Source organism: Spermophilus citellus, assembly GCF_964194105.1.
Source record: "Spermophilus citellus genome assembly, chromosome: 10".
NCBI lineage: Eukaryota > Metazoa > Chordata > Mammalia > Rodentia > Sciuridae > Spermophilus > Spermophilus citellus.
In genome coordinates, this window is record NC_138197.1 from 112,945,139 (window position 1) to 113,057,302 (window position 112,164).

General features: G+C 43.6%; 1 protein-coding gene and 1 pseudogene across 2 annotated transcripts; both read left to right on the plus strand.

Moving 5' to 3' along the window:
• Positions 1 to 36,514: 36,514 nt before the first annotated feature.
• Positions 36,515 to 101,329, plus strand: ELK3 (ETS transcription factor ELK3). Its single transcript, XM_081309706.1, has 5 exons — positions 36,515 to 36,918; positions 62,774 to 62,982; positions 82,547 to 83,341; positions 93,263 to 93,385; positions 98,716 to 101,329. The coding sequence occupies exons 2-5, from the start codon at positions 62,776 to 62,778 to the stop codon at positions 98,812 to 98,814; spliced, it is 1,224 nt and encodes a 407-aa protein (XP_081165832.1). The 5' UTR covers positions 36,515 to 36,918; positions 62,774 to 62,775; the 3' UTR covers positions 98,815 to 101,329.
• Positions 101,330 to 105,340: 4,011 nt separating this feature from the next.
• On the plus strand, positions 105,341 to 107,505 carry LOC308658934 (sorting nexin-2-like; annotated as a pseudogene). The gene is made up of 3 exons (XR_014024309.1): positions 105,341 to 105,920; positions 106,105 to 106,980; positions 107,026 to 107,505. The product of XR_014024309.1 is annotated as a sorting nexin-2-like (transcript).
• Positions 107,506 to 112,164: the final 4,659 nt, after the last annotated feature.

The following is a 112,164-nucleotide window of genomic DNA, read 5'->3' on the forward strand; positions in this document are numbered from 1 at the left end:
CCCCTACACTCCACTCCCAATCTAGCAACTAGTCATCTGTTATAACAGTTGCATCAAGCTATTTCACCTTAACCTTCCTGATGACTTCCCATCACATTTGACTATAACCCACCCTTTTTTCCTGCCTACAAAGACCTTCTGTGATCTGACCTCCTTTCTAGAAATCTGTCTTAACCCTCTCCCTCTTTGTCATATTCCAGTCACATTAACTTTTTCAATCTCTGACAAGCTATGACCTCTATTCTGTTGCTCAAATGCCCTTCCTGCAGCTCTTTGTACCGCTGGCCCCTCAAAGATGCCTCCTTATGGAGACCTGCCTTGACCACCATGTCCAAAGTTACTCCACCGTCACTTCCCATCTTGTCACCTGTTTTATTTTCTTCATGGCACTTTTCAGAACCTGATACAACTTCTCATCTGTTTATTCGTGTATTCTCTGTCTTCTTGTTCTTGTTCTTGATTGAGAATGGGAACCTGGCCTGTTTCATTGATGGCTCTCTATCCCTGGCACCCAGACAAGGCCTGGTTCAGGCAGTGCTCAGAAATGATCAGTTATTGAGTGACTAGACGTGCCTGACACTGGCTAGACATGTTCACAGCGTTTCCCTGTCCAGAATGGTTCCTTGCAACAATTAGTAGGTAATTGTCAATGATTTCCAGGGTTTTGACATACCTGGGGTGAGTTCAGTCCTAAGTAGTTTCTTTGAAGTAGAAGTGAGTCAGAGAGCGTGTGACTTCATACCCAAGTCCACTTCAAAGTGTTTATGGATGAATGCAAGGGCAGCAAAATATAATGCAGCCTTAAAATGGAAGGTGACAGCATCCCATGGGGGCCACACTGCAGATACTGCTGACTTCAGCTCCGACACACTGAGAAATGGTGCTAAGGTTAAACACCTGAAAAGCAGGTTCCGGCCTGCCTGCCTGCCCCCTTCTGTGCTGAAGAGATGGGTAGAATTTCTGAAACGCCAAGTTTCTCAAAATCAACGTTAAACACAAAGGTTAGATTGTGCTCGTAGGAGAATATTGTCCTAGGAAATCTGGAATTTTCTCCAGCTTTGGAAAGAGCATCAGACTTGGAATCGGAGACCTGGGCTTAAGGCCAGACTGGAGAGCACAGGACATTAATGCTGTTCTACCTACTGCAGAAGGTCGTTTTAAAAGTCAGAATTGGAATGGCTCTGTGGAAAGTGTAAAATTGTAAGGGCCGTACATTGTGGTTTGTTACTATAAACATCATGATCCACTCCCTACTGAATCAGAGAAAGGCGGAACACTAGGAACTATTAATTCAAACCCTTTTGCCTCGTGTGTGTGTGTGTGTGTGTGTGTGTGTGTGAGAGAGAGAGAGAGAGAGAGAGAGAGAGAGAGAAAGAGAGAGAGACAGAGAGACAGAGAGAGAATCCTGCATTTGGTTATATCTCATCCTTTTAGGAGAGAACACAAATACACAAGTGAAAAGCTAATATAGTAAAGCAAAGGACCAAATGAGTTCTTTGGAGAAAATGTTGTGGGAGTTTGGCACAGTCGCCTGGAGTACTACAACAGCCTTCTAACCAGCTTTCCTCCAGGCTCTCTTCTCTGCAAGTCGCCCTGTAAGGTACCATCAGACATACCTCCAACAAAAGGGTAGGATATCTCAGTGGTTAAAGAGGCAGACTTTGGAGACAGACTGCTTCGGACCAGACCCCATCTGTGCTACCCAGCTAGCAGTTTACTTCAGCCCTTTGTAGACTTTGGAATGTACCTATTTCCTCCCCTCATAATCGTTCTGAGAATTGAATGGGTTAGTATACATAGATAAAAGTGCTCAGTGTCACGGATGGTACCTTATGTGTCTTTGCTATTATCATTAAGTTGCTGTTCTGCTCCTGTCCCTGGTAAACTCAGTTAATTTTTCATGGAACCTCATTTCCTACCAGAGTAGGAAAGACCTCAGCAGGTTGTCAAGCCCTTGTCACCCAGGCTGGCAGCTGTGTCTGTGACTCCCCGTGCTCCAGCCTAACAGAGTGATTGCTTCTCTGGAGACTCCTCTTGCCTTCAAAACTTGACTCCGCTACCCAGGGCTGGAAGTACCTTCCCCTTTCTCTGAACTTTTATCAGCTTTTGTCATTATCTTTTGGCACATTACTTTCCAGTTTTGGAGGTCCCTTTATTTTCCCCTGCTAGAGTGTCCACCAGCTCTTGCATGGTGACAATTGTTATCTACTTGATTAGTATTCATTGCAGTATATTAAAAAAAAAGCCTTTTGCTCATATTTAGATTTAAGCAAATGTCTGTATAATGAATGAGATGGTCAGAAATAGCATCATAGGAGTGAGAGTTGAGCTGTGTTGGGAAGGAAAAATAAGTTTTAAAAAATTATTATTATTTATTTTGATGGTACTGTAATGATTGAGTGCTTGAGTCATGTAGCTAAACCACCTGGGTTCAAATCCCAGTTCTGACATTTACCAGTTCTATGACTTTGGGCAAATGACCTGACCTCTCTGTCCCTCAGTCTTTTTACCCATTGAATAGGAATCATAAAATCTTTCTTCACAGCATTATATTGTGAAGATTATCACATGAACTTCAGGACATCCTTGGCACTTAAGAAGTACTAAGTCAACAATGGCCATCATTACTATTATCACAGAGGTAATAAATGCTTCTTGCATGAAGTCCCCCAAAATACACAATATCTTTATTTTACTACTACAGTAAAAGTAGAATTGCTCCCTGAGTCCACACCAGCAATTTTGCCCCTACAGACAGAGCTGCTGCTCCTGGCCTTGTGAATATACTTCTAGAGGTTTTATAAATACAAATTATATTAAGTAATATCAATAGAATCATATCACATGTGCTATTCTGCAAGTTGATTTTTTCACACAACCATATATCATACTTAACTGTTGGTGTTGGCACATATTATTCTACTCCGTCCCTTTTATTACCTGCCTAGTACTACAGGTTAAAGATCCATGATAATTAATTTACTCAGTACCATATTGGAGTTGACCTATATTTTTCTAGTTTTCCATTGTAAACACTGTGAGTGACTATCTCTGATGTGCCATGTTACACACCTGTGATAGTGCAGCCGCAGGATGGAGTCCTAGATGGGTTGCTGAGACCACGTCTATGAAGAATATTCATCCCCAAGTGCAAGGGCCTCAGTTACACATCATAATCTTTGGTCCTTCCCATGCTATTTCTCTTTGGTCCCACATGGCTGTCTTATATTTCATTTATCTGCATTTGATAATGAATGAGTACAATAATCATGTTGTAAAGTTTCATAGATGTTTCTTTTTATATACTTTTAGTTATAGATGGATACAATACCTTTATTTTATTTATTTATTTTTATGTGATGCTGAGGACCCAACCCAGTGCCTCACATATGCTAAGCAAACACTCTACTACTGAGCTATAACCTCAGCATAGATGTTTCTTAGTTGTCTTCTGAAAAAATGGTAATTGTTACACTGAAATGATAGGATTTAAGTGGACAAGAAATGGTAGGAAGAACTACTCTTTTAGGGAAATGGAGCACTGTGGGAAGTGAAAGCTTATTGAGGTCCCTAGTAAAGAGCCCAGCCTAAGTTGTGAAGACGGTTTTGCTACTCAAGTTGTGGGCAGGATAGAAATCCAGGTTTGAGCAAAACTAAGGAGCTGAGATCTTACGCCAGGCCATAGGATGTATCACATAGAAAAAAAAAAGTATCTTATAAAGTCTTACCTGTGGACTGTAGAATTACATTGTAATTCACTGCTTCTGTTTGCAAATAGCATCTTACACTTAAAGACACCTCATATCAGTTAGGAGAGACCATGTTGGGCTACAATAACAAATGATCCCCAATGGTGACTTTAACCAATAAAAGTTTATTTCTCACTCATGCTGCCTGTCCATTGGAGATTTGTTAGAAAGGGTCTAGGAATGAAGTGATTCTGCTTATAATTTATGGGAATCATTGAGGGATGCAAGCTGATGGAACAGTTGCCACATTCAGTGTTGCGGGCTTCCATGCCAGGGGGAAGAGTAGCATTTTTAGGTCTTGCTGTAGCTACTAAATGCATCAGCCTGCAAGTGACACTCTTCATGCACATACCTTGTATGAATGAATAATAGTTCATCTACTAGAACAATTTGGTTTTTATTTTATTTTTATTTATTTTGACTCCATTTAATCCCCTAAAGTGGGGGGCAGAAAAGTAATCTCATCTGCCAAAAGGAAGAGAGCTAAAAAAATTGTCAAGAATCAATACTTCAATCTCCTTTCTATTATCTAAAATCTGCTTCTCAGAAAATCCCATGGCCACTAAGACAGAAAGGCCTGATGATGCTATTGTGGCCAATGCCACTTCAAAAGACTGGCTAACAGCAGGGCTTGAATATGTTTGGAAGATGCCAGTTTTGATTGGCCAAATCTCATTTTTTTTAAGAGGGAGAGAGAGAATTTTAATACATATTTTTTAAGTTTTCGGCGGACACAACATCTTTGTTTTGTATGTGGTGCTGAGGATCGAACCCGCACCTTACGCATGCCAGGCGAGCACGCTACCGTTTGAGCCACATCCCTAGCCCCCCAAATCTCATTTTGATAATGGCTTCAGATTGGGTGGAATGAGGTGGAGTAGTGTAAAGAAGCTTTTGGAACATGTGAAAACCTGTCCAAGAAAATCTTTGTGGTCGTGTTTCACTTCCTTCCACCTTTTCTCAGTGTCCTCGTCCCCAAGTTCCTAGACCTGCTGTGGGGCACATTCAGGTGCCAGCGTATTTCCTATTCAAGAAGTTTCCAAAGGCGGAATAAAATGCTAACTATGATGATAACAGTAATTGTGAAACGGAACGTTTTAGTAGTACCTTCCAGTACCAGTGCTTTTCATTTATTTATGAACTCATTTATCCTTGCAACCAACCCCATAAAGTGAGCATGTTCACCATTTACATTGACAAATGGTGAAATGGAGGCACAAAAGGTTAGATATCTTGCCCCAAGTTTACACAGAATTAGAAGCCAGGCGGTGAAATGGCAAAGATGTGTGTTGCTGCTAGGGCAATCTGGCGGAAGGTGGTGGATGGTATGTGGCCTAGGGTCCAGAAGATCTCAGGGCCTGGAAGATCCCTCTCCTCAATCTGAACCCTCTGGCCATCATCATTTACCACAAAATTCTCTGTATTCTAATAAACATTTCCTAACCCATGTCTCATTAATTTTACCCAGTATTCAATTCAGAGAAATGGCACCACAGTGAAACCTCATAAATCCAACAGAACCTTAATAGACTTGACCAGAAAACGTTCCATAAAAATCAGCCATGGGCTGAGATTGTGGCTCAGTGGTAGAGTGCTCACCTCGCATGGGCAGGACCCGGATTCAATCCTCAGCACCACATAAAAATAAAGGCATTGTGTTGTGACCATCTACACCTAAAAAATAAATATTTTTTTTTAAATTTAAGAAAAAAATCAGCCATGCTGTCACCTGGTTGAGGACCTGCTTTGTTTCTGCTAAGTAGTATGCTTTCATTGTCATTTATAATCCCTTGATTTTTTTTTTACTTTTTACTTTTCTTTCTTTCTTTCTTTCTTTCTTTTTTTCTTTTTTCCAGCTCTAAATACTTTTGTAATTTTACCATGAAAAAAAAAAATCTCCTTCCATGGTGCATTTTCCCCCCAGGTAGTGGCCACCTTTGAAATGCACACCAACATTCTTGTACCTTTAAACTATGGTCCTAGGATGATGATGCTCGTTCTTGTCCTGTCATAGTAACTTTTATCTGAGACCTGCAGAACACTCGGTAGACATTCACAAGGCCTCTGTGAAGCAGAGAAGGGCAAGGAGAAGGACAAAGATGAAAATGTTCGATAGGCCAAGTGTGGGACAGAAGCCAGACGTGATGGTTCCTCTCGATGCTTCCCATTTTTGTCTTTGGTGCAGACTAGATCAGAGAACATGAGCACTGGAGAGTGATCTGGTTTCTCTGCACCCTTTCTTCTCTAGTTGAAAGCCTCAGCTCTTGTTCTTGTGACTCTCTTGAGCCTACTTCTAGTCCATGCACCATCCACCACCTTCCGCCATTGAGAGGAGGGCCACCATGTCCCCATGGTGGTCGAACTCCACCAGTTACATGGGAGGAAAGAGAGTAGAGAAGAGCCTCCACATATATGCAAAGGGATCTCAGCAAGCCTCAGACCCAACCTGGTTCTATTACAGGATGAGAATTCTCAGTCCAAAAAACCGAAATCTGAAATTCTCCAAAGCCCTGAGGTTTTTTGAGTGTCAGCATGATACCATGTTGGGAAATTCCACCTTAGATACCAAGGGACAGATTGCAGTCAAAACACCATCATCAGTGCAAGCCAACGATTGCTTATTAGTAGTATCAGGAATGATGGTGATACCCAACAACCACCAATGTCCTGTGGGTGGCTGAGATGGTGACGCTTGGTGGCTTTCAGATAGTTCATGTGTACAAACTTGGCTGCATGTACAAACTCATTAAAAAATATTGAATAAAATCACCTTCAGGATATGTACATATGAAATATTTTGAATAAAGTTTACTCAATCTGTAATATAATGTGCTTACCCAGCCCAGGCAGAACATTCTCCTTCTGGTATTTATGGTGTGGTCCCTGAAAACTTCATTTAATCTATAACACGCTTCATCTCAGCAAATGGGGGGTGCAAGTTGAGGATTCCTTGCAGGTTTAGGACCTTTAAATACGGGACTGATGGTCCCGTGAGAAATAAGGAAGATGACTGAGACTGAGGTGGACATCTTAGTGAAGGAGAAATGAAGGTCACTACACACCTTGGTCTGGGAACTGGAGAGGCTAGGGTTCTCTGGTGAGGGACATGAGAATCTGGAAAACCAGGCAAGAACCCAAGATGAGGGTCAAAGTCAAGGTTAGGTCAGAGGCTGGGAGTTCAACACAGGGGAGAAATCACCCACATGGACCACTGGAATGGCTCTGTGGGGAAAAGTCTAAGGCTTCTCAACATGGAAGAGCAATGTGGCTCCCTGTGACGTCCAAAGTCATCTAATCAGGAGGAATGGTGGTAGGGTGAGGCTTAATCACTATTATTTGGGGAACATCTCAAGTGGGTTCCATTCAGCCTTCAATTGTGGACATGAAGGACTTTTCCCTCCATGGCACTTTCCAGGAGCCCAGCTAACCTCCTTCTGAGGGTTTAGAGACACCATGAGACGTTGCACCTTGGGTTGACTACATATGAGGAAGTCTAACCATGACATACCAAGTCTGGGGTCATGGATAGTTGTTATTTCTGCTAATGGCCAGCAAGACAAATGCCAACAGCTCTCTAGGAAGTCCCTTTGGATACCAATAGACAAGGGAGCACTATAGCCCCTGACTCCTGTGATGTGCAGGCTCCGTGAGCAAGTCATGAGTGGTCTGTGGAGGCCGACTCTGCCTGTGCCCCTAGAGTCCCTTCAGATCTCACCTGCCACTGATTTCTCTTTCCTTTTGGCTCTCCCTAATTCCTGAAGTTCAGGGGTGTGACTGGTAAGGGATTTTGCCCTTACTCTTAATATTTCTGCCAAATATTTTGTCCTTTCTGTGGGTCTTTTCCATTTCCCTAAAGGACTGAGCTTTTGAAACTCAAAGTCAGGAAAAGACTTTTCCTGGTCATGTTTTCTATTGTAACATCCTTTCTCGGAGCCAGTCAGCACAGAAGAACCCAAATGGGGGAGGGGACATGGGGAGCCACTAAAGAAAGGAAACACTGGGTTTGAGGCTAACACACTGTAGGGATGTTAAAATGGTTTGCTCTTCTGGATCTAACTCCCAAGAGGCTGCCCAAGCTGCTTGTCTCTCTGAGGTGGGGACACTCTATCCAGGTGGCTTTTGGCAGGTCTGTTGGGCTCATGTATCTGGAACATCATTTGGGTACTTCAGGGTGGACATGGGGGTTGGGGTAGCTCTCATCGAACATAGGTCAGGGGGTTAGAGTTCCAGGGTGGTCTGGGAGCAACAACCACTCCTGAGGCTACAGAGGGAGGCGGGAGGCTGAAGACTTTCTCCTGGCCTGCAAATGTTCTCTGAAGCAGAAGAGCACAGAGATGAACAGGGAGTTCCATACAGAACAAGTTGAGGTGCAAGGGTGGCCTCTTTGGTCCTAGGCAGGGTCCTGGGTTGAGCATGATATGGCCTATGGAGATCAGGGCCCCCATAGAGTTGGTTCCATTCATACTTTGAAATGTTTTTTTCTGATTCATGTACTCTTGCAGTAGTTAGAAATTGTGTCATGACTCTGTCTAGTAACTTCCCAGGTTCTGAGTCTAAGCTCCAACATGGAGCATTAACATTGAATAGGAAGGTCCCTCTGCTTCCGGAGTGCTGTGGTTTACACAATTCCTGAATCCCTCAAACCATAATCATCTGGACTGCTTTAATATGAAAGGAAGCATCTAGATCCCGATTCTTGTCCCAATGACTGAACTGGCTGGACCAGGTGAAGTGGAAAACACGGGGTGGGCCACAAACACACTGGGATTTTGGAGACATGGACTTAGCTTCCATCGTACCCTACACACCACCTCAAATGCATACTCTCAGGCAGCTGTGAGTGGGACCTGTTTGATTTATGTGAAACCTTGGGCAAAGGATTTTAATTCATTCAGAGTGTGTATGCTATTGATGGCGCATCTGCACACTCTCTCTCACACACACAAATTTGTTGGAGTTGTCAAGGTCCCAAGGTCCCCAAATACAGTTTATGAAGGGTGAATGAGATTTTGTGAGGTAACGGGTGACAGTCACCAATCCCAAAGATCTCCATTTAGCTTTGATTTATTTCCAATTCCGAAAGATGTCATTTGTGTAAATGCAGGACACATTCGTTTGGGGGTGAGCGGAAATGTCCCCAACTTCTGGTGGTAGCGGATACATCTGAAAAATGGAACCGAATCAATTTTGTTCCCAAGAGGGACAGGTGGAGGACTCCCATTTCCTGCCAATTCAGTTGGAAACAATGAGGAAAGAGAGAGAAAAAAATGGAGCCCTCCCTTCTCTTTCTGGCCTTAGACATGAACTCCTGATAAGATCCTGGAAAACAAGCAGCATTTTTAACAGCCATTTGCCCTCTTCAGCTGAGAAAACAGCAAGAGCCAAAACTAGGAACTGGGGCCACCGCTATTGTGAATGTGGCCAGGCGGACTTATTGTCGCCAAACTGCAAAGCCCGAAATGACTGAGATAAGGAATATAATAACATTTTCACATGAACCTTGCATTCTTACCTCTTCTATAGGAAAGGATATCCCTGCAGGAAGGAGGAAGGTGGGGCCCCGCCCGTGTCCTACTGCAGTGCTGGGACTGCATTGTCCAGGCCTTTGTGGGACTCAGGAAGAGGGTACGGAAGTTTCTACAGGAAAACAGAGAAAAGTTCAAACGTAAACAGCATCCAAAAAAAATTTTACCAATAGCAAACTAGATTTCCTCTTTGGGCCTTCCATGCTTCCACGCATCACTGGGCTGGCAGATTTTAATCTCGGGTTCTGTTCACCTTGGTAACCTCCAGCGGGTGTGAGCATGCTGTTTCCCTCCTTAATAAGTCGAGAGGATGTGTTTTCTATGGCAATGGAGACAAAAACAACCTCTTTCCAGAGACCGTATCCTGGCTTGGCCAGAGTCTGTTCTGTCTTTTCCATTTGTCATTGCTGGGGAGGGCATGAGCTTCCCTGAGGTCCTGTGTGGGGCAGGGTGGCTCCCTTTTAGGAAGATGTGAACAAAAGCTGAAAGTGGCTAAATAGTCACTTTCCACTATAAAGCAAGGGTTTAGTTTGACTCCCTAGTTTTGGCCAGAGATGCTCTCTGAGAATCTCATTCCTAAGGAGAGTTGCACCCCATTGCTCCCAAGTAACTGGTGAGGGATGGATTTCCCCCCTAACTGATTTTCCTCTGCTGTGTGTACTCTAATCACCCCCACTTCCTATCCTGAGGCCCTGCGGCTCTGGTTTTAGGGATGAGAAAACCCTGGCTCTAACAGGGAGAGGCAATTCCATCCTGGAGTCTGAAAGAAAAACAGGCCAGGATGAGTTGGGCGCGGTGGCACACACCTAGAATTCCAGCAGCTCAGGAGTCTGATGCAGGAGGATTTCAAGTTCAAGGCCAGCCTCAGCAACTTAGTGAGGCGCTAAGCCACTCAATGAGACCCTGTCTCTAAATAAAAAACAACAACAACAAAAAGGGCTGGGGGTGTGGTTCAGTGGTTGAGTGTCCCTGGGTTTAATTCCTGGTACCAAAACAAAAAAGGCCAAGATAAGAAAAGTGAGTCCCGTTGGGCAAGCTCCTCCCCTGCCTAGACCTTGTATACCAGGCCAAAACAGCTCCCTTTGGGGACTTGCAAAGATGGGTGACAAAAAAATGGTAGCAAAATATGATCTGCTTCCCTGCTGTGAGGCTTGAAGGGCTTAGTCTTCTCAAGGGCAAACTCTGAAATGCACAGAGCTGCTCTCCACGTTTCCCACTGATTGAAAGCTGTACAGCTCCAGCTAAGAATTGTAGAAGCCACTTCCAAACTGGCTCTAATGGGGGCTGCCAGGCACTGAAAGGAGCATCCGTTACTTCTCAGATGGGGCCAATCACACATTTCAGGAGTGAACAGTTACAGCTAATAGATAGACTTCCTAAATGCTGCTGCCATTATGGGAAATCAAAGCCCCCTCTGCCCCCGTCAAAACAGCTCTTAAGCCCAAGTATCTTTCACAGCCCATCTGAGGAGGGAGCTCCAAGTGGACCACTCTAGCTTTTTAGGGAATTGCTATTTCTAGAACAAATGACTTCCATTATGTTCAGCCAGGGACCAATTCTTCACTTAAGTATGTAAAGCAAAATATGGCTTGTTCTCTGGATGTGTTACTCACAACAGAAAGCTTTTGTGCTGACAGCCCCAACGGGTGATGGAAGCGTGTTGTATAAAAGCCCAGGTACAACTAAGAGAGTGACCCCAAGTTCCAAGACCAGTTTAAAATGCCATTCAAGATGGAACCAGAAAGTTCTGCTGTATGTAAGGGAGACCTGCGTTTTCAGAAAACAGGAGATGAAGAACTCATTCATGGAACATTTGTGTTTTGAACAACTGTCATTTCCATCCTCACAATTCCTTCATTTATATATTCATTCATTAACATAAGGTACCAGGTTCCATTTCAAGGTTAATCAGGGGTGGATTGGATGTACTTAACCGCAAGGCATTGATTCTAACTTATCAGGAAGGAACTTCTGCTGGAGGTTGCCCACTCCTGTGACCCTTGAGTCACCTGGTGCATTTGAATACTTTAGTAACCACTACATCTGTGCAGAACATCCAGAGAGCCAATAGCCCTGAATACAGTGATATGCAAAACACAGTCACCATCTCCAGAAACCAACCACCTAGGGCCTGCTGCTCTTAATTAGGAGCTACTTCTGGAGGAATATATCTCTGAGTATCCAGCTGATGTTAGCCTAAAGTCCTGCATAGGCCTCAGCAGATTCTCAACTTCCACAAAAGGGAAGCGGGGAAGACAGTGGTGATGCAGGCCTGTAATCCCAGAGACTCGGGAGGCTAAGGCAGGAGGATCACAAGTTCAAGGCCAGCATCTGCAACTTAATGATCCTGTCTCATAAAAGATGAAAAGGACTGGGGATATAGTGCAGGGTTCAATCTCCAATACCAGAGGGAAAAAATGGGAGCAGCCAGTGAGGGAGGGCCCTCCTGCTGAGCAAAGGCTCAAGTGTTGGATGGAGATTGAACAAGCTCATGAGTTATGTTAAGGATGAAGAACCAGATAAGAAATGCCCTGGAACTCAGCTCTTCTTCCCATTTGGCACAGCAGGGGTGTCACCTCTGTAGGTCGACTCAGGCCTTCCAAACATGCTGAGGCCAGCAGGTCCAGCGACTTCTCAGTTCCAAGCTCCCAGCCCAGTGCTCCTTGGGCTTCTCACCCAGGCGGAGGTCCTGTTCTCTTCTGTCTCCATGGAGACTTCTGGACTTGACTGTCCATCTTTCTTCCCCACTTTGCTTTCCCAGAAGTCCTGAACCTTGGTACCTTTCAGCTAGCTTGGGCTTACCATGGCCAGGCACTGTGTCAGCTCCTGGGAACACAGCAGTACCCAAGATGAACATGCCTCTGCCTTCAGGGAGACAATGATCTGACAAAATGACAGACAGACATCAAATTGTTCTTGATTCACTTGAAGGTTTCTTTTTAAATAATCATATTTTTAAATGCTATTTAGAAGCTGAAATAGAATATAACTTTGTTGATTTTTTTTTTTTTTTTTTTTTTTGGTACCTGGGACTGAACCCAAGGGCACTTAACCACTGAGCCACATCTCCAGCCCTTTTTACTTTTTATTTTGAGAGAGGGTCTCACTAGGTTACTTACAGCCCTGCTAAGTTGCTGAGGCTGGCTTCAAACCTGTGATCCTTCTGCCTTGCCTCCCGAGCCCCTGGGATTATAGGTGTGCACCACTATGCCAAGCTTACTTTATTGATTTTTAAAATCAGTAAAGTAAATTTGTTGTAATACAGTTTTTACGGTTAAAAAAAATGTGAACATATATAGGTCTAAGTTCACAGACCTTGAACAATTAGCATCCGAGCCAAATTAAGTCTTCCTGAGGATAAGAGATGATCAAGACACATACCCTTCACCTGTGCAGAATAGCCAAATTAATATCAATAATATTATATTTGGGAATGGGAGGGGACAGTTCCTGTGTTTTAGGCACTGTGCTGAGTATTTCACATGGATCCTCTCACTTATCACTACTTAAGAGGTAGTTAATATCATCCCTGTTTTACAGAGAAGGAAACGAAGGCTCAGAAAAGGTAATAAGTTTATGAAAACAAACCTTCTTATGGTTGAATCTGCCACTTATTTGGCTTTTTTGAGCCTAAGTTCAGGGTGGTAAACAAAATATTTAACACCTGCCATGGTTTGGGCACTGACCAATCAGAGCAGATGCCAGACCAGGGAGCTGGCGCAGGATCCCAGCTCAGGGCCCTCCGGGAGACTGAGGTGGCTAAGTCAGGGAGGGGGATGGCTAAGCCTGCATCTATTTATGAACCAGTACAGAGAATTTCAATATATTAACAACCAGACAGCCATGCCTGTGCAGCCCAGTCCAGGTGAACTGCAAAGCCCCCTTCCTGTTGGCTGCTGAATGACTAGGGACATGGTTGCAGAGTTACTAAGGGTTGGCTTGACATTTACAGACCATTGCAAAACTTAGCGTGCATTGGAATAAGCTGAGATGAGTTTGATTTTATACAAACTGTCTTAGGTTATTGTATTAGGTTTTCTTTGCTGTGACCAAAATACCTTAGAGGATGAAAAGCTGCTTGGCCCCGGTAGACATTTGCAATTCCTCAACCTGACTCTTTCTAAAAATAGGATGCATTTAGGGCCCAAAGCCAGAAGTTATACACCTAGGTCTGAGCCCATCTAATTTTTTTTTCCTTAAATGAGGGTGGATGGTCGTCATTGTTATCCTGAAAACACATATATACAAGGGGCTCACTTCTCTTATAAATTGTTACTAAGAACCAGATCCAAGAGCAGTGAGACAATAAATAAAGCAACGGTGGGTAAATTCAAAACAACTCTTGGAGAAAGTTTGCAACAACTGGGGAGATAGGTCCTTGGTCGAACAAACCCAAATCATGGAAGACCTCAAATTTCTCCTTGAAAACAAAACGATCTGATTGTTAAATGATATTCCTTACAATTACAAGTAGTTTCCAGTAAAAGTCCAACATTGAACAAATATTACTATAAATCAAAATGATTGCCTTTGTTGGAACTTGCCCATTCGCTGACCTCAGAATAGTCCCCTTGGAAGACCTGCTCCCTTTTCCCGTGATGCCCCTGTAGGACACCTGGGACTCCTAGTGGGAGTCCATCTTCAAAGACAGTTCATGAGATATTTAGGAAAATAATTTCATATAATTTTATATTTGCATCTTGGTTTTGATCAAGAATCCAACATCCATCTTTCCCATCATTATCCAAATAATATTCCTGTTGCAAAATAAAATCCACCAAAGGATGAATATTTGTTCTTGCTGAGAAAAATAATTAGCAACAGTCTCAGAAGACTATTCTGTAATTGCCGCAGCAGTGATAAATCATGGAAAAAAGGTCACTGCTTCCCAAGGTGGCCTCCTTCAATGGGCCACAACTTGTGGGGACATTTTGATGTGTTTGTTTAAAGAATTTGGAAAGAGAATAATAAATATATGATGCTATTTTTTTAAAAAAAATATTTGTGTGTACACAAATAGAAAACATATACACTGAATTATAAGATATAGTTGTTTCCTGGTAGTACAATTGCATATGATTTTTATTTTCTTCATTAATATTCATTCAGTGAGAATTCAGAGCTTACTGGCACTGTGATAAGTGCTAGGAAGACAGTGTAAAGATTTCTTCACAGTTTTGTTTTACAGGGAGAATGTATAATTTTTGTAACCATAAAAATCAAGATATTTCCATTCTGTAAAGGGCATATCTATATATCTATATGTCTATCTGTCAGCTGAAGAAAATGAGAGGGGAGAGTCTCTCTACATATATCAATCTACTGGGGCAACCAGTTTTCTATGAAAGAACATCATTTGGTTTGGAAGGCACAGCCAGTGAAATCCCACGTGAGCAGCATTTCACAGTCTGGGTGAATTGGGAAACTAATAAAAAATTGTGGGTAAAAAGATTTGGGTTTAAGATCCACGCCTAATAATATTTGTGAAATTTTGAATAATAAGTTTAGTCACTCTATGCTTTGGTTCTATCTTAGTCAATTTTGTGCTGTTATAACAGAAGACCACAGATTGGGAAATTTATAAATCATAGAGGTTTCTTTCTCATGGTTCTGCAAGCTGGGAAATTCAATTCCTAGATGCCAGCATCTGGGAGACCCTTCTCACGTACCATCCCATAGTGGAAGGTAGAAGGGAAAAAGAAAGGATGGAGGGAGGGTAGGGGAGAGAGAGAGGTAGAGAGATGTGCACTTATCCTTTTATCTGGAACCCGCTCCTGCAATCCTGAGATAAGGGGCATTAATCCGTCTGTGAAGGCAGAGCATTTGCAACCCAGTTACTTCTTAAAGGTCTCGCCTCTCGACACTTGCTTTGGGGACAAAGTTCTTAACACATGAACTTTAAGGAACACATTAGGACTCTAGCAGGTTTTGTCTCCTAAAATAAAGGAATTGGACAAAATAGTCCCTGGCAGTTTAGACATCTTGTGATTTTTAGCAACTGAAACCATCCACTTAAATCTTGAGACCAAATCCACGTTAGCCATGACATATAAATCCCTGAGCAAAGGAGATCTCTGGATAGACCTTACATGAAGAGTCATACAAATTGCTTAAAAGGAAGTTACTTTTAAAAACACTAAGCTAAGGTGTTTTTGTTTTTTTCTTTCTTTGTTTCCTGACAACCACATAGTCCCTGCTCACTGAACGGAAGGTTCAGAGAGGGTGGATGCCAGGTAGGAAAAAGAGGTCATTACTCAGCTCTGGGAGGTCAATCTTAAAAGGCAGCCCTTAGAATGGGGGGAGATGAAGTGTGTGTGTGTGTGTGTGTGTGTGTGTATGTGTGTGTGTGTGTGTGTGTGTGTATGCAGGGGGCAGTGGCAAATTTCCAGAAGCTTGCCTTTATGTGGGGAGAGGCAAACCTAGATCTTGGCCTTGTACCACAGTGGGAGCCACAGAAGGCAATGGAGGGAGAGAAAGGCGGGGGGGAGAGTATCTTTGCTCTCCCCAAGTGCAGACATCAGGGCAAGGATGGTGAAGAGTCTCGGTGGTGGAGAGAAGGTCAGCTCAGATGATACGGAGCTCTTCTTTCTGCTTGGAACTCAGAGGAAATTCTCTCTGAGGGCACCGCACAAACCACAGGGCAGCCACAGCAGAGTCAAAATGGTGGTGGAGCCGGGCACAGTGCGCATGCCTATAATCCCAGCAGCTGGGGAGGCTGAGACAGGAGGATCGTGAGCTCAAAGCCAGCCTCAGCAGCAGCAAGGCCTAAACAGCTCAGTGAGACCCTGTCTCTAAATAAAATACAAAATAGAGTTAGGGATATGGCTCAGTGGCTGAATGCCCCTGAGTTCAATCCCCTGTACTCAAAAGAAAAAAAAAAATGGTGGTGGATGTGTTTACACACACACACACACACAGACACACACACACACACACACTATGTGTTGAAAGGAATCTGAGATTATTTCCCATTTCCTCTTGGCCTTTGTGTGGACTATAGGGGACAAAGAAGTTCCCCCGAGACATTCTCCCAGGTGAGCTGAGAAGGCAGGATGGTGAACTGGTGAGGCAGGGGGTGGGGCCACAGCAAACTCAGGTGTGACCTCTTAGCCAAGGGTTGGTGGGAGGAGCTGTGCCTCACATCCAGGGAGAAGTCGTGGTGGCTTCAGATGGCCTCAGGTAGTATCCAGGGTCAGCAAGGGCTGGGCTGCATATGTGGTGAGCAGGAGGATTTGCTGGGCTCTTCCAGAGCAAAGGCTGTACAGGCCAGCGTTGGAGGTGACGCCCAGGTAGAGAGGAAGTGTGGGTCACTCACCTGAGCCCTGCCCAGTGCCTTAGGGCCCCTGACCCTGTAGCCAGGGCTCCTTTCCTGCAGTCAAACCCTGTATTGAGAAGAAGGACCAGCAGGGAAAGCACACTGAAGAGAGGAGGAAGTCCTGGCATTTGTGAGGTCCTATGTTGGGTCCCCAGCACTGAAAAAAAAAAAAAAAAGAGGGAAGGAAGCAACCCTGATAGGGAATTTCAGGTTTGACTTTGATTATTTGGGGGGAAACAGATTGTTTTAAACCGGAAGAGGCTGTTACCCTTCAATAGGGAGTTTCTCCCCACCACATTATCAGCTGGAATGGAAGCAGATGAGTCTAGTTATAAAAATAAATAAAATTAATGTATCTTAAAAAAAAAAAAACCCAAGCTGTGAACATTTCTCTCCTGCTGGGTAGGTAGGTAATGACGGTGACTGTGTGCCCTATGTAGGAAAAGTCCCTAGTCTCTGAAAGCACATAATGCAGACTGGCAAGTGGCCTCTGTGTCCCTCTAGGAGGAAGTGATATTACAGCTGAGTTGAAGGAGGGGTTAGATAAGCAGGAGAGGGTACAACAAGGCCCTCAGGAGGAAGAAGCCTTGTTCCCCAGAGGATCAGGCAGAAGGTGAGCTGGCTGGAGGAGCAGGAAGGGCCGGTGAGTGGTTAGGTAGAGACGGAGGCAGAGGCCAGGTGCCACAGGGCAGCTCTGGGCTCCTGTTAACAGAGTCTAGTTCACTCACCTCAGTTTAATCGATAATCAATAACAATAACAATTTAAACAATAACAGGGTGTTTTCCAAGTCAGGACCACAATGAAGCATTCAGAGATGTCTGGGGATAAATAAAGACAGAGAACTGACCTAGAGAAACAGGGTGGGGTAAGGTAGCCAGTCAGAGCCGGACCACCATGACCCCACACCTGTCACCTCCTGCAGCCCTCTTGGCTTTTAGGCACTCCTGTGCCAGAACAATCTCCCAGATCTCTAGAGGACTGGCCCAGAGGCAGGGCTCTGCTTGGGAGACTGAGTCGGGAGAAGAGGGACCAGGAGACAGTGAGAGATAAGAAGATGGTTGGCTCCTGGCCAACTCTGGGGATCTCTCATTGGTGGCATCTGAATTTCTGATGGGTACTGGACATGCAATGGCATCTCTGAGAACTCCCCTTGCTGAACTGATGGATGGAGTGGTAGCAAGAGGGGACAGAACGGAGCCTGGTGTATGTAGCACAATTATGTTTTCTTTCTGCACTCTGTTCTGAGACCCGATACACTCGTCCGGACTATTATAAAAATCTTTTAACCAATCTTTCTGCTCCCATTACAGCCTCCCTACATTTTTTTTTTTGTACCAGGGATTGAGCCCAGGGGTGCTTAACCACTGAGCTACATCCCCAGCCTTTTTAAATTTTTTATTCTGAGACAGGGGCTCACTAGATTGCTTAGGGCCTTGCTGGATGGCTGAGGCTGGCTTTGAACCTGCTATCTTTCTGCCTGAGCCTCCTGAGCCATTGGGATTTCAGGTGTGTGCCACTGAACCTGGCCTTCCATATTTTTTAAAGAGTTATTTTTACAAAAGAAATCAGATGGTGTCTCTCCTGTGCATAAAACTCTTTAATGGATGTCTGTTTTGCTTTAAATAAAATTGGAAGTCCTTACATGGCCACAAGAACCCCCAACCAGGTCCCTGCTTACTTCTTCAATGTCATCTTGTCCCATTTGTTCATTCCCCTCAATGTGTGTCACACTCCTGGGATGTTTTACATGTGTCCCCTTTACCCTAGAGTCTCATCTGGGCTTTCTTGTGCCTGGTTCCTTCTGTTACTCAGGTCTCGGCCAAAATGTTGCTTCCTCAGGGACACCTAACCTGAAATTCCATCTATAATAGCAGCCCTCCCTGTCACATTCTATCCTATCAACCTGTTTTTTCCTCCCATAGTTCTTGCAGTCAGATATTTTCTTGTGCATGCATTTATTTTTTGCTGAATGCTCCTGTTCTTCTCTAGATTTTAAATTCCTTGAGGGCAGGAACTTGGTCTTGAATGAAGCCTGTCACAAAGAAGGCTCTCAGTTAATACCTGTTGAATAAGTACACTAAATACAGGAATGAAGGAACAGATGTCTTTATTCCCAGGGATGGACCAAGGTCACAGAATGACTGCAGACCCTAAGCATTTCCATTATGTGATGGGTCTTGGGGGTGTTGCTAAATAAATGACAAAATGTGGGAGAAGGCCTTTTTGCCCCCCAAAGAGATTATTTGCCTGCAGTCTTGTGACTGAGACAAACGCAATCGGTTATCTTTAATAGAAACTCTAAAAGAAGCATTGCAGCCACATTAAAACACAATGCTTTTTTAAAAAAAAGAATTTTTTTTAGGCGTAGATGGACACAAAACCTTTATTTTGTTTATTTATTTTTTGTATATGGTGTTGAGCATCAAACCCAGTGCTTCACACAATGCTAGACGAGCGCTCTACCACTGAGCAACAACCCCAGCCCCCAAACACACTGCTTTTAACCGGGAAATTGAAAACATTTCCTAGACCTAAATGTAGTGCAGTAGTTCTGCTACAATTTGAAGTTTGAGCATACCCCCAAAACTCATATGTTTAAGTCTTGGTCCCCTGGGTGGTTGTTGCTGGGAGATAGCAGAACTTTTAAGGGGTGAGACCTAGCAGGTGGTCTTTAGGTCATGCGGTTGTACTCTTAAAGGGGACTGTGGGATACCAAACTCCTGTTCTTTCTCTCTTTTGCGTCCTGCTCATGAGGTGAGCTATTTTGTTTGGCCACATGATCCTGCCATAGCGTGGTACCTATTGCCACATGCCCCAAAGCAATGCAGCCAATTGATCATGGACTGGAACCTCCAAAACTGTGAGCCCAGATAAGCCTTTGCTCTTTATAATTTGATTATCTCAGGTATTTTGTTATAATGACATAAAGCTGACTAACACAAGTTCAATGAACCATAGACTTGAGCATTTACTGTTGTGTAACACACTGGGCATATAAAGATGAATGTCACTTGGTCCTTGCCCTCCAAGCACTCAGTCCAGCAGCACCAACCACAGAAAAAATTTTATTAGTCAATACATTGATAAGCCAGGAGGAAATGTGCAGAAGAGCTCAGTGGAGGAAGGGGCTGGCTTCAGCTGAAGAGGGTAGGCAGACTTTCCTGAGGAGCTGCATATCAACTGTGCCTCAGGGGCAAAGAGGATTTATTAGGCTGAAAACACTGGGGGAAAAGGCAGAACTGAAATTATCTTCCAGAAGATTTGAATGGCCAAAATTTAATTCTACCTACATGGATTACTATATCCTAGGAGAACTTGGAAATCTGGACTAGAGAGCTAGTTTGGGAATCCTCAGCAGGCATTGAAGCCATGGAGCAGGGGAGGGCTCCCAGATCAGGTTATCCATCCAGAGGGAAGAAGACAAGACCCACATGTTGAATGGAGACCAGGGCGATGGCCAAAGTGGAGGACTAGCTGGCTGAGTTCACCAGAGAAGAGAAAAGATAGAGCCATGAGGACAAATCCTTGGGAGTTCCAGGACTTAAAGGGCATATGGAGGAAAAGGAATCAGCCAAGGAGTACTCAGAGAAACAGGAACTAGTATCTGGAATGTTTCCACTCCCAGAAACCAAAGGAAGAGGAACTGGCCTTTTCAGAGAGCTTCCCCAGCTCCCTTCATTATACCCACCCTGTTGGCTCTTACAGACTGGATGCCTGTCCATCCCACTATACAGGAAGGTCCGCAGGGACAAGAAATGTTTCTGGTTGGTCTATTGCTATATTTCCTATTCCTAGGACAGGTCCTAGGACAATGTATGTGTGGACAAATGAATAAGTATTTTCAAATGATGCAGAGTTGAAAAGATTGAAGGTTGCGAAAAAATCTTTGGATCTGGCAATTGGACACACAGGTGATGTGTGAGAGGTCAATTTTAGGAATGGTGATATGATATACCTGTGTCACATGGTTGTTATAGGATTGAATGAGCTACTATATGTAAATGTATCCAGTGCCTGGATGTCGTTTGAGCTCAATAAATGTTAGGTAACTCTTATTCCCTTTAGTCTTCCCGTCCTGAAGATAATTCTGATAAAATAATTTTTATAGTGGTATTGTGTCTAATGGATTTACTTATAACCCTTTCAAAACATACTAGAGAAATATTACCTTAAAAAGGATCACAACTACAAAGCACTGTTTGATGAAATGGCTTTTATAGAACCCAATGAAATGAGATTTGTCTGTCAAATCTAGCTATCGCTTGGTAGGTTTCCAAGGAATGAGAAGATGGAGTGGAATCTCCTTTCCCATTAAGGAGACTCAGAATGAAGGCAGCTGTATCCAGCATTGGGAACAGGCCTGTGCTATGGTATTCTGAACCTAAATCTGTAAGTGTATCGGCTGCCTAAGAAGAGGAAGACTGAGAAGTAGGTGTCAGGGAGGGTCAGAGAGAACTTGAGACTGTTCCTTCACTTCAGCATGTCAAAGTGCCACACTTCAGGGTAACATTTTCTGAGCCTCTTTACTCTTGATCCTATTTTTCTCCCCAAGCACAAGAAGGGGCTTTCCTTGAAGTTCCCTTATCCATCAGCAGACCAGATCCACCAAAGAGGAACACAACTGTCTTCAGTCTTCTTATGAAATTTCATTCACCAAGGAATATCAAACTTAAACCAAAGAGGAAGAAACTGGGTGAACACCACCCAAAGCCACTTTGTCCTGGGACATTTTCTGTTTTCCAAGTGCATTCATAGAAATTCATAGAAGAAACTAAAAATCACTTACTACCCCTCTAAAATTGGCTACAGATCCTCACTTCCCTCTCTTCTATGTAGAAAAGGGTATTTAATACTCAACCACCTGGCTCCTTTTTTGAGTTTTGCATTTTGTGTGGCTCTTGTGAGAACACACATAGATATGCTTATGTTTCTTCTCTTAATTGGCCTACTATCAGTTTTATTTCAAAGACTCTAATTTTCTCACCTTTGGAGGGAAAGTCTGAGCTTCCCTTAGTGGGAAGGGGGCAGTAAGTCCACACAACAGTCTCTCAAGGAGATGCCCTCTAGGTAAAGGCAGGAGGATGAAACAGTCACTTAACCTACCTTCCATTCTCTGAAGCAAACCCTCACACACAACTAAGATCATAGAGCCCAATTTCTTTTTAAGAGTAATAAAATTAGTTTTTAGAATGTCAGCTATAAAAGGAGCTGCATCAGCTATTTCTGAGTGACAAATCTTCACTGGGGGGTTAAAGCAATAACCAGTTTCTTTACTCACGATCCTACTGGTCAGCAGTTTTGGCTGGGCTCAGCTGAGTGCTTCTTCTCCTGATCCTGTGGGGATCACTATTGTAACTGTTCATCTGGCAAGTGACTGGGCTGGAGGGCCCAAGATGGCTTCACTCACATGTCTGGTGGTTTGTGCTGGTGACGGGCTGAACCTCTTTCCCCACAGGATTTCCTCTCCTCCAGGAGGCCAGTTCAGGTGTGCTCACATGGCCACATTGCTCTCAAAAAGGAATTAGGCTGTGGGTTGGGGTGGTGGATCAGTGGCAGAGCAGTTGCCAAGCACGTGGGAGGCACTGGGTTTGATTCTCGTACCCCATATAAATAAATAAAATCAAGGTCCATTGACAACTTAAAAAATATTTTACAAAAAGGAATCAGGCTGTATTAGTTGGGTGTTAGGGCAACTACTGTGTGCCAGCCTCTGCTCAGGATGTGATGGGATAAGGGAAAGATTTGCTGGTGGAGTGGATGGTAACTGGTCAGAGGGGCTCGTTCATCACTCCTTAGCATTTTCAGGGTTTCCCCAGAGGTGGCCCCATTTTAAAAGTATGGAATTTCAGAGCTGAGGTCACATTTTTTCTCTGCCTCCGTGGTATTTGTACAAATGGCAGAGGAGGACATCATTCCTCATGCAGACAGCAGCCCATGGGTGATACCAGTCCTTCTGTCCCTACATTGTTCTTGGCCTGAATCTCACTCAGGCTCTTCTTTTTGTGCTTCTTAGCAAAATGCATATTCTTTGGGAATTTGAAGTCCACCCCCTTAGGAGATTCAGATCCTTGTGATAGGGACTTCTTATTGCCATTTCTGAGCCATTTTCAGGGCTGGTTGTGTGGGGAGTGGTTCTTGGACTTGGCCATGTCTGCACCATAACCCATGGCTCCTGAAACACCTGGGACCAAAAGAGAAGTGTGGGGACATTTAAAGCCCAATTAGTTTAACCTTTTAAAAAGTATATTATGAGGAGAGTCTGGAGAAATTAAGAAAGAGAGCTACCTCTTGGGAAAAATTAGTCCCGTAACTCAGACCCCTTAGCTCCAAATCTGGAGCTCTTTCTACTGCTATTTTCTCCAGATCCCCAAACTTGTCCTCATCCTTCCCTACTTTGTTTGGACTTCAGGTATGAACCAGTTTCCTCTTCTGGCTCAAGGTTTCATAATTATCTGAGAACTTGTCCCTCAGATAAATTTTGACCACCAAATGGCAATGGTACTTATATCAACACTGTAAATTTGAAAATATGTCATCAAGCAGCTATCATATGCCAGGCTCTGCTTCAGTTTTGGGGAAATAGTGGATAAGAGAGATGAAGAATCTACCTGTGGGAAATTTATTCTCTTTGAGAAAGTAAAATTTCCTTTCTTGGAAGGCAGATTATATAAGAAAATATATATAAGATATAAATAAGAAAAAAATAACACTAGTTTATAGAAAACAATGGGATAAAGATTACCGGGCTGGTGAACATATGGTCAGGAAGGGCCCCTCTGATGCCTTGACATTTGAGTTGAGCCCAGATTGGCAGATAACCAATAACTCTTCAAGAAAGGAAGAAAGTGTGTTAGTCACCTTTCCCTCACTATGACAAAATAACTGAGAAAAATAGCTTAAATGAGGAAAAATACATTCTGGCTGTTTCAGAGGTTTCAGTCCATGGTTAGCCGACTCCATTGCTCTGAGCCTGAATTGAGGCAGAACATCATGAAGGAACGTGATGGCAGCCAGACAGTAGGAGGTGAGGAAGGGTCAGGGACAAGATAAACTCTTCAAGGACACAGTGTCCTGGTGTGACCTACTTCCTCCAACCAGATCACACCTCCCAGAGTTCCCACCATTTCTCAATTGTGCCACAGTCTGGCAAGCAAGCCCTTAGCATATGGCCTTTGGGGGACATTTTAGGTTCAAACCATAACAGAGTACAATCGCCCCAAATAAGGGACAAACTTATTCAAGAAAGAGAGGGAAGGAGCAGTAGAGAGAAGGGAGACTGGGGGGTAGGGGGGTGCAGGGGGACAGGGGTAGGGGGCAGAGACGACCTCACCAAGGCCTTGTATCAGAGGACTCCTAGGATTCTACACATCTGAGTGGGCACATGGGAGGGTCCTAAGCAATATGACAGATTTTACATTTTCGTAAAAGATCAATACAGCTGCATGGATAGAGAATGGATGTTGGAGTTTGAAAAGAGATGGTTAACTATCTGGGGGGAATTTAACTGTAATCTGCTCAGCTTTTCAAAGAAGATCTTATTTTGTCCTTGCTATGGACAAGGAAATGGAGATTGGAAGGGATAAAGGAACTTGCCCAAGGTCACAGAGCTGAATTTAACCCAGGATCACTGACTCCATTCATGGTAGCCTTTTTCATGTACCACATGGTGTCTTCCAAAGATCATTGCCCTACCTCTGGGCCAATAAAGTTTTCCAATTATCATCATATTTTGAAACATAAAATGTTAGAACTGGAAACTATAGATGAGAAATGCCTTGAAAGCAGAAATCACATCTTATCACCTTGCCTTTTAGTGGCACAGTCCCTGACCCATAGTAGGCATTAATACAATTTCTGTAGGAGGAAGGGAGGGGCAAGAGCTCTGGTCATGAGAGATTCTAAATCACTCCCTACCTCAGGGGTACCATTTTCAAGACAGTAGTTAAGTGTTTTCTCAAAATCATAGACAGGGCTGAAAAGAGAGATGGGCTATTGAATTTGTGGTTCTCTCCACCTTACTAACCTGCCTCAAGCTTATGTGTAGAGGGCAGATTTTTTCATTTACCTTTTCTTTTTAGTTTGGTCAACACCTTAAGATCAGAGTTAGTGTCTGTTTTGTACTATGCCATGTTGGGATGGTTTTGGCCTTGTGTGTTAGGCAGCTTTCCATAACTGTAACAAATACCTGAAATAAATAAACTTAATAAGATAAAAGGTTTATTTTGGCTCACAGTTTCAGAGATTTTGGTCCACAATTGGTTGGTTCAATTGCTTTTGGGCCTGTGATAAGGTGACATATCATGGCAGCAGTGCAAGGTGGAAGAAGCTGCTCACTTTATGGAAAGCAGGAAACAAAGAGACAGACAGAAAGGTTTGAGGGTCCCAATATTTCTTTCAAGGGCCTGCCCTTACTAGCCCTCCTCCCACTAGGCTCTACCATTTAAAGGTTCAACCACCTCCTGGTGACAAGGCTGGTGACAAGGCCTTGAGCATGGGGGCCGTTGGGGATCACTTATTCAAACTACATCAGCTTGTTTTTTTCTCTCCAAAAATGAAATTAAACACATTAAGTCTACATGTTATGGGGGAGCCGGGGATATGGAATACCTTCCAAGTCTCCTAAAATAAGTTACTCAAAAAGTTTAATGTTTAAAGAAAGAACAGGGTGTGGTCAGGAAAGGATCACAAAGAGAAAAGCCATCTTTTCTTGACTGTTCAGCAGATGTGGGGGTGTGGTGCACAGTATGAGGGGAAGGGGGCCTTCTGGTCTCCAGGGAGGACCCTGTAATGGGGCAAAACAGTTGACTCCTTAAACTTCATCATGGTCTACAGAAAACGGTCCTCATGATAATCCCAACGTGACACTTTCGTGGTTGATGCCTGAGAAACAAACTCGAACGTTAAGTTGTTAAGTTGGATCCCTGGTTGCCTTGGAAGACCACTGGATGGGGTAGGAGCTGCAAGCTCATCAGTCCCTTTGAGAAAGGAGCTCTCTCTTCTTATTTCTAAGTGGAATCACTCATTGCAGATGTTCCAAGAAAACTGTCACCAAAAATCCAGTCTTCTCTGAGGGTGAGGTCTCATGAGTTGAGAAAGGCTCAGACCACCACTATTTTAAAGTTGTGGAAATAATAAAAGTTGGCCAAAAGATAAAAGACAATTATGTGATATGTGATGTATTTTAAGTGTTTATGGTGAATCAATCGATGCTCTTAGCCAGTGACTAACAAAATACAATGTGAGACTATTGTGCAGTGACAATATAATTATAGGAGCTTCAAAAAAGATATTAGTCCTCATGCACTTTATGCAATGTGCTAGAGGATGGGAATATAAGTTTAAAAATGTGCAATAAACACTTTCTATTCCCAATCTTGCCAAGTACAGCTACTATGCAACTGCATGAATAAGATCATTTGGAGATAATTTTAGAGATGAATAGGAGGCCTTGTGTGATGAGGCCCGAGGCCAAATGGGCATGCTCAGTGTAAATCCGATCCACCTTCTCAATCTGTCAGCTAAGGCTCAGACCATCATCAAGGTAATGCTATCCACGGGCCACTGGCCAAATTGAGCTTCCCCTGCTTATATCCTGACACTGTCATGTGAGCCCCCTTAAATGAACACAGCTCATCTTGTCCTATATACCAGTCTACCATGGGTCTATTGAGTGCTTCTCAAGAAACCTGTGGGCTGACTGGCTGATAAACCAAGCCAGAGACTAACAAAGCTCCAGATGTTCAAGGTATCATCCAAACACTTCGTTTTAGAAGATAGCTACATGACCCAGGTGAGACTTGCTTGGGAAAATGGCAGACCATGTGAAAGTATCAGGACATGGTAACAAGGACATGAATCATACATACACAGCTATATACTCTCCGTGTCCTATTATGCCAATTCTCCCATTTGATTTTGTCTAGCTAGGGATCCCGGGTCTTCCCAGGCCTTGTCCCAACACTACCCACCTTAATTGTCAGCTTTTTAAACTATGTGTCTCAAACCATTCATTGGTAATGAAATCAAATTGGTGGGTTGCAACCAAAATTTTATAAACAAATAAAACAGAGTAGGAAATATTCAAATATATTAAACACCATAAATGTAAAATAACAGTAAAAACTATTGTTTTGTGAAATTGTTTCAATTGCATATATGTGTGTATTGTGTTTCGTTTGTTTGTTTGTTTTTTTGGGGGGTACCAGGGATTGAACTCAGGGGCACTCAACCACTGAGCAACATCCCCAGCCCTATTTTGTATTTTATTTAGAGACAGGGTCTCACCGAGTTGCTTAGCACCTTGCTTTTGCTGAGTTTGGCTTTGAGCTCGAGATCCTTCTGCCTCAGCCTCCCAAGCTACTGGGATTACAGGCATGCACTCAGCTATGTATTGAATTTTGGTGTACATTTCAACTGTAAGTTAAAAGATAATGTTTTAAATCCAGTGCTCTGGGTGGCTGGTTAAAATGCCCCAGGCCTTTGCAGACAGGGTACTGTGATCATGTGTTTCTTAAGCAGAATTGCTATGAATGATGTCATAGGAGGGTATTATTAAATTCTGAAAATTACAATGTTGAAATGCTAGCCCACAGGTGATGGTGTTAAAAAGTCGGGCCTCTGGGATGTGATTTGCTCATGAGAGTGGAGCCTTCATGAATGGCATTAGTATCCTCATAAAAGAGGCCCCAGGATGGGACTGAGGTTATAGCTCAGTGGTAGAGCACCTGCCCCGAATGTGTAAGGCACTAGGTTCGATCCTCAGCACCACATAAAAAATAAAATAAAGGTATTGTAAAAAAAAAAAAAAGGCCCTAGGAAGATTCCTTCCAATGTCTTCCATGTGAGGACACAGCAAGAAAGACCTTGATCAGCCTTCAGAACCATAAGAAGGAAACTTCTGCAATTTATAAGCTACCCAGTATATGGCATTTTATGATAGCAGCCTGTACGGAGTAAGACACTGACCTAATGCTGAGAACCATCCTGGATCTTTTCAGCATATTAGCATCCTACACATTCTCAAAAGCCCTCAGTTTACAGTTTTACATGTGAAAAGGCTGAATTGAGAAAGGCAATGTGACAAATTTGTGGTAAAACTGGCACTCTGATTATACAGTTTCCCTGACTCCCCTTTCTGGGCTCCTTCTCTTAATATTTTTATGGTCCTTGATCATATAGCAAAGAACGTCGAACGTCAGGAAAAATTTAAATCAGGAAATTCAGACCCTAGTGCCAAACCCATCCTTAACTCACTATGTAAATGTGAACTGAAAAGTCTTGATGTCTCTGTGCCTCAGCTGAAAGAAATGGAAAGCAGGGTCAATAGTATTAGGGATCAATGGAGTTCATCTATTTAATGGATCTTTTCAGTAATGATGACTTCTGCTTCTTGAGTATCGGTAGCATTTATTCGAGAAATATGTATTGCAATGGGGAGAAAGGAGTCTGAACATATCATCAATCTCACCCTCTTACGAGTAGTTGCTGACGCTTTCCGGGAGGAGGATGTCTCTCCCCTTCATTTCTCCTCAGCATCTCCTCCATCCTCAGAGCCCTTACAGTGGCCTATAGAGGTTGGTTAGTTAAAGCTAATTCAATCTTACCATCACCCAGCATCCTGTACCTCAAACCACAGTGGAGGGCTCCTGAAAGAAGCTGACAGAAAGGTATTTCTCTTCCACTCCTTCTGGGTTGCACCATGCTACTTGGGTACACAGGGAGCTCTAAGACAGTGGATGACCCAATTGCGACATTCAAGTGCCTGCTACCCACCAGCATAGTCTTTCCAGTTATTTATGAGTTCTGAGGAATACCAGGTTCCATGCCAGTGTGGGGAAATCCCCTCTCCTCCCCTGGGTTCAGGGCCCCAAAGTGAGGAAGTGCTTGGGTTCGGAATATCCTCAGGTTTCATAGGAAACAACTTCTTTCTCTTCTGATTTTGCACCAAAATTCCCCCTTGGCTTCAGACTGCACAGATGAAGCCAATCAACCCATACAAACAGGTCCAAGGAGGAGGGATTTAATCATCACCCATGGGCTTTGGAGCTCCAAAGACCATACTCTGCAATCATCTCTGCCATGGCCCCAGACCTTCCTACACTGCTCTCAATTGACTATTCTTATTTGAACATCAGGGATTCTTTAAATGTAACAATCAAACTCCAATCCCTTGGCTCTTCCCACCATTAAGGAGTTGGTATTGAGACCCCTAACTATACCTCCCCCATCTTTACCATTAACAGACATCCTGACATCTGATGTTTTCTGAGCTCCAGCTTATTGTCGGGATCCTGCCTGAATAAGAGAAAGCCTACACCTTTCTACAAAGCCTAGTCCAACACCTTCTAGGATCAAAACAAAAGATAAAAGCTCTCCATTTTTCTTGATCTACACATTTAAAATTCAAAGCAGTTGTGTGTGCAGGAACTCAGGGCATCATTGAAAGGGAAAAGGCCCAAGACCATTGGCACTTTTCTGGAAGTATCATGCAGGAAGTGATTTTTACCAGTGACTGGTTGGTCAGTGCAGGTTTTCAACTGTACTGGTCCTGGAAGTGATGGCAGTGACTCAGTGTTTGGAGTTGTGGCACCCTATCACTGCCCATTTCTCTGTCTTCCCTTCTAAGGGTGCAATGTGGATTTGGGACAGGTCTGAGAGTACAGGGTATTAAAAAATTTCAATCAGTTCTTTGATCTGAAGTTTGGAGTTAGTTCTAATTCTCCAAAAACGTCGTTAGTATTCTTCCTCCCGGTAATTGTTCATGTCTCAATTATTACCATACAAGAACATTTACAAAATTTTTTTTGTACATCATTCCTTTAACGAATGAGTGACTAATTCAACAAAATTTTTAGCATTTCTTGGACAGGTGTTAAGGATAGAGATTTGGGATTCATGAAGGAGTAAGTCATATAAATTACTCCAAGCCATAAAGGGATCAATTGAACAATTTGTCCCTCAGATAGATTCAATTGAAGAATTTATCCCTGGATATTTGTACTAAAACATGCTAAAATGAAAAGACAACATATTAGTTAACAGAAATTGTTCTTATATATTCAGAGGAAACATAAAGGAGTTAACAGAAAATTGTTCTGATAAGTGCAGTAAAATGTAATTGAGAGCATTATTTCCAAAATTGATCATGCCTCATAAATTTGGCCAAATATGAATCCAACATATTGTGACATGATGATTCCTCTCATGGTCTTGTATTTTGCTTCACATTTGTTTCACAAGATTCTATGCTTTGGGTCTGTACATCAGAAGGTAACGTGCAATGAAGGTTGGGGTTAACCTGAGCATGTTGGAAACCAAGGAAAGGCTGATTGTTATTATCCATGGTCCACAAATCAGAGCAAATGGTAGAACCAGGCTCAACTATGCGTTGCAAAACAGCAAAAATTGAGCAGAATGGTTTTGTAACCATTTCAAAATCACTGATGGCCAGTTGAGGGATAATATCTACAATATACCCCCCCAAAAAAAAAAATTATCCTCTCCAGGAATTTGACCTGCAGGTCAGAGACAAATTGTTTAATTGGAGAATCAATTAGAGAGAATTTGACCCATAAGTACAGAGTATTTAATTGATCCCCATAAAGTTCAAACACAATATTGTAAGGATAAGGAGAAAATGTGTCATGTACTCTATCTGACAGATCTCAGAAGGCTTTCTGAAGGAAGCAGGGTTTGAGGGAGTCTAAAAGATGGATAAGATATTTATAAGGGCTTTATGAGGACAGATGTTGGGAGGTTTCTGGGGCCAGCATGACTCTCAGGGGTGAGGCACTGGTACATATGGTTCTTAGGTGCAAACAGTTGGGAACCATCTGGAATAAGGGCTCAGGTCTGTTCAGAGATCAGAAGCAAAGAAAGTACTAAAGGGCCATCTTTGGGTCTGGGACTGTGAGAGTCAACTATTTCAGGAGACCAAATAAAGGAGGGGGGGGGATGAGGGCTTGCTTTTCTTTGAAGATGAAATTCCTGAATATGAAATTTTGTTCAAACACACTAAAGTCTTCACCCAGTGTGGCAAGAAAGGTCCTACTCTGGAACAAGGGATAAAATGCAGTTAAAAATCCACACCCAAGGGCTCACCTGGCATGCATGCGGCCCGGGTTCGATCCTCAGCACCACATACCAACAAAGATGTTGTGTCCGCCGAGAACTAAAAAATAAATAACAAAATTCTGTCTCTCTCTCTTTAAAAAAAAAAAAATCCACACCCAAAAAACATTGTGGAATCTCATTTGTCTATGCCAGAGGTTGACAAACTTTTTCTGTAAAGAGCCAGAAAGCAAATATTTTCAGCTTTATAGACCATATGGTCTCTATCACATCTATTCAACCATGTCATTATAGCACAAAAGCATCATTAGACAATATGTAAATGAATGGGCATGGCTGTGTTCCAATAAAACTTTATGGACACTGAAATGTTACAAAATATCTTCTTTTGATTTGTTTTCAACTTTTAGAACTGTGAATTCTTTTTTTTTTTTTTTTTTTTTTTTTTGGTACTAGAGATTGAACCCAGGAGTGCTTAATTCCCGAGCCACATCCCCAGACCTCTTTTTAAAAATTTTGTTTGTTCATTATTTTCATGTGGTGTTGAGGATCAAACCCAGCACCTGACATGCGCAAGGCAAGTGCTCTGCCACTGAGTCACAACCCCAGCCCTCCCCAACCCCTTTTTATATTTTATTAGAGACAGGGTCTCACTGAGTTGCTTGAGGCTGAGTTTGAACTCACAATCCTCTTGCCTCAGCCTCCCAAGTTGCTGGGATTACAGGTGTGAGCTGTGCCTAGCTAAATATGTAAATTCTTATTATTCACAAAAGCCAAGAAGTAGAAACAACCCAAATGTCCATCAATGTGGCATATACATGGAATATTATTCAGCTTTAAAACTTGAGATCATTATGCTAAGTGAAATAAGCCCGTCACAAAAAGAGAAATATTGTGTGACTCTGCTTAAAATGAAATATGTAGTCAAATTCATAGAAATGAAAAGTAGAATGAGGACCACCAGGGGTTGGGGAAGGGGAAATGGGCTGCTTTTAATGGGTTTCAGTTTTACAAGATGAGTAAATTCTGGAGAGGAGTTTCACAAGGTGAATACACCTAACACGACTGACCGATACACTTAAAACTGGTTAAGATGGTAATTTCTTTTTTGGAAAACTACAACTACAAACAAAAAGAGAAAAGTAAACCTTTTTCAATCTAGAACCTTGTGGAAACAGGCAGTGGACTCTGAGGGGTAGTGGTGCCCAACCTTTAGCTTATGGGTGGCCAGTTGAAGAGCAAAAAAGATGGTCCAAATCAATGTTCTCAAATTTTCCCAGTGAAATACCTCTAACAACATTAAGAGAAGAATGCCAACTCCCACGGGGGGCTGACTGCAAGTCTATAAGATTCTTTTAAATACTCCTTGGAATGAAATTCACGAACATTTTAAAATCTTAGTCCATAAGGCATGTTGTTTTAAAGTAAAATTGGCATCCACCGAATAAACCAGTAAAAACTGTGCTTGTTCAGACTCCTTAAGGGTGAATGATTTAGTGAAGGTCACAGAGCCACAGCAAGGCAGGTGTGGGACTGGATCTCCAAAATTCCTGATTCCAACCATGCACTTTCCACCAGAGGGTTGCCTTCTGGTCAGGCTTTGGCTGTCCATTCCCAAGCCCCAACAACTACTGAAGCATTCTTCAAATTAACAATGGCAAATCCAATTTTGAGTTTCTACCCCAAATCATCAATTCATCATTTTCAAATATTAATATTTTACAGTGTTCTAGAATGTTTTTAAATGAGTCTTCCTCTAAAATTCATTTTCTCCTCCTGCTGTAACTATGCTTTCTCATCTATCTACTTTTTAAAAAAAATGCATTCTGTTATACATTACGGGAGGTTAAATTATGAGGAGCCTGAAAGATTTGTGGTTTTTGTACTCCCTGCATCCATTTTCTCCTGTGGTAGATTGGATTATCTGTTCAGAATGCTGCCTTCCCTCCCTACCCTCTCCCTGCCCTGTGACTTCAGACTTGGCCATATGATTTGCTTTTCCCAGTGGAATGTGAGTAGAATGAGAGTGTGTGAGTCCTAAGCTGAGGGTTTAATAAGCATCACGTGTCAACAGGTGTCCCTCCTCTTGAGCTCCTTATTCCCCTGGAGAACCACGTGTCCCCAGTAGAGCCTGTTCCTTTAGCCTGGGTCCCAGAATGAGAAGACATGGGAAGCAGACATGCGCTCGGCCTGCCAAGCTGAACTTGGGTGTTACTATAAACTACTGTCAACCAGAATCCACTAAGAAAGGGTTCAAGAGGAAAAAGAGGACTTTGTTAAAGAAAAAACAACAACAACAACAACAAAAACTGTTTGCCAACTGGGAGTCACAGCCCGCTCTGAAGAACAAAGAGAGGGCCTGGCTTGTGCAGAGGAATTTCCCACCCAGGTTCTCACTCTGGTCTACTCATGCAAATGTGGGATGCAACCAAGCCTGTTCCTGACAGGCTGATGTTTACATATGACTGTAGGTCATAGTTCCTTGGTCAGGGAGCAAAATGAGACTTTTGGGAATATGTTCATCTTAGTATTTGAAACAAGAACTGCCAGGGCCTAAAGGTTCAGATCTTGGTCCCTCCAGGAATAGAGAGTACATGAATGATTCCCAGTCAGCAGTGGCTACCCGACTTCATTCTGAATTTAGTCCCAATTAACCACCTAGGACTCTCCTCAGAGATTCAGCTTTTCTTTAAGTACACACCACTAGGTCTTGGAGTTGTTTGTCACACAGTGTGATCTCAGCATAAGCTGACTAATACACCCCTTCTTTTGTAACCAGGGCTTTGATTTTCTTTTGAGATCCAGCCCTCTAACACTCTTCATCCTCAGGGTTAGTGTACACACCCTGTCCTGGGTACACCCACTCTGATTTCTCATCACTCAGATTTTGTGGATCATCTCTGGTAAACTCTCAGCTGTTCTTATCAAAACTGAGAGAGCCCCTCTTGATCTGCAGAAATATATGATGTTAAGCTCTACCGCCTGTTATAAAGGGCTCCTGAAGAAATCTGACTCATAACCCACATAATACTAAGCCCTGACTGTTCTACAACAAAGCAGAAGAGTGTGGATCATGCCATACAAGATTCCACACTTCTTGTCTGCTTTTTGATTATGGGAAGGAAATCATGGAAACGAACGGCAGTTTTCTCTTAGAATGCAGAGGACAGAAACTGCAGACACCTGAAAGCACAAGCTATTCCTTGGGCTTCGAGAAAGACTGGAGTTGGCTCTGAATTATTCATTTATATGAAGAGCTGGGAGTAATGGTACAGATTATCCAGAATATCAGAGAAACTTCCTCTGGGCAGGAAACTCTATGGCTGCCCCCAAAAGTGTTTCAGAAATGCTTTAGCCACAGAGGCAATTCTTCATGACAATTAAGTTGTTTGATGAAAATATGTGTATACCTCTGCTTCCTTACATATTAGGGTTCTACAAAGATTTATTGGGGAAAAATAAAATAAAAAGCATAAAAGCCACCAACTTAAGATATATTTCAAGTTTGGCATATACTTTCAAAAATTCAGTTTTATTATTTATTTATTTTTGTGGCACTAAGGATTGAACCTAGGGGCAGTTTACCACTGAGCCACACCCCAGCTCTTCTTAATTTTTTTGTTTGGAGACAGGAGCTTGCTAAATTGCTCTGACTGGCCTTGAACTTGCGATCCTCCTGCCTCACCCTCTCAAGTCTTGATTTTATTTTTTTAAAGCAGTATTAGATTCACAACAAATCTCAGCAGAAGGCACAAATATTTCCCATAATACCCACTGCCCCACAAATAGCCTCTCCCATTATTAACATTCCCAACCATTTGTTACCAATAATAAACGTATTCGTTGGCACATTATCACCCAAAGTCCACGAAATCCATCTTAGGGTTCACTCCTGATATACAGTCTGTGAGTTCTGACAAATGTGTAATAACATGTATCCCTCATTACAGTGTCACATTGAGTAGTTTCACTGCCCTAAGATCCTGCACTCAGCCTGTTCCTTTCTCCCTCACCCCCACCCCTGGCAACCACTGATCTTTTTACTGTCTCCATAGATTATGCCTTTCCCAGACTACCATATAGTTGGAATCCTATGATAAGTAGTTGTTTCAGACTGGTTTCTTTCAGGCATTTACTTTCTAAAATAAAGCAACATGGGTTCTTAATTGTATGTGTGTATGTGTGTGTGTGTGTGTGTGTGTGTTTCTGAGAACAATAATAAGTTTACATTCTCTCAGTCCACAGACAGCTGGATCATATAGGAACACAGTATGAATTCTGCTGAGTGACAGGAGAAGCCAACTAGGGATTTAAAACGATAATCCCCAAAGTGGAAAATTAGCTGTGGAGAATCAGGGGTTGATAAACAGTCCTCTTTCCCACACCTTCTCCCCCGCTGTTCTCTTCTACCTTGACCTCCCACCCCCACTCTCCAAAATGTTCTCCTGCCTTTTCAGAGGTCTGGGGAACCTTGTCCCACCCAAGAGGTCTATCTACATCAGTCACAAAGCAAAAATGTTGGACCTGTTAGGTACTTTGATAGGTACTTCAGAGTGGGGGTAGTAATAACTTCTGCCATAATACAGGACTGTTTTTTAGAAGCTCACACTTAATAGTAGTGAGAGCTTGTAAATAAGTAATTTTTCAGAGAGGTTGCAAAAATAGAAACAAAAAAAGTGGAGGAAATGTTAGAATGTGGTCCTTTTGAAAGGACTCAAGCCCTGCCCTCAGAGCATTTGGTTTAATTGGTCTGGGTTGAGTACCTTGTTGGATGGTTTTCAAAGCACTCCCCAGGTGACTCGAATGGTAGCCAGGGCTGAGAAACACCCCAGACACACAGAATCAGGGACTTCCAGGGTGAGGCCCAGAAACCAGTGTTTTAAGGAGCCCCCAGATCAAGCTGTTGCACAATACAGTGGTGCTTGGAAACCATTGCTCTGCACGGCCAGGGAGTACAGGCATGGGACTGGAAGGTTCTGGAAGGTTTGCAGTTGGGATTGGAGCTTAGGGGTGGGGGTGAGGGACTCTTCAACAGGCATCCTTCTTCCTTATCATAGGCTCAGGGCAGTGCAGAAGCCTTCTCTACTCCGAGCCTAGCCTGGGCCCTCACTGGTGGGACTCTAGTCCTGGGGCCACAGAGGCTCCTCCAGATGCTTCAGTCACTGGGGCCCAGTGGTCACTGCTCTTTACCACCTGGAGCAGGCAGGGAAGTTTGGGACTGCATAGTGAATTGCCAAAAAGTTTTCTGACTGGAGAATCGTCGCTTAAAGTTTATAGCTTCTCAACTTTTCCCCCAAATTGGCCCCTCCACACACACACACACACTTAGAGGCTGGCTTTCTTTTTCCTTTTTTTTTTTTTTTTTTTAATTAAATCCCAGACAAGAACACTGTCCATCCCCAGACAAAAACTGCCTCCCTTTCTGTACATCCTGTATCTTCTCATCCTAAACAATCATGCCTGGCCCACAATAAAAACAGCCCTTTGCCCAGAGCAACCAAACCCTGAACCCCACTCATGCCTGACTGCCCCCCAACTCTTCTAGCTGTCATAAAATAGCAAATCCAGCAGCCTCCCCACAGTGGGCCTCCACTCCCAAGCCAGCAGGACATGACCCCCACAGTGGTGCCCCATGCAGCAGCAGCAGGGCAGAGACCCCCGCCCCCCCCCCCCGGGAGAGGAGGGACCCCCGTTTCTGCCGCTGCATGGAGTCAGCGCCCGGTGCGTTCGGGGTAGCTGCGGGTAGCTGGCCGAGCCCCCCTGGCCGGTGGGGAGGGGCTGCGGCCACTCGGGTCTGGAGGCTCCTCCCCTGGGGTGGCCGAGCAGGAAGCGGGGAGGGCGGCTGGCGGGGGCGCGCGGGGCGTGCGGGCGTGCGGGCGGGCGCGCGGGGCCCGGGACGGCGGAGTATGCGCGGGCCTCGGCGGGCAGCCCCGGCTCACAGCCGCGGCCCGGGCGCGCGGCGCGGGGCGGAAAAGCCTGTTTACACAGACTGCACACCGCCTGGGGAATAATGCAGTAAAGGAAGTGAGCCGGCTCGGCCTGACTGCTCCAACTTCCTGCTCTCACACACACCAGAGGGGGAAAAAAAAAGAAAGAGGAGCGAGAGAAAGAAAAAAAAAAGGGGGAAAAATCAGGATCTCATTACAAGAGCAACAGACCGTCTGCAGACGCCTGTCAGCATGGAAAGTCGGGGGATTTCGCCCGGGTCCTCCTAGAAATTCCCCCGGAGAAGGATCTTGAAAGCTCCCCCACATCTGGGTAGGTAACAGGGCTTCTGCCTGTTGCTGGGACACTTGCAAAGTTTCATTTGGGGTGTTTTTTCCACTCTTCTTTTCTTTGGTTGGGTGGGGGGTGGGGCGGTGGGCGCCACGGAGTGGGCTGCGGGCCAGGGTGGGTAGGTGGGTGGGAGTGAGTCCGCGCGGGAGGGGGCCAGCTGCGGGAGGGGGCGCTGCCAGGATGCTGCTGCGCCCGCGCCACCGCCGCCACCGCCGGAGCTTGAGCGCTGGGCCAGGGCCGGCGGGGGACCCAGCGCCCGTGTCTCCCAGCCCTGGGGCTGCGCTGCGAGCCCAGAGTGGGCGCCGGGCGTGCAAACTAGGGCACCGCTGCAGGCGGCGGGCGGAGTTGGGGACGGCGAGACTTCAGGTCCCTGAAATGAAGAAACCGTGACTGGAGTAGGCTGCGTGCCTGTAGGCTGGACCGTCGTTGACCTTCTAGCGGGGGCTGCGGTCGGGCTCCCCTCCGGGTGGGCAGAGGGCACCGGTGCTTGGATTCAGAGAAGGGGACACGAGTGGAGAGGGAGGTGGAGGACATGGACAGCGAAGATGTGGGGCTGGGGGGTGCGTCCACTCTCGCTGGGCAGGTGACCCCCGCCCAGGTCACCGCCCCAGGCTCACACCGTATCAGTCGAAGAGCCCGTGGAGTCTGCTGGGCCGGGTCTGGGAGATGGACCCTGCAAGAGATGATCTGGGCGCTCCCAGCTCTTTAGCCTCTTACCGAATGCTGGCCTGTGATGTTACTGTAACTTTTCTTTTGGAGGGTGGATTAAAATGTGGAGGGTTAAAAAAGAAAAAAATAAAAGATCTCGGTTTTGTTGTTTTCTGAACCCAGTCATCCTGGGGACAAGCTGCAGTTAGGCTGAGAGTGGGGGTGGGAGCAAGAAATGCTATTTCAGAAACTGCAAAAGGGGCTTTAAAAAAAAAAAAAAACGAGTGTCGGGAGAGTTTCTGGCTTGTCTGGAAACGGCAAGACTAATTGCCATGCGCTTCCGCTTTGAAACTGGCAGCAGACAGCATCTTGAAAATGACTCACTAGAGGAGCTCACAAAGAAACTGTGGTTTGCTCCTTCTCAGGTTTATGTATTTGTGCCTTTTACAGTTTCCTTTGTAGTGTTGGAGGGTCCCCCCGCCCCTTCCCCGCCCGCCCCCTCCGGCCCTCCCGTCTTTGAAAGCCCCTGGTGGGTCTTTAACTCCCCTCCAATCTCCTAGCCCAGGGTGGGGACAGACTGGGGGAGGCCGAGTTGTTTTTGGAGTTGGCTAGGGAGAGGGTTAAAGGGATTCTGCTGCTGCAGGGGGAAAAAGTTCCCTGAATTTTCCACTGCTGCTGCAGGAAGAGAGAGCCCCTTTAGTCATTGCTAAGTAATGTCTGCACACACACCAACTAATCTCATTAGGAGTTTCCGTTCCTCCACACAGGAGGGGTTTTGTGCAGCGACTGTCAGCCTGGGGAGCCCAGTGCTGGAGACGGAGACAAGTTACTGCCTTATTTACTTAGAGGTGCCTTTTCTGCCCCCGTGAGCCTTTTCAGGGCAGTGTCTGAAAAACTGTGAAGTCACTTTGGCCATTTTGGGTCTTAAATTTATAGGTTTTTCTCGTGTGTGTGTGTGTGTGTGTGTGTGTGTGTGTTGTGGTTGTTGCCCATGCAGCTCACACACACCCATCCTCTCCCATCTGTGCTTGGGGGTCTGAGAAACCCAGCATGTTCCAGGCATCTATTAATGAGCTTAAATCGATTTCTGAGCCTTATAGCCCAACAAAATACCCTCTGATCTCTCTCCTTTTCTGTCTGGGTCTGTGGCACACATTTATTTGGAAAAGGTCAGTATGAGTTTGAATTTATGAGGATTATAAAATTACAAATTGTATTAGGAGGGCATGTGGGTCAGCTAAGGAAAGTGTCCATCAGTGTTCTTAGAGTTTCCAGTAAGGATCCCGCCTGCAAAACCCCCTGAGCATGAAAAGCCATGGCCATTCTAGGCCAAATATAGCACAGGCCTTCTGGCCTTTTTTTCTTTTTTAAGCCTCTAAATGTTGTCTAGAAATGTGTAGGGTTACTAAAAAGGACAAAGAATTTTAAAGAACCCCATTGGAACCATGGGGCCCCTCCATTGACAAGGACACATTGCCCTCTCTTGAGGGTTTTTAAGGTGTTGGTGTTTCTGTTACCTGACAAAGCCTGCCCTAAAAGCAGCCTAGCCAGTGAGACAGGCTGAGTCAGTGGACATCAGTATAGGATGTCCCTCATACCATGCCTGACAGAGTAGGTGCTCAATAAATTGTTGTCTTGGAGCTGTGAGTAGGGTGACAACATTGATCATAGGTGAAAAATGTATAATATTTTATCATAGGTGAAAAAAAGGCTTTCAAAAGTTTGCATCGTTCTTCATGAGAGTTTCCTAAGGCTGGAGGTTGTATATACCTCTCCTTTGAATAAAAAGGAGATAATTAGAGCTCCTCATTCCAGCAAATTGTTACTGGGGATGTGTAAGTTTCACTTATATCTGTGGTTCTCAGCCAGGACTCATTTTGCCTCCCAGGAGACATTTTGGGTTGTCATAACCAGAGGGGGTGCTACTGGCATCTAGTGGGCAGAGGCCAGGGATGCTGCCAGTCATCAAGCAATGCCCAGAAAAGTCCTTGTAAAAGGATTTCCTTGCCCCAATGTCAGTAATGCCCGGATTGAGAAACTCTTATTTCCCTTAAAAATGATGATGATGATAAAACTCATACACATTCATTCAGTAACTAGGGCATTTGAAAGTGGTCAGTTGTATTTTTTGTTTGTTTGTTAGATATGTAGCGTGTTATTCATGAATTTTCTGTCGGTCGTGTGAAGTAGGGTGACTTGCACATGGTGACATTGTGACTATGTACACACTGTGAGCTGAGTTGGATTACTTTTTGATACTCAATGAGCTCAGCATCTCCTCGCACTTGGTACCAATGCTTTTTAGAATGGTGGCAGCCCAGGTCAGGGAAGCAGTGGTTTTTTTCAGCCCCATTTGAATTTTGAAGTTTCCTAAACATTTATTATAAAACCTCTTTTTTCTTATATAAGAAATTAAATAATTCATAACTGCTAATATACAGTAAATGTAACTCTGAGATCATATATTAAAATTTATATTTGTAATAATTTTTTGGAACTTGACTCTCTTCCTGCAATTGGTTTTAAAGGACTTCCAGGCAGTGTATATAAATTAAAATATTCCTGCTCAGCTGTCAGATATTGGGTTTTGTGCATTCGGTGCCACCCAGTTACATTTATATAACTGATTCAGAAGATTGATATGGTGCTTTGAAATGTTATAAACCGCGACCTATTGACAAACTCAAAATATTTAATGAACATTTATCCAAGGATGTGGCTTCCTGGAGTAGTCTTTTTTTCTAGAGTGAGGTACTGGTTACTCATTGCAAGCTTTGCTTTGTTTCAGGCCTAGGGAATGACATAGTCATCTCCATGTTTCCTAGATCTGGGGTTCCTTATCACATCTTAAAAAAAATTATCTCTCAGTCCATTTTCCTTTTGCCCTGGGGACTGGTTTCTGATGCCCTCCTGAGGGACCTGTCTTTACACCTGCCCCTGAGTGGCATGGGCAATTTGCATGAAGGCCCCAACTCTTGGCAGGTTTTCTTGTATGTTTTAGGCAAAAAGTTTTTATGTCTCAGATGTTCATAATTCCTCATTGCCTTTATAGATTGATTTATAGCCATACTTGGGATCATGCTAGCCTAAAGGTATTTTTCTGAAGGTTAGTTATTTTTTCCTGTTGTGAAAAATATTAGCACAAATTACCTTAGGAAAATAAGAAAACCACAACGAGAAAAAATAAACAAACATCTAACATAATCCTCCTTTTAACATTTTGCTGTGTATTTTCCAGTCTTTAAAAATGCATGCGTGTGTGTGTATGTGTATACACACATGAACATGTGCTCACATAAAATTTTTTATTTGAAATCACACTGTACATACTGTTTGTTATTTATTTTCACTTAACCTATCATGTAACACATTTTAGTAAGGAGTCCTGAGACTGAAATCACCACACATAAAGCTTGTATTAATTGATCTCATAAATGTGTTGACTCAGTGATGGATTTACATAATTTCTACATGGTCTTGTCCAGTGTTTTCTCATCCTCTGTGGCTCAAGTAATGTTTTAAGAATGCTGCCCTCTTGAAAGACTGAGTTCCTATGTGCTGTGAAATTTGGGATTTTGATGAGTTTCTCTATGATTTAAGAATGAGTCATGATTTGCAGTTGAATATCAAGATGTAGTAACAGGAAGTACAGGGCACTACACATTAAAATAGAATGTTAAGTGATGAAAGGAGAAAAACGAGGTTGGACTAAAGTGCACCTTGAAATCACTTAGTTATGAAGGGGCAGAGGGTGCATTTTGTCCTGTTTGGTTTTATATCAGTAGAGTTTCCGAACTTTGAAATTGTTGTTTTAAATTGATTTTTAGTTCAAGATTACTCTTGCCCATGGCCAGTTCAAATTGAGGTTATTTAGCTTTTTGATCAAAACCATAGCAGAGTCTGTGAAAACTGTTTTTGCCATGTATAATGCACCCTGTTAAGTTGAATTATCTGTGTGTGTGTGTGTGTGTGTGTGTGTGTTTAACCTTCTGTTAACAAATCCTAAAGGCCTTCAAATAGTAGATCATTCCGTTTTTGAGGTAGCTAATCCTTTGCAGAAATTCGAATCTTCGGGATTCTCATTCACATCCAGCATCCATTATACATGTGTCAGCAGTTTTCAAAAAAACTTTGAACGGGTCATTTTAATAAATTGTGATTTGGTTTGAATTGCCACTAGAAATGTATTCTTTGACTACTTTATTGGTATCTATTAATTTACACTTCCTAGAAAGTAATTACTAAATCATTCTAAGGATTATTTTATAACTTGGCTGAGATTTACTTGTATATATTTAAAGAAATGAAGATGATAGTTCTATTAGTGCATTCTAATTTGGACTGAGATGTCCAGTCTAAAAAAGAGGATTGAAGTATCCTAGTTTCATAAGTTTCTCTGCCCTCTCTGTACCCAGGGGTGCTCTTCCTCTGAGCTGCATCCCCAGCGACATCCCCATTTTATTTGAGGCAGGTTCTCACTAAGTGGTCTTGGCTGACCTATAACTTGCAATCCTCCTGCCTCAGCCTTCTGAGTTAATGGGATAATAATAGGTGTGCACCACCATGCCTGGCCATCATAGTATTTTTAAAATGATTATATCTAAGAACAGTTCTTAGTTATCCAAGCAGAATGTGGAAGTGATGGGATTTAAAACACGCGTATCTGATACCTCTCTAAAGCCGGATGAGATTAGGGCTTCAAGCAATAGAATAAAAAAATACAAGACTTTGGACATCTTTCACTCTTTTAATTAAAAAAAAATTGAGGCATAATTACATATATTAGAATAACAGATCTTAAATGTTATTCTATGTATACATGTATCCCTCAGCTATTTTTAAATATCTTCTTTGGTTATTTTTTATTCCATTATGGTAATTTCATGACTCCACCAAGTAAATTCTTAAACCCCAGAACACCTTGGTAAAATACTGCAGTATTTTTATTTAATCTGTGTGGTTAAAAAAAAAAATCACCAGGCTGGGCCTGGTGGTGCATGCCTGTCATCCCAGCAGCTCAGAAGGCTGAGGCCAAAGGATCACAAGTTCAAAGTCAACCTCCACAATTTACTGAGACCCTAAGCAACTTAGTGAGACCCTGTCTCTAAATAAAATATAAAACAAGGGCTGGGGATATGGCTTAGTGGTTCATGCTTCTGAGTTCAATCCTCAGTACCAAAAAATAAAAATCACCAGAATGTGTGGATTTCTTCATTGTACAGTGAAATGAAAAATCTCTTTCACAGTCTTTAATATCCAGGACATAGTTAACTGAAAGTAATCTGGATGCTATAAATACAAACCGATTCCCTTAAAACTAACTGGGCTGAGAGGCTATCATTTAATCGTCCCAGGCCTCAGTTTCCTGGGCGAGATGGTAATGTGGTTGAAGTGGAGAAGTTGAGATAGCCCCTTTCCAGTCAGAAGTCCCATTTGTGTTTAATACTTTTTTTGGAGTCAAACTTGACTTCTATGAGTTGTAAAAGTGCAAAGTGAATCCCCAAACAACTGACTTCAAAACGTACAGCAGTTTTAAAACAAACTCTATGATTTTGCAGTGGGAAGAGGAGTTCCCCTGACAGTGTCCCCTTTAATTCTGTGTTGGCCCTTTATTGGGCAGGGAAGACCCCCAAGGATCACATGCTGCACTTGTTTCCGTCCTCTCTCGAGGCTTGTGACAGGCAGCACCCATCTGTAATGACCATCAGTCCCCCCATTCTTGAGATAGCAGTGACTGCCTCTGGGCTGGGGTGCTGAGTAGGCCCAGGTAGGGTTCGGGTCACCAGGCAGAGTTCCTGCTCCTTCCCGCTGATGGTCTTGAAGATGTCCTCCTCCTCCACCCAGTGTCTTGAGGGCTCCCTCTCACCCCCCCCCTCACCCCTTCTTCCTCAGGAGCTGGAGCAGTTCTTTCAAATCACACCAACCTGTCGCTCCCCTCCTGAAATTCCTTTAATGGTAGCTTAGTATAAGGACCTAGACCCTCACCCAGAGGAGCAGCAAGCTGTGATTTGGGACAGTCACTCTGGCCTGCCCTCAAGTCCTTAAATCCTCACTGTGCCCCTGGCCTCTGGGCCTTCCTAAGTGCCCTCCTCTCTCCTAAGAATCCCCTCCCTCCACTGGGTCTAGCCATCGAGTCGTCACCCCTTAAGCTCCCTCTCAGCTCAGTTATCATTTTTCCAGGGAGGCCTCTGCTGTCCCCCAGTTCACAATCCCTCCATCGTCCTCTCCTGGCCTTCAGAACCTTTGCCACAGGAGGGTTTTAGATACATATTTCTGGAGATAGGGCTGTTGTCCCTCGTTCTTCATTCATGTTCTTTATCCAACCCTCAGGAACCAAACATGTGGTGGCTGGTGGCCGTGTTATCTGAGGTCACTGTCCAAACCCTGAACCCATTAGCTTCAGATAGCCGGGGATGCCTGGACACCTACCTACGTGTCCCACACCTGGGTGCCCATCAGGCTATATCTGTTTTTTTTCCTCCTACCCATCCCATAGTTGGCACTCAGTGGAGGGGACGCTTGTCTGTGCATTTGCTGTCCCTTTGCTGTTGGACAGGGTAAAGCACTTTGTTTCTCTGCGTGACTCTAATGCTTTCCTAGTCAGTGAACTTCTTGGATTAACAACAGGCAGATCTCTTGGTTAAACCGTCAACAGCCCAGAGGATCCATGTTGTTTTCCATAGTTTTGGTCTAGACTTTGAAGAGTAGGAGCTGTCAGGCAATCAGGCTACTTTGTTGATATCTAAGAGGACAAACTCTAGTTCTGTGGTTGGAGCTAGTGTTGTGATTCCAAGAAGGGTTGGTCAACAGTTCAGTCATCATAGGAAGACTGTAGCTTGGAAGAAGTTTTGTCCATGTCAGAATGAATCAATCTAAAGTAACTATCCTTAGTCCTTTATTGCAGACTTCAGTGAAGTGAGTATTCATAGTGACCTTGGATAGTCAGGGTTGAGTCCCATAATATTCATAGTTCCCTTCTTCACTTACACAAGAAAAAAAGTGTGAAGTTTTGTCCTTAACTTTTTGAGGTTAATAATGTTTCTGATTGAATTTTAAAATAAAGCCTCTGCTTGTGTGATGATGAAAAGATCAAGGACTAAATATCCAAATTGGTGTTGGTGAAAGAATGATAGTTCTACTGATTAATTTCACCTGGGTTTTGCCAAGGAGCAGTCAAACCTTGATTAACCAGAATGTATGGGGGAAGCAGACTTGTCCCCCTACACTGAACTAGAAGAATGTGGCCAACGCAGCAGAAACAGCAGGATAAGCCCAGGGATTCATTCCCAGGTACGCTCCTGGCTGACTTGGGGATTCAGCCCTTTTGTGCCTGTAGGTGGTCATCATCCTCAGAGTTGATAAAACTGAGGCCCAGAATGATTGAATACTCCCTTAAGCAGTATCCTAGGCAAGAAAAGCTGGTGTTGATTTTAGGATAATTTCCTAACACCAGGAAAGTACATCAAAAAGGTGGAGTGTATTAAGGTGAAAGAGATCGGTGTGGAAGGTGTGTGTGTGTGTGTGTGTGTGTACATGTGTCGCATGTGTGTGCCTGTGAATAAAGGCTGCAAGAGGGACGCCTAGATATGAAAAGGGGACAATGTGTGGCCTCGGTCTCTGCTGCTGCTCCGTACAGAGCCACTCTGCCCATGTAGATTTGAGCCCTAGTTCAGAGGTTGGGTGCCTAAAGTGTTTACGGAGCTTCTCCACCCAGAAGGATCATTGTTTCATTGTGAGAAGTCAGGCGAGAACGTGGATTTATTATATGATTTTCAGGAAACGAGAAAGTTTAGATTCCTGATAATTTCATCAAGTCCTATTATGAACATACAAAGAAGAGACCTGAAGCCATTTAGCACTATTTGAAAGACTGTGTGAGTTGCCCTGCCTTGGTTTCCTGGTGTGATCTTGAACTTGAAATCCTCTGGAATCCAGAATTCACGAGCATGAGTAGGGAAGTGATTTCTCCTAGTGTCCCTGCCTATTTTCTAAGCCAGACCCCAGATACTGATCGTTTAGACCAGAAGGCATTGGATGGCATTTTTTCTCTATTCTTTAAAAACATACCTCTAACTGCAGAGGTGTGTTCACATCTGCGCTGGATGCCTGGCTTGCATGGCTGGATGGACTTCATCTTTTGCCTTCATCTAATGGTGAAGGTAAAAACAGATGTCAGCCTCTTGACATACTACTGAGTTCACTTAATCAGTTGCCTTACTATTACTTACTAGTACTCCCCAGCTCTGCAGTTTTGATATGTGGGTCAATGGAGCACTTGGAAGAATGTTAAAAATGTCTTAAAATAAAGATGACGTTGGAAGGTATCTTGAATCAAACCAAGTGACCCAAGTGTACGGTGGCCCTCTAAGGCTTGGAGTCACTGCTTTCAGCAAAGGCCATTGCCGTGCTTTGATTTAAATCAGAGCTGAACCACAAGAGCAGTATCCTTTGGCCTTTGCCACTTCCTCCGTTGTTGTTTCTAACCTAAATATTAAGACTTAGTAAATTGTCTTGAAGAAGGTAGCAGTTTTAAGACCTCAATGTAGCATATCATACGTGCACCTCATGATTCAAATACTTTACCTAATATTTTCTTTACCAAGCTGGAGGGGAAATCATCTCAATTCATGTCTGGCTGTTATTTTGTTAATATATTCATGCTGAATAGTTAGGAAAGAGGAAAAAGGTTGTATGTGGCATTTCCAAAAGGGCCTGGCCAAGTCAGTAGAGGGCAGATTCCTGTGTGGGATGCAAGGGTAGTGAGGTCGCTGGGGCCCGGGTCTGATGCTCCACGCCCAGGCGTTCTCCTCTCCGTTGTTTTGTGCAGCAGCGTTCATCTCACATGCGTAAAGGAGCCCGTGGCAGCCACTTGGTGACAGATTTAACATGCTTTCGTTCACATATTCAGTGCATCTTGGTGATTCATGAAAAAAAGAGATTTTTAAGTAGGAAGCGCTGGAGAAGATGATTTAGTTTTGAAATCATTCACTGTGCATTTTTGCAGCCGTTTTCTTAGAAACAACAGCATTCACCAGCACACCAAGATATTTTAAATGCGTTCCACTTACTGTGGTTTGTCTACAAGTCAGGCGGGGTTTTAAATAGACATTCAGTGAAACACCAGAGGCCCTTTGCCTGCTCTCTTACCTTAACACCATTATATGTTCACTTCATGTGCAAAAGAACTTTGTGAGAAGTTACTTAGATTTCGAAGGAAGAGCCCTCTGCCTTTGGCACCGGAGCTGTCATCTGTAGCTGGACCTCATATTAACATGAAAATGTGAGGAACATCTGCATCTGGGGAGAGCAGCACTAATGAGGGCAGTCACCACCTCTGGGACTTGAGATGCAGCAGATCCCCACACGTGTCCACCACATGAGCAGGTGATGATACATTGAAGTCTGCAGACTCTGTTATATTTTTTTAATAGATCTCCTCCAAAGTGAATATATTATCATACACAATTTATGTATGAATGTTCATACCTAGAATTTGCGTTTCCTAAACCATGAACAAGTTTTGCTGTGAAAAGAACACCAGAGAAAAGCAGTGAGCTGAAGTGACCATAGACTCGGGCTCAGAAGAGTCCAGTTCGTGGCCTAGGTAACCAACTCTGCTGGGGGTTCTTTGTGCGTCTCAAAAATCTCTAAACATGGGGCTGGGGTTGTGGCTCAGAGTGCTCGCCTTGCACGTGTGAGACCCTGGGTTCAATCCTCAGCACCACATAAAAATAAATAAGTGAAGTAAAGGCATTGTATCCAACTACAACTAAAAACTAAATATTAAAAAAAAATCTCTAAACATGATGTCACTGTTGGCCCTTTGTTCACAAATACCAGTAGTTCATAACCATTTTTTTGTGAGAATACTATATGTAGCAGGACCCAAAGACCAGCCGATGTCTGTTATTAACCAGCTAAATCTTAACATTATCAGGAACCAGGAACATATGTTGGCAAATGTTTGATTTCAGAAAAAGAAACAAATTTATAATTCTAATAGCCCTTTGTAAATTATCTGTGTTCAAATATGCTATGTTGTGAAGTTTTAACCCTAATCAGACACTTCTATACCATGTCAGGATTAGCTAACTAATGTCCTTTTCTATATCTCTGTACCATTTTTAAGAAGAAATTTAAAATGGGTTCAAGGAATTTACACCAGGAAGAGGGAAAGGTACGTTTTCCAGGAGGGTTGATTTCTTAGTGACTTTGCCATCCTGAAATGATTGAAGAAGTGAAACTTTATTATTTTAAGTTCTGTGGAGAAGCAAGATAGTCCCAGGTTTTTCTGGGAAGAGCGTGTCCTTCTCCTTTGCCAGGGCTTTCTATGAAGCAAGGCTGGAAGGAGAAGGTCAAGGGTTCCTATTGCTCCATCCATTCCCCTAGAAGTTGTAGCCTGATGTGTCATGCACGCATGAGAAGGCGCTGGTGAAGAGAGACGTGCTTTGGTGGTGACAAGAAATGAAGTGGAGGCAAACAACCAACCCGTGGGTTGACTGTGGGACCCACGGTGGCCTTGGAAAGACAGGGGCAGAAGTGATTCTCATTCTGGAGGAAGGTTTGGGGGGAGCTGGAAGTCTGAGCCGTGGAGATGGGTGGGGGAGGCTCTATAATTCTCCCACCTGGGGTACCGCTATAATCACTGTGCAGATGTTAGAGGTGGCTCAGACCAGGTGCAGCTGGGCCAGGGGAAGAGGAAGGCGCACAGATGTTTGGGTACCTCTGCCAGGAAACCCCCACCCATTGCTGAAGCAGGACTGGGGTGCTGAGCACAGCTGTGCAGACTTCCTGATCCCTAGGGTCCCTTGGGGATCCTTCTGAAAGGAAAGGACGGTGTCACAGCTCACACCTGACCCCACCTGGGACTTCTTCCTCCCAGAGTTGCGCCATCCATCCTTCCTGACCCAGGTGTGGCCCCGGGTGTGTACACATGTAGGCAGAGAGCATTGCAGGCTCACCATGGGTGCAGAGAAGCAGAGACCGACTCCATTAGAGGAAGCGAGACTTGACTTTCCTTTCTTGAAACACACTTTATCTTTCTCCCCCCCTTTCTTCTAATGTTTCCACTGGGTGGTGCTGCAGGAATTCCTACCTTTTGCCTTGGATCTACCCTTCCCAGAAAGACGCCTCTGAAGCATAATAGGAGGAAGTCCTGATTTAGAAAGATTTTACAGTTTCTACACAATAGAAGAGTTTGGAGGATGCTCTGGCAGGAAATGGCTCAGTTTCTGAATGTGGAAAAACCACCATCATTCTGTATCACACAGAAGTGTTCTCGTTGCCCTGAGGATATATTTTGAGTTTTACCAGCTTCTTTACCAGTTTTACCAGCTTTCAAGTTTATCTAAAAGATTATTGTGGTTTCCTTCTTGTGGAAGTGGGATGTGAGATTGCCTTTATTTTGACTTTTGTAAAGCCATCTTAAAATTTCTAAGTAAATACCTTTTCAATGGTAAGATAACCATAGATGTTAAGGGGGTAAAAAAAAAAAATCTCTGTTAAGGCTTTATTTGGAGCTGAAGACAGTCTTCCATTCTTATTTCAAAAATCATTTCCACAATGTATAGATCAAAAGGATTCCTTTGTTTATTTGCTTGGCGGAGCTGGGGACGGCGCCCAGGATCTCATGCTAGGCCAGCATTCTACCACTCCTACATCTCTAGCCTAGATGACATATTTTTTTACTTTCAAAATACTCTTAATCTTAAAAACAATTTGCTAGTATGTAAGGAGAGGACTGGGGCTGGTCTGATTTGCCCTTTTACGAACAAGAAGACCCCAAGGAGAGGAGCGGACCCCTCCGCTTCAGACGGCACGAACGCGGAGGCTTGGGCAGTATGGGAATGAGTAAAACTCCCCCCTTTCCCCCTGAATGCACAGATTCAGCTTTATTAATGTTAATAGTACAGAAAATGGGCAAAAGATTTTCCATTCAAGCAAAGGCCTCCAAAACATACGAGTCAAGAGTATTATGGGATGGGGAGGTTAGTGCTGGAGATTGGGGAACTAATTAAAGCTTGGATTTCAGGACAGTTGGCAAGATTTTAATAAGTTTCACTGGCTGGCCAGGCAGCCTGGTTTCTCCGTGCAGTCCTGGACACCACTTTCTTAGAACCTGGGACAGGCCTTTCTTTGAGGTGTTTCTTTTCCCAGGAAAGTTGCTGAGGCCCCACTGGGGGCTGGGTGCCATCCAGGTGCTGTCGCCCAGTTTCAGTGGGGTTCTCAGCATGGCCTCCTTCCCACGTGGAGTGGTCGTCACGATTCATTTCAGAGTGACAGGACACACCCATGTGTTTCAGGCCCTTCTCAGGGGTCAGGCTTGCTCCCTTAGGTACCTATGAGCTCCATGATGATTCCACTGTTCTGTGTGCACACGCCCAGTGGAAGGACTGCTGCTTCTGTATCTGAGGAGGAACCGAGTTCTAGAATCCTTAGCATCTCTTGTCCTCAAGAGCCAATGCTGATCATCTCATGGGGGGGGGGGGGGCGCACCTGGCCTATCTAAACCGGCATTCACATCTTCCAACAGAGGGAATTGGTCAGAAAGAAGTGGCAGGGATCAGTTCAAAGGTTCTTTCTTGAAACAGAACTCAATCAGAGTCATTGGAGTCACAGATGAGGCAAACCCAGAGAGGAACAAGGATATTTCCTGTCTTGATCCCTAGTGGGAATGTTGCATTGGATTTGACGTTAGCAGGAGACATCTCCGAGTAGCAGTGGCCATGCATATAAGAAGGGAATCCTCCACGGGGGATGCGTGGTGATCATGAACGTGGACTTGTGAGTCAGATGCTCCTGGATGTGTGTCGGTCTGTCCTTCTCCTTCCTGGGGCCCAGTGTCTGCTTTCATATTTTAAGTCCTGGCTTTCTCATAGCATAGTGAACTAAGCATGAAATTTAGGTGGCATGTATAAAGCACTCAGCACCATGCCTGGTACATACATGGTCATTACATGTCAGCATTAAAAAGGAAAAGCTTCTATATGAGTGGATTTTTTTTTTTTTTTTTTTTTTTTTTTTTTTTTTTTTTTTTGGTCTGAGCCTTGAGAATTCCACAGAATCTCAGTATTGGTGGTGGTAGAGGCTAGAACCAACATTTCCTTAGAATAGGGCTCTTGACTGATACATTGATTGTGTCTGTATGTATACACACATTTTTCCCCCTTTACATTCTCAAAAGGATCCATGAACCAAATACATGAAGAAGATCCTGCTCTGGGGTTGTGACTGAGTGTGTGTGTGTGTCTGTGTGTGTATGTATACACACATCTGTTTTATGTGTATGATTACATTATTTTAGGGTAAGTGTTAAGATTGTCTTAAAAACTGTAATTTCATATAGTTCAACCTAATTGTGGTGATAGGAAACAATTTGTAATAGTATCATAATGAAATTAATTATAATGAGGTAGGATCACAGCTTATTTTCATGTTATCTATCCGAATGTACCAAATTAAAATCCATCAGGCAGCCTTGGACCACTAGTATTTTTATATTTTATATATATAATGCTATCTAAAATAAGATTTTTTAGATCGATTTAACTATGTGTAATAACACATCCAATGAATCCTGTTCCTAGTTCCATGCTCTCTTGATCCAAATGACTTTAGGAGAATCTGCTTAGGATTTTTTTTTCCCCCTGTTGAATTCATATGGTTAAGTCCTTTGGGGAGGCCAGAAATCCTCAGAGTTCTCTCGGACAGTTAAGCACATCAGTGATCTTTGAGAAAGCAGGGTTTGGCTGTCGTGTTGAGGGTTAAAACAGCTGACACACAAGAGCAGATGAAACTAGAGCTGCAGTTACAAAGTGGGACAGATGTGGGAGGCCAGGTTTCCTGTGGCCCATTTTCCAGTTTCCTGCCTGCAACCTGCAGAAGAAGAGGAAGCTTAATGTCACCAAGTCCGAGAACTGGAGGGGGATGTGCTTCAAGCCAGAAAAGTTTCATGCCAACAATGGGGACAACAAAAGCCCCTGCAAAGAAAGTGAATGTTCAGGATTTCATCCAAAAAACAGCTGGGAAGTTACAGCCCATCTGCTTAAAGAAAAAGCCTTCTCACGGGCCTGCTCTTCCACGGGAGACCCCAGGGCAGGTCTGACCCAGGATTTTACAGCCCGACTCATCTTTCAAGACAGGGTCTGCTGTTCTGATGCGATGGGTTACTTGAAAAGATTTTCCCTGCAGTGACCAGGCCTTCTAAATCTGTTTCCTGGGCACACTGGTGAATGGGGGAGGTGGATGTGGTTAACCAAGTGGCCAGAATGGAATCCTGGGTGACCTGCTGGCTGCTTTGATCTGGCAGGCTTGCGTTCCTTTAACTGCCCCATAACATCTCACCTGATATTTTCAAATAAGAGATTGAATGGAGGTGTGTATGTTCACGGTGACATCTCTCACGGTCTGTTTGTATGGCTACCTTGCGATCCAGGTGGGGACATGCAGGGCTCTGTTTTTCAGAGCCAGTGAGGAAGTGGGCGAGTCCATCTTTGTTCTGAGGGGGGAAATTACTAAGCCTCCAGGCTCTTTAGTTCTTTTGAGGAGTCGGATTGTGCAATCCCGCTGTAGGGGTAAAGAAGTTGAAGTCCAAAGTAACTGACTCACTGCACACCGTTTTATTGAGCACCTGCTGTATGTCAGTGTTGTTTTGGAATTTGCTGGGTGATGCTGATGGATGAAAATAAATAGCTCCAGCTGGGCACGGTGGCACACGCCTGTAATCCAATGTTACCGGAGGCAGAGGCAGGAGGATCTCAAGTTCAAAGCCAGCCTCAGCAATGGTGGGGTGCTGAGCAACTCAGTGAGACTGTCTCTAAATAAAATACAAAAATAGGGCTGGGAATGTGGCAGTGGTTGAGTGCCCCTGAGTTCAATCCCTGGTACCCAATAAATACATAAATAGCCCCAGCTTAGCCCCCACTGTGGAACCTTGTTGGAAGCTGCCATCAGGCAGATAAGAAGGCAATGTGAAGGCAAAGTAATGACACGGGCCGTACAGGACACTGTTCTGACTTTCCCCACACACCATCTTATTTAAATGACTTGTGTCTTTGAGGCACAACAGGTGTATGCTTCTGGAACAAGCAGTTATTTTTTTACTCTGTAGATGGAGTATCTCTTCTTCTCCAAGCCCAGGAAGAATAAACTCTATATCAGGAACCTTAAGAAATTTGGGGAACCTGCCAAGTTTAGAGATCAAAGAGGTACCTGGTGAGGAAAGCTGGACTGAGAATAGGCCCTTGCCCATCTTGATGTGGGCCTTCTCTGAAAATGTGGGATAAGATAGGGTTGGGTTGTGCAGGGGGTAGGGGTAGGGGTGGGGGTGGGAAGGGGCATGAATTTCAGGGTGCCGGAGGAAGTCAGAAGGGCCCAAAGATACTTTCTCAGCAGGAGTCAGTGTAACCATCCATTTACTTTTCCAGAGAAAACTCACCCATATAAAAGTCACCAGTGAACTAACTGAACTGCTTCTAATTTACCCAGAAACAACCCAGTGTCAGAAGGAGAGAGGGATGGTTCATACACACAGGAAATTATATATTTTGTTATGATAGTGGTAGTCAGTGATTTCTTCTGAGAGGTCTCTCTTTCCTCAGTTGAAAGCGTTATTTAAAAGACAATGCAAATTATAAAGGGTACATCCATAGAAGGACCAATGTGTATCTACTCCTTTTTTCCTATTCCCATTGTTCATTAAAAAACGAACAATCTGTAGATATTTTAGAACAGAGAATACAATTTTTTTAATTAATGGAAAAGCTTTGGGGGACATAAACTTGGTCTCATGCATATATATTTTTTTACATGTGATCATGGACAATAATTACAATGCTTTTTTTGAAAATAAATTTTAATAATCTTAGCTTCATCTCACAGACTTTTTGTTATTTATAACAAAAACAATTCTGAACTTGTAAGGGCTGCTTTATTTATCAAGTTATCCTTATTGACTCAATGCCTTAAGGTTTTTCTGTGCTTAGTTATTGCAAACTCCACATAATACAAAATATTTTCTTCCACTTCCTTGGTTCCAGTGTGGTTTGTTTTATAATACAAAGTGGTTTCTGCCCTTTTTCTTGGACAGTGATAACATAGTGGTTAAGAAACATGTAGATGCTTAAAACTACAAAGTTAAAGTTGGTAGGTTTTCAGCAGGAGAGCTCAGACTCCTCATTTTACTAACCCTGCAAGTTTCAATAAACAAAACCACACATGCTTACTGAGCACATACTCTGTGTATTTGCACAGGAATATTCTTCCTTTCTTGGGGACTCTCATAACTAATTTTTCTTTCTTTTTAATTGGTTAATTTCTTTAGTTTTCACAACATAAAAATTTAAAAAAATCAAAGATGATCATTCTGCCTCCTCAGCCCCACCCCAGTGAAACTTGAAAAATGAAACCCGGAACATGCAAGGAGAAGTGCTAGGTTGCCATCAATAGAAAAGCAAATAGGTGGGTATTTCCACATATGAGAATGGAAGCAAAAACCCCACTTCGCCTAAGGATTCTGTGCAGCCAAAGCACATTAGGACGTCTGGCGCCACCTTGTGGCGGACAGGAGGAGACCCACCTCCAAGAAGAGGAGCGCGACTCCTAAGAGGCAGAGAGGGGTAGGCCACCTGAGGATGAGCTAGTGTCACGTGACCCAGCAGAGCTCCAGTAGGCAGAGAGGGACACTGGGACAACACACCATGTTCTGTCTGTAGCATCTTTCACTTTGAGACTCTGTCCAGATTAAAGAATGAATCCAGGAGGTTTAAACACAGAAGGCAGACAACAATCACTTAGAATCTGCAGAAATGTCCCCTTTGGGGCCAGGGGTACCACCTCTTGACTGTGGACCACCTCCCCACTTCTCTGCCTGTTGCCCTGACAACTGCCTCCCCGAATCCCTCCTAATCATCACTGGCCCTTGTCATCTTTTCTCTCTGATCCAACAGTCTCATCCACTTGGCTCCCTGGCCCCTTTCAGGGGACAAGATGAATGGGAGCAGGGCTAGCCCCAGGGACAGTGGGACCCCCACCGCACCAGGTGCAGCACCTTCACCAGAGCTGCTTAGGCTGGAGCCAGAGAACAGGCGCTCTGGAATCTGTATTATCTGCAAGAGTTTACAACTGTGTTTTCATTTCTGTTGAGAGTCTGAAAAAATAAACAGAAGCACACACTAGGGCACCTGATAAACACACAGCAGGCGCCATGCTGTTCAGAGTTCTCCTGGGTGCTTGGTGCCCGTATCGGGGTCATTGGCCAATGAACAAAGAACCACATTGGATACAGTTTCTGAATGATGCCTGTGAGCCAGGTGAAGGCCACATGATATCAGCCTGCTCTATGAAGAGGGCTCCTTGTTTCTTAAACAGTAGTAGCAGTTAACATCTAAGTAGCGCTCACTGTGTACCAGGTACAGAGTATCAGTAACTTCTGTGATCCCTACAGCAACATTGTAAAGGAGATACTTTCATCACTATCCTTATTTTGCCCTTGAGGCTACTGAGGCACAGAGAGGTTAAGTACCTTTCCCAAAGACCAGCAGCCAGATGGGACTAGTGCTTGCATTTGAACCCCTACGGTCTGGCTCCAGAATCTGTTCTTATCCACTAAGCAGCCTTTCTGATAGACAAAAGTAGTTCCTTCTCTCACTTTCCAGATATATAAAAAATAATGTTTTAGTTGAAAACAAAAACCCCAAAACTATTGTAATGTCTAGACTCTGCATTGTCTAGACCCCTGATATAATTCTGATTTTATGGAAGCTATTTTACAACCTTGTTAATTATAGAGAACTGGGAGCAAAATAATTCTTTTCTATAGATATGCAAATTCTGTACTGTCTCACAGTGTTTCATTGACTCCCCTCCCAACCTCAGTTTTGTCTCCATTAGCATATTTTTCAGCAATTCTAATCTATAAATGCCTCTATTATTCAAATTCTTTCCTGAACCCATTATAACATCTGCCGGTTCCCTTGATGGCTAATGGGTAAAATACCATCTTTGACATGTGTTCATTTTTATGTCTGTACGGCAGCCATGCTTTTACAACCTTTTGAAAATTATTATTTTTTTTAACACAGGAATTTTTCCTCCCTTACCTTCTCAATGAGGCCTTTGATGACCACCTCGATACTTCTGCCACCCCCTGCGGGCGTGCCCTGCTCTCCTGGCCCCTTACCTGGCTCTGGTTTAATTTTTCCATAGCCCTTATCTTCCCGCGTATGTAGTTAAGTTCATCAGGACTTGCTGCTCATGGCCTGCTTCTTTTACCAGACTGTAAACTCTAGAGGGACAGAAGCCCTTGTGCTTTCTGTTCACTGATGTGTCCCAGTTACCCAGGAGTGAGGCCCTCTCTCAAAATTAAAAACTAAAAAAAGGGCTGGGGATGTGGCTCAATGGTTGAGTGTCTTGAGTGTCCCTGAGTTCAATCCCTGGTACCAAAAAAAAAAAAAATAAAATAAAATAAACAAACAAAAAAACCCAAAAAGCGAATCATCTTGAGAAGCTTCATATCTAGTTTTGTTGTTTATATTTAAGGGAGACGATAATAAAAATTATAATAGGGAGAACTTGTCAGTTTCTCTGCTCTTTTAAAGGTGGTCTGTATATGATTCAAACTTGACAAGTTATTTTATTATTTTAATTACTTGACATCATAATTGTACATATTTATGAGGCACAGTGTGATGTTTTGATACGGGCGTAGCTGTGGGATGATTGAATCAGGATAATTAGTATATGCATCACATCCAACATTTACCATTTCTTTGTGGTAAAACATCCAACATCCCCTTCCAGCTATTCGGAAATACACAATACATTATTGTTGGCTACAGTGCCCCAGCCGTGTAGTAGGGCCCCAGAATTTGTTCCTCCTGTCTACCTGCAACCGAGTGCCCCTCCCTGTCCCTGTTCTCCCCAGCCTCTGCTCACCGCTGTGCTACTTCACTTCTGTGAGACTGACTTTGTCTAGATTTCTCCTGTGACTAAGATCATGCAGTGTTGGTCTTTCTGCTTATCTCACTGGACATAATGTGCTCCTGGTCTATCCTTAGTATCACACATGACAGGGTTTCACTTTTTTAGAACTGCATAGTACTCCGTTGTGTACATACACCACATTGTCTGACTGTTCATCTGCAGATTGGGTCATTTAGGGAGGTTGTAGATCTTGGGCTGTTGTGAATAGTGCTGCAATAAACCGGCAAGGACAGATGTCCTTTTGACACACTGATTTCATTTCCTTTGAGTTTGTACCCAGCGGTGGGATTGCTGGGTTGTATGATAGTTCTATTTTTAATTTTTGAGGATCCTCCATGGGTTTCCCGTGGTGGTTGTGCTCATTTACATTCCCACCAACAGGGTGTAAAAGTTCCCATTTCTCCATTTTCTGTCCAGCACTGGACAAGCCAGTGTCCTCCACCAAGCTGAGGAAGTGACAGTCGAAGGACTCGGAAGGCTGAATGGAGCTGGTGGAAACTATTGGTCAGTGGGTATGGCTGGGTAGAGTAGGTCACTGGGGACATGCCCTTGGGAACTCTCTCTTGTCACTGGCCTGCCCCTCTGCACCTCCCCCCTTTCTCTTTGTCTCTCTGCCTGAGAAGCAGCGGAAAACCTCTGAAACCATGAGCCCAAATAAATCTTTCCTCCTCTAAGTCGTTTTTCTCAGGTATTTGTCATAGTGACGAAAAGCTGACGAATAGCAAGGAGAAGGAGCGGGGGTGGGGGCTGAGAGCAGCAGCGTTGCTCTTTGGAGAGTGGGAGTGGAGAGAGGTCCATGGCAACTGCTGTGCGGGTCATCTGTGGTCAGCTCCAGTAGAAATGGCAAGAGGCCATCTAGAGATAGAAAGGCCCTGCAGGAACAGGTGGAGGTGAGGCCAGAGGAAGTCAGAAAAGAGGGGGCTTCTCTTCCTGTAGGAGCCATGTGCCTTTTAAAGTGGACTGATGCTCCCTCATAGGAAAGTGCAGTGCTCGATTTTCCATAAGGAATGGCAATGCTGGGCGCCGTAGCACACATCTGCCATCCAGTGGCTGGGGAGGCTGAGGCAGGAGGATCGCGAGTTCAAAGCCAGCCTCAGCAAGGGCAAGGCGCTAAGCAACTCAGTGAGACCCTGTCTCCAAATAAAATACAAAATAGGGCTGGGGATGTAGCTCAGTGGCTGAGTGCCCCTGAGTTCAATCCCTGGTACCTAAAAAAAAAAAAAAAAAAAAAAAAAAAAAAAAAAAAAAAAAAAAAAAAAAAAAAAACTTGATAAAATTTCCTGCATTCAAAATCAGGTCTGGACAGAGGAAGGGAAAGAAAAACATTTTCTAATTAGGAAAAAAGAGTTCATTTGGGCAAATGTAAAAATGAAGAAATCTTGACCTGGATGTAGAAGGCAAGATTGGGAAGGGAAGGCTAGGGGTGTGGAAAAAAAGAAGGCTGGATGAGGTGGGGGCCGAAACACGGATGGAGGGAGGGAATAAATTTGGGGGCTCTACAGCCCAAAGCTGACTGTCACTCACAACAACCTAGGGTGTATTTTATGAAGACCTATGTGAGGTGCTCAAATTCTCCCACCATAAACCGAGATGAGAGGGAAATGCCAGTTGCCCCGTTGATCGCTGTGTGCTGTATGCATGTGTTGAGACACTGAGCCCCATTAATGTGTGAGTTAATACATGTTAATTTAAAGACCAAAAGAAAATTATCTGGGAAACATTTTTAAAGCCTTGTAGCATTTCTTTCATATGTTTTATAGATTTTAAGCTGGGCATTGTTGGCAGTGAACTAAATGAATTTAAGCTCATGAAATCTCTTAACTTCAGGCCTCCATTGACATAATAATGTGTCACATGTAAGTCTCAAGTTCAACAGCTTTCTTGGACATTTTATTCATTGGCGCCACAGGAGGTGGTCTGAATTACATTCCTTTATAGTGGCTTCCAGAATAAATGCGACTTTATTGTATTAGTGTGTTAAGGTATCAGAGTTTCTTAAGGACTATAGGCGTTGAGGAATTAATTTAGGAGATACATCATTTTTTTCAGATGGATTTGCTCACGTGGACCGTGTTCACCGGAGAAGAAGGGCATCCTCCCCAGTCACAGTGTTGAAACTTTTTTTTCTTTTCCAACAACCCAGAGGGCAAAATTCACAGCTGGCAGAGGTGTGATAGAACAGAACGTGTGATTATGTGTGAAAACAACAGTAAATTATGAAACTCAATTTCATCATCATTAGAATCAACAGTGGAACTAGATGTCAAAGAAACACAGTCTGTTCCCTCAAAGGGAGAGGACAGGAGCCCGGTGGTCAGCTGGTGGCCTGCTGCCCACTGTGCCCTGCCCCCCTAGCACCCATCTTTAATCACACAGATGGCTCTGGCCAGGGAGGTGTAGGGGCAGAGCTGCCCAGGGCCACCCTGGCCTCCCAGAATGCCTTCTGCTGGGAGCAGGCAGGAGTGCCCCATCTTTGCAGATAGGATTATCAGCTCAAGGGGACCGCCTGAGATGGGTCTCTGAGTAATGCATGGCGGGATTTCCCACAGAGGAGCTTTATGTGACTGTACAGTCATCGCACCTGACTCACTGAGGAGGGTCGAGGAGAGGCTGAAGACAGCTCTGGAGCAGAACAGGCCCTTGCACCGGGCAGGCCGCGGCAGACACTTGGGGCCTGTTCCCTGAGTCACCTCCGGTGGACTGAGTCCCTCACTGTCCGCCCCTCTGAATAATCCTCCAATGAGTCCCCAGGCACCCAGCCACCACCCGAGCCCTGCTGGGGCCTGAGAGTTGTCAGGGCCCGCTCTGTGACTCCTGGTTCCCAGTCTTCTGGGCCCACGTCCTCTCATCCAGGCAGGGAGCCCCTGAAGCAGGAAGCCCCTGAAGCAGGAGGTCTTCATGCTCACCTTGCTCTCCTCTGCCTGTTCCCCTTCTGCTCTTGGGCGCCTCCTTTTTCCTTCCCCACTTCCCTTCTGTCTTGGCCTCAGGCTGTGGCCTTAGCATCCCTGGCTGCCACTCAGCCCACTTGGGGCCTCTGAGTAGAGACACGACTCTGGTGCCCCCACATCTGGTAGCATGCTTTTACGAGTCTGGACACACTACAGCCTTGCGATCGTGAGCTCAGGAGTGTGAAGATAGTGGCACCCCATGAAGGGAGGAACAAATGGGCTGGGTGTTGTAACAGTCAGCTTTGGCTGTCACAGTACTGCGTAACAAATGGTCCCAAGAATCATTGGCTTACAGTGGCATTTGTTTTCTCATCAGTCAGCCTCAGGGGAACTGCTTTACATGCTGAGTTGGTAAACCTGGTCTCCAGGCTTTGGGTTGAGCTCAGGCCAGCTCCATGGTCTCATTCTGGGTCAGCAACTTCACACAACTCAGGAGGAAAAGTGTAGATGTGACACTTTTCAGACCTTGACTCCGAATGAGGATGGTGCTACACATACCCAACAGTCCATTGGCCAAATCGAGGCCTGTGGCCAAGCCCCGATATTAACATGGTGGGAAGAAAGTACCACGTCCACTGTCGTGTGTGGTACTGCGCAGCAGCTTGACCCTGGGAAGGAGGGAAGGGCCTATCCTACAGGCTCTAATCCACAGTGTTGGAACACCGTGAGGAATTCCCAGAGCTCCAGGGAGGCCTGGCGGGTGGAAGCACAGGGTCAAACATTTGCATCAATGTTTCTGTTGCCTCCTGTCCCACTGGGAACTTGATGGTCCCTGTCAGTTGAAGGTGGAGAGGGGGCTGGTGGCTGACCACTTTCCCACCCAGCACCTCCTTCCCCCCACATCCCAAGCCCACGGGATGGGCTTTTAGGTGAGTTCCTCTGAGCATCCCCTGAAGTTTTAAAGGTATTTAAAAGCTCAGTCTGGAGTGTTTGGCTGAGGCAACGGTTATCAATTCTTAGTACCAGTGACGAAGAACGCGTGTGGCCCCCTTGCAGATCATCAGCAGGGCGGACCACACTCAGAGCTGGAGCCCATGAGGTGCTGCAGAGCCCAGCAGTCGGCCTGACCGGCCTCGGGGGTGGCTCTGAGCAACAGTGAAATGAATTACTGTCGTGTGGACTGAATGACCATTGTGGCGAATGTTGACTTGGATAAAGGAATAAACTCCCTTAAAAATACCATACAGAGGGCTGGGGTTGTGGCTCAGCGGTGGAGCACTCGCCTGGCATGGGCAGGCCCTGGGTTTGATTCTCAGCACCAAAAAAATTACCATACAGAAAAGGCCCCGTGGGTACTAGGAGTGCGTCCTCGATCTGCTTCCCTTCCATAGTGTTGCACCCTTGCCCCCCAAAACAGTAAGATGCTTTCTTCTGGCAAAACTTGTAAAAGGAAATAAGGAAACACGTGCTTACGGGGTGACTGGGTATTTTCACGTCCATCCCTGTGTGCAGAGGGAGAAGGATGATTGTTGTCACTGTCTCGGATGAGTGGGGAGTTGTGGTGTTGATGATGGATACAAGTAACCCTCCCGTGCTGGGAGGACCACATTTTTCTTTCTTTTTGGTACCAGGGATTGAACTCACGGGCACTCACCCACTGAGCCCCATCTCCAGCCCTGTTTGGTATTTTATTTAGGGACAGGGTCTCTCCGAGTTGCTTAGTGCCTCTCTTTTGCTGAGGCTGGCTTTGAACTCACAGTCCTCCTGCCTCAGCCTCCTGAGCTGCTGGGATTATAGGTGTGCACCACTGCGCCCAGCAGGAGGATCACATTTTAGTGTGTGTGTGTGTGTGTGTGTGTGTGTGTGTGTGTGAACATGTCCCGCTGAATCCACTATTCTGTATGGCTGTAATGCACCAATAAAAATTAATTAGAACAAACAACCCTTCCAAGGCCATTTTCTGGCTGCCAGATCTCCCAGAGTCATGCATCTTTCTTTCTTCTGCCCATTGCTGTCCCCTGGACTGTCCTGAGGACTTCACTGTCCCCTTACTTTAGTAGAGGACAATCCCTCATTTCTGTCAGGCTTGACTCCTCTCTGGTGCGTTTTCCATTCCGGAAGCCAGATTTCTGCCCTCTGGTCTTGCCCTGGTTTCCTTGGCCCGGTGCTGAGACGTCAGTCCATCCTGCACAGATCAAAACTGAGGGCTCTTGCAAATCCACTCCCGACAGCTGACCTATAGTGAAGCCCTTGAGGCCAGCCCAGCCATTTCCTACCTCCTAATTAAGCAAACAAGTATCAAACAAATGGGTCATTATTGTTGTTTTCGCAATTATTTTAGGACCAGTACTGATCGGGACAGAAGTTGAGAGACTCTAGCAGGTCGCCCAGGAGCTGGGTCGGGATGGACCAGTAGATTCTCACCAGGCTCTGAAGCAAGGGAACAGCATTTTAGGAAGAAGGAACAGCACCTACAAACTCTCCTCCATCGTCAAAGCAAAGCCTTTTTTTTTTTTTTTTTTAGTGTTTCTTCTCCCATTGGGAGAAAGCACTTCTCCATGTGTGTACCTGCAAACAGGACAAGTGCCTGGGGAAGGCTTCCATTGGCCAGGACTGGTTCTTCAGTTCTATGCATCTGCTGGTGGCACAGGCTACGCTCGGGCCTTGCGCTGTGTTATGAGATTGCAGCAGTACAGAGTGGCAGTGCAGAGTCCCTTCTTCTGGAAGCTCAGCATGTTTTAAGAGGGGACAGTCACACCCAGGGCTGTGACAGAGGGCTTAGAGGCCCCTGTATAAATGCACTTAGCACATATACCGCATTTCAGCACATAACTGGTTAGAGACTGGCCAACAAAGGATTTGGCAGTATGGGCAGGAACAGCCCTGGCGTTAAGTCAGGAAGACCTTGGAGACTCATTCCACATGTGCTCATTTCGTTCATCTTTTCTGTATCAATCCCAGTGCCCTGCTGTTCCTTGCTGGGACATGTGTAGTGAATCCCAGGGTCACAGGGTTTCCCTGTATTTCTGGATCGAAGTTGCTTACAAAAATGCAGAGATAATATTCTATGTTTGTATGAATATATTGAAAGAAATCCCTGCTGTCATGGATAATGAAAAGGAAAAACAAAAACTTTTTTAAAAAAATGCAGCCAGAAAGCACCGGGTTCCAGGTGGGGTTCTGATGGGGTTCCGATGGGGTTCCGGGTGGGGTGGAAGGGAGGTGGCTTTCTCTTAGGTGCACTGGAGGAGATGGGGCATCCTGCAGCCCCTGTCCCCTGCCGGCCGGGTGGCCCCTGACCTGGCCCCCTCTCCCCCCAGGTATGGAGAGTGCAATCACGCTGTGGCAGTTCCTGTTGCAGTTGCTGCTGGACCAGAAACACGAGCATCTGATCTGCTGGACCTCCAACGATGGTGAATTCAAGCTCCTCAAAGCAGAAGAAGTGGCCAAGCTGTGGGGACTCCGCAAAAACAAGACAAACATGAACTATGACAAGCTGAGCAGAGCGCTGCGATACTATTATGACAAGGTAAACCCTTGACCTTGCATGAGCCTGCCTGGGGGGAGGGGGGTCCCCTTCCTATTCCGGGGATGAAAGCAGATAGTGGTGCTTCATGAATCAAGTTAGAAGATGAGAGAGGGGCCCCTAGAGCCCTTCCTAACAAGACCTGTTGGAGGATCTCTCTCCCTTCTCTGGAGCCTTTTGGAGGTTACTGTGGGTCGGGTTTTATTTTCTCTCTGTCTTTTACCTGCAGTAGGTTGAAGAATCTCACTGGCCACAGGAATTAGAAGTCAGGCGGTTGCGGGGCTTCTCTAACATTGACTTGCTCCAGGGACGTAAGGAGTGTTCAAATCTAGAAAGTCTGTTTTCTCCCTTCTGGTTTGCAGTTCGGTCAGGAGGACCTTTCCTGAGCAGTCGGGGCATGGACACATGATTTTTAAGGTTCCGTTGTCTCAGTGTCCCCATGTACAACATAGGGATCCTTAGAGTGCCCATCTCAGGCCAGTTGTAAAGACTGACCTGTCCCTTCTGGGTTGGGTTGTGAAGACTGACCTGTCCATTCCAGGTTGGGTATTTTGAACAGTGTTTGGTGCGTGGTGTTTGCAATTTGATGGGAAGCTTCTCTAATCACAAGAAAGCCTATTTTCATTTCTGAGTCACAGAGATAAAACAGAATGCTTGGTTAAGTGAAAATACAGCGTAATTGCCAGAGACAGTTGGGGTGAGTTTTAATGCATTCCTGGACAAGTGGTTTAAGTGCTTCTGGGGCAGAGCTATCGCCATTTAGGAGAACCACTTTAGGCCTGTAATTGTTGACCGTTTCTATTCAAATCTTTTTGTGGCTGAATATTTAGCCTCATAGACATGAAGACTTACAGTCATCCTAACGGTAGGCTTTTGTTCTGGTTTACCGTTCCTATTGAAAGGTGAATTAAAAATTGATTTAAATAGTAGACCCTGATCTATATTTAGTGCCTTCTGTCTGCCAACCTCTTTGGAATTGAAGACATAAGGATTACACATTTCAGGAAGTGAAGACATCTTTAATTATAAAGTGTGCCTTTATATGATCATAATTGCATATGATTATGTCATTGAAATGCTAAAGGTGCTTTCCTTTAATGTGGCAATTAATTAACCCTGACTTAATGCAGAGTCCCACTAAGAGGGAAGAGCACTTCTTGCTAATTGCACTGTCTGAAAGCGGCAGATGGTGTGGTGCCTCGCATTTCCCCCAGGTTCTAAGTTTTGCCCTGGGAATCGGGGGCGCCCTGAAGGAAAACAGTCCAGCTTCCCTGCTGGCACCGTGCCTAAAAGCTTGGCGTTTTCATTGTTTTAAATCAAGGTGTCAAAGGAGAGAAGTGCTGCCTCTGTCTGCGACTCCATTCACCTCTTCCTCTTTGGGGCTTGGAGTGGGGCTGAGGGGTGTCTCTGCAGTGGGAAGGGATCTCCTGGTGGACATGACAGCTCACTGCCATTTCCACGGCACCTGATTCCCTGTCGCAGATATTTCATGTCTGTAGAGAAAGTGCTTTTCGTAGCCTTCAAGTGCATTGGGTACTTTCTATTAGGTGTCCAAGGCTCCGTGCTGAGCACCTCCTACCCCTGTCTGCTTTAAACCATGAGACCCATGCTGCCAGGGCCGCCTCCTTGCACAGGAGAGAACATGGGGCTTTGATTGAAAGACCTGCCCCTGCTCAGGCGGCCTGTGAGTGGCAGAGCCTAGATCTGAGCCCAGCTGGTGTGCGTGGTTTCCTAGCCAAAGGCACGCGCACACCCTGACTTCTGGGCCATTCTCTTCATTGGTACATCTGAGTTCCAGATAGGCAGTCAGGCTGCCCAAGGGCATTAGAACCTAGAAATTACAACAAGAACATGTTCTTTGTTGTCAAGATCTCCAGTATTGGAAAATCCAAGCACATGCTGTGTAGAATGTTGAGCCCAAGGTTTGGGGGTTGCTTGCCAGTCTTTTCCATTTCCCCTCCTGTTGGGGCAAAGCAGGGACCTAATATGTGACTTTGGAGCAGCCTCTGAGCAGCAGCCTGGACCTCACAGTGACCGCAGGAGCTTCTTTGGGCAGGAGAAGCCTGTTGTCTTATTATGTCATCTCAGGCTTGGATACCAGAAGAGGATGTGCCATTTCTTTCCTTCCACATCCCACATGTACACATGCATGCCCACATGGCAGTTTGACTCTTCCAAATGAAGAGCTTTCAAGGGATGAGTAAGGTTGAAAGTTAGACTTTTATTAGTCCATTTTGTATTGCTATAACAAAATACCTGGGGCTAGATAAAGAAAAGAGGGTGATTGCATTCATAGTTTTAGAGATTCAAGAGCATGGCACTTGATGTGGTGAGGGGCCCCTTGGCTGCATCCCAACATGGAAGATGACACCGTGGTAGGAGCATGTGTGAGAGGGAGAAATTACATGATAAGACAGGAAGTCTAAACTATTTGGGGTCAGTTTCACTCTTTTATAACAATCCACTGTCACAGGACTGAGGTCCCCTAAGAGGATTAATCTCCCCTGAGGGCAGCCTTCCCAAATACCTAGTACTTCACACTCAGGCCCAGTTCTTAAAGGTTCCCTGCCCCCAACATCACCACACTGAGGACCCAGCTTCCAACTCACAAACTCCTGGGGGACACATCAAGCCATCTGCAAACCATTGCAGACCCTTTTTATTAATGTATATATTTTTAGCTGTAGTTGGACACAATACCTTTATTTTATTGATTTATTTGTATGTGGTGCTGAGGATCGAACCCAGAGGCCTCACATGTGCTAGGCCAGCGCTCTACCACTGAGCCACAACCCCAGCCCCCCTGTAGCAGACTCTTAATACAGTTTAAAAAGAAGAGGAGGAAGAGGGAGGAAGGTAAAGGGGAAGAAGGAAGGTGAGTGAAAGAGGGTAGGAGGAAGAAGTAAAGAGGGAAGGGAGAGATAAGGAAAAAGGGAGGTGACCTAAGGGATGCTTTATTTTACATGTTATGGTGAACACTTTCAGCGTTGCATAACTGACCAAACTGGATCCAACTGCCAGTGGCTGACAATTGTTGACCTATAGTAATGGCCGCCTTAAATGGCTGGACCTCTAACCTGAGGGACATGTCTGTGCAGGGTCTTTGTGAATGTGAAGCTCAGGGCCATGCGGGTGCCCTTGGTGTCCTCGGGCTGACCCTGAGGACACAACACTGATCCAACTTGTCAGTGCTGTGGTCATTCTCTTCCCCCTCCCCCTCCCTCCTCCCCCTCCCTCCTCCTTTCCTTCTCCCTTCTAGTTTTCTCCCCCTTCCTCCTCTCCCTCATCCCCTTCCCCCCCTCTCCTCTTCCCCCTCTTTCTCCTCCGTCTCCCTCACTCTTCCCAGAGCCTGCGAGGGACACAGGGGGTCACTCCCTAGCCTGGCAGGCAGTTCCCTTTCTGTCCTTTGCTAGCTCTAATCTTTTCACTCTTGGCTGAAACTGCAACCCCTTGGTTTGTCCTAATAGGGAAGTTTCCCTGCCAGAGTAGACAAGCATGAGGATATCATTATTTTTATATGTTATATGTTATATTTTTAGCTCATTCCAGAATATTAAAAATGGGCAGAGGGGGGAAAAAGTGCAAATGTGTACAAAGCTGAAGACAGAGGGACATAATGTATGCGCTCCTGATGTCACACTGGGCTCAGGTGCTTTCATCATCGTTCCTTTAAAACTGGCACCAGCACCCTGGGGTTACTATAGGGAGGTGCTTCCAGCGCAGGGCTGGTGGTCTGGGGTGGAGTCCAGCTTTGGTGGAGGTAGTTCTCCCCATCTCTATGGGCCTCAGTGAAGTCTACCCCATGGGGTGGCAGGGGATAAGCCACAATGACACACGTGCAGTGATGAGAACAGTGACCAGGACACAGTAGGGGTGACAAAGCATTAGCCAGAGTCATAATGTGGGTGGTGATATTTTCTATGACTAATTTGCGAAATTCAAATGAATATAGAGAAAGAAATAAAAACCTTTACACCCCCTTCCTGCACAGGCACGCAGACATAGGGGGGTGCCAGATCCTGGGAACGGCGGCTGCCTTCACTGTGGATATGTCAGAAGCCCTGTCCTGCTCCTTAGTGCCTCATGATGGACAGCAGCCATTCTCTATCTGTGATCTGTTTATCTATTTGGACTGCTGCGACAACTCCACAGAGGCACTTTCAAATTTGCATGACCTTCCTGCCCTCTGAATCAAGCTCGCACACTTCCCCAGGCACCCTAAGTTGGAGCAAGCTCCCAGCTTCCTGGGCCCCATAGCGCCCCTGTGGGCTGTGCATTCAGTGCCCCAGTTAGAGCCCAGCCATCTCAGTTCCCCCAGGGGAAGCAGGGGCAATCACAGCGCCTCCCCTCATTGCCTGGTTTGTGGATTAAGAGAGAGGATATGTGCAGGGTGCTCAGCACAGGGTCAGGTACTCAGTAGGTCCACACGCCACACCAAGTGCATGCCAGTCATCATTCCTGCTTGTAAATCCTGCTACCTTATGTCACAGCCATCTGTTTACACAGGTGTCCTTCTCGCAGAACTTCTTTTGTTGCCCTGATACCTTCCTTGCACAACCTCTGGCACATATTAGCTGCTCAGTAAATGCTAAACAAAGGTGCAGATGTGTTCTATTCAGGTACAAATCACTCGTGTCATAGAAGTTGCATCAATTAAGGAAAAAAAACACCTCACTGCCTTTTGATTATTGGGCTGCATTAGGCTGCTGGGGCTGTTGTAACATGACTACAAGCTCTGGGTGGACTCAGGCACCAGAAATGAATTCTCCCACAGTTCTAGAGACTAGACGTCCAAAGTCAAGGTGTCAGCAGCTGCAGGGCTGGGCTGCTCTGAATGGCTGGAGGTGCCTTCCTTGCCTCTTCCTTGCTTCTGTGTGCCCGTCAGTCTTTGGCATGCCTTGGCTTGTAGCCACCTTACTCTCTCTTCCTCTGTTGACACATGGTGTTCTCCTTCTGTGTCTCTGTGACTCTCCTTGTAAGGACACAGTCGTTGGATGAAGGCCCATCCTAATGCAGTATGAATCAACTTAACTTGGTCACATCTGCAAAGATCCTGTTTCTTTTTTATATTTTATTTTTTAATTTGTTTTAATTAGTTACGTATGACAGTATAATGATGTTGACATATCATACATTTGAATCAGATGGGATGTAATTTCTCATTTTTCTGAGTGTACAGGTTGCAGAATCACATTGCTCATGCAGTCACGTATATACCCACAGCAATAATAATGTCTATTTTATTCTGCTGCCCTTCCATTCCCCCCATCCCCTCCCCTCCCCTCCCATCACTTCTCTGTACTCAATCAAAGATCCTGTTTCTAATAGGGCCACAGTCACAGGTACCGGCAGTTAGGACCTTCAGGGGTGACACATTTCTACCTATAACATGTCCCTACATTTCAGACTTTGCTGGGCTTTTGTTTGGATTTTCAGAATTACATAGTAAAAGGAGAGCTTTGCAGATGAGGGTTCAGATTCAGCGACTCCTAAAAGAAAGCTGCTCCTCATGAGAAACAGCAGCTCAACCCAGCAGCAGGGGTAATAGTAGACTTGGTGACAGGAGCAATATTTCAACAGCAGGTGAATCACACTGTGCCACCACTAGGTCCCCAGAGTGAGGCAGGGTGGAGAAGAACAAGGTGGCTTGGAGGGATTCGGAGTCTTTGGGAACTGGGCTGATCTGGAACAGCAAAAGACTTTAATAGACAGCTGAAATGGGAGGAGAAGCCGGCCCCGTGGGCTCCAATCTTGGGTCAGCAGTGGCTGAGATTCAGTTCCAGTTTCTGCAGTTCCTTCCTCCACCTGCATCTCTTGGATTCCCTACATACATACAAGGGAAGGTCAGAGGGTCAGGGTTTTACTGCCAAAGATGACCTTCCCCAAGCGCAGCTTTTGACAAGGCTGCTGGGCATACCCAGTTAGCATTGCAGACAGGAGAGATGCCCAGGCCAGGAGCAGCATGCTGTATTCTCCGGGGGGGCTGGAGACTGAAGGACCCCTGGCCAGCTCCGAGGCACAGGTAGGCACAGAAAGCACCTGTGGCTGCACATGGAGGTGCAGAAGCCAGAGCTGGTGGAGACTGCACAGGGCATTTACTTTGAGCCAGGGCATCTCACAGTCGCCCCCTACCGCACAGCGTGTTTTCCTCAGTGTCACTGTAAGTCCTAGGAGATGGGTTTGTTAATGTAGTGGCGATTGTTGGCAGTTTGGGGTGGGGTTGTTCTTTTCCCCTCTTAGGTTTAAACTGAGTTTTCTGAAAGGTAAATTTACCAATGTAATTTTAGGGATCTCTTCCAGAGATTGTATTTATGAACAGGCGAACAGCTCCTTTTTTGTTGTTGCTTAACAACATTGGGCAGGATCAGTTTTTGGCTCTCTCTCTCGTCTCAGGGTGAGATGGAGCGTGCCTGTATCTGGCCCTCACAACCGCCACACACCTGTGCACCAGATCCAAGGGGCAGGAGGGACTCCTGGGATTCACGGCATCTCTGCACTTCTTAAAGAAGTTCTGGGTTGCTTTTCGCCTGCTTCTGCCTCTGATTGACAGGGTCCCTTTCCCTTACCTCTGCCGTTCATTCAGCCATTCCTCTGACAAAACCCTTCCCCACCCTGGGGTTGTTCAGAAGTCGATGGGGGATGAGAACAGTGCAAATCCAAAAATTTCCCCCCAATCATGGGAAGTGCTTCTGTGGACATGATAACTCGGCCTTCCTGGGGATTGGCCGAGAAGGCAGACGGAGGGCTTCCAGAGGTCAGGACACTTGGCCTGGGCCTCCAGGCCTGAGAATGAGTTTACCCAGCTGGGAAAAGTTGGGAAGGAATATACCAGAATGGAACAGCCTGGGCCAAGGCAGGGAGTGTGAAAGAGTGTGACTTTTCCAAGCGCAGAGTATTTATTTAGGGACCCAGGGAGAGACGAGGTTGGAATGTGAGTGGGGAGTGGAACACGGGGTCCATCATGCTATCGTTGACACTTTCTGGTGAGATCTGACGGAGCCGTGAAAGCAAGGGAGTGCCCCGTGATCAGATTACACATTTTAGAAATAAAAATCTGCGTCTCCTCTTCCTCTTCTTGGCATTGACCATTTCACATCAGATCCTACTGTTCTGATCTTTTTGGCTACGAACCCGTTTCTCCCCACCGGGTGAGCTGGCCCCACCACACCTGCAGTGCCAGGGCCCTCGGGCCCTGCTCCAGAAACCCCTGCGGGGAGAGGAACATGGTGGAGGCTGGCGTCACATGAGGTGGGCAGCTGTCTTCTGTTCACGAGGGGCCAGAGACACAAGCTCTCTAGGTTGCTGCAGAAAGACCTGGAAGCTCAGACAATCCCTCGTCCTGTTCCATCCAACAGACCATTTGTCCTGGTTGTTGGCAGTGAATGCTCATCCCAGGGGGAGGCTGGACACTCTGCCAGTTCCCTTCTTATCAGCAGATGATTACGGTGATAGAATGAGAAATCCTCCCCTGTCCACCGCTTAGCCTCACAGTGTCCTGGGTCATCTTTACTTCATTGGAAGAGGTTTAGGGGACAACAGTGGGGACAAAGTCATTGCCAACGTATTGCTGGAAGAAGAACGCATCACCTTCTCAACTTAATTGGGTAATTCATTATAAACTGGGTGTGCGCCCAGGGCAGGAGAATGTTAGTATTAATATTATAAGTCCCGAGTTCCACTGCCCGTGCCAAGAATCCTGGCCCTGGTGGGATTCTTAAATCCCCCAAATAAATTTTGTGAAGATAAAATGGTAAGTTGTCACAGCAGAGGAAGAACAAAACTCCAGCAAATGTTCATATCACAGAACTTTCTAGAACATCTTTGTTGGCTGTGGAATTCCACGGAAGACCCATCTGTCCTGGACTCCATTGGTGGTGTCCTGTGTATGGACAGAACCTTCGGTGCCTAGCCATGGGCCCAAGTGTTGAGAGCCTGTGTGTTCTGTTGGGTGTCTCTTTTCCCTTTATCCCATTTCCGTTGCTCACATGGTTCAGAGGACAACAGATGGCAACTGGGCTTTTGTCTGGGGGCCAAAGGGGTAGCCAGGGCCTCTCTGCAGCATTTGGGCCCGGAAGCTGCCTGAGACCTGTGGAGTGGCTGAGCTGCCTCATGGAGGTTTTCCAATCTGGTCACCTTGCCCTGGGATGTAGCAGCCGGCATAAGGGGACTGGGCTACAGGGGGAGGGGACAGACACTGCATGTCACCTGGGGGTGCTTCCTGTCTTGCCTGGGCTTCCAAGCCAGATTCCCCACTGCACACAGAGTTCCCCCAAATAGGGCAGTTGCTAAGGAACAAGGATGAGCCGGAGCCTTGGGAGCACCGTCAACACCGCATTGATGAGCAGGCTCCTGCCAAAGCTCCCGCAGCCTGCCAGATCCACTTGCGTCAGGCTGTTGCCCAAGCCCACACCGAGTCTGCGTTTGCCAGCACCAGCGGTCCTGCTTCTAGGCTTTTAGCTGCAGGAAAATTGAGGGGTTGTGTAGACAAAGTGACAGAAACCCTCACATTCACATCACACCACCCGCCACCCACCATCTACCAGCTGCTCCTCTGTGCAGCCTCGTCCCACCTCCTGCCTGCGCTCAGTTCCTACCCCAAATTGGTAACATAAGGTGGGAAGCTCACGTGTATGGAGAGCTGTGGTTTTGGTCAGGCACTGTGCTAGGTATTTTTACATTTATTAACTCATTTTTCTAAGTCCTGATGCACTTGTCCTCATGGTCAGTAGTGGACCCATTGGAGAGGTTGGGGATACTGAGTCTCCAGGAGGTTCATAACAGATCCATGATGAAGCAGCTGGCCAGCAACAGAGCTTTCAGCCTCGAAGTCTTTTTTTTTTTTTTTTTTTTTTGTATTGGGAATTGAACCTAGAGGTGCTTTACCACGGAGTCGCAACCCCTTTTTATATTTTATTTTGAGACAGGGTCTCACTAAGTTGATTAGGACCATGCTCATTTGCTGAGGCTAGCCTTGAACTTGTGAACCTCCTGCCTCAGCCTCTCAAGCCACTGGGATTACAGGCCTGTGCCACTGTGCCCAGCAGCCTAGGAGTCCACACTCAGGATTATGAAGCTGCAGGATCCCATGTTAAGGTCCCTGGGCTCAGACTGGAATCTTACACTCCTCGTGTTGCTGGGTACTACCCCAAGGCCGGCAGAAAGAAGAGACGCCCTTCCCACATGTTTTGACTAAGACAGAGGAAGGGCTGCTGGCAGGATCCACAGCCAGCTGAGCGTGGGAGGTGCTGGTTTGGGTGGCCCCATAACACCCGTGTCTCCAGAAGTTGCCTCCTAAAGAAAGCCAGGTCGGCACTGGGCAGGCTTCTGGTTGTGCACCTCCCCAGGGTCCTGTGGTCCCCAGATAGACTCCAAAGACCCTTCCCCACCCAGCCCCAGTCTCACTGCCTTCCCCCAGCATGGCCTCCTCATCCCTCTGTCTTTCTTGCCTGCTCCTCTCCAGGTGGCCTGTACTCAGTGACCACCTGCCTGCTCTGTGTCCCTCCCCTCTCCTGCTGTCACTCTGTCTACCTCCCTGGGCCAGATACAGGTAGAATGGGTGAGGAGCAAGCAGACATCTGTCCTTCTGTCACAGAGGAACAGTCATCTCAAATGTCAGAGCAGGAAAGGACACAAGAAACCACCCCAGGACCCTAGAGGGGAGACCATTTTTATTTCATTTTATTTTTGTTCTTTACTTTTTGTGTGTGGTGCTGGTGATTGAATCCGGGGCTTTACCCTGAGCACCGTCTCCAGCCTGGGAGGCGATTCTTAAGTAAACAGGTGGCAGAGCCAGGATGAGAACATGCTCCCAGGCCACCTGTGTCCCCTGAGGCCCCCACAGGGGCTGCCAGTACCGGAGAAGGTCAGTGCTGCCACAGAGGAAGGTAGTCCAGTGTCCAGTCTGAGCCTCCCAGGTCTGGTGTCCTGCCACACCAGCAAGATGGCTCTTGTCATTTGCAGCACCTTGGGGACCACCGTTGTTCAGGCAGCAAGGCTGAGGAGCCCTCCCACCCCAGCCCCAGGCCAGCTGAATTTGGTGTGACAGTTCACACTGCAGCTTACCAGTGCCAAAAAAGAAAGAAATCTTAACCCAAACTACCAAAAATCCTCCCCCGGGAGCTGGCGGAGTTGGCCAATTCAGAGATGCAGTTAGAGCCCTTGGTTGGCAGCACTGTATGCTTAGAAGTTCGAAGCAGAGTGTGTGTGGGCAGGTGTGAGGGTGCGTATTCCACACTTGAGCTTTAGACAAAGGTCAGCCCAGGGCTTAGGACCACAGTGTCAAAGCATCACAGGGGAAAGGGAAGGGCAGGAGGGACACTTCAGGGACCTGTGGCTCAGCCTTCCCTGTCCCACTGTGCAGAGGTGACTTTACAAAGGGTGTGTAATAGTCCCCTAGGGCTGCCATAACAGATGACCACAGACTTGGTGGCTTGAAACATCAGACATTATTCTTTCATGCCTCTGGGGGCCAGAAGTGTGAAGTCAGGGAGTTGCGGAGCACACAGTTCCCTCTGCAGGATCCAGAATGTTCTCTGGCCCCTCCCAGCCCTGGCGGCTCCCACAGTAGGATGTTCCTTGCTCATCCCAGCAGTTCCAGTCTCTGCCTCCGTCTTTCTGTGGTCTCCTTCCCTGCTCTCTTTTTATAAGGACATTCGTCATAGAATTGACTGCCTACCCTAAATCCATGGGCTTCCAACTTGACACCCTTAATCAATGTGTCCACAAAGACTGTATTTGTCAATAAGGTCACATTCTAAGATTCTGGTGGACATGAGTTTGTGGGGACATCATTCAGCTCACTTTGGGAAGGGAGAGGTGGGTCCTGGTTAGAAAGCGCTCAGGTGGATAGAGAGAAGGAACCTGTCATAAGATCCTCCATCTGGGACAGGTGGAAAGGGACCCTGTCCCAAACAAATTTGTAACCAAGCCCAACATGGCCAGCTGACTGCTCGGTGTCCCCTCCAGGTCAGATGGCATAGATGGAGAGGAAGCAGAGCCTAGTATGGAGTCTCCCCATAGAAGGTTTCTTCTCCTTGTTGGAGGAGTGTTTAGGTGTTAGGGAGAAGGAACCAGTGTGAGCCGACAGGCATCACTTGTTCTAACTTTGGAGAGGGTGATTTGGGTTTTGTGTCAGGAAAGTGGGAGTCAGACTGTGTTCTGGGTGGGAAACCAGACAAGGAGCAGAAGAAGGGTCCTGGCTTGGAGTTCCGCCTCATTTGCTTGGTAATGGTGGGGACCTACCTCCGAGCTTACAGTCCCTCAGGTGTAAAAATGGAGACTCACGTGAAACCATGTGTAAGCTGCTGTCAGCTGTGAAGTGAGGTACTATCTAAGGAATCCTGGTTGCTTGAAGGGAGAATACAACAAGACAGTGTGGCATAATGAGCATTCTGTACACTTAGGTCATCGCTAGCGGGTTCCTCTGGGAAGGGTCATGTTTTAAGGACCCGTATGGGCAGGGCACTGGCATACATACTTCTTTAGAACAAAACTACCCTATGAGGTATTTTTATTCCCATTTTAAGTCTGCATAAACTGAGGCTTACAGAAGTTCAACTTTCCCAAGGTCATAGTAAGTAGAGAGGCAAAGATTTGAACCCTGGTCTGCTTATGCCAGCATTGGTTCCAAGTAACCTCTGGCCCATCGGGGCTCCTGGCCTTGCCTTTGTGTGAGCTGATGCTCTGCTTGGGCAGGTGGGTGCTCTGAGGTGCTGGGCCGTGGGGGCCACAGCCACACTCTGCATGGTGGACATGGAGCTTCCTGTCTTTTGCTGTCACCGTCTGCCATTGGATATTGTGCTGCTTAGAGGTTGTCCTCTGGAGCAATCTGAAGGTTTGCAAACCTGCTGGGACCTGGTGTCTCATGCCAGCATGTCCCCTCAAAGCAGGCCCCTCCTCTGTCCCACGGTGGCAGTTCTGTTTGGGTGTGGAGAACAGCCTGACAAGCGTTGGGCTCTTCCTCAGGAGCAGCTGGAAGAGGCCACTCTTAAGGCAGGGCCAAGTTTCCTTAGCTCAGAGCTGGCTCCCAGGCTCTCCTCGGCCTGCGCTGCTGTTCTCTGAACACAGGGCACATTATCTTCAGCTGCAGCTTCTGGGCCCCATGCCGCTGCCTTCTTGAAGAGGGTTTGCTGGTGGAATAGCAGTGGCTCGGGGCTTTGCTCTGGAACAGCTGGGTTCAGACTTCAGCCCCACCAAGTACAAGCTGTACGATCCTGGGCAGGGTCTTAGTTTGACAAGTAATACAGAATACATGCATATTAGTTTTATTTTTTTTTGATGTGAAGATGCAGGTAAGCAAAAAGAAATATTAAAGTCACTGTTAAACATTCTATACATCTTTCAAGATTAATTTTTCTTTCTCTTTTCATTTAAACATATAGATCTATAAAGAAAATAATTTCATTAAAATAACAGGGTCCCCCCAATAAATACTATCATCTTTCACCTAATGTATATATATTTAAAGATACGAGGAAACGTGAACACTGAACGGTCCTCTGAAACAGCATGAGGTACTCCGTTATATGGCTCTCCCCATGTCTAACCCACCCTACGTGGTAGAAAATGGATGTAACCTCACTGGCCACGCAAAAGCGGTGACCCTTGACCACTTCATCTTTAAAACAGGGCAGGAGGGTGCATCTTGCAAGATGGCTGTGTGTGCCCAGCAAGAGGGGGGCCCTCAGGAGTGCTCCCTGCTTTCCTCTGTCCTCCCCACCCACAGGCTCCTTCTCCACAGGACGCCTACCATGATAGAGATGGACACTCAAACTCCTGGTTCCCTGTGCCAGGGACCTTAATGGCAGGTGCTTAGGGCTAGGGATCTCCATTGGCCTCCACCAGGAGCTCCAGCAAAATCCCTGGCCACAGCTGACACCATGAAGCCAGGCTCCTCCTCCCTGCCAGGGAGCAGGTTTCCTGCTCTCAGAGGCAATGGACAACAGTGTGATCAGCTGGCTGACTGGTTAGTGTCTGTGCCACCTTCCAGGGCCTGGTGTTACATCTCTGCTGTAGGATGCGATTGGCATCTGTGTGGCTCACCTGGATTCAGGGATTGCTCCCTGTGGGCTACCCTCCCCCCGCCCATCCTGGAATTCACTGGGTTGTATGAGGTTTTCTTCCTGGTGAATATCAAGCGCTGGCCATGTTAGGCATGATGTCCTGTAAGCCTGAACCCAATAAATAAAGCATCCTGTTTCCCCAGCTTGGTTGAGGGATGTGAACCACAAGTAATTCTGCCTGCTGTGCCATGGATCATGTTGTCCAGAACTGTGGATAAAGCAAGTGGCATATTCACAGCCTTCTAAGAGGGTTCATATGGACTATTAAATTGTTATCAGGGCTGACAGAGGTGTTTTTGTTTTTGCTTAAATGGAAGAGTCAAAATAATGGCAGTAACAGTAATAGCCAAGTATACGTTATGAACTTACGATGCATGAATGTATTGGGCATTCTGATATGGCTTTAGGTAGATAGATTTGTTCCCATTTTATAGATAAGGAAACTGGGGCCCATGGCTAGTATGAGACAGGAGTAGTGTTTGAACTAAATCCTAGAAGCAGCCCTTGTGATGTGGTTGGTGGGTGTTTATTGGAAAGATCTCTTTCACTGTCGCGGTTACCCAGGTCTACTATCAGTGTGGAGTAAAAAGCCCAGGCGGCATTAGGAAGGGTTCTCTAAGTAATTTTTCCTACTTGCAGAGTGAGCTTCTGGCTTTTTTCACTTTTGAGAGCAAGGTGGCAAACCTGCATAGCCAGAGGGCAGGAGGTCTGCAGAGCTGGGAGCTCTCTGGACCAGCGAGGCAGTCAGAGCATATCAGGAGGAACCCATCGCAGGTTTGAATCTCCCTGGGGAAGAAATGGGAGCCTCGGTAACAAGTCAGAGCACCAGACAGACAGAGGCATGACTTTAGATCAGAATCAGGGTGCCACACCAGCACAGATGGACAGGCACATCCAGCAGGTATTTGCTGAGTCGGTGGATGGATGAAATTACAGTTTATCAAGCTCTCAAGGGAGGTGTGAGGTTGTAGGTGTGCATATGGCCTCAGTGCCCGGGAGTGTTTAGCTTTAAAATGCCAGTTAAAAAGCATATGGAGGTGGGACACATACTCACGGAACTTTGAGTGAGCCTTAGAAAGTTGTGTCTGTTGGGTTTGAAGCCTCTGACTTGGAACTTCTTTCAGCTCTCCCTACAGATAGTTAAAGAGCCCTGTATCCAATAAACATTTAGTTAACCTATTTTAATATTAGCCTAACAACATTATAACTAAGGAGGTAAGTTCAATTCTAAAAGCATCCCTTCATTACTGACTTCTGAATATAATTGTTTTTTAATTATAAAACTTAATAGAAATATTCCTTATCTGTCTACTACAATTATAAAAATATTTGAGGAAAAAATTGCATCTGTGTACATAAACAGAATTTTATTCCTTGTTATTATTCCCTAAACGGTACAGTATAACAACTCTTTATATGGCATTAACGTTGTATTAGGGATTGTCATTAATCTAGAGATGACTTATAATATATGGAGTGTGTGCATAGGTGACATGCAAATACTATGCCATTTTTCATTACATAAAGTATAATATTAAAAAATTTATGTAAATATAATATTAAAATTATTATATAAAATATAATGAAAATATTTTTTAAAGTTCCTTAGGAATTTTGAGCATCTGAACAGCTCCTCCCCCCATACCTAGGTATGGGATCATTCTATTTGGGATTATTTACATGGCAGAGTAGGCTTGTGGGTTTGTGTGTCCATACGTATTTAAGCACACCCATGGACACACCTGTTCCTGCAGGGAAGCCTGTAACCTGTCGGGGCAGCAGGCAGCACACAAATAAACAAAATAGGATCTGCCAACTCTGCCTTGTGCCCTGGTTGGGTGAGATGACAGAGATTCTGTCACGGGAGGTGAACTGGGGAGGGTTCCCTGGGCTTCCCAAGGCCCCACCCCTGTGCACTGCCTGCAGCCTGGGCTCCTGCTTTGCCTGATGACACTGTGGCTGCAGTGGTGATGGTGTCAGTCACTCCTGTCTGCTCTTATTTCCCTCTGGGTCTGTTGTAGGAGGCTGTTGCTTTGCCTTTCTGAGTTGACCCCGCCCTTGCTGCCTTTGGCTGACCTGCAGTGCAGGGTGAGGGGTTGGGGAGTGGGGGGATTGGGGGGTGGGGGTGGCCCCGGTAGCCAGTACTCACTTCATGGGAGAGAGGCTGGTCCCATGCACATAAAGGAAGCAGATGTGCGGCCCTCTCTCTCAAACCATGCTGAGAATCCCTTGGCCCAGCTGGACACACACCAGATTTGTCAGGTTGCTAGGCAACTAGAAGCAACAAACATTTGTGAGGCTGGGATCGAAGGGGTGGAAAGCAGACTTTTTCTAAATGTCTTCATCACTTAACATAATACGAACCCTACCCAACCGCTGTGGTGTCCTGGGCTAACTTGCATCACCCTCCGTCATGGCCAAACGCTCAGGAGTCAGAATGCCTGGGTGCCCTCTGTCTTCCCCACGTGCTTGCTTGTAACCACACATAATTTACACTTCTGGAGCCTTGGTGTGTTCATCCTTCAAATGGGCATAATAAGGTTCCAGTCTCCCGGAGGATTCAATGAGATGATGGGCATCAGGTTTTTCAAGCAGACCCTGGCAGATAATCTGTGCTTAGCAAGTGCTAGCTGTTATTATTGCTTATGCTGTGAGCTTAATCATCAGACAGTCTTGGAAAGAAATTTCCCTTTGGAGACCTCAGAGGCCTTCAAACATACATGACCCATCCTCCCTACATTCCCAGGGTCTGCCCAGGAAGAGAAGTAAAAAGAACCTATCAGCTGGGCACAGTGGTACATGCCTGTAATCCCAGAAGCTCAGGAGGCTGAGGCAGGAGGATTTCAAGTTCAAAGACAGCCTCAGCAACAGTGAGGTGCTAAGCAACTCAGTGAGACTCTGTCTCTAAATAAAATACAAAATGGAGCTGGGGGTGAGGCTCAGTGGTTGAGTGCCCCTGAATTCAATCCCAAGTACTCCCCACCACCCGACCACCCCCTAAAAAACATGGAAGCTATCGTTTTGGCTGCCAGGACGCACCCCCTCCACCCACCTTCTTTCTCATTCTCCAGCCGCAGGCATCCTCACTGATGTGGAAGGACTTCCCTACCAGCTGCTGTAGTGGGAGCAGGCATCCCTGGGGCTGCATTGAGCTCCCAGCCATGCTGGGCTGCACACCCCTGACCTGTGTGGTCTGTCTGACCCTCCTTTCCTCCTGCCCTGGTCCACTCTCAGCCATCAGCCCCTGCAAAGGTTTTGAGAGCCAGATCAAATCCACCTCTTCCTTTGGTGTCCAGGAAGCAAGACCCACCCTGGTTGTTTCCAAAGGCCACACTTCCTCCTTTTGGCCAGTTTATTACATCGGCTCCATGCCCATCGCCACATGAACTTGCTCTTGAAACCTGCCCAGGTGACCTGCCCTTACCGCAGAGCAGCAGCTACTATACGGACCCTTCTCCATGTCTCCTTTCCTTATCTGCAGAGTTGGAGTGAGCAGGTGGCAGCAGTCACCATCTAGCTGGAGAAGGTGCCCACTGTCTTCCATTTAAACATGCAAAATTCTTTTGTGTTTTTTTTAAAAACAACTTTATTGAGATATAATTCACATGCCATAAAATTCACTCATGTAAAGTATACAGTTCAGTGGCTTTGACTCTATCCAGAATTGCATATCCATCACCAAAATCAGTTTTAGAACATCTTCATCACCCCAAACAGGAAACCCTCATGCCCTTTAAGCCACAATCCTCCATTGCTTCATTCCCCTGGGTCCTAGGTAACCATGATCTACTTTGTGACTATGTGGATTTTGCTATTCTGGGCATTTAATTTAAACAGAATTTTAATATGGGCCTTTATAATTACTTAGTATAATGAATTCTCATTCCTGTAGCATGCATTGACTTTTTTTGGGGGTTGGATAATATTCCATTGTCAGATACACCACATTTATTTATCCATTAGTCAGTCGAAAGTCACATGGGATGTTTGTCAGGTCCTTTTTCTTGGATTTCTAACTTTTTTTGGCCCATACTGGGGATTGAACCTAGGGTTGCTTTCCCACTGAGCTACATCCCCAGCCCTTTTATTTTTTTTATTTTGAGAGAGGGTCTCACTAAGTTGTCAAGATTCTTGCTCAGTTGCTGAGGCTGGTCTCAAACTTGCAATCCTTCTGACCCAGCCTCTGTCACTGGGATGACAGGTGTGCACCACCACGCTCAGCTGCCTACCATTTTTTGACAAGGAGAGACTTTTTAAAATCAATCTTATCGCAGCCCTTAATTATATCTTGGTTTGCTCATGAATATAATCCTTCCTCAGTCCTTATGTTCTGAGCCGGTAAGAAAATGAAAGTGGGGTTTTTTTTTTGAACATTATATTTGCCAAAAGAAAAAACTCAGAATGTATGGTTTCTCTTTTGCTTTCTTCTGTATAATTATATAGGCTCAAAAACCTCAATTTAGATGAGGGTTCAAACTGGCTGAGGAAAAAATAGAGTGTTTCCCTAGAGAGGAAAATATTATGAGTAAACCAAAAAAAATACCCCAGAATTCTTTCAGGGGAAGCACTCCAGGCCCGCACACTTATTTTCTAATAGGAACCAATACTGGGTCAGATGGGGTCTGTGACGCCCTTAATCTCTTCCCGTTGGGAACTGGTGTCCCCTGGCACATTCTCTCGCCAGCTGCTGCTGTCCACTGCAGAGCTGCCAGCCAGGCCCAGGTGGAATTTTTCAGTTCCCCAGTTCTCTGAAGGTGTGCCAGTGTGAGTGTGGGAATGAGGTCACCTGTAGCGGTGGGATGGTGTGGTGTAGGTAACAGGCCAGGGCCCAGGAGGCTGGGACGGTGCAGCTTGGAATCCAGTCTAATATGTCCCTTGGCAAGGACAAACCCCCTGAGTGCCGGTGCTGAGCAAGGCCTCCCCAGACTCAAGTGAGTGGGATTTCCTGTCCCTCTCTTAGTTACCTTTCTTGAAAATCTCATTGGCATGATAAATGCACCTTTTCCTGTTTCACTTAAGGGAGCAAAAGGCAGATCGGATGCCATATGTAGCAAGAGAACAGCAAAACCCCAACATGCCTATATCTAGAACCCAACCCTGTTTGCAAAAGAAACAAACTTCATTCAATCTCATTTCTCCTAGGGGTTTCTTTGATGCTCTCCCTCCACATTTGAATGGAAATGTGAAAAGCCTCGGGCTTTAGAACCAGTAGATCTTGGTGGTTTGGGGCAGATGACTCCCTGTCTCCAAGCTTGTGATAACTTGGAGGTGGAAGCATGATACCTCTTGCTTTCCAAGAAGGTGGGCCTGGGGACCCTGAGGGGTGGCCTGCGCACAGGATGACCAGAGCAGCAAGGCACTCAGTAGGACCTGTTTCTACAGCTCTTTTTCTCCAGATGATTTTATTTTTCCTGAAACTAGTACCCAAGTTGCAGGAGGAACAGTTTACAAAGAAACATTCAGAGTCCTTTCCCTATAGAATGCTGCTAGCTCTTGGTGCTAGAGGGGCGCCATCTTTGTCTCCCCTGAGCACTGGGATCCCGGTAGTCAAACACAGAGTGGGGTACACAGCAAGCCTTTGGTAGATAAATGTGAAATATGGAAGGCTCTGCAGGGAATTTATCTATCGATTTCATAAATCTCCAACACAGTATAGCCTTTACGAGCTCTCAACTTTTGCAGCAATTGTTGTTTTTTTGTTTACATTTTAATGTTTGAGGGTTGATACATTGAAGAGCCTGAAGCAGATACAAGGAACTTAGAACATCATATGAATGTCACAGATGTCTAAGTAGGTGATTGGTTTTTCCTCCAGTGGCAACAATGGCTCTGTGACTTGAGAAAGCATGGCAGCATTTGGTGATGTCTTTCTTTACTGCTTTGCAGTTTTCAGGGTGCTTCCCCATTACTGTCTCACCCTCTTCTCTTGACTTCTGGTAAGACAGTACCACATCATGGTTCTGCAAAGGCTGCCTTACCACCCATCTGCTGGGTGGCTGTGCAGTTATTTAAGTGGGTTAAGCTTATCTCCTGTTTTTTCATTCATTTATTTTTCTCAGTGCTGGGATGGCACCCAGGGCCTCACATATGCTAGTCAAGCACTCTACCACTGAGGCACATCCCCGGCCCTCCTAACTTTTAAAATAGGAATTCTAACGTCTTCCTCCTAGGATTGCTTTTCATACTGCATGAGATCAGGTATGAACAATCCCAGCCACATAGTAATCACCTACTAAATAGCAACTGTTACTGTATCATTGGGAATAATCATCCTCACTTTCCAGACCAGGAAACAACAAATGGCAGTTTACTGAAGTTGGCAGAATGGGAAAGCAAGTCCGGTCCTTTGGCCTCTGACTTCTCCTCCCCCTCCTCTTTAGCCAGCATGTGCTCATCAGGGATATTTGGGGGCATCTTCTGGCAACATTGGCCATGACAGTGTGCCCCTTATGTGGCATCTCGGGTGCACTCATGTTTTCAATGTCTACTCTTGTATTTATTTGCAGAATATCATCAAGAAGGTGATTGGGCAGAAGTTTGTGTACAAGTTCGTCTCTTTCCCAGAGATCCTCAAGATGGATCCTCACGCGGTGGAGATCAGCAGGGAGAGCCTTTTGCTGCAGGACAGTGACTGCAAGGTGCCTCCCGAGGGCCGCGAGGCCCACAAACACGGCTTGTCCACCCTCAAAAGCACGAGCCGCAATGAATACATCCACTCAGGCCTGTACTCGTCCTTCACCATTAATTCCCTGCAGAACCCTCCGGAGGCCTTCAAGGCCATCAAGACAGAGAAGCTGGAGGAGCCGCCTGAGGACAGTCCCCCTGTGGAAGAAGTCAGGACTGTGATCAGGTTTGTGACCAATAAAACCGAGAAGCACATCACCAGGCCGGTGGTGTCCCTGCCTTCCACGCCCGAGGCTGCTGCGGCGTCCGCCTTCCTGGCCTCCTCCGTCTCAGCCAAGATCTCCTCTTTAATGTTGCCAAATGCCGCCAGCATCTCCTCGGCCTCACCCTCCTCTTCTCGGTCCCCATCCCTGTCCCCCAACTCACCGCTCCCTTCTGAACACAGAAGCCTCTTCCTGGAGGCTGCCTGCCATGACTCGGATTCCCTGGAGCCCTTGAACCTGTCGTCAGGTTCCAAGACCAAGTCTCCATCTCTTCCCCCAAAGGGCAAAAAGCCCAAAGGCTTGGAAATCTCTGCGCCCCCGCTGGTGCTCTCCGGCACCGACCTTGGCTCCATTGCTCTCAACAGCCCAGCCCTGCCCTCGGGATCCCTCACCCCAGCCTTCTTCACTGCACAGGTAAGAGCGCTTCCTGTGGTCCTGACCACACCCAGACTCACTGCTTGGAAGAAGAGCAGGCAAAGCCACTTCCTTCCACCCTTCAGGAGATTCTCCCAGAAATGGTGTAAATGGGAAGGGAAGGTACTTTTCCATCCTCAGACTGAGGTTCACCAACGAGAGAAGGTTTGGTATGTTGACAACAGAGGGATGCTTGATTGGGTTCTTGCTTTTAGTGGTCTAAAGGGACCAATAGGTGGAACAAGCACCCTGGCCGTCAAGGCAGATGTAAGGAATGATTTCCCAAGGAAAATTGAGAGGACACATTTCCACTTCAGGAGCATTTGGGCCTGGGGGCACTTAGTAGCCATTTTTCCCTGTTAACAAGAAAGTTCATGTTCATGAATACCATCATCGCATTTGTGAGTGTGAAGCTCTGTGCTCACGTTGGTCTCTAATAAGAAACTCAGGGTCCACCCTGAGCAGGAGGTTGATTCTTGGAAGTGCTGGAAAGAGGAGCGCACAGCGGGGTGCAGACGTCCTTCCTGGTTGCAGTTAACTGGGAGAAGGCAGCCTTTTCCTTCAAAGAAAACATCCAGCAGCTATCTGGTCCAGCTGCTAGCTGCTGACAAACTGTTTCTGCTTCCTCTTGAACATGGACATAGTTTAGTGGATGAGGTTAAGAGTACCAGTTTGGGGGTCACCAATCCTGGATCCCCATGGATTCAGTTCCTGGCATCCCAGCTTCCTAGGAGTGGGACCTTACATGATTTTTCTCTTAAGTGAAATGGATACTGTGAGGATGAGCTGATGGTGGTGGTGCTTGGTGAGCTAGCTCCTGCTACCCAGGGGATGTACTATCCTAGAGCTCTGTGGCTCCCGATGGGGATGTGTGGGAGGTAAGCAGGAACTCCTGCTGTGCCCTGTCATTGTCAACAGGGTTGTCCTTGGTAGCAGCAGCTGCAGGTGTGGAGCTCTCCCCTGCATGCGTCCCTAGCAGCCATGGTGTAGACCCCACAGCCTAGCTGAGGTGAGTGGACAGCGGTGACTCCTCTTGTCCAGCATCCCCCAGCTAGTAGGTAGGAGTGAATGTGTGCCCTGAGGTAAAATGTTCTCTCCTGTCCCACCTGGAGAAAGCCAAATGTCGTCCCTTGTTGTGCCAATCTATGGGAGTCTGCAGGGCAGCTTGAAAGCCCCGCCTGGCTTCCCACAGCTTTCCTGCTAACTCAAGCTTATAAGAGCTGGAAATACTTGTACTGCCATGACATGAGGGTCCCTGCCTCACTGGCAGATTGGAAGGAGTGCTTCCACACCCGGCCTTCTCTAACCAAGTGAGACTGCCTGGTGGGAAAGCCTGCTGCCTAATGGCTCAGAGCAGTGGCTCCCATGGTAGATCAGGGAAGGAGCTGGGGAAAGGAGCCAAGGTAGACCCTCTAACCGACTCTTTCCCTTGCCTTTAAGTTTGCAGCCATGAAGTTGGGAGGGGTCTAAGGCCTGGGCGAGGCCACCGATTTCAGTGTCTTGTTCTCTTAGCCTGAACCATCATGCCAGCCCTGTCTGAGGAAGTCAGCTGAGCCTCACCCTGGGGTTTTGGACTTGCATGCTGTGAACTTGGAGGTGGCTCCCCTCAGTGGGGCTGAGGGTGGTATAGCTGGACTAGGGAGAGGAGGGAGAGAGGGATCTCAAGGGTGCATGCACATTAACGGAAACAATGCAGTTTCAAGGGACAGTACTCACTGGCAGGCCCAAAGCATGGAGGAGAAAGTGTGAAAGGCAGGCTGCTGTGGAGGACCCGTGCAGTGGCAGCTGGGAGCAAACACTCCGCAGGCACGAACTGTGAGGGTGGGGCCACAAACCTTGAGTTAGTGCCAGGAAGTTCAGAAATGGGATCAGGGCTTCCTGAAGGATGGAAGCAAAGGGTGGGAGAGCGGAAGCTGGGCCCAGGCTGAGGGCAGGCCTCCAGATCCCAGGGAAGGTGAGGTAGTGTTGGAAACCAGGTAGAACTAAAGGAGTCACCTGCTGCTTGTGGGGAAGGAGGGTAGTAGTGGAGCCTCTGGACCTAAATCCCTCTTTGAAATTCACTGAGGCACTGCACCTGGCATGGCTGTGGATGGCCAAGGGAAAGAGGCAGAGACGGGGCAGGACCCAGTCATGTGGCATCCAAAGCTGAAATCTGAGCCTGCTCCCCCTGTGATTACCTGAGGTCCAACAGGATATTCACGAGGTTTTACTTTGACTTGATGAGCTTGGGCCCTTTAGAATTAGAGCAGGCTTGAAGTCAGTGTAAGTCCTGGGTCCTAAGAGAAGCCCTCCCCGACACTGGGGTACCCCAGAAATTCACCCTGCTGCCTTTAGCTCACCCTTCAGAACCAGTAGGGCAGAGCTTGGCATCCTGCGTCTCACTGGGCCTCGGCCTGAGGTCTGTTCTCCCATGGCTTCCTTGCAACCTTAGCACTTTCCATCCATCACAGACACTGGCTCCTTTCCTCTGGGGTATGCTGGGTGAAGTCTGTGAGCACGTGGCATTTGGTAACCTGTGGGAACCTCCTATAAACTTTTCCCAAGAGTTAGTTTTAGAAGAAAGGTGTATTGTCATAACCTGGTACCCTACAAATGTAATAACTTGATACCCTACAAGGTTGGTCATTTCTAGCTACAAACATGGCAGGAAGAAGGGTGGAGGACCCTGGGCTTGACTGTGGCATGGTAACAGTTCTCTCCAGGAAACTTATGGAACTTATGCTCCGTGGAGGCCCAAATACAGATGTGAAAAACTGGGATCCACAACACAGTGTGCGTAAAAAAAAATCAGCCTCATTCTGTTGCTCCCCCAACCACTTCTTGCATCAGAAATATCTGGCGCATCTGCTGGGAGCTGTACAGAGTGCAGTCGAGATGACTCTTGGATTTGAGTTTGTAAAGAAGATTCTTAATGTAGATAGGACTGTCAGCCAAAGCCCCTCAAACATGGGACTAACCAGAGACTGGAAAACTTAAAAGCCAACTATGTACCAAGGAGTGATGACCTTAGAGCTCAGCTGCCAAGGTCACAGTTGAGAATTGCTGAAAAGCAAGGCTGATGTGTCTGTTGGCACAGGCTACTGAAACTGAGATGGGGGATGAGCCAGGACGTGAAGCCTTCCTGGTCCTTGGCCAGGCACCATGGTAGCCGGAGAGGTGCCAGCTGGAACTTGTGATTCTGTCTTTTGTATCATCTCTCCCTCTTCCTACTGTCTGCTTTCTGTGCAGTTTCTCCCACATCATATCTTAACAAGGTGAAGTTAACTCAGAACCTGAGGCTGGCACATTTCATTTCCCCTCATGTATGCCAAGACCTGTGTTAACATCACTTGTGCTGTGTAAGATGCTGAACTCAGATACGTGTGGGCACCAGGCATGCATTCACCATTAAGGTCTGAATATGCATGCCCCAGGATGTTTTATAAGCAGTGGCCCAGGATTAGCAATGATGGAGTGGAGACAGCCTAGTGAGGTCCAAAATGCTAAAACTCCCTTCCTTGGTTACTGGCTGGTGAAACAGCTGTGAGCCAAAGTCAGAAGGTGAGAATTTGGAGCAGCATAGATGTGGGTGGTGAGCAGTAGTCAGAGAAAAGGGCAGCCTGTCCCTTGATAGGGACCTTCCTTCCTTAGCCTATGGATCTGGGTGTGGCTTCTCATTTTACTCTCTCTTTTGCCTATTAAAAGGAAAGAGTTTATTTTCCTCTCCCCAGGGGAATATAACTTTTTTCTTCTCTACAACACTTCCCCAGCTCAGCCTGAGCTCTCTCCATTGGTCATTCCTATGGCGGAGGATGTTCTTACAGGAAGAGCTCTGTGCAGTGGGGGTGTCACTCCAGGAGGTGGTTCTTGGTTTTCTCCAGTTCTGAGTTGCCCAGATAGATCATGGCAACCTTTTTTTTTTCTTAATATTTATTTTTTAGTTGTAGTTGGACACAATACCTTTTTTATTTATTTTTATGTGGTGATGAGGATCGAACCCAGAGCCTCACATGTGCTAGGCCAGCACTCTACCACTGAGCCACAACCCCAGCCCATCATGGCAACCTTTTATTGAGTTGGTTTTTTTCTTTTTAATCCCAAGGTGGCAGTCATGGACTCTCTTGGCATCTAAGTTTAATAAGATTGGAGATGTTTGTACAATCTGCTCAACAGACTTCTTTTTTTCTTTCTTTTTTTTTTTTTTTACCCTGGGCTCTGCCTCTTCTCCCCTCTCCTTGCCTTTTCTGTTCATCCTTCATAGTTCTACTGCCTTGTCCCCAGTTTTTCTCCTAACACTTTCCATGTCTACTCTACATCCATATGAGATTCTCCATTTTGTCCCCTTTTCCTTAAGATCAGTGCTACACAAACTTTTGTGGGAAGTTTGGATAAAGTTCTTAAAACCATGTCTTAATTTGAATCAAGACTACTGTAGGGGTTTCTAGAGATTCATAGTCACCTTTGAGATTTTGTTTTTTAATCCCAAGGTGGCAGTCATGGATTCTCTCGGCATCTGTGTTAAGTATAAGATTAGAGATGTTTGTACAGCTGCTCAGTAGACTTTTTTTTTTTCCTTCAGTTTTCCTAAAGCCTGTGTGACTTACTAGTTTCCTGCAAATACTTGTTTAGCAGCTCATCCATATCCTCTTTAGTTGACCAAGTTAACAGATGCCTACCATTTTTTTAAATTTTTTTTTTAGTTGCAGATGGACACAATACCTTTATTTTGTTTATTTTCTTATGTGGTGCTGAGGATCAAACCCAGTGTGTCACACATGTTAGGCGACCGCTCTACCACTGAGCCACAACCCCAGCCCCCCAGATGCCTACCATTTTTAATTAATTAATTTTGGAGATAATCACTGAAGCTCTAGGCCCTTTAGCTACCTAGGGATTCAGAGGATAGATAGACACAGGCCTATTCTCAGGAGCTTATTGTCCAACAGGTAAAGAATATGGGGCAGTATGTAATTTAGGGTGGTATAAATTTATGGAGGACCCTTAAAACTGAGGAATTCAGACGTGACAGGAAATGAGTTTAAAGGGAAACAAAAATTCCTTATGAGAACTGATCAACAAATAATTATTGAGTGTTCATTTTTTGCAAGACATAGAAAAGACACCAGAAGTACAAGTGTTTTTTATGACCTTAGAACCTATCCATAACAATGAGACACTTACACATAAGATAACATGTGACAAGAATCAGATACACCCATGCAGGGAAGCACCTCAGCTGAATTCAATAAGTATGAACTGAGCACCTATCATGTATAAGCTGCTGTGCTTATAGCTGGGTATAAAAACATGGATAAATAGTCCCTGGTAGGTGCCCATAACTTAACTCAAGTAACTTAATATAGCATCTCATATGCAATACAGAAAGATACTGAGGCATTCAAGGAACACTAAGAAGGTGGCATTAACTTTGCTGGAGGAAGGGAGGAAGGACTTCATGGAGGGGGTGCAATTGCACGGGGGCTGGGTGTCGAAGAATCAAGAGGAATTTTTCTGGCAGTTGGGGTGAGGAGAGCATTATGGGCAAGGAACAGCTGGGGAGGTGCAGTGGCTCTGTAAGACTGGAGGATAAATCTGAAGGGAAGGGGAGTGCAGGAGATAAGTCAGTAGCCAATATTGAAGGGACACGAGTCTATACCGTTTTAGAAATCACCCTGATGGCATGGATTGGGAAGGAGGAGGCAGGATCCAATCAGGTTGCTATCATAATATTCAGGTAAAAGGCTGTCAGGATGAAAGGCTGTGAACAGTGGGACAGGGTCAGAGGAGGTGGATCTGAGAGACTTAAGGAATGCCATCAACTGGACATGGGGACCAACTTGGGGGTGGGAGCAAGCTGGAAGTTGAGTATGAAGAGGGTGAGGGCCAGTGTAAGCTTATGCATAAAGAGCTAAGAGTTCAGTTGGGGCCATATTGAGTTTGAGGAGGCCGCAGGATATTTGGGTAGAAATATCCAGCTGCAGCTGGAGCGAAGGAGAGTTTGGGGCTGAAGAGAAGGTAGGGAATCATCGAGATGTGAGGGAAGGTCAAATCATGGAAATGGATACTGTCACTCGTGGAGAGGGTCTGCAGTCCAGGGAACTAGGGGCTGGGTGGTCAGGGAAGTTGTGGGATGACTGTTGGGTTAGAATTCTGTGGCTCTCTTGAGTGTGTTAGAGGAGCTCAGGATACATCAAGCAAAGTGATGCTCACCTAGGGAAGTTAGGAAGTACCCAAACCAGGTTAAGGGGGAACCTAAGGAACTGAAGCTAAGGAGGCTTTTTTTTTTTTCCTCCCTGAAACTGTGACTTTTGAAGGAATATGCTGTTTTAAGGTAACAGTTTGGTGGCAGTGTGTAGAACCGATGGGGAAGTGGGACCTGAGGCAGGTGGACTGGGTTAGGTAGCTGTGGTAGGATGCCTTCTATAAAGTGCCAGGGGCCTGAATGCAGAAGGAATGGAATGAGGGGCTCCCCAGAAGTGTGAATTCTAGAAGACTCCAGAGGCCACAGTATTATGCATCTTGGCAACGGGGACCTGGGGTGGTGGACAGAGCCATGAGTATAGCAACCTTGTTGCTGGCTCCTGAAACATACTTGCCCTCTCAGCCAGTGTTCATGGAGGGGATAAATGGTATGACTGACAGAAAATGATGAGTTTTAAGAAGCACTGGATGTGGAAAGAAGATGAGTTCATGTTTGAACAAGGGCATTGCAAATAGAGGTGACAGTGATGAGTGAGGGCACAGGATGGGACATACCCAGAGTTGCAGATGGCTTCAGCCTATCAAATATTGAGGGTCTGAGTACTACAGGAGGAATAACAATGAGCAAATACCTTTTAAGGACTACAGAAAGTGGTAGCAGAAATATATGCAAATTACCATGAGGCAGAACATGCTAAATGTTAAGGAAAAAAATTGGTTACAGTGTTCTAAAGATACAATGGGAGAGAAAGCCCATCTGGATGAGGGAAGATGAGGAAAGTCTCCTTTGAGGTGGTGGCATTTTGATGGGCAAAGGGAGGGAGGAGTAGAAAAGGGCACTGGAGGGCATGATTCAGGCAAAGGGCTGTGGGCAAGGGCCCAGGTGGGCAAGTCTGGACAAGGCCAACTCACCTTGTTTTGGGGAATACGTGGGCTTTTTAGTTGACTCAGTATTAACTAGAAGAATTGAGTGGAGAAGATGAAAAATGAGATCTGGTAGCAGGGTCCTTCCCCTTGTAAATGAATGCCCAGTTGCTTCCTTCCCTGGCAGCCTCCAGGATCAGGAGCTCCCTGTATCCACTTGTTAAAATAAAGGCATTCCAGGCAGAGGAAGAGAAAGCATGGGTTTTGCCTGTGGCTACTTTCTTTACCACCTTCCCTCGGTCAGCCTTGCCTGCCTGGCTCCACAAACATACAGAGAGAGATTATAAAAGCTCACACTGTTCCAGAGATAACTCGGAACAGGATTTATAGGACCTTTCCTTTAAAAAATAACCAAACAAACGGCTCTCTAAGGCCACACGGTCTTTAGGGAGAACAGGGATGTGTGGGAGAGGAGTGGGTGATGTCATTTCACCATGTTTATTTGCATACATTATAGAAGGCATTTCAAACATATTAAACAAGGCAGGGGATTCTGATGTATGTATCCCTTGGAAACCAATGTCCAAACACTTTACATCCAGACAGTTATGGGTGCCAATTTTAGATTATGGAAATCTAAATTCAAAATCTTTTTTAAAAAATATTTTTAGTTGTCGATGGACACAAAACCTTCATTTTATTTATTTTTATGTGGTGCTGAGGATTGAATCCAGTGCCTCACACAGGCTAGGCAAGTGCTCTACCAACTAACCACAACCCTGGCCCTCTAAATTCTAAATCTTAAGTATCACCTAGAGGATTGAAAACAATAGGTGTGTATTTCTGGTCTTGTTTGAGAGAAAGGTATCTGTTCTGTGGTTTTAAAAACTTGTCTTTGTTTTTGTTTTGGTACCAGGCATTGAACGCTGGAGCACTTTACCACTGAGCTTCATCCCTTACTCATTATTATTATTATTGAGACAGAGTCTCACTAAATTGTTTAGGGCCCTGCTAAATTTCAGAGGCTGGCTTTGAACTTGCAGTCCTCCTACTTTAGCTTCCAGGGTTGCCAAGATTACAGGCATGTGTGACACCCTGCCAGGATGAAGAATGTCTTTATTTTTAGACTTTGAGAAGCCTTCACTGATGAATAAACCAGGAGGCCCCAAACACTCTGGTTATTAAAAGTTAATATAACATGCTGTGGTTGGAACATGGCTCTGAAGTAACATGCAAATACCAGTTCTCTGGTCACCTGAGCCTGGGGATTTGAGCTGAAAGCACGGCTGACTCAGTTTTGTCCATCTGTTTCAGAGCATGAGTACTTCTCAATATACAGTTGAGAATTTCACCCATAAATAGATGACATACATTTAGTAAGGCGGACTTTTAATTACTGATTTATTTATTCATTCAAACACGTTTATTAAACACTGGGTGTGACTGTAGTCTCTAAAACTTATTTAACATTCCTGGGTGCCAGGAACATACTAAGGGCTTGTGTGGATTATCCTATTTAATCTTCCCAGCAACCCTGTAATATAGCTAATTTTTATTCTCCCCATTTTAAAGATATAGAAATTGAGGCACAGAGGTTAGGTAGCTTGCCTGAGGTTTCCTAGCTGGTAAGTATGGTTCTGAGATTGGAACCCAGGCAGAGCTCATGCTGAGCTGTTAATTCTCAACAGTTAGGCCAGATGGTCCTGGCATACTTGCAAAATTGCCTTGACTAAAACAAATGAAGAGCTTATTCAAAACATGTATTTATTCTAGTAACCTCATAGGTCATTGAATATGTAGGAAATGCCAGAGTCAAATAATTTGGTATAAACTTGTTTACCTTTCAGCACTTCATGGTTTGAAGACCTTTAGATATTTGTCTCTATTCCACTGAACAGAGCAGACTTTCAATTCAGGTTTAAGCTCAAATGCTCTTGATAATTAATGAAGCTGCTGAGGCCAATTCTAGGGGAAAATAACACGTTAGCATCCAGCATGATACAGTCTGAAATGCTGGCGCCTTTGCTATGGTTCTCACACAAAGCACCGTATTGACACCACAGATCCACAGAGGGACTTCTAGTCACCAGAGGTGCAAAACCACCCTGGGCTGGGGAGTTTGCCTCTGCTGAGAATAAAAGCCCTGCAGATTCACCAGCCAGGGAAGGCTGTTTCTTGTCCTCTTTCTGGCTTGTGGGCCAGGACTCCTGCTGCCTGTGTGAAAGCAGATGCCAGCATGGCACTCTTTCTTTTAAGAGTTTTGGGTCTGCATCCAACCTGACAAGAATTGCCCCCATACACCCCTCACCATTGCCAGGGTAATGAATTCTCACCAATCCCACTTCCAGAGTAAAATCTGGAAAACCCAGCTGAGAGCTTGTTAAGAAGCTTCAGTAGGGTATTTTAACAGCAGAATCTATTAAAGGGCTGGTCGATAATGCAAGGTGTGAAGAAATAATTTTAAAATGTGTATGTGTGCCCTCGTGTGTTTGTGACCTAAATAGAGTTTCCATTGTAAAAAAACAATTCAATAAAAAAATCAAGCCCCTTCCTGGGGTCCTATTTTGCCTGTATACTAAATTTTCTTTAATTTAGGAGAGGAGCAAGTTGAAAAGACCTTTTGGACAAAAGTTGCTACAAACTTGAGTTTTCCACCAGAATGTCAATACCTCTTTTCCTCTATAAATTGCTAATAAAATTAGCATTGAAGAAAATTTAAACTGTTCACCGCCTTGCAGAAATAAACTTGCCTAGCTTTCTCAAGATGGCGAGGTTTGCTTCTTGGCCATGGGAGTGAACCTAACCACTGTGCTGCTCTGTTGATCACAGCTAGAGTCAGGTGAACCTCTACCAAGAACTATTTGTTTTATTTCCCAGACACCAAATGGATTGCTTCTGACCCCGAGTCCACTGCTCTCCAGCATACATTTCTGGAGCAGCCTTAGTCCGGTCGCTCCACTGAGTCCTGCCAGGCTGCAAGGGCCAAACACGCTGTTCCAGGTGAGCATTTGGAACTGAACTTTTAAACAGAACTTCTAAGGGATATCCTTTCTCTCAATCCTGCAGAGGCTTTAGATGGTGGTTTCTGCCTAATATTTGGTTAATATGTTCAGTTGTAAGGGTGTTCATAGGGACAGGGCTGCATACTCTTTAAGAGGCAGACATTTTTATTGAAGCAGAAATGGTGTATGTAGGTCAGCTGTCCATAAATGCAACAATTAGCTCTTTAAGTGTTTTGCAAATTTTAATTTTGACTATGAAAACTGTAAATTTTTTAGGAAAGTATAAAATTCAAGAAAAAAATTTAATCAAAGACCTAAAAGTGATAATCCAGTTACTCAATGTACTGATTTACTTGAAATAAACTGAAAACTAAAAATAGCAGTTTCTCCTTACTGGGGTAGAAAAGTTACCTGAATACTTCTGAATCATAATCAAGTTCTTCTTATTCTGTTATTAAAAAAAAAAAAAAAAGTATCCTGGGCATTGGGTTAAAAAAACAATGAAGACTTAGTTGCTTTATCTTGTAGAACTCTCTGGATTCAGAAAACATATTTATTATTCACTTACATGCTAGAATCTTGCAGTAGTATCACTATCATGTGGATATTAGTGATTTTTTTCTTTGATATTTACCCACTCAAGCTATTATTGTTTGTATATGTGTGTATAGGTAGGACAGATCCTAGGGACAGGAATGAAGCAGGACACAGTGCAAACTCCCTCTACCTAATTCTAGCCTTGTCTCATCCACACCGCATCCTGTGTCCCCAGTGTGGTTCATGGCAAACTAGTTTGCAGGTCTTTCATTCCCACTGCATTTAGCACTTAGCATTTTGCCTGTTAATCTGGCAAACTTCAGTAGACTGTGTGCCATCAAGACTGAACTGTATCCTGTTCCCTATGGTGTTTCCCAGCATCTAGCATGTTGCTTGGTTTACAAATGATGTCAGTAATTATCAGTGACTGTCTAAATGAAAAGATGCTAAAAACTCATAAAGAAATGTCAACAAAAGATAAGTGTTAAAATGATCAAGTCTCTATATCTTTTGAGTTGGTCATTTTGCTTGTCAAAATTAATATATGCCAAGTACCTTCTCTGTGTCAGAAGCATAATGTACAAGATGAGATTTAGGGTCTCACTGGAAGAATGGTGAGCTAAAGAGAGCCACCACACCCACTCAGCCCTTTTTATTTTGAGACAGGGTCTTATTAAGTTGCTGAGGCTGGCCTCAAACTTGTGATCCTCTTGCCTCAGCCCTGAGTTACTGGGATTACAACCAAGTCCCACTGCATCTGGCTTAGTTAATGCATTTAAAGGCTACTTGCCTATGAGTTTCAATTTTTTTTTTTTAAAGAGAGAGTGAAAGAGGAGGGGGAGAGAGAGAGAGAGAGAGAGAGAGAGAGAGAGAGAGAGAGAGAGAGAGAGAATTTTTTTTTAATATTTATTATTTTTTAGTTCTCGGCGGACACAACATCTTTGTTGGTATGTGGTGCTGAGGATCGAACCCGGGCCGCACGCATGCCAGGCGAGCGCGCTACCGCTTGAGCCACATCCCCAGCCCTGAGTTTCAATTTTAATTTCACCAAATAGACCAGTTTTTTTCTCTTGGTGCCATTCAAAAGGCAGCCCTGAAAAAACACATTCCAGTTTGAATGGGATGGGTTATATGGCCTTGGGCCCTCTGTTTTTGGTTGGATCCATGAAACTAAGGGAAAACAATTTTGTACTTTTAAAAATATTATTCTTCAAATGAAAAGAGTAGTTGAATGTAGCAATTTTTAAAATGGTAAACAAAACATGGTAAGAGGAAGATTTTCTGAAACTAGATATTACAAATGATAAAGTTTCAGCATTCAGATTATGATTAAGTCTCTTTTAAACTAATGAAAATCATCTCTTTTCAAAATAACAAACCTCTTTCATGTACGCTATTAATGTATTGGCAAAGAAAAAAAAAAACAGACTCAGCCTACAACAAACTCAAGTGATGCTGGCAGGTTTCCTGTTGTGATTTTTGCAAAGGTAGGCTGGAATCCTGATAGCTGGCAGAGCTGAGGAGTTTTTGCACACGATCATTCTGTACACTCACTGTTCATTCATGTACAATCATTATAGCAGATATTAAATAATTTCAAAGGAGAAGAAAAGGCACTAGCCAGTCTGGAAGACTGGCTTCTAACTTAGAAATACTTCAGTAAAGAGACAAGATGCCAAAGACACTGTGCTAAGTGTTGAATGTCAAGGATGCAGATTTACAAATAAAGTGAAATGTCTTTCAGTTGGATAGTTTGGCATTTTGAACTTACTTTTCTGTTCTACTCCAACTTTTCAAACAGATTTTTATCAAATTTGAAATGTACCCAGTAGGTACAGATACATGTTGAAACCAGGTGGAGCTAGCTAAAATTTTCATTTGAGACTGTGTGCTGAAATTTTTTGTTCAATAAATCTAACCCAGTAAATATTTGCAACCTTCTGCAGCAGGGGCTGAAAGAGCTATACAATGTAAACAGGAAAGTAAACAAACAGAGTGCTGCAGGGACTGAGGGACTGAGTTGTTCTTTGCATCCAGGGACTGGACAGACTCTGAGGAAGAAGTGCTACCTGAGCTGAGCTGGGAGAAGGGACAGGATTTTGATAGAGAGCAAAGCATAGTTTAGAACTTAATAGATCTCCTGGGTTTGGATATGGAAAGTATTCTCAGGAGGAGACCCGATGATAGATGAGGTCTGAAAAGGAGGTGTGGGCTTCAATAGTTCCACCTTTTTAATCTGTTGTTACACTGTTAGGTATGATATCCATGTGAAGGAAGAATTCAAGAGAAAGTGGAAAGATCAGGAAGATAGGAGAAAATTATTCTCTACTTCAAATACTAGAAAATTATTCTCTACTTCAAATACTAAAGGGACAGTCATCTTTTAGAACAGAATGGTGGACATAGGAATCAATTTGGAAGACATTTCAGAGGCAAGATTGAGAAGACCTTGAGTTTGGTTTTAGGAGTAAGTAGGTAGTAAATATGAGGAAGAGGCAAAATGATTAAGTGATAACACTTAACAGCTAACATGTATTGAGGGCTTACTGTGTGTCAGACATTCTGGGCCACTCTTCATGGCTTCTCATTTAATGCTATCAGTAGTTCTATTTTAAAGATGAGAAAACTAAGGCAGAGACATTGCTCAGTTTACCCAAGATCACACACTGACAAGTAGCAGAACCCTGGTCCAAATTTAGTTTGTATCCCTAACCACTACTCTCACTAACTTAGAGCACCAGAGAAGAACAGCTTTCTTGGAAAAGCAGCATTGGCTGGGGACATCTAAAATGGAAATGGTCATCAAATCCAAGTATGGCAGACAGAAGCTTGGTATATGCTGCAACTTAAAAAAGACAGTGATCCCTCCCCACCCCCACAACATATATCCTGTTCTCAGTCAGGACCTGGTCTGCCTTTCTATCAAGCACATTTTCCTTTTGGTTCCTTAAAGCTGCCCCAGGTTATCTCAGGCCAGCCATGCTAAACATCCTTCTGACTCTATAGCGTTGACCTGTTCATTCCTATTCTGTAGATTAAATGCTAAAGGACAGGGAATGGAAGGGAATAAAAATCCACGGACAAAGATCAGGGGTCCAGATCTAGAGCACTGGGCTCGAGTTTTGTTGGTGGCTTCTGCCAGACATGTGTCCCTGACCTTAGCTACTTTCTGGACCACCAGTAGGATCTCTGCAGTATTCACTGTAACTTGTACTTCTGTAGTAGGAAAGAGCCAATAAAAATGACTAAGAAACACATGGGTATAAAACCAGGCTAATTGAGAACTGTGACAACAGAGTGTACAGAAATAAGAGGGGCAGAAATCAGAACTCTTTTTTAAAACAACAGAGAAGACTAATAAAACTACAGGGGATTCTTTTGAAAATATCAACAGGATGGAAAAAAAGCCCAAAACATAAGATTAACAATAAAAATTTAAGACCTGCTCTCCTTCTGGTGTTCACTCCAAGTCAATGACAACAGTGGTTTGGTTAGGAGCGTAAATATGAATATAAATATATGTATAGCATTTGAAAACACAATTGAAGTGGATAACATTTTAGAAAAAATTAAAATTCCAAAGTACCAGGAAAGAAACAGAACCATGAATATACCAATAACCATCAAAGAAACTAAAACAGTAATTAGACATCCCCTAACCCCTGCCAAAATAAGAAGTTGGGCAATTTAGTACAGAAAAATTCCAGTCAGAGCTTGAAATTAGCTGGTGCTGCTTATTAGTTGTGACCTTTAGGTAATCAGAACTTTAACTGTTTTCTCATTTGTAAAATGGAGATAACAAAACTTACTTCATAGCCCCTAGGTATCAAATGAAATGACAGCCCTTGATAAGCAAGAAGGCACAGGCGTAAATAAGTTACCGAAATAGTATGAACATTGCAAAAATATATTTACTTGTTCTACAAATATTTGTTGTACTTCCAACAGGTGCCAGGCTCTGTAATTTGACATTTAGTTTTGAAGTTTAATATTTAAACTTACTCTGGACTAAATAGGAATTAAGCTTCAAGGAAGTATAGGAAATCATTTTGACACATATCATCCTAGGCAATAAAATATCTAGGTGCAGACAGTCAAGTATTGGAGGCCTTCTCGTCTGCTTATTCAGTTGGAAGCATAGATGATGCATTTGCTTCAGACCTGACACTTGTCACTACAACATATACCTTTACCCTGCTATTTATCATCTTAGTTGCTTAGCAGTACAGAAATTAACTTTATACTGTTATTTCCTTATGAGTCATCTTTCTAATAAGTTTGATATTATTTATCAAAGAAAATACTTTTCCAACTCTATACTTCTTCTAAATCTTTCAAGGTAAATATTTTTAAGTTACTGAGAAACATCTTCGTAGTACTCTGAAAAGCGGATGACAAATTCCAAAATGTATTATTAGAAATTACTGATTCATAAAGAGAGTCTGTTTAAAAAAAAGTTTCTCAATATTTAAAGCAGATTGGCATTCCTAGATAACTTGGAACCTTTTAAAAATGATATTTGAATATGCTTTAGCAACATCTAATTTATGTACTTTTTTCTAGTAGCCTATCGTTTTCTGGGCCTTATTCTTCTTTGCTCTAGGTAATCTTGCAATTGTCATCTTTAAATTATTCTATAAAATAGATTGGCAACTGCTCCATTACAGGGGTGATGAGAGAACTGAACTATTGTGGTCTGTTTGGGAATGTAAGGAACCCAAGTTTTTCCTGGTGATATGTAATAATTATTCAATTTTTTTTTTTTTTTTTTTCTGTGTGTGTGCCCTGCAGTTCCCCACACTGCTTAACAGCCACATGCCAGTGCCAATCCCCAGTCTGGACAGAGCTGCTTCTCCAGTACTGCTTTCTTCAAGCTCTCAGAAATCCTGATGATGTCTGGCTACAATTAAGAACTCATTAACTGATCAAATTTGTCCCCATGGGCTAGTTTACCTGTGTCATGAGAAGGACTTCGTGAAACCCTCTGTTAATTTGGTTTGCACTTTTCATATCAGTCTACATTTATGTTAGCATTTAAAAAAACTTTTTTATATATTCAAGTATATATGGAAATCTGTTTTGCATTAAGTGAATTTTAATGTTTTTGTTTTTATATCCTCTTAGCTCTTAAGTGTTGAGCACTGTTGACAGTGAAGAACTTAATGTTTTCAATATAACTAATAAGGATGTGAACCTTTTTTCTCCTTAATTCTGCATATGCTGAACTGTGCTTATATATACACTATAACCAGCTGTGCCTTCCTTTGCATTTAGTTTTATGTAAATGATTTATATATTTTTTAGTATTAAGAGAAAATGTTTGAAAGACAAAAATTAGTATCAAACAGCTCTTTAGTAGAATTTCATTATTTTTCACAAGTAGGCAAAAATATGAAAGCATATTCGTATCACTTTTTCCTTTTTGCTTTCAGTTGTATGAGAATTGCCTTAGAATCTTTTGAATTGAAATTCAGTAAATGTAATGTCCAAGTAACATTTTTATAAAAATAAACTAAGCCATATTTAGACAATAAACATTCATAAAAGAAAATGTTCTAAAGTGCATTTTTTAAACTTTGAAGCCTCTTAGATGTCCATAATGTCTTTTCTCCTCCCTAACAAAAATCTGAAAAGGAAAAAGTTACCAGTCCATATCATCTAAACTACTATAGTATTTCTTAGGTTAGCGTATTCTTATTTCAAAAGATTAGCCCTGGTTCTTCCAAGAGAAAAATCACATCCACACGATATATTTATTCTATCAATAGGAGTTAGGGTTTCTCTAAATACCTGGAACCTAATTAACATTTTGAAAGCAGCTCACTGGTGCCAACTTAAACAACAAAGAAGCAATTTTGTAAAACCTTCATAAGGACAGATATTCACAATTTTTGATGGATCAAAAAATGTACTATAACACAAATACAGTACTATAGGTATTGAAGGCATTGCTTGTGGAAACTGAGACATAGGATAAACTGCTTTGTATTTTACTTTTTATGGTGAGAATGGAAGAAAACTTGACAAAATTCTTCAGGAATCTCATCACTGTGGAACTAACTGAAGATATAACACAGAAATTCTTTTGTGTAGTATAGTTTAGAACAGTGATAAAAGAAACATTTTCTGTTCTATTAAAAAGAAAAAAAATCAGTAGGCACCATTCCAGAGGCACCACACCTATGCACAAAGCAGGAATGTTCCAAAGTAGATAAGAGAACTAGAAAGTGCCATTTAAAATTAGGTTAACCGTAATCCTTAACTAAAAAGTAACAGAAACCAACTTAAAATGTGACTAAATAGCTGATCCAAACCAGGCATTAAATGGCAGGGATTGTGAAGATTAAACAATGAACTTTATGAAAACACATTCTTGAATTTTTAAAAACTGAAATTATGTTAGAAATTCAGATTTTCAATTGGAATGGAGCTTCTCTATATTATGTGGAGACATGCTTTTATGGGAAAAACTCAATCACTCCAATGAGCCTCTAACTATAAAGTAATGGTACTGGCTCCAAACTACAAATAAACACTACTGTTACTCCCTCATAGGCTAATTCTTTACTAAAATAAGAGGAGCTGGTTCAGGGAACTGATAATTACTGAAAGAAAAATGTGTGAGCTAGAAGAGTTAAAAGGGTCTATGAGAATGCTTTCCTTCACGGCTTTCTAGATCAGGACAGGTATGCAAGAGAAGGTGAGAGTTGCCTGGGGCCACCAAACTCATTCAAAGTGGAACAGTGAATTGGTGTTCCAATTTCATTTCCCCAAGGCCTATCTTTAAGTAACTGGTCCAAAACTATGTTAAGTAAAGAAACAGCATTAAAAAATTGTAAAATAAAATAATATATATAAAATGTAAGATTCTTATAGAGAAACTAAAAGAAGTCATTGTGCAATAATTTCAACCAAAAAAATTTAACATACTTTTGAAGTTAAATGCTGATTGGAAATATTAAAATGGCCAGAAATCTGATTCCTGGTATTTTTCCTGCTCCAAATACTGTGTTTAACTATACTTTAGATCCATTTACTAGAAATGGAAAGATAATTTTTGACGGATCAGAATGCTCTAACGCAGGGAAAACTATAGATATGAAAGAATAACTCTCAGAGTGCTGCCTCATGCTGTGTGTGTGTGTTCGTAAATAAATACTTTATCAAAAAACAGTTTCCAAAGAATAGCAAATCCCATCCCACCTACCTACCCCGGCATCTTTTTAATGTTTACTTGATCAGTGTTAAACTGCTATGGCTAAAGTTTGTTAGAACTATACAACCTGAACATTGGTCTCTTTGTACACATCTTTTCTATGATTGCAAATCTTCATTCACTTTCATATATGTATCATTTTTACTGTAATATTATTTTTGTTGAATAAATACTTTGTGATAAAAGGTATTCAGAGGTAGTGGGTTGGTTTTCTTTCATTTACTTGCAACAACCCAAACTTCAATTTTTCCATATGGAAGCAAGTTGGTAAATCTATCTTGTTACCTACCTTTAAATATGGCACATCAAAAAATACTTTAAATACAGTTACATAAAGAAGTATATATAATTATTGAGGATGAATTTGGGAAAGTGGAATGGGTTTGAAAAATGGTCCCTTGATCTTTTAAATCTTAAATTCTACTAATTGCTCTGTATTGAGAAGGAAAAAGTGATGAAGGAGGGAAAAAAACCTAACCATTGTTCTTCTTTTAGACTACTTTTTTTGATAAAGGAGAATGTGAACTGCTAGGTTTGATGAAAGAGGTTATTATTCTACCCAGTCTCACTTCCAGGCTGACCTACCTATGGTTTTCATGGGTGAGTTAAAAAATGTCTCTATCTGTGTCTGATATGGGAAGACTGGTGTGCATGCAGGGAAGGAGAAGCAGGGGAAAATAATAGATTAAGGGAGACCTAGACTGACACGTTTAGTATATCTATTGTGCCAAAAAGGGTCACAAAACTCCTAGCTATACATTTTATAACATATTCTTTAGGTACAGTAGGAAATCATTCACTTGACAAAGAAACAAACATTTGAAAATAGTTACAGGTACCTTTTCTCAAAAAGGGAACAGATTTGTTTAGCCCTGTTTATATAAAATAGTTCAACTCAGATTTACAAAATGCCCTTTGATGTTTAAATATCCACAGGCACCTCTCCTCCACACGCACACTCCCTTCCCTAAGGTTAACTGGGACTTTATGGCCCTGCCCACAGGGTTCACACTGAAGAACACACACCATGGTCATCTGGGACCCTCTCCCAATGAGTCAGGTCCCTAAGACTTACCCTAAGACTTACTTTTATTTCACTAGGTGACATAATTTCAGTTAATGTCAGCAACTATTATAAGCTACTTATGTACAAGCATTGTTCTAAGCTTTTTACAGGGCTTACTTTATTTGTCCTCCCAACAACCCTAGGAGGGAACTACTATCATATACCACTCTACAGATGAAGAAAGGGAGGCCCAGAGTGGTTTCCTAGCTGCTTCAGCGACACTGAGTTGGCTGGATTTCAAAACTTGCATTTTGATTACAGACACCACTATCTTAACCCGTACGTACTTCAAAAGAATTTAAACTTACAATCTACATCTTTGCACAGAACCTTACCTGACATATATAAATCTTAAACATATTTGCTATATATTGTTTTCTGTGAGAGCAGATTATTGGTCATTATAAAGCTGGCCCTACCTAGACTTCTCCCATACTGACTTTATTTCCAGTCCTGTGTTCCCAGCGGTGTGTGTGTGTGCTGAGGAATATGTTGATTATGGGTTAGTTCTTAAGTTTCTAAAGTCACATATTTCAGCCTGTTAGGAAGAAGTTTATCTTCTAATTCTAACCAATTTTTGACTGCTGTATTTGTTTTTGGTTATATCAGATAGAGGAGGTAAGACCAAGTTAATTTAACTGACAAATTTTACTTACAACCCAGATTTCTTCATATAGGTGTATCTTCATTCAATCAACAAATGCTACTATTTTCCTAACATGTATCAGGTACTAGGGACAGAGGTGAGTGAGACATAATATATTTTCCTTCATGGGACTTACTACTTAAGTGAAGGAAATAAAATATGATTAGTGTTACACAGGATTAAGTATGAGAAGGCTAATGGAAATAAAGGTAGTAAAACAGCAGGGTATATAATAACCCAGTCTATGACAGAATAGGGAATGGGTCTGGGAAGGCCTTCTGGAAGAAATAATCAGATTGAGACCTGAAGAATGAGAGAGTGGCCAAGAGAAGGACAGAAGAAAAGAACAAGCAGAGAAAAGAGAAAGGTTAAAGAACAGGTGAGAGAAGAAACATTTTAGGAACACAAAAAACTGTTGGATTTACCTTTACAGAGAACAGCCTATAAATCATCATCACATGAGATAATAATGTAGAATTAGTAGCAACACAGTATAAATTCAAAGGAAGTAGGGAGCTTCCAGATAATGGTAGAGTAATGAAGGAATGATTGGCTAGGAGACTGTAGAAGAGCAAGATGGCTGGAGCGGGCCCAAAGCAATCTCTTGCTGATTTTCAGTGTTTCTAGAAAAACTACGTACAAACATCATCCAGAGATGATAGATGTAGACATAAAATTAACCCTTGACATATCAGCCAATTATTATTTGACAACCTTTGCTGTATACACATACAAGGAAGGAAACAAGATGAAAGCTATACGAATGGAACTAGTGTCAATACAGCTGGGGGAAATGACTGAAGCTTTTGTGGCTCTTTTAATCAGCACTGTTCCAGGAAAGACTCAAGAGTACTGCATAAGTCCCAAGTCTGGAGTCACTCGAATTCCATATTCCAACCAGAGTCCAATGGAGCCATCCTTTTCTAAACATCCAAGACTGTTGGCAGATGCCAAGCTTTCCTTAGTTCATTTTTATGATATGTCCATGCATCTCTACTGCAGTAGGGCTAAGGTGGAAGAAGCAATGGGAGCAGCCATCTTTATTTCTATCTCAGTCCCTCCTATTTATCTCTCTGCCTCCCTCTCACAAATGTGCATCTGTACATCTAGCCCCTACATATAATCTCTGAAGTAGTAACATGATGGAAATGTATTTTTTCTAGTAAGTTAATTTTCCCATTTCTCTTAGAAGCCACTAATGAAAAGTCTTCCCCAACATCAAAGATCAAAAATTCAAGCAGCTTTATAATCACTAGCTTGGTCACAGTCTTTCTGTATTAGTCTGATAGAAAAATGGTGAGTTCAGTGGTTTCTAGATCAGTGATGGAAATTTTTGATTTCAGCTAGGAATGATGCTGAAGGAAATTCCTATCTAACTAAACCCAGAATCTAAGCTCACTATTAGAAAGTAAGTTCCAGATGTAAACTGAATAGAAAAGAGGGGAAAACACTGTAATGTTCCTTAAGTCTAAAGTAATGCACTAAAACCTTTGGAGATTGCAAGTTTGCTATATATATTTGCTAATATATATTGCAATAAGCTAATGAGCTTCTATTGCCTCTTACCATTTTGATATGGATGACCTTGTCAATGAAAAAGAAAGTCCATTTAAGAATCTATATTAGAATATTTAAAAAACAGAACCAGTGACATTAGAAATAATAAAAGGATAAATCTTTTAAAACCACGGAAACTGAAAATAACTAAAAAATACACAGAAAAGAAGCAGAGAACCAAAATGGCACACTACAAAAAAAATAAATAAAATAAAAAATAACTGCAAAACAAGGTAGTATCAGAGGATTCAAAGCACCAAAGCCATCTGAGACAAAATAAATAGCTAATTGGCAGAACTAAGTCCTTCCTTATCAGTAATTATTTAAATTTCACAGTCTCTGATTAAAATGCAAAGATTGTAAGGATGATTAAAAAATAGTGTATCAATACACTATGCACAAGAGACTCACTTTAGATACAAACACACACACAAAGAGGTTGAAAGTAAAAGAACAGAAAAAGATATTCCAACCAAATAGTAACCAAAAGTGGAATAGGGTGGCCATATTTTTGTCAGAAAAAAAAATAGACTAAGAAAAATTACAGAAGATGCAGGACCTTATGTACTGATAAAGGTTCAATGTATTAAGAAGATAGTTCTATGAACATATGTGCACCAAATATCATAACCCCCAAATATATGAAGTAAACACTGACAGACATGAAAGGAGAAATAGTCATATAATAGTTGGATATTTCAATAGTCCACTTTCAATAATGGGTAGAATAGCCATGTAGAAGATCAATAAATAAACAAACTGAACACTATTAATCAAAAGAGACATGTACAAAACATTCTACCCAACAACACTCTTCTCAGAATGAGACACTCTTCTTAAGTTCACACAAAATATTCTCCAGAACATACCATGTTAGGTCACAAAATGAATATATATTTTTGAAAAATTGAAAACATGCAAATGTCTTTCCTGTCACAATGGAATAAAACTAGAAATCAAAAAAGAAAAAAAGGAAAACTCACAAATACATGGAAATTAAGCAACATACTCTTAACCAGGAGTTATAGAAGAAATCATAGCAGATATGAGAAAATTCTTTTGGTCAAATAAAAAAAAACCCACAATGTATTTATACCTATGGAATAGTCTGAAAACAGTGGTGGGAGGAAAATTATAGCTTCAAATATCTACACTCAAAGAGAAAAACATCAAATCAACCACCTAACTATACATTTCAAAGAAAAAGAAAAAACTAAACTCAAAGCTAGCAGAAGGAAGAAAATAATAAACAGTACTAATAAAGGCAGTTGTTTGGGCAAGTGAAGATGGCAGACAAGAGGGAGCCTCCTCCTCTGAGGAACAGGAAACCCACTGACTTCGAGCTGGAGGATGGAGAAGACTTGTTCACCAGCACTGTCTGCCTGCGTCAAGTCCATCATCTCCAAAACCAGCTAGTCTTCCTGCAGAAGATATTAGGGTAAACTCCAACAGCCCAAAACCTGAAGAAGTCATACTAGATGACGACAGAGAAGATCTTAAAATATATATGTGTGTGTGTGTGTGTGTGTGTGTGTGTGTGTGTGTGTATATAGTTTTAATTGTAGATGGACAAATACCTTTATTTTGTTTATTTATTTTTATGTGGTGCTGAGGATTGAACCCAGGACTCTGCACATGCTAGGTAAGCATTCTACTGCTGAGCCACAACCTCAGCCCCATTAAATCTTTTTATAGAAGCCACAGAAGAAGTTTCTTTGGACAACCGAGAAAGGGAAACTATCCTCTTCTCAGAATCTTCTCATGCAGTCACACCTGTCACCCCTACTACACTCATTGCTCCTAGAATTGAATCAAAGAGTATGTCTGCTCCTGTGATCTCAATAGAGCCAGGGAGGAGATTGAAGCAGCAGCAAATGGACATATTTTTGATATAGATACGGGGTGTGTCAGATCCAGAGAAAGTTGGTGATGGCATAAATGCTTATATGGCATATAGAGTAACAACAAAGACTTCTTTTTCCATGTTAGTAAGAGTGAATTTTCAGTTAAAAGAAGATTCAGTGACTTTCTTGGTTTGTATAGCAAATTAGTTAAGAAAGTATTTACATGTTGTTTATATTGTGCCACCTGCTCTGGAGAAGAACATAGTAGGTATGATCAAGGTTAAAGTATATGATGAAGATTCATCATCCACAGAGTCTGCAGAAAAACGGAGAGCAGCTCTAGAATGGTATCTTCAAAGTAAAACATCGAACTTTACTACAGGATACTGATTTAAGGTACTTCTTGGAAAGTTCAGAGCTGTCCAGAGCAGTTAATACATAGGCTCTAAGTGAAGCAGGAATATTGAGGATGATGAACTAGGCTGCAAATGCTGTCAACAAAATGACAATCAGGATGAATGAATTGGATGCATGGTTTGAAGAAAAGCAGTGGCAATTTGAGAATCAAGACCAGCAACTTAGGAAACTTCATGCCAGTGTTGAAGCCTTAGTCTGTCAGAGAAAATAACTTTCAGCCAACACAGCTGCCATTGCTAAAAGTGCTGCCATGTTAGGTAATTTTGAAGATCGTACTGCTTTATCTAGAGCTTTGTCTCAGCTTGCAGAGGTTGAGGAAAAGAACAAGCTTTTGCTGACTTTTATATGTTTTCAGAACTACTTAGTGACTATTTCGTCTTGTTGCTGCAGTGAAAGTCGTGTTTGACCATCAAATTGCAGTGCTGGCAAAAATGGTAAGATGCTCAGATTACTTTGCTGAAAAAAATGTGAAACTGAGGCAAAAATGATGGTTGCTAACAAACCAGATAAAATACAGCAAGCTAAAAACGAAATATGAGAGTAGGAGGCAAAAGTACAAGGGGAAAGAGATTTTGAACAGATCTCTAAAACAGATTTGAGAAAGAATGAGAGAGGGATTTTAAAACTGTTATCAAGTACTTAGAATCCTTAGTACAAACACAGCAGCAACAGCTGATAAAATACTGGGAAGCATTAGTGAGGATGAAGAGAAACTGAAATCCTTATATATTATTACTGGGAATATAAAATAGTACAGATTCTTCCAAAGCCATTGACTAGCAATAAGATGATTCCTATTAAGATGACATTGGATGTTTGTTGCAGTTATGCTGAATTCCACAGTAAAATCTTTTAAAACTATCTAACTAAACCACTATATATTTTACAAATTAAAAAAAAAAAGTACTGATAAAGAAGAGAAGAGTCAACAAAACCAAAAGTTGGTTCTTTTTATTAGATCAACAAAAGTGATAAAACTAAATTGGACCGATAGGGAAACAAAGATTCAAATTACTAAAATTAGAAATGAAAGAGACACATTACTGCTGAATGTACAGAAATAAAAGAATGAGGGGAGAATACCATGAACAACTGTATACCAACATGTTTGGATAACAAAAATAAAATGGATAAATTCCTAGAAACACACAAACTACCAAAACTGATTGAGGAAGAGATAAACATCTGAAAAGAACTATTACAAGAAAGGGGATTATTAGCAGAACGCCCCAATAAAGAAAAGCCTAGAACCAGATCACTTCACTGGTATTCTAACAGATATTTAAAGAATTAATGCAAACCCTCAAACTATTCCAAAAAATTGGAGAGAACACTTCATTCTATAATGCCAGCAATACCCTGATATCAAAGCTAGACAGATTCTACAAGAAAAGAAAGCTACAGGTCATAACCCTTGTAAAGAAAGGCAAAAATCCTCAACAAAAATAACAAACTGAATTTAACAGCATGTCAAAAGCATTACAAGCCCAATCACATTACATTCCCAATCCAAAAACCTAAAATGATTTGAAATCTGAAACTTTTTGAGCAATGATGCTACAAAGATTTTGGATTTCAAAGCATTTCAGATATCCAACTTTTGGATTAAGGACGATCAACTAGTAAAGCTTACACAAATATTCCAAAATTCATACAGCTCTGAAATCTGAAACACTTGCATCCTGAGCATTTTCATATGGGATACTCAACTCGTATATATTACAACCAAGTGGGACTTTCTCCAGGAATGCAAGAGTGGTTTAACATATGAAAATCAATCAAGGTAATACACATAAACAGTTAAGAAAACATGATCATTTCAACTGAAAAAGCTCAATACTCTTTCACAATAAAATATTCAGCACACTAGGAACAGAAGGAAACTTCCTCAACCTGTTAAAGGCCACGTACAGAAAGCCACAGCTAATGGCACAATCAATGATGAAAAGTGAAAGCTTTTTTCCTAAGATCAGGAACAAGTCAAGGACATCCTCTTTTTTAAGTCCTAGACAAGAAAAAGAAAAGGAATCCACATTAGAAAGTAAGAAGTTAACCATCTCTCCTTGCAGATGACATAATTTTCAATGCACCAAACCCTAAAGAATCCACAAAGTCTGTTAGTTAATAAACAAATACAGCAAAATTGGAAGATAAAAAATCAAAACACAAAAAAATCGTATTTCTATATGCGAGCAATAAAAAATTCCAAAAACAAATTAAGAAAACAATTCCACCTACAATAGCATCAAAACCAATAAAATACTTAGGACTAAATTTAATCAATGAGACAGAAGACTTGTTCACTAAAACTGTAAAATGTTGCTCAAAGAAACCAACCTAAACAAATGTAAAGATAGCACATGTTCATGGCCTGGAAAACTTAACATTGTTAAGATAATAGTACCCAAATACTACAGATTCAAATTCAATGCAATCCTTATCATAATCCCAATGGTATTTTCTGTCATTTTTACTATGTAAGAATAGACAGAAAATTTCATTCCAATATTTATTTTGAATTTCAAGGGACCCAGGATAACTAAAACAATCCTGAAAAAGAAGAACAAATTCGGAGAATCCATACTTCCTGATTTCAAAACTTACTAAAAGGCTGGTGAAATAAAAACTCTGGTACTATCTGTATGGACAAACATACAGACACACAGACTAATGAAATAAAACTGAGAGCCCATAAATAAACCTTTACATCCATGGTCTACTATTTTTTGACAAGGGTGTTTAAAATCATTCAATGGAAAAGGACAGTCTTCTCAGCAAATGGTTATGGAAAAAAAATCCCAATGACTTGGGAGGCAGAGGCAGAAGGATGGTGAGTTCAAAGCCAGCCTCAGAAGCTTAGTAAGGCCCTAAGCAACTCAGCGAGACCCTGTCTTTAAGATATAAAAAAGGGGCTGGGGATGAGGCTCAGCGGTAAAGTGCTCTGGGTTCAATTCCTAGTATCCCCCCCAAAAAAGGTGGACCCTAACTTTATACACATACAAAATGGATTAAGACCCTAAATATAAGAGCTAAAAATATAAACACCTTAAAAGAAATTATAGGGTCAAATATTTATGATCTTGGGAAACTGGTAATAATTTCTTAAATATGGCACCAAAATCATAGGCAAAAATTTTAAAAAATTAGACTTATTTAAAATTAATAACTTTTGTGCATCATCAGGGTACCTTCAAGAAAGTGAAGAAACCCCCAGAATAAGAGGAAATAATTACAAGTAACATAACTTATAATGTTATGATGTCCCGAATCCATAAAGAATTCTAACAACTCAACAACAAAGACAACCCTACTTTTAAAATAGCTAAAGTATTTAAACATACTTCTTTAAAACATATATACAAATGGCTAAAAACACATGAAAAGATGCTCAACATCATTAATCATTAGGTAAATGTAAGTTACAATGGGATACTACCTCACACCTATCAGGATGAATATAATAATAAAAAGGGACAATGACAAGTATTAGTGAGGATGAAGAGAAACTGAAATCCTTATATATTATTACTGGGAATATAAAATAGTACAGATTCTACAGAAAACAGTCTGGCAACTCAACAAAAAATTAAATATAGAATTTTATTCCACTTCTGGGTATATGTATTATACCCCAAAGAATTTAAAACAGGGACTTGAATAGATGTTTGTACACCAATGTTCATATCAGCATTATCCACAATAGCTAAAAGGCAGTGTCCATGAATGGATAAAGAAAATGAATATACTCATAATAGAGTATTATTCAATCACAAAAAGAAATGAAGTTTGGATTTATGCTTAACGTGGATGAACCATAAAAACATGCCAAAAGAAATAAGCCAGACATGAAAAGACAATTATGGTATGATTCCTCTTAAACTGTCTAAAATAAGCAAAGTTATAGAAAAAGAAAGTAGACTAAAGTTATTAGGGCTGGGGGCGGAGGGCCGGGGGTTAAAAATGACTTCAATTTCTCTTTGGGATGATGAAAAATTATGGAAATAATGACAAATCTTGTACAACTTTGTGAATGTAATTAATGCCATTGAATTGTACACTTGCTAGCTGTTAAAATATTGCCACTTAAACATCATAAAAATGTAAAGAAAAATACCTATATGAATTGTTCTAATTAAAAAAGATAGATAACTATAGCATGATAATAAATAGTGTTTCAAACCTAAGTTGATAAAACATCAGAGTATAGCTACTCTATTCACCTAGAGTGATAGATTCATTGTGTGTTACCAACACAACTTGGAAAGGATACAGAGGAGACATTTTCTCTTACCTTTAAGAACCTTGTCAGTTTAAGAGGATTCACAAGTATTAAAGGTTCAATATTTCTGAGTTTGAATTCTCTTCACAGCAGTTTTCAGGACCTGAATGATGTTCAAGTACCAATAAACAATAAAAACAACCCCACAAACACTTGTTTGATTGCCAAATTCCTCAGCAAAGTGAAGAAATATCCCTACAACTTCCAATGACCAAGAATTTTATGTAATAACTGGATGTATTTCTTCACCTTTAGTATGTAAGATTCAAACACAGATAACCATAGGCCAAAACTGCAACAAACCAAATATATATCCTATGAAATGGAAAATTTCAGAGTGCTGTTATATAAAATTACAGTAGAGATTATGCCAGCACTAATATAAAGCAGCTATCTCTTTTGGCAACAAGACTTCATGATCTTAGAAAGGAACCATTAAAGAAAATGATCTGACTTTGCACAGACTTCTTCCCAAAGAAAAAACTGTGACTCAACAAAATCACATTTTATACAACATGGAGATTTTGTTATTACAAATTTCAAAACAAAATGGAGGAATTTCCACATAATATTTATAACCTGCAAAGTACAATATTAATACATGTCTGTCAGTTAGAAATAACAGCAGTTTGTTAGGCTACAGGGTTTAACATAAAACCATTTTACAAATGTGAAAAGTGGTAGTGGTCCAATATTTACCATTACACATGAAATCTGTTTCTTCCAGAAAAATTTTTTAAATGAAAATTTCAGTATCATAAAATATTAAAATAACAACCCCAAACATGCCACAATCACTATTCACAAATAAAGTTAAAATGAAATATACAAAACTCACTTAATACTGTTAAATAACAACAATAAACTACAAGATTTCCTGAACAGAAATGGTAGGACCCCTGAATGTTTTACAGTGAATGTCAGGAAAAAATTAAGTTATGACTATTTTCATGATATATAAGGCAAAATTTACATGACCATTTCAAAATATACCAATTAAGATTTAGTTTGTAAGATGCAATAAACAATAGTCCTTAAAAGTGAACACAAAGGTTTAAAAACACTGTTACCAACACCAAAATGTGTTTATGATGTTCAAGGAGATGCATAATTAAAACTGTAATATTTAATATCTCTGATAAACAGATAATTCCTTTCAATGCTTTTTGTCACAATCCTCCAAGTTCTCATTTCTCTCAATTGTTATTTCTCATG

Bases quoted from the DNA above. Each gene is read 5' to 3' on its own strand.
- ELK3 (XM_081309706.1), top strand. From the start codon at position 62,776: ATGGAGAGTGCAATCACGCTGTGGCAGTTCCTGTTGCAGTTGCTGCTG. The intron at 62,983-82,546 runs GTAAACCCTTGA...ATTTATTTGCAG, and splicing joins TGCGATACTATTATGACAAG to AATATCATCAAGAAGGTGAT. The intron at 93,386-98,715 runs GTGAGCATTTGG...TGTGCCCTGCAG, and splicing joins GGCCAAACACGCTGTTCCAG to TTCCCCACACTGCTTAACAG.